Here is a 144,179-nt window from a genome sequence, read left to right as displayed (position 1 = left end):
AGGAATAGACAAGCACACACTAAGATCAAGGGACGTAGCACCGAGAGGCACTAAACTTACTCAAATACATCAAAAGATGCAATGCTAGAAAATATATTAAGGGATGCGACTCTTAAGGGATGAATATGCACATGAATATGTCAAGTGACAGTACCGAACGACACTGAAATTACTCAAATATATGAGTCAATGCAATGCCTAGAGGCGAGAGAGATCCATGAGGATCTCGTCAAGGGAGAAAGTATTATTCACATCATGAACTAATGCAAGATACCATGTTGATGGGAAACATGCAGTTCGAAAACTTTTTGAACGGGATATAAGAAAACTCCCTGTGAAGTAAGATAACATTGAAATTTTGTTGAGGGACCTTGGCAATCAAGCTATGCAAATAAAACTCTCCTAGGATTATGATTCTTTTCAAAACACATTGATATCATGAATGCACAATAAATAACATTTTAAAAGTTCAATGAGACACCACATAATTATGCAAATGACCACTTTTTTTCAAATCATATCATCACAAAGACTACTAAAAGCTCATTTTGTTTTGTTTGAATCCACCTAAATGCTTTTGTTTAGCAAGCCAAACCTCAAGGAAGACTTACGATTTGGGACGAAACGTAGGCCAGGTTGGGTTCAATAAATGAAAGATAAAAGGCTCAAAATTCTGATGTTTAAATTCATGCCCCTAGAGAAAAGAAAACAACTCCTATCAATAAAGCTTGATGCCCCTACTCTTATGGATATTTCGATTAGAAATGCTCATTTCCTACTTCTTGCCCCTGGTAAGATGTGAAATTCCGTATTTTTGAGGAATTAAATATTTTAGTGAGCAATATTGGTGTTTTATTTTATTTATTATAGTAGTTTGGTGGTGAGACTTTTAAATGAGAACCTATCTTATTTCTTTATATTTATTTTATTTTTTTTTATCTCCACCTCATTATTGTTCATCTCTTTTTGAAAATAGATTTTTTCCCATTTACCGTTTTTCTTCCTTACCAAGAAAAAAAGTAAAATATATATGAAACGTGGGCAGCAATCCCACTGCCATGACACCCTCTCCATTTCCTTGTCTCCCTTCTTTTTATTTTATTTTCATTTTTTTTATCGTTTCTTTGGCCCTAAGTCTATTTCCCTATAAATTGAGCCATTACATCTTCTTTCTGTCATCTCTCACTTCTTTTCATTCTCAAGCTTTCTCTTTCTCCCTTATTAACTCTCTTCTTTTGGCTCTCTCTTCAATTTGTGACAAAGATTTTGAATTTAGATTGGGAGTAATTAGAGTGAAAGTTAGCAATTCAATCTAAGAGGAAAGTTGTAGCTTTTGTCAAACCTTACATACCTTATGCCTTAGAATTTTAATCTTTTATTTTTGGAGATCTATGAAGAAATATCAGATGATTAAAGTATTAGTGATAGGGGAAATTGATTTGAGGTAATTCGGATGGTATACAATATGCTTCTTCTAAATCTCTATGCAAAGAGTTTTATTTTAACTACTTCCAATTTGTTCTCCATTTGTTTATATTAATCGTTTGATAATTTTGTGAAATCATTATATATTGACATGTTTGATTATTCTGGTCGTTTGATAAAATTTTGTGAAATTATTCGATATTGACAATGTTGATTTGTTTAACTAAATGATGTGGAAATGCTCCATATATGGATTAAGTGGATCCTGCCAATAGATTGCACCAATATGCCTGGAAAAGCGATTATGCTTGGGTGAGGTAGATAAAACCGGTTACTGGTCATGTATTGAGTAGGACTGGGTATTTGGTCCTGGACAAGTTATCATATATTGAATTGATTTGTTTATGCAATTTGGTAAATTGTTTGATAATATCGAATCGTTTGAGCAATATCGTAAATTGTTGGATCCTTATTGATTTATTCTCTATCTAAGCATTATTATTTCTACTGTATTGTATACTTCCCAAGTTAATTTATTTTTCAAGTGCAAAGCAAATTTAGTGGCGATTGTGGTTAAAGCATTTAAAGAAATTATTTGAGTTAATATTTTGGGGCCACCACTATATATTATTTTTTAGAGACAATTGTATAAAATATATTTTGGAGACATTTGTGTAGATTATTTTTTTTAGACGATTTGTGTATTTGAGATTATTAGTTATCTGGAGTTGTAAATTTGAGGTTTTATTTAATTTATTAATGGCCCGAAAATTGGGGTGTTAAATAAGAGATTAATGGACATGTGTCCTTGATCTTGTTCTCTAATAATAGACAAAAAGAAAGGATATGCCGCTAGCAACGAGCTTGAAAAGAGAATGTTCCTTGATGGTTATGCCCCAAGTAGGAGGTTCTCATCACTAAGCCATGATCTTCAATCTAAAAGGACTTTCATTTGGACCGTAATGTAGGCATGGGTTTAGGATTTTTTTTTTTAAATAATCTATTTTTGGGTTCTTCAGGGTAGCAACCATCTATTATTCTCATGACTCTCTCTTCTTCTTCCATTTTTTTTTCTCTCTCTCTCTGTCTCTCTCTCTTCATCATTTGTTGTCTCCTTATGTATTCAATCTCTGCATAGTTTGGAAGATCACTATCACTGTTTCCTATTTTTTTCTCATTCTCTTTCTTATTTTCTTTTTCACTGATTTGCCCATTTTGTATTGAATCTCTTTGTAATTTGAAGGGCAACTACTACTATTCTTCCTCTTTGTTTTCAACCATTGCCCCTAATGTAAGAGGATGGTCATCTAACAAGCTTTTGAAAAAAGAGTTAACATGCTCCACAGGTGCCACTACCCAAACCCGCCCCTATAGGTTTAGTATCGTAACCGCCCTGTAATCCTGGGATTACCAAAAGGCCTTTGAACAGAATAGCATGTACTATATGGGGGCTGCAGAAGCAATTATGCAAATACAATATCCATAGAACTGTACAGACATACACGAGACAATAAATTTAAAACTTATATACATATACCCATATATGACGTCATGTACATATCCATTTTTCTTCGTCATTAAACATATAACACAAATGAACTATTCTATAAAACGAACAAAAGTCTTAAACTTATAATTTCATTCATAAAACTCGACCAGTGACATTCCGAGAGCCTCTTCGGGAGGTGTGCAGGTTGGTCAACACTAACAGATCTTCAAGCCATCATCACTGAGCCTGGTCATGTAACTGGTCACCTACATACATAATTATTATAGTGAGCTAGAGCCCAGCTAATAATACCAGAGTAAAGATTTTAATGAATGATGTCCATAACAAATTCAGAAATCAGATTTCAAATCTCTTATCAAGTTAGAAACACAATCATGTTCGTATTCGTATTAGAAATAGAGTTATATTCATATTCATATTCACATTCCCATTCAAATCATGTGTGGTACATCCATTAGCGTTAACAAATCACATTGGTCATTCATATCAAGTTCCATAATGGAACCTCCGGTACCGGGTATCGTATAGCATACGTAGGCCACTGTATTGTTTTCACCCGGCGAGGGCCTCATGCCAGTATTGTTTCTCTCGGGCGAGGGCTTATGACCATAAGCCACAGTATTCTTGCCCGTGGGCGTGGGCCTTTACTAAGGATACCACTAATGCATTTCAAAGAATTGGGCCATTATTCATGTTACCTCAAAATAGCCTTTTGTACCATTCTTTTCAGAAACAGTTCATTCATATCATAATGTTCAGAAAGTATTTCATATTAAACATAGCTTTATAGAGTTATTACTCACAGATAACTTTGATAGCAGAACAAATGACGGCACTTGACCTACACAACATATAACAGATACATATATTGAAACACACACTCGGAAAGTATTTAACTTATTTCGTTTCATTCTTAGCATTTTTCCAAGTCTTGTCCTCATTATTGTACCTTAATTATGTCCTAGGAATACCTAAGATGCAATGAGGATGTCAAAATGTAACTTGAAACACTTAGTCAAATTTTCAAAAATAGGATAGTCCACTCAAGCGCAACATTGGTCGCTCGAGCGGCCTAAAAAGTCTGCAAAAGTACTGGTTGCATGATTTTTCTACTCGACAGTCGCTCAAGTGCAAGACTGAGTAAAAAGGGTCTTCGCCTGAGCGCAACTTCTGTCACTCGAACGGTCTACAAAAATCTGTAAAACTCCTAGAAGCTCTCATTTTACACTTGAGCGCAACTTCTGTCACTCAAGCAAATGGTCAAAAACAAGGGGAGTCGCTTGAGCCAACCCCCCAAACTCTACAAAAGTACTAGGAGCTCACATTCTCCGCTCGAACACAAACTCCACCGTTCGAGCGGAGGATGCAAATTCTGGAATTTCCAAATTGATGTCTAAGCTTCAAAACTTAATTTCAACCTAACAAAACACATCCTTTTGGGCCCAAAACTTGAGAAAATGTAGGTAAACTTGTAAAACATTGTAAATTCAAAATCATTTCGCAAAATCGAAGCCCAAAAGCATGCCAATTGTGTAAAATCAAACTTGGAACTTAAAGAACATAACATGAAGATAATATGCATGAATTATCTTGACTTCAAATCTCTCAAAACATGATCAAATAAGGTGTTTAACTCAAATACATGTTGAATTCTTAAAATAAAGCTAAAATGAGAACATGCAAGAGGAAATTCTTTGAAAACAACTTTAAAATCATGAGAATTATGCATGCATGCATGAATTGCTCTTCTTTTTTACATTCTTAGCTTAATTCATATTATAATCATCTTAATTCCTTTAAATTCATGTATTGAATAACTTAAACTCAAGCTTAAGGGTTGAATTTCCTACATTATTGCCTCAAATGGAGTCTAAGTAACCAAATCTTTAACTCCAAGCTAGTTCCTCTAATTCCCTTGTTTGATCTCAATTCTCTCTTCTTCTCTCTCTCCTCACAGTTTAAGCTCACAAAAGATGAAGAAGATGTAGTGTTGTGTGTGTGTTCTAGAATCAGTGGCCTTGTATAGGCCCTATTAGGAAATTCTAATTAAGCTTTGATTAGCCCAAGCAATGGCCATTAGTTTGTTATAATTATTTCATTCTGAATCGACTCAAACCTACCATAAAATTCTAAAAATTCTAAATAACACATAAACGAAGTCAATTTCGTAATCAGATACTGATATGGCCTTCAATTCACTTAATGATATAGAAACACAAATAGTATTCCTACCATGAACAAATATAAATGCAAATAACATATAACAAATGCAATTAATGCAAAATTTCCTTTTAATTACGTAGTAGGCATTCTTAATCATGGTTTAATAGTTAATCACAGGTCGGGATTGTTATAGTATTCCCCCCATTAAAGAGTTTGGTCCTTCAAACTCAAATTACCTTCATTTCGGAAGTATATTGGGTCCAAAGGAAACAAATCAGGGTATCTCTTCATCATGTCCTCTTCCGTTTCCTAGGTTGCATATGTCCCTCGATGATTTTGCCAATCAACCTTCACCAACAGGATTTCTTTATTTCTCAATCTCTTGATTCTGTGGTTTACAATCTGGATTGGTTGTTCTTCATATGTATAATCATCCTTTAGTAACACATGAGTTGGTTCAATAACATAGTGTAGATCCCGCAAATACTCCCGAATCATCGAAACATGAAAAACATTATGCATATTCTCCATAACTGGAGGTAAGGCCACTTGATATGTCACCGGATTTATTTTCTCAATGATTTCATACGGACCAACATATCGTGGTGCCAATTTGCCTTTAATCCCAAATTGAGTTTTCCCTTTCTTTGGCATCACTTTGATAAACACATGGTCACCGACTTCATATTCTCTATCTCTCCTGCCGAACATCCACATAACTCTTTTGACAACTCTGTGCAGTTTTCAAACGTTGTTGGATTAGTTTCACTTTCTCAATTGTTTCTTGCACAAGTTCTGGTCCCAACAACAGTCTATCGCCTACTTCAGCCCAACAAATCGAAGATCGGCACTTCCTACCATATAAAGCTTCACAAGGAGCCATTCCAATACCCGAGTGGTAACTGTTGTTGTACACAAACTCAGCCAATGGCAAGTAGGTCTCCCAATTTCCTTGGAAATCCAATACACATATTCTGAGCATATCTTCCGCGGTCTGTATCATTTTTTCTGATCGACCATCTGTCTGCAGGTGATAAGCACTACTCAATCTCAATTCAGTCCCCAAAGCTTGTTGCAGACTCTACCAGAATCTTGAAGTGAACTTAGGATCTTTGTCAGATACAATAGATATTGGCACATCGTGTAATCTCACAATCTCATTTACATAAATGTTAGACAATTTATCCACAGTATAAAAAGTTTTAACAAGTAAGAAATGAGCGGATTTAGTTAAACGATTAATTATGACCCAAATAGAATCCATACCTCAGGAGGAACAAGGCAACCCAACAATGAAGTCCATCGTAATGTGTTCTTATTTCCATTCCTGTATTGGAAACAGCTGAAGTAATCCAGCGGTTCGTTGATGTTCAACTTTTACTTGTTGGCAGTGCAAACACTTAGCTACAAAGTCAGCAATACTTTTCTTCATCCTAAGCCACCAAAAGTTCTGTTTCAAATCTTTGTACATTTTTGTGTTTCCCAGATGCATAGCAAATTTTGAATTGTGAGCCTCAGCCATAACTCGTCTTCTCAATTCTAGACAGTCCTTCACACAAAGTCGATTCTGAAACTTCAACACATTGTTCTCTAATACAAATCCTGGCCTTGGTATTGAGTCAATCTCTTCAATAATTTTCTTCAGGAACTCTTCTTCAAGTTGTTTCTCTCTAATTTCTTCAATGATTGCAGGCTGGGCAGAAATGGTAGCTAGAACCCCACCCTAACCATGCAATATAATTTAATTTCATCTCTTTCCAAGTCACATAACAGTTCTTTCTGACCAGTGAGCAAACATGATAAATTCCCAATCGACTTACTACTCAATGCGTCTGCAACTTGTATTGGTTTTTCCCGGATGGTACAGGATTTGCAAGTCATAATCTTTGATTAACTCGAGCCATCTTCTCTGTCTCATGTTCAGTTCTTTTTTAGTAAAGAAATATTTCAGGCTTTTATGGTCCATGTATACTTCACACGTCACTCCATATACATAATGTCACCAAATTTTCAAAGCAAATACCACAACTGCTAGTTCAACATCATGAGTTGGGTAGTTCCTTTTATGAGGTCGGAGTTGGCGAGAAGCATAAGTAATTACCTCACCATTCTGTATTAGCACACACCTCAGACCCTTGTATGAAACATCACTGTAAATTTGAAACCCATCGGTTCCATTGGGTGATGTTAGAATAGGTTCAGTTACCAACCTAGTCTTCAATTCTTGGAAGGCTGATTCCCACTGATCAGTTCAATCAAACGATACATTTTTCTGAGTCATGGCATGGCAAGTTTAGAGAAGTCTCCTACAAATCTGCAGTAGTAGCCAGCAAGCTCTAGAAAGCTTCAAACTGCGGATATATTAATTGGTCTCGGCCAGTTCACAATAGTCTCAATTTTCTGCGAGTCAACTAATATACCATCTTTGTTGATTACTTGCCCCAAAAATGCTACACTGTCAAGCCAAAATTCACATTTGGAAAATTTTGCTTACAACTTATTTTCTCTCAAGATCTGTAAGGCAGTTCTTAGATGATTTTCATGCTTTTGGAGTAAATCAGAATATCATCAATAAACATAACTATAATTCATCAAGAAATTGTTTTAAAACGCTATTCATTAGGTCCATGAAGGCTGCAGGTGCATTAGTTACCCCAAATGGCATTACCAAAAACTCATAGTGCCCATATCTAGTCCGAAATGCAGTTTTCTCTACGTCTTCAGCCTTAACTTTTAGCTAGTGATACCCGGATCTAAGGTCTATCTTAGAGAACACTTATGCTCCCTGGAGTTGGTCAAATAGGTCATCTATTCGGGCCAGTGGATATTTGTTCTTGATAGACACTTTGTTCAATTCCTGATAGTCTATACACAGACTCAAAGATCCACATTTCTTTTTGACGAACAAAACTGGAGCACCACAAGGTGAAGTGCTCGGGCAAATAAACTTCTTATCTAACAATTCCTGAAGTTGAGTTTTCAATTCTTTCAATTCAGAGGTTGACATTCTATATGGGTTTTTGGAAATTGGTTGTGTTCCAGGTATTACATCAATAGTGAATTCAATCTCTCTATCAATTAAGTCCCCAGGCAATTCATTCAGAAACACATCAAGAAATTCACTAACAACAGGAATAGTTTTCACATTAGGACTGTCAGAAGTCTCAGTCAAAACACAAAACAGATAGCCCATACATCCCTTCCTAAGCAGTTTAACCGCTTTTATGGCAGAAATCAAATATGGGGAGAAACTACCCCATTTTCAACAAACACAAACTTAGGTAAACTAGGTGGACGAAACACAACAGATTTATTCACACAATTAATAGTTGCACAGTACTTCGTCAACCAGTCCATACCCAGTATGCAGTCAAAATGATCAATACCCAATGGCAATAAATCAACATACAATGTCACATCACCAATCATAATTTCACATGCTGGACAAACATAAGCACATACCATAGAACCTCCAGATGGCATAGATACAGACAGTAAATAATTCATGGGTTCTAAAGGTGTAATTAATTTCTGAGAAAAGGCATGCGACACAAAAGAGTGTGTAGAACCAGAATCTATCAAGACATATGCATTTTGAGCACAAATAAAATTATATCTGACACCACAGACTCGGTATTCTGCACATCCCCAGGCACTAGTGGGAACACTTTCCCTTGCCTTTAATGTTTCATTTCCAGTGTTACCTCTGGCATTAGTTCTTGCATTTGACCTCGATACAGAAACAGATCCGGTTGAACTTGTTGCAGGGTGATTGGCATTCTCGGACCCAAGCGGACAATCTTTCATCATGTGGCCAACTTTACCACACCAAGAACAGGCACCAGATACACAATAACATACACTCTAATGCTTTCTTCCACATTCAGAACAGACGGGTGTAGAACCACTGCTTTGGCTTGAGCTACTGGAGGATGCTGTGTTTTGCTTCTTATTTGTCACAAAAGAACGACCCTTTTTAGAACTAAATCTAGATCTTTTACCTCTCCATTCAGTTGTTGGAGCTTTAGTCTGTTTCTTTGTGGCTAAGCTGGCTTCAACCATTAGAGCTCTATCAAGCACATCAACATACTTGGGCAGTTTTAATACACCGACCCGATCACACATATCTGGATCCAACCCTCATTCAAATTTTCAAGCTTTCTTATAGTTCGTATCTACTATGTAAGGAGCAAATCAGGCTAACTCTGTGAATTTAGCTCATACTCGGCTACAGACATGTTGCCTTGCTTGAGTTCTTAGATTTCGGACACCTTGCGGTCTCAAAAGCACTGGGGAAAGTACTTTTCGTAGAAGATCTCTTTGAATTGATCCCAGCTCATGACCCCATTATCATTGCGGGTAAGCATCCACAAACACCTAGCTTCTTCTTTGATAGTATGAGTGGGCAATAGAACTTTCTGAGTTTCAGAACAAGGGAATACTTCAAATAATTTTTCTATTTCTAGCATCCATGTCTCGATTTTCAACGGCTCAATTCCACCTAAAAAGGTTGGCGACTTCATCATCGTAAATTTCTGAATCCAACTGATAATGTCATTATTTTTTTATTCAACTTGGACTGGAGGGGGCGGAGGAGGCAGAGGTTGTTGTCTATGTTGTTATATCATTGCTTCTATTAAGGCTTCAAGCATTTGTTACATTCAGTTCATCCTGGCCTCAGAAGATTCGGTGTTACCATCATTTCTTGGATTTTCCATTTGCTATAGGTAAACAGAGCACTAATAAACACAGGAAAATAATACTATCCACAGTGTTCAATTCCATTTCATTTCATTTTAGTGTCAATATATATTAGTTCAAATATGTTCACTTGATAACATACACTCACACATGCGAATGTAATGTCCCTAATTCTTGCTAGGACATCCTATAGCTCATATGGACTCATGTGTGCGATAGAACACATGCTTTGATACCACTCTATCATGAACCAAACCTGCCCCTATAGGTTTAGCATCGTAACCGACTAGTAATCCTGGGATTACCAAGGGCCTCTGAACAGAATATCATGTAATATAAGGTGGCTGCAGAAGCAATTATACAAATACAATGTCCATAGAGCTGTGCAGACAAATATGAGACAGGAAATCTAAAACTTATATATATATACCCACATATGACGTCATGTACATATCCATCTTTATTCGTTTTAAACATATAACACAAACTAACTATTCTATAAAACGAACAAAAGTCTTAAGCTTATAATTTAATTCACAAAACTCGACCAGTGACATTCTGGGAACCTCATTGGGAGGCACACAGGTTAGTCGACACTAATAGATCTTCAGGCCATCATCACTAAGCTTGGTCACGTGACTGGTCACCTATATACATAAATATTACAGTGAGTTGGAGCCCAGTTAATAATAACAGAGTAAAGATTTTAATGAATAATGTCCATAGCAGCTTTAGAAATCAGATTTCAAATCTCTTATCAAGCTAGAAACGCAATCATGTTCATATTCATATTAGAAACAGAGTCATATCCATATTCACATTCAAATCATGCGTGGTACATCCAATAGAGTTAAAAAATCTCATTGGTCATTCACATCAAGTTCTATAATGGAACCTCCGATACCGGGTATCATATAACACACGTAGGCCTTGGTATTGTTTCCCCCGAGCGAGGGACTCATGCCACAGTATTGTTTCCCTAGGCGAGGGCCTTATGCCAGGGTATTGTTTTCCCTAGGCAAGAGCCTTATGACCATAAGCCACAGTTTTATTTTCCTTAGGTGAGGGCCTTTGCATAGGATACCACTAACAAATTTCAAAGAATTGGGCCATCATTCATGTCACCTCAAAATAGCCTTTGGTACCATTCTTTTCAGAAACAGTTTATATCATATTATAATGTTGAGAAAGAATTTCATATTGAACATAGTTTTATATTACTCACAGATAACTTCGATAGTAGAACAAATGGTTCAAATAGCTCACGGCGCGTGACCTACACAACATATAACAAATACACATATTGAAACACGCACTCAGATAGTACTTAACGTATTCCGTTTCATTCTTAGCATTTTTCTAAGTCTTATCCTCATTATTGTATCATAATTATGTCTTAGGAATGCCTAGGATGCAATGAGGATACCAAAATGTAACTCAAAACACTTGGTCAAATTTTCAAAAACAGGGCAGTCCCCTAGAGCGCAACATTGGTCACTCGAGTGGCCTGTAAAGTCTGTAAAAGTACTGGCTGTATGATTTTTCCCCTCAATGGACGCTCGACAGTCGCTCAAGCACAAGATTGAGTAAAAAAGGTCTCCGCTCGAGCGCAACTTCTATCACTCGAGCAGTTTACAGAAGGTTGTAAAACTTTTGGGAGCTCTCATTTTACGCTCAAGCGTAACTTCTGTCGCTCAAGCAAAGGGTCAAAAATAAGGGTGGCCACTCGAGTGCAGATTCTGCCGCTCGAACCAACCTCCTAAACTCTGTAAAAGTACTGGGAGCTCGCATTCTCCGCTCGAGCGCAGACTCCATTGTTTGAGCGAAAGGTGCAAATTCTGGAATTTCCAGATTGATGTCCAAGCTTCAAAACTCAATTTCAACCCAACAAAACACATCCTTTTGGGCCCAAAACTTGAGGAAATGTAGGTAAACTTGTAAAACATTGTGAATTCAAAATCATTTAGCAAAATTGAAGCCCAAAAGCATGCCAATTGTGCAAAATCAAACTTGGAACTTAAAGAAAATAACATGAAGATAACATGCATGAATTGTCTTGGCTTCAAAGCTCTCAAAACATGATCAAATGAGGTATTTAACTCAAATACATGTTGAATTCTTAAAACAATGCCAAAATAAGAACATGCAAGAGGAAATTATTTGAAAACAACTTCAAAATCACGAGAATTATGCATGCATGCATGACTTGCTCTTCTTTTATACGTTCTTATCTTAATTCATATTATAATCATCTTAATTCCCTTGAATTCATGTATTGAATAACTTAAACTCAAGCTTAAGTGTTGAATTTCTTACCTTATTACCTCAAATGGAGTCTAAGTGACCAAATCTTTAACTCTCCAAGCTAGTTCCTCCAATTCCCTTGTTTGATCTCAATTCTCTCTTCTTGTCTCTCTCATCATGATTTGAGCTCACAAAAGACGAAGAAGATGTGGTGTAGTGTATGTGTGTGTTCTAGAATCAATGGCCTTATATAGGCCCCATTAGGAGATTCTAATTAAGCTTTGATTAGCCTAAGCAATGGCCATTAGTTTGTTCTAATTATTTCGTTCCAAATCAAATTTCACTCAAACCTACCAAAAAATTCTAAAAATTCTAAATAACACATAAACCAAGTCAATTTCGTAATCAGACACCGATAATGCCTTCAATTCACGTAATGATACAGAAACACAAATAGATATTTCTACCATGAACAGATATAAATGCAAATACCATATAACACATGCAATTAACGCATAATTTCCTCCTAATTACTTATAAAGCATTCTTAATCATGGTTTAACAGTTAATCATAGGTCGGGATTGTTATAATAAGGCTGATAAATGATATTTTAGTATTTTGGAGATGAGAAATGATAGTATTTCTTCATTTTAAATCACATGGCATGGTTAAGAGACTCATTTTGGAACATAAGTTTTGAAGAAATTTCTCTTTTGATTTCTGACCACTCCATACATAGTGTTCTGAGCTCCTTTATGTTTCCTCCTTTCTTTGAAGTTCTAGGGCACTTCTTGTTCAAACTTTGCAAATAATCAAATCTAACATTTTGTGCAACTTTAATTGATCATACTTTGTTTAAAAGAAAAAATAAAATAATATAACTGTATCAATGGTGACACAATCATATTACTGATTCAACCCAATATAATGCACGTTACCAAATCAATAATGATTTGATCTTGAGCATTATAAAAAAAAAAAAATAATAATAATAATAATAATAATAATAATAATCAATAACCCAATTAAGCAAGATCAAATAGAAGATAAAAGGAAACTAAACTAAAAGAAAATACTAACTATGCTAAACAACTAATTGGTTGACCTATATGTAACCAAGTCAACAATGGCTTGATCACATACAAGTTCATATGCCCATATGAACAGAAAATAAGAACAAGATATTAAAATAAAATCAAAACCCTAACTAAGAAATAAAAAACAATAAAACAATAAAATTTACTAACTTCAAAACAAAATCATTGGTGGAAATGTATTGCTGCACTTAGGAACTCCTTACTCAAAGAGGAATTCTCAACATGCCTTTAGATGAATGCACCCAAGACAAACTCGACACAAAAATATTACTTTGAAACGGCCAAGTCTCGCACAAGAGTGCAAAACAGCATTGAATTCTCTCAAGGGAGAACTTCCTTGACCCATGTCTTGAATTCTGAAATTGAATTCTCAACTCAAATATTGGATGGAAAATATAGGAGGTGAAGGGTAGCTTATATAGGCTCTTGGAGGGGTGATTTTTGTAACAGCTTGGGTCGAGACCTAACCTTTTTATTTTTTCCGTATAGCGGTGGTTGCAGTAAATAGGTTTTCTATCAAAATTTGACTAAGCCTGAAAATTTTCTAAGTGTGAAAAGTGGATTTTTCAAAACTCATGATTTTGAATATATAGTCACTTTGCTTTATATGTCAAGTTTAATATTTGCAGCCAAAAAATTATTTTGTACTAATATTGAGGGAACCACTTTTTGATTTGTTTGGATTTTGAATTTCTAGTATTTTTCTTTGAATCCAAATGGGGGTTACTTCCTTATTTACATTGTAAACTTCGGTAAATAAAATATAAATGTAAGAGGCTAAATCAAAACATTTACTTAAATGAGTAGCCTTAGAGTCTGAACCAATATGTCATTCTGAAAATTTTAGTTCGCTCGAAAATTTCGATCATCTAGTACTTTGGTCTGCATCTGAGATTCTGAGAGTTTGAATTTTACACCCGAGCATAGGTTTGTATGCTTGAGCAGTCTATCCCTTACGTGGCCTGAGATGCTGCAATCATTCATTCAGTACTCGAGCAGAAGAATTTCCACTCAAACGGTCTATTCAAAATCAACTCTTTAAATTATCTTTTTTTAGGCCAAATCTTTTCATTTCTCTCTCTTTCTCTCTCTCTCTCTTCTCTTCATTTCCTCCATTTCCGACCTCCCAAGTTCTTCAGGCCTAGATTTCATTTATTTTCACCAAAACATTACCCTTAGTTCTTGAGGCAAAAATGTTGACCACGATGAGACTAACATTTTGAACCAATTGGATCGTATTCTCCTCAACGTCACTTCTTGGGTCTTCTCTCATTCAATCTCTCTCTTGAGGTACAGATTTTCTTGACTCTCTTCAATACACTATCATAGATAGAAACGTGGTATTTTCTATTGTATGAAAAATATGGTTTTGAGAAAAGATTTTTGCAATGTATGTAGATGGTGGTTAGGGTTTTGAATCAAAAGAGTAATTCTTATGTTTTAATGTTGATTATGAGATTTTGAAGTCAATAGAACATGATTTTTGATTATTTCAATAAAATGCCCTAATTTTGTTTATTTAATTATCTTGATGTGATCACCCAACTCATACCATGCTTAATTATGCATATGATTATGTGTTTGATATGAATTTACAAGCTTAAGTATATGAATTATGTGAATTTAGAATAATATCTATTGAAAGTAGAAATATCTATTGCAATTGAGACTTGAACTGAAATTGAAAGCCTTAAAGGCGCAATAAACAAAAACTGACTTCATATCTGTGATTAGCATGATTTTTAGAGCCTTCTATGAATTTTGAAAAATTACAATTTGTAATGTTTCATTGGCCTAATTTATATATCTCTAGCCCTCTTGTGTTTTTCATTCTTTGTGAGACTTACAAGAGAGTGTGTTAGAGAGAGATGAAGATAAGAAGCTAGGATCTTGCTAGAGTTTCAAAGGGCAAACCCTAGATTGAAGCTAAGGTGTGGAAATTTACTTGAAATCTGTCTTTAACTCATCTTTGGCATGAAATTACGAAGAAATTGGGAATTTTGAGATAGGGTTTTGAGTTGTGTAAGGGTTTGAAATAAAATCATGAAATCTCTTCATTTTTGTTTGATTTGAGTTCATTCTTGTGATTGATCCATAAAACAAACTCCAGATGGTTTATACAACCAAGATTTGTTGGAAGATTCACCATGTTTGTATGTGTATTCAACTTGTTTATGCAATTTATGAATATGAGAAAGAGATAAGACCATGAATCTGAAGTTGAGGCAAGATTGACATGTTTGAATTGAAATTACACTTGTATCATGCTAGTATATCATGTTTTTGGGTTAGTTTTGCATGAATTTGGGGTTAGAAATGAGTTTGGGAAGTTTGTATTTTTGCGCTATTTTCGAACTGTTTGATTTTGCCTAGACCGCACGAGCGGCCACGGGCTCGCACGAGTGGAACATGAATTGAGGTCTTCATCCTACTCTTTGGGCGCTTGAGCAGCCAGTGTTTCTGCTCGAGCGGATTTGGGCCGCACAAGCGGTGAAGACTTCTGCACATACGGAACCCCTGTTTTAGCCCAACTTCAAAAAGGCGTATCTCCTTTATTCGGACTCCCTTTTAAGTGATTCTTGAGCCTAAATTCAAGTCCTGGAAGTCTATTTTCTAATGGTGGTGGTCTCACATCCAAATTCTAAGTACATAAATAGATATGCTCAAATTACTGAAGGCTATTTATTTTTCTTTTAACTTTTTCATGCCATTTCCTACCCTAACTTAGTTTCCTTTCGCTTCTTGCTATTTCCTTAAATCTTAAATATGTAAACATGATATTTTCAATGAAAAACATATGAAATTGTTGTAGGAAACATTAATTTAAGTCTTGAACGTTTAGGGTCATTTAAAGTACATCTTTGGCACATGCTTTGTATGTGATTCACATGTAGAGAAGATTAGCATTAAACACTTGAGAAATTAAAGAATCGGGATCGATTGAGTGAATTGAAGGCAATGTGTTTTGAAATGTTATGCTTGATTATGTTTCTGCAGGCTGAGTCATTAAGGAGTATCATTTGACTAAGCATTGGGAGTAATTTCTTTGTAACGGTATTTTTATATGAAATACTTTGGAATTGCGAAACTTATGCTTTGTATAATTTTGTGCCTTGACGAGTGTTTCCAAAATGATAAATAATGCTTGAAATCTTCGGAGTAATTATGCTATGGCAAGTTTCTGAAAGAATGTTTTGATAAGAATGAATGAGTTTCCTTTTGAGCAACGATTATGATAAATTAGGAAAATGTACTTTGACCCTCAGTAACTGTTATTTGTCTATGATCCGTCTTGGATGTTTTATACAAACTAAGGATTCATTACTAACGTTCTATAAGATGTCAATCTTTAATGATTGTTCTGTATAGCTTCGATAATAATCGTTCTGTATAAACCATCAAATTTGATGTTCTATATAAGCCATCAAATGCAATGTTCTATATAAGCCATCCAAGTGATGTTCTGCATTTCGTATATGCCATCAATATGATGTTCTGAATGAGCCATCAACATGATGTTCTGTAAAAGCCATCTAAATGATGTTCTATACTAATATAGGTGTTTTGAATGAGGCCATTCTATATGAATGTTCTGTATGGTAAATTCAGCAAGTTAAATAAGGCCTTCGAGTACTCTGCTACGACTTGGAGTTATGAAAGGTTTGATAAAAGGTTGATAAGCAATATTTGGTACTATGTGATTTGAAACAAGCTTTAATGTGATTTGGAATCAGACTTAAATGTACCATCTTATCAAAATGAAGGAACTTCATTAATATTATATGACATGTGCAATGTGGGCCTAAAGTCGTTCTGTTTTCGCTTGTTATATGATTGGGCTCGAGGCCACTTGTTACATGATTGGGCCCAAGGCCGTTTGTTATATAATTGGGCCCGAGGCCGCTTGTTATAAGATTGGGTCCAAGACCGCTTGTTATATTGTTTGGCCCGAGGTCGTTTGTCACATGATTGGGCCCGAGGCCGTTTGTTATATGATTGGGCCCAAGGCCACTTATTATATGATTGGGTCCGAGACTGCTTGTTACATGATTGGGCCCAAGGTCGCTTATAATATGATTGGGTCGAGGCCGCTTGTTATATGATTGGGTCTGAGGCCGCTTGTTATATGATTGGGCCCGAGGTCGCTTGTTACATGATTGGGCCTGAAGCCGCTTATTATATGATGCCGCTTGTTATATGATTGGGCCTGAAACTGCTTGATATATGATTCAGCCCGAGGCTGCTTGTTATATAATTGGGCTCGAGGCCGTTTGTTGTATGATTATGGTTATTGTGAGAACCTTATGATTATCTATTTATACTGCTTTACTGTATTATTACTCATTGAGCTTCGCTCACCCAATATTGTGTATGCACATGTAGGTAATCAGCAGCATAGAGCACACCCATACAATCAGCTTCAAGAGCCATTTTGTGACCCAATCGAGTCATGCCTCTGAGATGGAGTCTTGTCTTTGACTCACACCACACCTTGAACTTATTTTGTTTTTGCCATTATGGTCTTGGGTTTGTAAACAATATGTGTAAATTTCTTGTGGTACTTATATTTTTGCTTGGGCATGTAAATGTGTTAATATGTTATGAGGTTATCTTTATAATTTTTGCTCATGATTGGCACAGCTCAATGGACTTTTCATTATCATATACTTCCATTTATGGCCCCATTAGCATAAATATTTTATATGATCGTTTGAGGCCTTCAGTAATCTATGGGTTACTAGTCGATTATGACCCAAACTTTTAGGGATGGGTTCGGGTCATGACACTTGAGAAATAAGATTAGTTGTTGATCTCATGAGTTTTGGATCATATTACTATTGTGAAAAGAAGTGTGATATGAGAAAAGAAATAAGAAATGGTTATTTTGAAATTAGTTCAAATTGTAGTTTATAATGATTATAAGGAAATGGATTAAGTTATAGAATTAGCATGGTGGTGGTTATGTTTATGTGAGTTGCGTAAATAAATAATTGTCACATGATTGATAATGTTGAAGTTGTGGAAACTTTATGAGATTTTTATTTGTTTAAATTCTTTGAGAGTTGTGCTAGATATTATTTAGAGTTTGTCATTGGCCATTGGTGGAGGATAGTGTTAATTGTTGTTGAATAGTTTATCTGTACTCCAAGTGATTAATGTTGGGTATACCTCCTTAGTGGAGTATGAGATCCAATTGGTTTATTAAAAATATTTGATTAGGCTTGGTGTTGATTATAATATATTTTTAATATATTATATCCAACTTTTGGAGGCCCAATAGGTATTTTATAATCAATTTGGTAGCAGCTAGGGTTTTGATAAAAAAGTCAAAAAGTCTACAATATATTTGGTATTGTTTTTGTTTTATCGAAAGAGATGCAATGGTTGTTACAACATTTCTTTGGTGGGATTTGGTTTTGTGTGGAGCATTGTGCTTTGTAAAAGTTTAATTGGTGGAATTCATTGTTTCCAAACACATGAAAACTTCATCTCCAGTGGCTGCTCTACACATTGTAACGTGAGTGTGGATTGATTTGGGTTATTATTTTGAGTTTTCTACAACTCTATTTCGAAGACAATTTTGTTCATCTATTTGGTGAGGTATTTCCTCTTGATTATTTGTGATTATTTGGAATTCACCTAAGGATGGTTTTGTGAGACCATTCATGCCTCATTTGTAATCATTTGGAAACTTTTTTGGTTAATAGTGGAATCAAATTTTGATCCTGTGAATGTACCTCACATTGAGGGAACCACACAAAATTCTTGTGTTATTGTTGATTTAACTTTTCCGTATTAGTTTTTATTTCCATTGATTGATTTACTTGTGAGAAATCATACATTTTCCCTAACAACTTGTATCAAAGCTTACAATTTATTTGTGTAAATCAATGGAGGGAAATGTAGGTCATATGTCTAGCTTTAATGGAAGCAATTAGGTAACTTGGAAAACTAAAATAGAGGACCAATTATTATGTAAGTTTGTATGGACCCATTGAGGGTGATAGTGGTAAGCCCAAGAGTATGAAAGGTGATGAATGAAAGAGGCTTAATTGAATAGTCGTTGGCGTTATCCGTCAATGGATTGATGATAGTGTGTTTCATTACGTTGCTACTGAAACATCAGCACATGATTTATGGAAAAAATAAGAAGGTCTTTATGATAGAAAATGAGCCACAAATAAAGCTTTTTTGTTTCATAAATTAGTTAATTTAAAATATAAAGATAGCGGCCCCATTCTAGAACATTTGAATGAAATAAAGAGTATTGTTAACCAACTTGCTTCTACAAAAATTATTTTTGATGATGAATTGCAGGCTTTGATGCTACTTAGTTCTTTGCTCGAAAGTTAGGAGACTTTGGTTGTGATAGTTAGTAATTCGACACCCAATGGAATTGTCACAATGAGCCAAGATACTAGTAACTTATTGAATGAAGAAACTAAAAGAAAATCAGTGGGTTCTTCTCATTCAGAGGCATTTGTTGTGAGAGGCTGAAGCAAAACAAGAGGGAGGAGTAAGACTCTTCATGGTCGTGATCAAAGCCATGACAAATCAAGAGATGATTCTTTTTCAAAGAAAGGCATTGAGTGCTATTATTGCCATGAGAAAGGGAACATGAAGTGGGAATGCCGAAAACTCAAGAACTAGAAGAAAAGGCCTAACAAAAGTGTGGATAAGAAGCAAGAATACACAACGGCGGTTACTACCGATGGTGATCTCAAGGTCGTTTGTGAAGATAATTGTGTTAATTTTGTGGGCCAATAGAGCAATTGTATGATTGATTCCGGTGCTTCTTTTTATGTGACTTCTCGAGTTGATTTCTTCAATACCTACACCAAAGGAGATTATGGGTATGTTCGAATGGGTAATGAAGGTTTGTCTAAGATTGTTGGCATGGGTGATGTTTGCTTGGAAACCAATTTGGCCTGTAAGTTGTTACTTAAAGATGTAAGGCATGTTCCAGACATTCGCCTTAATTTAATCTCTCTCGAAAAACTAGATAATAAAGGCTACAATAACAAAGTTGGTGATGGAATATGGAAGCTCACAAAGGGATCTTTGGAATATGGAATACGTCTTGAAACTACATGCTATCAAGTTGTTTCAAATGCCATATTAGTAGTTAGGCCTATTAATTGCATATTGCATTAGGCATATTGCATTAGGCATATTTCATTAGTTATGAGCATGCATATTTTCTAACTCTTTTGTTTCTTTTGGCTTGCCTTGGAGTACGAGGTGAGCATTTTTATGCTTTAGCATATCGCATATGTGTTATTGTTGTTATGTCTAGCATGCTTCCCATGAGGCTAATTGCTTAATTGATATAACTCTTGAACGCCTATTGATGAAGGCTAATTACTTGAATTGGAATCATTTGAATTATGTACATATGAGATCACTTTTTTTCAAGTGGTACATATTCGAAACAATTTTCAAAACAAACATGAATCAAAGTGTTCCAATTTGTGTAAATTAGTCTATATTTGTGTGTGCATCACATAGTAACAATAGCCTAATGACCAAAACAAGAGCATATAACGTAAATAAGATTCACATCATGATTAGTAGAGGCCGATCTTTGATCGAGCGAGTGGGGTGCTCAATTCATGACCTTCCTCTCTTGTACCTAAGTTCCCAAGTCGAGACAATCTTGATGATGACGGACACGTGGCCTTTGGCACAAGTCATGGGTTTCCTAAATTTCTCAAAAATATTTAGGTGGCGACTCTGTATCTGGAAAATTAATCTATTTTTGGCATTTTGATTCAAAATCGATTTTTCAAAAGATTTGTTGGATTTGGACTTATTTGTGTTTATCTATTTCACATTGCACTTGTGAGATCAGATTCAGAATCACGGGAATCTAAACTGTAGGGCTAGTCGTATCCGAAAGGAGCGTGAAAAGTCGAGCTACAGTACGCATCTTAAAACTTGTGCTCATTGCTTGACAGGCGAACAACACAGAGTTTCTTTTCATAAAGATGTTGCTTTTAGAAAAGAAAATATTTTGAAGTTGATTCATTTGGATGTTTGTGGTCCTTTAAAAGTTAGAACACATAGTGGTGCACTTTATTTTGTTACTTTCATTGATGATTATTCAAGGAAAGTTTGGGCTTTTGTACTAAAAACTAAAGATCAAGTTCTAGAAGTATTTAAGCATTTTTGGGCCATAGTTGAAAGAAAAATAGGGTATAAATTGAAGTGCATTCAAACAAATAATGGTGGTGAATACATTGGGTTATTTGATGCGTATTGTTGCAACTAAGGTATTTGGCATCAAAAGACAACTAAGAAGACTCCTCAACAAAATGGCATTGCCGAGAGGATAAACTGTACCATTATGAAAAGAATAAGATGTCTGCTTTCAAATGCTAAATTGCCAAGATCCTTTTAGGGTAAGGCAATGAGGATAACAGTTGACGTGATCAATTTGTCTCATTCCTATCCTTTGAATGGTGATGTTCCCGAAAGAGTTTGGACTGGTAAAGATGTGTCTTATGAGCACTTGAGAGTGTTTGATTGCCGAGTCTTTGTTCACATTCCAAAGGATGAGTGGTCCAAGCTTGATAACAAGTTAAGACAATGCATTTTTCTTGGCTATGGGAGTGACGAATTTGGTTATAGATTATGGGATCCGATCAATAAAAAAGTTATTTAAAGCCCTGATATTGTGTTTTTTAAAGACCAAACAATTGAAGACTTTGGCAAATGCAGTCAACCGGAGCCAAAAGTTAGCGACTTATTGACATGGATCTATTTCCTTCATCTTCAGTTGATGATGAAAATGAGGGAGATGTGCAGCCACCTCTTGAAAATGTAGATGATGATACTACTCCAAATGAAGTTCAACTTGAAATTGAGGAAGAGCATCTAACCCAAAAACCACCACCACAACTTTAGTTGAGGAAATCTACAAGGGACCAGCAACCTTCGAAAAAATATCCTCCCAATGAATTTGTGTTGATATTCGAGCAAGGGGAGCCAAATAGCTACCAAGAAGCAATTGAGCATACAAAGAAAGGTGATTGGAAAAAGGCCACAGAAGATGAAATGAATTCCTTACTTTAAAATCACACTTATGATTTAGTGAAGTTGAAGGGAAGGAAAAAATAAATGGGTTTTCAAATTGAAAAATGATGGCAAGAATCTGAGGTACAAAGCACGTCTTGTTGTGAAAGGCTTTGGGTGAAAGAAAGGTATTGACTTTGATGAGATTTTCTCACCGGTTGTGAAGATGTCTTCTATTCGGGTTGTACTTGGCATGGCCACAAGTATGAACCTTAAAGTTAAACAACTTGATGTGAAGACCGCATTTCTTTATGGTGACCTTGAAGAAGAAATTTATATGGAGCAACCGAAAGGTTTTGTATAGAAAGGAAAAAAGAAATTTGTTTGCAAATTGAATAAAAATTTGTATGGTCTCAAGCAAGCCCCATGACAATGGTACAAAAAAATTGACTCTTTCAAGATGAATAATGGTTTTTCTAAAACCACTTCAGATCATTGTGTGTTTGTGTGGCAAATTTATTATTCTTTTGCTTTATGTTGATGACATATTAATTGTGGGACAAGATTCTACCATGATTAACAAGTTGAAGTTAGACTTGAGTAAATCTTTTGCTATGAAAGATTTGGGACTGACAAAGAAAATACTTGGTATGAAAATTGTTCGTGATCGCAAAAAGCAGCTAATTGGGTTGTCTCAAGAAAGCTGCATTGAAAAAGTTCTTGAGAGGTTCAATGTGGATAAAGCAAAGCCGATTAGTTGTTCACTTGCATGTCACTTCAAGCTTAGTTTGAATCAATGTCATACAAGTGAGAAAGATAAAGAAGACATGCAGAAAATTCCTTGTGCTTCAGTAGTTGACTCTTTGATGTACACCATGATTTGTACAAGGCTGGATATTGCACACGCAGTTGGTGTGGTTAGTCGGTTTCTCTCTAATCTGGGTAAACAACATTGGGCAATGGTGAAGTGGATTCTAAGATATCTTCGAGGGACTTCGAAGGTGTGTTTGTATTTTGGGGATGGTAAACCGATTCTTGATGAGTTCACGGATTCTGACATGGCCGGTGATATTGATTCTAGGAAATCTACTTCGGGGTATGTGATGACTTTTGCAGAGGGAGTTGTGGCATGACAATTTAAATTACAAAAATGCGTTGCTCTCTTAACTACCGAAACTAAACTTATTGCCATTACGGAAGCTTGTAAAGAAGAGTTATGGTTGAATTTTTTTTACAAGAGTTAGGTTTGAAGCAAGAAAGTATGTGTTTTATTGTGAGAGTCAAAGTGCTATTCATTTAAGTAAAAATTCTATTTTTCATTCGAGATCAAAGACACATTGATCTGAGATACCATTAGATTCGTGATGTGTTAAATCCGAAATTGTTGCAACTCCAAAAGGTTTACAGATATGATAATATTTCGGATATGTTGACTAAAACTTTGTCGAGAGACAAACATTTAAAGTGTCGAACTTTGGCAGCTATGGTTAATGTCTCCACCTAAGTCGGTAGGGGAAGAATTATTGTGTATACCTCCTTAGTGGAGTATGGAACCCAATTGGTTTATTAAAAATATTTAATTTGGTTTGGTGTTGGTTATAATATATTTTTAATATATTAAATCTAACTTTTGGAGGCTTAATGGGTATTTTAAAATCAATTTGGTAGCAGCTAGGGTTTTGATAAAAAAAAAAAAAAAAAAAAAGTCCAAAAGTCCACAATATATTTAGTATTGTTTTTGTTTTATCAAAAAAGGTGCAACGGCTGTTACAACATTTCTTTGGTGGGATTTGGTTTTGTGTGGAGCATTGTGCTTTGTAAAAGTTCAATTGGTGGAATCCATTGTTTCTAAGCACATGAAAGCTTCATCTACAGCGGCTGCTATGCACGTTGTAACGTGAGTGTGGATTGATCTAGGTTATTATTTTGGGCCTTCTGCAACTCTGTTTCGAAGACAATTTTGTTCATTTATTTGGTGAGGTTTTTCCTCTTGATTATTTGTGATTATTTGTAATTCACCTAAGGGTGGTTTTGTGAGAACATTCGTGTCACATTTGTAATCGTTTGGAATTTTTTGATTGATAGTGGAATCGGATTTCGATCCTATGGACGTACCTCACATTGAAGGAACCATGTAAAATTTTTGTGTCGTTATTGATTTAATTTTTCTGGATTAGTTTTTATTTCCAATGATTAATTTACTTGTGAAAAATCATATATTTTCCCTAACAACTGGTATCAAAGCTTACGGTTTATTTGGGTTTATTTATTTGTGTAAATCAATGGAGGGAAATGTGGGTCGTATGTCTAGCTTCAATGGAAGTAATTGGATAACTTGGAAAACTAAAATAGAGGACCTATTATTTTGTAATGATTTGTATGGACCCATTGAGGGTGATAGTTGCAAACTTGAGGGTATGAAAGGTGATGAATGGAAGAGGCTTAATCGAAAAGCCGTTGGTGTTATCCGTCAATGGATTGATGATAGTGTGTTTCATCGCGTTGCTTCTGAAACTTCGGCACATGATTTATCGAAAAAAATTAGAAAATTTTTGTGATAGAAAATGAGCCACAAATAAAGCTTTTCTGTTTCATAAGTTGGTTAATTTAAAATATAAAGATGGCTGCCTTTTTTCCAAAACATTTGAATGAAATAAAGAGTATTGTTAACCAACTTGCTTCTATGAAAATTGTTTTTGATGATGAGTTGTAGGCTTTGTTCATCCCAATTGTAGAACCATTTTTCAAGCGCAGCGTCAAATATATTGCCAAGGACTCAAGAATATTATTTTATTAATGATCTGAGATTTTGTTAATAGCATGCAAAATGCCAATGAGTTGTAAATATGATGCATTCTTTTCATTGTTCTTAGTTTCTTATTTAATTCTTAGTGTAAGCCTAAGGGTATGTATTGTAATTATTTGTATCGAACATTCCATTATTGCGTTTATGCGAGAGAGGACCTTACTTACTTTATTCATTTTATTTTATTTCTGTAATTATATCTTGGAAATGGATTTAAATAAAGGATTGGTAATGTTTTCAAAAAATAAAATATAGAGCGTTACATTTTTCTTCTAAAAATAATGTGGGATTACACAAAAAAGGACCAAGATAAGATCGACTGCACAGACGAGGGCAAATATGAAAATGAAGTACCGCAGCCAAAACCACTATGAAATAGTCAGCCCAGACCTCTGAGATAGTTAGACCAGCCTTCCCTTGGTCTAAAAAAATATCACATGGCCAGTCCGGCTATATCGGCTATGCAAGTTGCCATTTCAATGATGACTCTTGGTTCAATGTTGCATATAACAGGCTTGTTGCCTTGAGAATTTTATGGCATTTATTTACTCATTATTCTTTGGTACCCATATTATGAGATTGTGATTTAAAGTTCAAACATGTACTTGTTATGTTTCTTTTTCTAAGTTGCTAAGAGCTCTAAATTTCTAAACTGTGAAACCTCTACTTTTTTAGTAGAATGCTTTTCAAATTGTGTGCCAAGCTAGTTTTTATCACGCACCTCTTATTTTTGGAATTGAACCCCATTTTGAACTTGTATTTACTATCCATACTTCTACTCACTGAACCATCAACTAACTTAGTCGTTTAACATTTTCAGGTGAGAGGAGGACTTTGAGTTTGATTCATAGCAAGGCGGGGACTCTATTGCATGGACCTCTAAGACATTAGTTTATTTTTTTTAGCTTGTCATGTCGATTTTGTACATATATTTTGGTTGAGATTCTTTTAGAATTGTTTTGTTACGTGGGCTATTTGTGTCCCACTTGTTATATGGATATAATTGGTTAGGGCTAGTTTTTGCCTGTGTTACACTTATGACATATGAGTAGATTGTGTTTTGCTTTATTTATGTCAGGAGACTACTATTGCATTTTATTCTATAGGATTATGGATTCTTATTCAGGCTTACATATGCCTTGGGCTAAGGCCATATAGGTCATGGTCGATCATGCCTCGGATTTGGGGTGTGACAAGTTTTACTCTCTTATGTTTGTCTTCATGATGAAGAGAGTAAACTCATTCTTATTGTTTCACTTGATCATGATTGAGTCTATTCTGTCATGTTTATTCTTATGATGTAGAAAGTATACTCTTCTCATATTGCTTTCATTTTCATTTGATAAATTGTTGAGTTTATTCTTTTCATGTTTATTTCCATTATGAGGAGAGTGAACTTGTTCCATTCACTAGCATTCTTTATCTTAAATGGAAAGATTTATTCTCTCCCCATTTTATTTATTTATGCTTTCATATAGCTTCTCTCATCATGTTTTCTTTATCATTCTTTATCCATGATTTTGCACCCATAATCATGCAATTGAGTCCGGGTTATTATATTACATCTTGATATTGTCACTATGTGGATTGTACGTATTTCCATGCTTGACGTGATTCAAATGACATTCTAGTAGCAACTAGGCTCATAGGAGTCATTTTATGAGTGTTATTGCATTTTAGATTATTGCATCTATGACTATGCATGTTTTCTAACCCTTTTGCACTTGGCTTGGTGCTGATGAGTACTAGGTGAGCTTCTTTCATCTTTGAATCCTGCATGTGTATTCTTTTTTATTATGTTAGAACGTTACCATGATGTTATGTACTTACTTGAGATATCTCTATATTTGCCCATTGATTGGAGGTTGTTTTGCTAAACTTGGAATTGTTTTGATCTCCTTGCATATGAGTCTTCTACTCTCTCTTTTGAATTGCTCATTTCAAAATCCTTTTAAAAAGTGCAAGAGATCAAAATGTTTCAAAGTCAGTGATTCAGTCTATATTTGTTTACTCCATTAAGTAAAGTTAGCATTAATAATCGAAATATGAACATATTTTAGTAATGAATCTCATATAAAGAATTACTAGAGGCCGATTTTTAATCTGAAGGTGCTCAATTCATGACATACCCCCCTCATACCTAAGCTCCCGAGCTAGACTTTTTGGTTACGACGGGCAGTGGCCTACATTGACACGAGTCAAGGTTTCTTAGTTTCCCCAAAAGATTAGGTTGCGACTCTAAATCTAGTGATGTGGTCCTTGTTTGACATTTCTTGTGATCAATGAATTTTTCTATAGATTTGCCAGATTTGGACCATCACTTGCTTTACATTGCACATATTGTGACTGAGATGCGAAGGGCAAGCTATTGGGCCCACCAAATACCTTTCGGGAGATCCCACGCAAGTGCGGCCAGTTAACCTAGATTCCTGGTTCGTTTTGGGATTGTGTTGTGATTTGGACGAAGGCATCGTGAGTTAGCGATAGGGGAATCCTGGGATGACATTTCTTAGCCCCCAAGTCACCCTATGCCTATAAATACTCCTCCTTTGAGAGATCTCCCAGAGTTAGATTGATTTTGAGTTATTGAGTTAAAATAGAAGAGTGAAAATTAAAGCCCTAGCCTCCAAATTCAAAAATCCTAGCCCTAATACAGCAACAAAACAACTTCAAATAATAGATCTTGAGTTGAAGCAAGTTGATCAAAATGAAGCCAAAGCTCAAGGGAAGCATTCAAGTACACCTTATCACCGTTTTCGGTTATTCTTCAGTTTGATTATCAAACCTAACGTACTGATCATATTCTTCTTTAAAATCAGTATATCTAATCATGTTTTTCTTTCTCAACAATGGTTAGATAGTTTGCATGTTGTCATAGCATCATGTTAGATTAGACATAGTTTCGCTTAACTTAATTTAATTCATGTTTCTAGGATTGTTTATGATGCTTTAGTTGTTGTATATTCATGCATACTAACTCGGTTTGATCATGAATGTCAGTTTAGATTTATTATGTGTTAAATGTTATTGTGATGCATATCCATCATCTTAGTTGCCTAACCGGGTTAAAGCCGTATTGCATGTTTTAGTTGCCATGTTTAGGTTCATTGTATATTATTGTTGCATGTTTTTATTTTCGTGGTGCTGAGGAGCACTAGGTGAGTCCTTTCTCTTCATAGCATATTGATTGTTGCTTGTTGCTTGATGCTTGATCCATTGTTATTACAATAATGCAAGTTAGATGCTTTATGTGGTTCAATTATGTTTTTGAATGATTTTGTGATGTTATTGAAGTTGGAATCATGTTTATGGCCATATGTGGTTAAGCCACCTATTTTTATGTAAGAAAATCAATTCGAATTGTGAAAATGGTTGGCTTATATGGTTTTATTCATGAATCCAATTTGATTGACATCTTATTTATTCAACTAGGTAGTTGTTAGGTTTAGTAAAGGATTTAGGGTTAATAATTGAGTTTATGGAATCAATTGCATTAAATCTCATAAAATAAAAGATTAGTATAGGCTAATCACTTGATTGGGCAAAATGGATGCTCAATTGATAACCTTTCCCTTGTGTACCTAAATTTCCCAGCCGAGAATATTTGGTTGTGATGGATTAGTGCTTATATTTTATCTTCAGAGTCAAACGATTTCTTAGTTTCCTATAAAAGACTAGGTGGTGGTTATTTGTCGTGAATTAATCTATTTTGATAACTTGTGGGATAAACGATTCGTTATCATTATAGATCATATAATTCACAATAGATGTGGGATATTAGAGTTTGGTATAGTGTGAAAACACTGAAATATCAAAAAGGCATGACGTGCACAGTAATAACACTTGTTAGTACTAAATTTAATAAAATAAGTTGAAAACTAAGTAAAAGACTTGCACAAGCTTGGATGGCTCTAGGTCAACCATGGCTCGTAAGCCTGGTCGTCACCTATATAATCCTCACCGGTTCTTTCTTTGTTCGGCTCGATACCTAGCATAAGACGTTATGAGCTACAAGGCCTAATAGGAACAATTTACCCGACATTACTCGCCCAATTTAATACAAGCACTCATAGATATAAGCAATATGATTATAATAAATGAGACCAACACAAGAGTAATATAATGGAAAGAGCAATTGATATGAAAGCAATTTGTAACTTCCAATTCTTATAGTGTTTAGTCAACTAAGTTATTTATAGGTGATTTCCCATGGAATGTCATTCTTACCCAACCACTACCATTAGTCTCGGACTATTTGAACTCCCCATTGGTGTTGGAAAATAATGGTTTTTAGCAATTTTAATTTGAAATTAAAGTGGGAGATCCAACCGCCTGTTGAGGTGGGTCTAAATGGTTTTGTATTCTTTTAAGTGAGAAGGTTGCAATATAAAAATAATTAGCCAAAACCATTGGGTTGTGAATGAGAATCATCTTATAAAGTGGGCATCAATAAAAGTTGGGCTTAGATTTGGACTAGTCTTGGTTTGGACTAGGCCTAGGCTTGTACTTGTGTATGTATTGGTTTGGTCATGGACTTGGACTTGGACTTTAGTCTTGACGTGGACTAAGTTGTACTGTGTTGGGCTTAACTTGTGCATGTGTTTAAGATTGGGCATGAATTTGGTTGTGACCCAACAGCCGTATCCATTTTGCTACCCATCAAGTTTGAATAGTATTATATACATATTTAGTTATATATATTATGCACATGGGAGTTTTACACTTTTGTAATTCTAACCCTAATGGCTAGAGTTGATGGCCATTAATGTTAGGTTTTATGGCAGTCTTCATGGCTAAGACCCTTTCTTTACAAGTATAAAAAGGGCGTTTCCCCTCCAACTTAGATGTATGATATAGAAATGTTTTTGAGATGGAAAATTTGTGATTTTCTTTAGATAAAGTTGGAGATGATTTTTACATTTAAGATAATTTTTCCTATTTTCTTTTTGCTAGTCCCTTCTTTGATTCTTGTAAAAGCGAAAGAGTGATGTCATTGTCAAGTTCACCAAAGCTATTCAGAAGGTGCTGGTGCTTTTGCTTTAGCTAGTTTCAACAATCGTATCTTGGAAGATGGATGGTAGCGTACCTCCAACACTTGTCGAGGAGACGGTGAATCTATTTTAAGGAAACTGTAGTTACACAGGCTTCGGTTTGCATCCCTTATATTTTATTCTTCAAAGTTTAAATTTAAACTATTTCTTGTATGTTGTTTTGTGTGTCCATGTGAATCCATCTTATAATATATTTCATTCCCATATTTTTAGTTCTGTAGTTTATTCTGTATTTCATTCTTTAATAATAATAATAAAAATATTTGTTTTGTCATTTCTATTTAATTTATGTTATATATTTTTCTACTATTATTACGGAGAAATACCAACACTTGGTACATTAGAACATACCAGTAAACACTAAGGATGTATACACTGCGAATTACGTACTCAAGCTGTAATATCATTGGTTTGTTCTAATGGGAACGACTTTCCAGGGATACTCTTCCTATATGAGTCCCTTACTACCACCTTTATGCCACAGCCAAATCTGTTAAGGAGCCATAATGACCTCGTGTGCCATGTTAGGGTTTGAAATCTAGTTCATACAATACCACCACCAGTGCACACCCTGAACATTTGGCACTACAAGCCATTTTCATATCCTCATTACCATGTCTTGCGTATACCCCATACTACCCGGTTCAATCCGCTTAGACACATTCATATGTTCACAAGATTTCAATGAAAGTAAGGAAGGAAACTGTTAACACCATAAATCTGCAATTTTTATTATTATTTATTATATAATTGCAGGACACGTGGCATCCTCTTATTCATTTGGAAGTTAAAAGAAGTTATAGAGATAATGGAGAATATGAAGGACAAAGTGGATGAGTGGGAGGACAAAGTGGATGAGTGGAATGACACATGGCAAGACAAGAATGAAGATGGAAGAAATCGGTAGTTACTAAGTAGTTATTGCTGTATTTTTTCTTCTATAAATAGCCATTAATGGCTACATTGTAAAAGATCCAGAACTTAAATCAAAGACACTTGATTTCAATATTTCTTGTTATTTTCCTTATCTTAGGAGTAGTTTAACATAGATTTATATTTCGAAGCATTTATTTTCAGCATTTCCATTTCGAAGCATTTTATGCACTTTCTTTTCGAAGCATAGGAGTAGAGGTAAGTAATTATTACTTTGATTGTTCACTCAATCATCTTTCTCCGTTCCCCATTCTTCTTTTAATTTTTCTTTTCTTTACACTTGGCAATCTTGAAGTCCTCTTCGTTGAGGCAAAAGAACCGTCAACACAATCGCTTGATAATTGGCTTGAATTTAATCTGTAAGGATTTTTCAATCCTTGCTGGCACGCTCGCATTTATGATATTTTCTTTCGTAGGAAAAATAAGCCAACATTTTAGCCAACATTTTTTGGCACGCCCGGTGGGACGTCAAGTGTAATAAATGGAAAATGAATTGGATTTGTCCATTTCGAATAGTCTAGATGAAATTTATTGGCGTAAACAAGAAATTTTGGATCTTCAAGAAGAGATCCATTTTCTTGATGAAATAAATTTTCATCCCTTACAATATTATTTGGTGGAAGAAAAAAGACACCATTTAATTGGAGAAATTCATCAACTTGATATGGAAATTCGCCAATGGAATGATGAGTTATCAACTCTCACTACCAAGTCTTTAACTGAGGCCTTAATGGCCGGAATTGGTGAATTTTTTCAGAATTTTTCCATGGTTAAAAATAGCAAAAGCAAAGAATTGATTTCATCAATGGCTCGGGGGGTTCAAGAATCCGTTTTTAAAGAGCCAAATTATGAAATTAACATAACGAAAGAGCATGTTTTTGAGCCAAATTTGGCAAAGAACGATGTTTCATACATGGCTCGGGGGGTCCAAAAATCAATTTTTAGCGAGTCAAGTCATGAAAATAACATTCTTATGGGGGATTTTCATAAGCCATTAATGGCTAACATGGAAAAACAACCTACTTTGCCAAAGAATTATGAAAATCAATTTGGCGAAAGTCATGTTTTTAAACCAAACATGGTAAAGAATAATGAACAAGCCACTGTTCATGAATTCAAAATTTTTGACATTTTTCAAAATGTCAAAAAGTATAAATTTTCATGGTCACACTATACCATGACTTTTGGTGTTCAAAATCCTTTTTGGATTTGTGGTTCACATCAAAATATAATTATGATGATGTGGCTAATAAAATTAACAAATTGTTCTTATGAGTTCGAAGCACTAAGAACAAGGGATGGCCATTTAAAATGCATGAACTTGGCTAGAAAAAGCCTGTGCATTTAAATAAATGGCTGAGAATGGCTTATCTTTTCAAATTGATGGCCAATTGTTTGTATGTACACAATCAAAGCATCGAAGATACATTCGAAGCATCAAGAGTTGTTTCGAAGGTTGATTACTTCACATTCGAAGTTGTATAAAGCTTTGAAGATACATTCGAAACATCAAGAGTTGTTTCGAAGGTTGATTACTTCACCTTCGAAACTGTATAAAACTTTGAAAACTTTCGAAATGTGTACATTTCTTCAAATATATGTAAAATGACAATTAATTAGTTGTCGAATAATGCCTGTTTTTGGCATCATAAGTTGGCTCGAAGAACAACAGTTTTGGTGTCTTCGAAGAATTAATAATTGGTTCAAAGCACAAAATTAATATTTTCATTAATTATGTGTGAACCAAAACATATAAGTTTTGAATAAACCACAATGATTGGCCAAAAACAGCTTCGAAAGCCGTTTTGCCATAAGTTGCTTCGAAAGCCGTTTTGCCATAATTTTGTAAGCTTCGAAGCACTCTATCTTGCATCAACAACAGCTTCGAAGAAATAATAATGGTGGTTGTGAACCTTCGAAGCTTTGTCGAGTATTTTTGAGGATGTAATTCGTCTTTTGTCGGTTCCATCGACCTTCGAAGAATGATTTTGGTCCTTTATATCACTTTCGAAGCTTGTTACTAGTAATAATTCGAGTCATCTAGTCATAATTTCATACTCATTCGAAGCACTTTATTGGTGTTGTTACATCATTCGAAGCACTTTGCTGCTTAGGCTAGTCATGTGCTTGGTTCGGCCCTTCAAAAATTCAAATAAACATCATTTTTAAGGGCCGCGGGGGGTAATGTTAACACCATAAATCTGCAATTTTTATTATTATTTATTATATAATTGCAGGACACGTGGCATCCTCTTATTCATTTGGAAGTTAAAAGAAGTTATAGAGATAATGGAGAATATGAAGGACAAAGTGGATGAGTGGGAGGACAAAGTGGATGAGTGGAATGACACATGGCAAGACAAGAATGAAGATGGAAGAAATCGGTAGTTACTAAGTAGTTATTGCTGTATTTTTTCTTCTATAAATAGCCATTAATGGCTACATTGTAAAAGATCCAGAACTTAAATCAAAGACACTTGATTTCAATATTTCTTGTTATTTTCCTTATCTTAGGAGTAGTTTAACATAGATTTATATTTCGAAGCATTTATTTTCAGCATTTCCATTTCGAAGCATTTTATGCACTTTCTTTTCGAAGCATAGGAGTAGAGGTAAGTAATTATTACTTTGATTGTTCACTCAATCATCTTTCTCCGTTCCCCATTCTTCTTTTAATTTTTCTTTTCTTTACACTTGGCAATCTTGAAGTCCTCTTCGTTGAGGCAAAAGAACCGTCAACACAATCGCTTGATAATTGGCTTGAATTTAATCTGTAAGGATTTTTCAATCCTTGCTGGCACGCTCGCATTTATGATATTTTCCTTCGTAGGAAAAATAAGCCAACATTTTAGCCAACAGAAACTTTCCACAAAAAATGAAAAACTAAGATGAACATATAACAACAGGGCAAGCCACACATGCATTTAGAATAACCACTTAAAGCATAATTTGAATTGATCTTAAAATCATAACAAGTGAGTACGGATACGTGATTGTATGGAAATTAGGGTGGAAATGAAAGACTCCATGCTTTTACACTTTTAAAACATATTCTACAATTCTAGAGCGGGTAGTTTGGATTTCAAAAATAAGAATTGGCATCAAACGATGGCGAACAGTGGAGAGATTAGAACCATTTGTTAGATAAACCAGTTAGGAACATCTTTCTAGAAGAAATCAAAGATTAAAACATTTTGTAAATGAGCAAAAATTCTTCAAGAAAATATAACAGAACATGTCGTAGTTTAGTAAAATGGTCATTTCTCTCTTAATACTTACTAGCTTTTAGTGAAATCATTGGAAAATGAAAGGTAACTCGTATATTTAAATATCTCAAGTGGTCTTGCAAGAAAATAAATCTTGTGGAGAAAATGGCACCTGTGTGAAGTGATTATTGTTGTTGTGTCATATGCAGCAATTGGGAAAAATGGCTATTTCGGGTATAAAATAACTTCCAATGATTTTATAAAATTTCATACATGCAATATATATAAAATAAAGCTCCCATAGATTCAAATTTTTAAAAGAGGTTTTATCTCATTTAGTGAAGTTTTTACAAGTTGAATAAAATCAAAAACAATACTGCAAATTTATTATTTAAATAAGGAAATTCATCATTCTTTGTTTCTACCCATATACAAAGATGATTCAAAGATGTAGAGATGAAATCTAGCATATCTAGAAATAAATTAGAAGCAAATACAACATGTGGATGTATGTAAAGAAGAAATTGATGTTAAAATGCCATGTATTACCATTTTCAAATTAATGGATGAACATGCAATGGGCTATTTCATTTTGTAGGATAATCTATACTCAGTGGGTTAATGAGTTCAATATACACCTAAATATCTTGAATCCAAAAAGATGAACTGATGAGTGATTCACATGTCTCTGAGTCATCAATTGAAATCCCAGCAATTGAGTGATACTACAATGTGAGTATCATCCACACAAGTCCTAGTATAGAGGCTTGTGTTTAATTCTCTAATAGTAGAGAGATTGAGAGAGCTCTAATTTTTTTTCACATAAAATTATATACGTTGCATATAATTTCCCACTCACATAATTGTGATATATATGCTATAATGATACATATATCAATATGATCTTATAGTAGAGATAGGTAATCACCCATCCTTATCCTAGATAAGATGGGATGGTGAGGTATCCTTATCAAATAGGATAATTGTGAAATTCAAACTTAAATTCATGTGGGTCTCTCATGCGTCATGCCACAATGGATGTCTGAAACCCGTCCTGTTTACTAACATATTTCAATCTGTTATTTTTATTATTTCAATTTATAAACTAAATTAAAACATATAAATATTAAGGTATCGTTTGGTAACACTTACGTTTTCTATTTTCTGTTTATATTTATAAAAATTTAAAAAATTCAAATAAAAACTTGTTTGCTAAATTTTTGATTTATAAATCAGTTGTCACAGTTTATAAATTTGACTAAAAAATGTAAACTTAAAAAATGTGCTTCCGTTTTGAGTTTTGAGTTTTTTTTTTTTTTACCACCCACCACTAGCCACCACCCGCCACCATTTTCCACCACTGTTTTTCGCCACCACCACCAACCCCCACCACCACCACTCACCACCATCTACCACCCGCCACCACCACCCACCTGCCATCCACCCGCCACTGCCATCCACCGCCCGCCACCTACTCGCCACCACCACTCACCACCCACCTGCCACCACCATCCACTACCAGCCACCCACCCGCCACTACCACCACCACCACCATCACCCACCACCCACACACCATCCACCTGCTACCACCGCCCACCATCCACTACCACCACCATCACCACCACCACCACCACCACCACCCACTCGCTACCACCCACCCACCCACCACCACCAGCACCACTACCACCTACCACTCGCCACCACCACCACCATCACCACCACACACTCGTTACCACCTGCCACCGTCACCTATCCACCCACTATAACCACCCGTTACTTACCTGCACCACCACCCACCCGCCACCACCCGCCATTCGCTACCTACCTGCACCACCACCCGCCATCACCACCACCACCACCACCACTGCCACCCACTAGCTACCACCGCCACCGTCACCCACCCACTCACCCACCACCACCACACACCCGCCATCACCCACCACTACCCGTCATCCGCCACCCACCCGCCACCACCACCACCCACTCGCTACTACCTGCCACCGTCACCCACCCACCCACCATCACCACCCGCCACCTACTCGCCGCCACCACCCGCCATCCGCCACCCACCTACCACCACCACCCGTCATCCGCCACCTACCTGCCACCACCACCAGCCACTGCCACCGTTACTACCATCACCACCACCACCACCACCACCACCCACTCGCTACCACCTACTACCCGCCACCGCCATCGTCACCCACCCACCCACCACCACCACCCACCCGCCACTGTCACCCACCATCACCATCCGCCACCTACCTGCCACCACCACCCACCCGCCATCACCCACCACAACCCGCCATCCGCCACCCACCCGCCACCACCACCACCACCCACTCGCCATCACCCACCATAACCCGCCATCCGCCACCCACCTGCCACCACCACCACCACCCACTCGCTACTACCTGCCACCGTCACCCACCCACCCACCATCACCACCCGCCACATACTCGCCACTACCACCCACCACTACCTGCCATCCGCCACCCACCTGGCACCACCACCCACCACTCGCCATCGCCACCACCACCACTCACTCGCTACCACCCGCCACCGTCACCCACCCAGCCGCCACCACCTACCACCACCCGCTACTCACCATCCACCCGTTACCACTTTCCACCACCATCTTCTGCTGCCACTTGCCACCACTTGCCATTTCTCACTCTTTTTTGTATTTTTAAATTTTTTTAAACATTTTGTCAATTACCAAACGCGTTTGTAGTTTATGTTTTTTCTAAAAATAAACAAAAAATAAACAAAAATCAGTTTATAAAATTTTTGTAAATATAAACTGAAAACGTAAACGTTACCAAACAGACCCTAAGCCTTCGTTTGGGATGTGGGTTGACTTTTTGACTTTTTGGCTATTTAGCCTGGGGCTAAAAAGTCTCATTTGGGATAAGTTTTTTGGTTTTTTTAACTTTTATGAGAGAAAAAATGAAATAATTATGGTTTGGATATGACATTTTATTTTATTGACTTTTTAACCTATTTTGTCTTTTTGTGACTATTTTATCCCAAATAGCCCATGCCAAACATAGCTTAAATATAACTACTGAGAGCATTCTTACCAGCCTATTTAAATTTTATCCTAAAAAATTATTAAAAAATCCATTCTCTATTTTAGGAATCACTTTTTCATCAACTTCCCTCAACAAACTCCTTATTTTTTCCTCTATTTTATTAATAAACTTTCTATATTTTCTCTATTCTATTAAAATATAATTTTTAATTATAAATTTTAAAAAAATAAAAATCATAAATGTGTACTACAGTTCATAAATAAAAGCAAAGTAATATGTATATATATATAAGGGAGTTACAGTGACTGCCTACAAATAAGAAGGTATTGTAGCAATTTTTATTTTAGGAAAGTGTTCAAGAGTGCTGCTAGAAGTAGGGGTGTGCATAATACCGCCGAAATCGTTGGAACCGTCAAAACCGCACCGAACCATACCGCCAAGGCAAATTCGTTATTATTTGCCAATCGAACCGCCGATTTTTTGTAAGAAAAATGGCAAATTCTAGTGACACTTTTATCAATCCGCCGGTTTCTATTTTTCTTTCAAACCGCACCGACCCACACTGCTATTAAATCATGTTTTATAAGATTCTAAAAATTCTTTTTAACTTAAGATTCCTTGTTGTTATATATACCTTAGAATATAGTATTGCATTATTGCTCGAGGGGAATTCAAGATGTCAGTAATTCAAAATAAAGCTGGATTCCAATTCACTTTTCAATCTTTTTTTTCTGGTCATGTTGCAAACTTGCATCAGCTCACTTTTCAATCTAAATACTTTTCGACAGTAAACATTTTCAATATATTGTAAACCCTGAATGATATTAATTTTATGTATTGTATTTGATCATTGTAGCTTCCACAGATACTTGTAATGAACTGATGGCATAGTCGTTGATATTATCATGTTGTTGCTACACTTGCTGCATCAGAAGAAAGCTTCGCAACATGCTTAACATCACGGTATCTCTCGTTTTTTTTTTACTCTTTGATTTAAGTTTTGTAATTTGAATTATATTTTTTATAAACCGCCAATTCGCCCGAACCGCCTAGGCAAATCCGCCATTATTTGCTAACCGAACCGCTGGTTTTTGATAAGGAAAATGACAAATTCTAGTGACATTTCTATCAATCCGCCATCCGCCATATGATTTCTATTTTTCTCTCAAATCGCACCGACCTGCACCGCGCACACCCCTAGCTAGAAGTATATAGGGAGCCAACAACCTCTTAAAATAAGTGAGGGGGTTTAGGGTTCTCCTATGGATGCTTAAAGGATGAGTAGGGATAGATAGTTCCTAAGAATGCTTTGTTCAAAAACTTTCAAAAGAAACTTGGTTCCATGTGTAGACAATACTCCCTCTTTTCTTTCTTTTCTTTTATTTTCTCTCCCTCTCTTAGCCTGTGGTGTGTATATAGGGGAGGGAATACTGGTGTTTTTTTTTTGGCCATGTCTTGTAATATAATAAGAAAAATAAAGCTCCCTTTAGTTTAGTTTTTTTTAAAAGAGTTTTAAGTTATATTTTGGAAGATAAGTAATTAAAAGAATTTTGAAAATTAAAACATGTTTGGTTATGAGTTTTGAAAATAATTTTAGAATGATTTGTAATTTTTTTTTGTAGTTGAATAGATAAATGTGAGAAAAAATTTGATTGATTGATATGTAAAATGTGAGAGAATAAGAGAAAAGGGAGGGGAGAAGAAAGAGAAAAAATGATTAATTGATTTCTTAATAAAAAAAAAGAGAGGAAGTTAAGAGAGAGAAAAAATATTTTTAAAATGAATTTTAAAAATTAGTAAATCAAACATAATTTTTACTTTTTGATCTAAATGTTAAATTAAAAATTAAACCAAACGGCACCAAAGATGTAGACTCATTGGTGCACAAATTGACAAGAAATTTCTTACCAAGGCTGAATATTCTTGCATGCTTAACCATAAAGGAATGGTTGAGTGTGTAAGTAAAAGGTACTTTACACAAGATCAAGATGGCATAAGAAAAAGGTGGCCAGCCATCTCTTCCATCTCTTCTTCGACAGCAATTAGCACACGCAATATGTTTAATTTAAATAAATAAAAATAAAATAAAATTTTTATTATATATATTATGTTAATTAAGTGATAAGAGTCTTCTTCACTAATATAAGTCTAAGACTTAAGTCCTCTAATCTATCTATTATACCATATGGTGTTCACTTTATATATAATATAGATAGATAGATAATAGGCTCTTTTTTTTTTTTTTTTTTTTTTTTTTTTTTTTTTTTTTTAACAATGTAGGAGAAAGATCTCTAATATATAATAATATATGTCTATGAAAATATCACGATCATTTGGTTTGTTTTTGAGAAGAATTTTTTTTTTTTTACAAAAAATAAAAACTAATTTGATAAAAATAAATATCAAAAAGATATTTTTAAAATTATTTTTGGTCTTCTAAAAGATAAAATTATATAAAAATTTTAAGTATTTTAAACTTTTTTATTTCTTTTACCAAATTAATTTTCAATTTTTTAAAAGAAAAAAAATCTAAAACAAATCTCTAGAAATCAAACCAAACATGGGGAGTGTTTGGGAACTATGAGTAGAGGCAATTTTCCTCAAAGCGAAAAATAGCCTTTTAGCCTAAAAAAAAAAAAAATCAGCCTACCCCATTGATTAAAAAAAAGAAAAAAAACAAAATAGCAGTCGGCAGATCTACACTGTCTGTGACAGTGTAGGCATATTTGTAATCATAGCCTAATCCCAAATGAGTAAATGACAATTTTGCCTTTTTAGATTAATCTTGAAAAAAGTGAAACTAGGGACAAATTTGTCATTTCACTTTTAACATCATTTCAAACACGTTTTTCAATACAATAACTCAAATAAAAATTCAATCCAACTTCCCAAACACAAAAATTAAAATAGCCTACTAAAATAGCCAAAAAACCTCTAAAATAGCCACTTTCCAAACACCCACATGGTTAGTTAAACTAGTTACTGACTTATGTGGTGTTTGATAATCTAATTCAATACTTAAAACTAAATTATTAAGTGATATTCAATAAAATCTATTTGATAACCATAATTGATGTCGCTTAAAAATTTAAGTGCAGTTAATAACATTTTAATTGATTTGAAATTTATTTAATTATGACTGAATTTATAAACATTAAACATAAGTGTTAACATACACTATTATAAACTCGCTACTATTGCCATCATTACCACCACCACTGCTACAGCGGTCACTGCCGCCACTGCTGTCACCACGACCACCATTCCCATCACCATTATGCCACTGCTAACACCACTATTACTGCTACCATTTTCATTACCATTGTCATTATTGTCATAAACACCACCATTATTTCACTATTATCACCACACCACCATCATAGTCGCCATTGCCATTATTATCACAACTACTACAACTTTTTATATTCACAATTATTGTCATTGTTGCCATAACCACCACAATTATTTCATTAGCACAATAACCAATATCATTATACCACTGTTTTTTTTTTGAACGGCATCATTATACCACTGTTTTTTTTTTGAACGACATCATTATACCACTGTAGCCACCATTTTTTACAACATTAACTTTTCACCATCACTACAACCACTATTCATATACTTTCACTATCATTACCATTGGCTTATAGTTAACACCACCGCTGCCTCCACTACCACCAACTCACCATCACAATATATAATTTAAAAATAATAAGTTACAAATTTGATATTGTACATATTAAACAAATTGTTTTAATTCAACAATTAAATTTTTATTATACGAAACTTCCGCTAAAAAAATCATCATTTAATTTTAGTACTGAACTTTCAGTTTTATCAAATACAGACAACCCTCAGTGAGCAAGTTTTATGAATAATGTTTGAACATAAAAAAATAAAATAATATAATATATGGAGTTAATTTTAAAGAGTAAAAAATTATTCGCAAACATATAAAATACTTATTTACAAATTTTGAGAATTAATTTTTTATTTACAAATTTTGAGAATTAATTTTTTAGTGATTTTTTGTTTTTTTTTTAAAAATAAATATGCAAAAGAATAGAGAGAATATATTAAATTTTTGTATTAATATTTAAATGAAAATTCATTATTCCCAAACGACCCTCAAATAGATTTTCTATCACTTATAATTTTTTTTAAAAAATTTTAACTTATGTTTTAATAATTACTTAAAATTTTAAATTATATTAATTATAATTATTAAATCAACTTAATAATTTTTTTAATATATTCAATTTTAAATGTTGAATCAAATTATCAAATACAACTTAATACATAAAATTAATAATAATTATATGATAGTAGATGGTGTTTAACACAAACTCGGGTTTGTGCTATGCCCACCGTATTGTAAATTTGTAAGGGTGTATTATGAATTTATTTTAATAATTAAAATTATTTATATTATAAAGTTCGTTGGGTAGATTATTCATAAAAAAATAAAAATTAATTAGATATTTACAACTCACATCAAGACCACGTCCATTTAACACGGGAACTGTTACCGACCTACGCCAAGTCCATTTAACACGGGATAAAAATCGCGGGTTGAAGAGTGAGAAAAGTTTCTTCTCCGCGTCACAGAAGGATGGGGAGAGAGTAGAGAGAGAGAGAGAGAGAGGGGTAGTTTAGCTGCATCTCTGCGTCTGGTACCGGCTATACCCGGTAAAACGGGTCCCAGCATTTTTTTTTTTTTCAAGTCGCGTCGAATCCCATATATCGCTAGATTTGTGCCCAGTTTTCTCTCTTTCCATTTCAAAGCCCTCTCTCTCTCTCTCTCTCTCTCTCTCATTCCAGATTCAACACCGCCCTTTTTCTTTAACCCTAGTACCCACCACGACGACCACCACCACCACCACCACCACCACGACGATACCCACGACCACGACCACGACAACCATATACAACAACATGATACATTTCCCTTGTTAGGGTTTATTACACAATACACTCATTGATATGTCTGTCTGTGTATACAATACGTGCTGTTGATCTGTAACCAACTCACCATCGTCGCTGTGAAAACCTCTCTTCTGGCCAGATCTTCCATCCGGTAAGCCCAACTTACCATTGTTCAGTCTGAAGATCATCATTTTAGAGCTGAATTCTGTTAACCATTCCATTATTCTTCAGTAGGACACTAACTGATATTGAACATGTGTATGTTATCATCTTTTTCCTACTTTTATTCTTTTACTTCACTACTCTGCTCTCTTCCTGTCCTTCCTTGCTAGTCCAAGTAAATTTCATATATATCTATATCTATATCTATATATGTGTGTTTTGCTGAATTATTGGATGCACTAATATATGGGGTGTGCTTTGTGATTTGTTTTGGCTACTCAATTTTGATAAACAGTTTGCAATCTATGGAAATATTGTTAAAGTAGGTTGCCCATGTTTGGATACATACAGATTTGTTTGGTTACCAAGAAAACTGAGGATATCAACTGAAAGATATCAAACTTAAAAGCTACCTCAATTCTGTTTCAAGATTCTGTCTCCAGAAAACCCGTCAGAGAGAGAGAGAGAGAGAGCACAAGTACTATAATGTTCAATTAGTGCTGAAAAAATATTGATAGTTATTGAACTTATGAAGTTAAAATCTTAAAAACTAATTTCTTAATGGAAAATAATATACAAGCCTATTTTCTATATCCAATGATGTGTAAACAAGATGATTGGTTGATGAGAGAGAGAGAGAGAGAGTTGACTTTATTTTGTTAATAGAGTGCCACAGCATTGGGTTTAGAAAGTCAGTCTAATTTTTGGACATGAATAGCAATACTCTTTCTTAATTAAGGTTAAAAATTTCAATTCGAAATTACCTTTTATTGAGCATATTTAGTATTCAGTGTTAAAGTTTGATCTCTCAGATTTAAGACTATAGCCCTGATTGATTAAATTCATAGTTTAATTAGCATGTAATCAAACACTTCTAACCACTAATACTTTCAATTTTTGGTACTTGATTATGTTTTCGAGTGGAAATTATTGTTTTGTGAGCTATAGTGTATCACATCCCAAAAAAGAAAAAAAGTTAGTTATCTCAGATCAAAATGCTTTTGTCATTTTGTCTTTTCATCCATCGAAGAACAAATGGTTCTAGTGTTCCGTTTCTCTATCAATTTTTTTTTTCCCTCTCCTGATTTACACTTGCTTCATTTTAGTTGTTTGTGATATACTCACTCACTCCCATTATTCTGATCCTGATGCTCAGATAAACTGTGTCGTACTTCATGCTTAAATCTTGTTTTCTTTTTCATATAAGAGATGTCTCGGGTAGAGGAATTATGGGAGCGGTTGGTACGTGCTGCACTAAGGAGGGAAAGGACAGGGACTGATGCATATGGGCGACCTGTTAGTGGCATTGCTGGAAATGTTCCATCGTCTCTTGCTAAAAACAGGGACATAGATGCAATTTTAAGAGCTGCAGATGAAATTCAAGATGATGATCCAAATGTCTCTAGAATTTGTATGTCCTTTCCTGGATTATTTCTTTATTTATTAACTTTGTGGACAATTAAGTAGTATTGCTAGTTTTCGGACTTGTTTTTTCCTTTTGTTCTGTTGAAGTTTATTGTCTAAAATAGTGCTTGAAAAGATCGTGGATCTAGTGACTGATTGTGATATGTGTTGGCAAGAGATAGAGAAACGATATTTTGATTGTAATCTTGTTTATAGCTCTACTGGATCCATCATTTTTAGGAGTTAAAAAAGTAGGTAGTGCACAAGGGCTGAGGGTTTCACAAATAAACCTTGTCACAACAACTCATCTTCTTTGTCTTTGAGCATTTCATGCTCCATGGGATTCATGTAGTAAGCTGGTGCATTTGGAGGTATTGCCTCTGGCATAAGATCTATATTATGTTGAACATTTCAGTTGGTGGTAATTCGGCTGCCAGACTCTTAGAATTAAATTTGAGAACTCAAGCAACATTATTATTTTTTGATTAACAACGAAGAAAATTGTATTGAGAAAGTGCTGAGGGATCACACAACCCATATACAACCAAACAAACAGAAAGGGAAATAAAACAGCTAAAAAAAAAAAACAATAGACCCATTAAGAAGCATGTGACATGAACACAAATATGGACATGGGACAACGATTTTGAAAAATATAGGATACATGCATGGTAGAGATATGGCAAAAAAAATATTGTTTATATATTTAATTTAGGGTAAATTACGGTAAACACCCTTCAACTATGACCCACTTGCATTTTACCCCCTGAATATCAAAACTCAATAGTTAATCCCTTCAAAATATTATCTTATTACAGCTAGCCCTTTTGTTAGGAATTAACATAAAATCAGATAATGTATTAAGTACATGACACATTTATTGAATTTTTAGAGCAATAATGCCCTTATTTGGTGATCTTGTTAGCATTTTGCGACTCTGAAGTACAAATGATATCATCAGATAAGAATATTATCATCATAAAAATATCAATAACGAGTATTATTGTTCTAAAAAATCAGTAATTGTTCATGTGCTTCACACATTATCTCATTTCGTTTAAATCCCTAACAAAATTCTAACGGAAAGTGTTAAGTGTAACAAGATAATACTTTAAAGGGGTTAATTGTTGAGTTTTGAAGTTCAAGGGGCAAAGTACAAATAGGTCATAGTTTAAGGGGGTTTAATATAATTTACCCTTGTTATTTACTATGCATATGATATAAATTTAGGAAATGGACTTATAAGAGGAATCAATGTAGGTGTTTGGGAAGTTGCTATTTTAGTAGGCTATTTTAATTTGTGTCTATTTTAGTAGGTTAAAATTTTTGTGTTTGGGAAGATAGTTGGATTTTTTTGTAGCTGGATGTGATGTCTGTGAGAGAAAAAATGAAATGATTATGGGTTTGATGTGGCATTTTGTCTTATTGGTTATTTTAGCTTATTTTGTCTTTTTGTGAATTTTGGTCCAAAAAGCCAAAAAATAGCCTTTGCCAAACACCCCCAATGTATATGCGGTTGTATTTCATTTTTATTTTTTATTTTTAACTTTTCCCCGCTTTGTTTTCATATAGGCCTTGTTTGGGATAAATTAGAAAAATCAAAAAGTCAAAAAGTTACTAAAAAAACTAAAAAGTCTATACTATTCAAGGGTAGTTTGTGAGGGAAGCCACTAGGGTAAAATTATTATTTTGCCCTTTGAATTCAACTACCCAAAAAGTCAAAAAGTCAAAAGGATAAATGGTCATTTTAATTTTACTACAATATTTTATTACACATCTTTTCGTAAAAAGTTAAAAAGTTATCCTAAACATGCATCTTTTTTTTTTCTCTATTTTTTTAACCAAAAAGTCAAAAAGTGCACTTATATAACATATCCCAAACAACTACATAGTTTCTTTCTTTGACCCCAAATCAGCTTTATACATTTATTAAAAAACCTACAAAGGTGTTCTGAGGTGTGTCTCCAATGTGTCCTGCAAAGAAATAATAATTAAAAATTGACACACGGCGTGGCATGTCCAACACATGGAGATGTGTGTTTGCGACATTTTGGTGTTCGATTTGTGTTGGACACGCACAAAGGTGGTCATGGGCATAGACACGACACCCATTTTCGAGTGCCTATGCTCTGTAGCCCTAATACCAAAAGAAAAAAGAAAAGAAAAGAAAAAATCCACACCGAACTACAAATGCTTCATCAACTTCACAAAAGGAGCTTTTTCAGTTTCAGGTATCATTTTCTACATCTCTTTACCGTCTTCACTTCTTATATTGCTTCTTGAACTCTAACATGAAAACAAGAAAAGCACTAACAGGTTTCTTTGTCTTCACTACTCTTCCAAATTGCGACTACTCAATGCTACCCATCCTGTCAACATGCACCATCCCCTCATCTCCCCCCACCAAAGGAAAAGAACCCCAACATTGCTACTTTTGGTGTCATAATCATCACACCTACCTTCATCCCTATCCTTACATTCCTTTCCCTTGCAATTAGAACATATGGATTTTTCTTCTAATTTTGTTAGGACAAAAATTGACTCATAAATTGGATGGTAAGTATTTTGATTAATTGGATATTCTAAACCTAACATTGATTACGTATAAACATAATTTGATTGGTATTACAACTCGTGGACCAAAATTACAATCCATTCGCTCTTAAAACATAAGAAAACATGAATGAAAGTAGCCAACAGGAAACAACTAACTCCGAATTCCGTTAGACCAAAAAATACTCGTGTGGTATTTGGCACAATAGGCATTCTTTTGGGTTTCTGAAAGGCATCCAAAGTGAACATGCCTTTTCTTTTTAAAATAAGTAAATATCTTGTTTAACCAAACAATTTTTGTTGCACCAAGATTGCTCGACTAATAGTTCATGCCAATTCCCATTGTTCACTCCTCACCCTCTCTACCCTGACCTGATAGGGCTTTGTTGGTCACTACTCATTTGTTGCCGCCTATAAATATCAAACCCCATCTTTAATCATTGACATCTCCCTTTGTCCAAGGAATTTTCCAAATTGCCAAGCTAAATCTATTTTGGTTGTCCTCTCACCCCTGGAAGGCATGCTGACCTCCACCTGCCTCCCCTAATCCCCGACCTTTTTTTGTTTGCTTCAACTGATCTAGAAGTGCTCAAGACACCAAGAATGAACTAAAATACAATACTGTGGATTTCTGTTAAGTCTTGTCTACTTTATATGTGGTATGAATTCTTGAAGTCAAATGGAAAGTTATATGTTAACATCAAGTGTTGGCTACTTACGCTTATAATCGTTAATAGAAGTTATGTTTAATAAGGCATTTTGTGAATGTTGGACAAAATATAAGACCACGTTCATTTCAGTCGAGCAGAATTTGTTTCTATTGTGATTATGTCAATTGGTACCTGATATAGTGATCTAGTTGACGCAAGCAGTAACTGTCAAAGAAGACATAATTTAAAATCCAAAGCTGAAACATTGAGTGGCCATATGAACTGCATTATGTCTATGCTACTTGTTGGGGCATTTATTCTTCAATATCTTTGCTGTATTTGATGGAAGCGTTTCAGCTTATCTGAATTTGTTACCCTTTTGTTGCTTCACTGCAGTATGTGAGCATGCTTATTCCTTGTCTCAAAATTTGGATCCTAATAGCGAGGGAAGGGGTGTTTTACAGTTCAAGACTGGTTTGATGTCTGTTATAAAGGTAACTCTTAACTTACTGAGATGATTGAATATGTCTTGTGCTCTTAATATTTGCATCACGTGACAACAAACGAGAGCAGCATACTGGCATGTGCATTTCTGTGTATGTCTTACAAGATATGTGATCTATAACACTCTTACAAACATCGACAATTGGTGCCTGAGTCATTTGTTTACAAAGGTGCTGGTGCAAATATGTGAATTTCGGTTTGGGGACTTCAGATTTTTCTCATTTTTGGTATGCATTGACATTTAGCACGTGGTATGAGAGTCTTGTAGTGTGGCACTATTTTTTTTGAATATTGTAGTTTGGACTTTAATCATTTCAGATGTCTAATGCACTTAAATTTTGTTATGTTAATATTTACTTTTATAATTAATGTAAACTACTCCTTTGGCTTTATTGATGTGAATTGCGATTCTACTTTTCTTCGAGATATCTGTTTGTATATAACATAGTTTGGATGTATTCACGACAAATCTTCCAGCAAAAGCTTGCAAAGAGAGAGGGTGGAACCATAGACAGAAGCCAGGACATTGCTCGCTTACAAGAGTTTTATAAGCATTATAGGGAGAAGCATAATGTAGACAAGTTACGGGAAGAGGAAATGCAGTTGAGGGAGTCGGGTGCTTTCAGTGGCAACCTTGGAGAGTATGTTTCTGAACATGAAAATCTTTATAATGTTTATCTGTATTTTAAATTAGCCATTTCCATTCCAATGTGTTTTTATAGTTTCCTCTTTTATCATCCTTTCTTATGTTTGTTGTGTGTGTTCTCTCTCTTTCTTTTGAAGCTCTATAGTTTTCTTTTCTTTTCAAGTATTCACATTTTGATTCCTTATCTTTTCTTTAGCTGTCTGCGTCCTGTTGAATACACGTTTGGTGCTTCCAGCCTATGAATAATTCTTACTTTGGATGGTAACTAGTAAGGCGTATTAACTATGGAAGACATGTGGAAGGATAATTTATTAAGTTAACTTGTCTTGTTTAGGCTATTTTATTATGTTTTCCTTCTTTGAGGGCAACTTGCAAAACATCATATAAATAGGTGGGTTCACTTTCTTGTGTTTGTTCTTTTTTAGCATTTATGTTTCAATTTGCACTTCTATAATATTATTTATGGCACATTTCTAGAAATTATGTTTGTTGCTCTTTTCCCCCCTTCCTTTCCCCCACTCCAATGATGTAATTATGTTATACATGGAGCTTTTTGAGTTAGGACAATATTTTGTATATAACATATGGTGACCATAGTGGCTAAATGCTTACAAAAGGATTTTGCATCCATGATCTCTTTTGCCAGATATTCAATGAAACTATTGTAGATAATTAATTTAAATTTGTTTGTACTTCAATTTTTTTGAAAGTTAAAAAATATAAACTTTTAATCAATTTTTCAACAATACTTCTCTTTTGATAATTGCTATTAGAGATTTGACGCCAAAGGGGCTTGTATAAACAGAAAATATTTGATGCAAAAGGTAGGTTTTCTTTTCCTTCATGGATAATTTGTTATTTTTAGAGGCTCAACGGGACTGGTGGAAAATAGAATTTTGTGATCATTTTGGAATCATAATGGAAACCTAAGCCATGTTTATAGCACCACTATGGTTTTTCGTGCTTTCCATTGAGTTTCTTCTCATTTATATGAAAATACTAAAGCTTGGATTATTATGAGGGGAATGCTGAAGCTCTCACATAGAAGAGTGGAGACACTAATTAAGGGGTTGTTTAGGAAGTGCTAGATTAGTATACTTTTTGAATGGGTTGGGTTTGAAATGATGTGGTAGAGAGGTGAAGTGACTTAAATAAGATGATTGTGACCTAAATTAGCACATGCCAAACAACCACTAAGTATTGTATAATGGTTAGGCTAGGTATAATTATTTGCTTCTATCATCTTAATTGGTTCATTGCTTTTGAATCTTGGAAAAATTCATTTTAGTCAATATGGATTTTGATAAATATGTTTTTATATCCTCTAAAGGAAGACTTCCCATTCAATACTTGGCATTTCTCCTATTGGGTTCCTATTTCTGTAGATCATGCAATATATTGTGTTGGTTTACTTAGCTTTTAGTTGGAGAATTGAAGGAGGAGAATATGGTAATTAGGGATTGTGGAGAAGGGCTTTTCTTGTTTGGTTACTTTTTTGTGTTTGTTTTAAAATAATTTAAAACTTGAAACAAAAATTTGGGAACTATTTTATTCTCTAAAAATTGGACACAAATTTCAAAAATTTCAATGTTTGGGAATCAAATAGGTGTTTCACTTGTTTTTGAAACAAGTTTTCATTTCGCCTTCCCTCCTCACCACCTCCACTCACCAACCACTGCATTTGAGCTCGGCCACCACCACCTTTGGCCAACCCTCGACCTGTTGGCTACCATCTTTACCGTTACCCACCCCTTCGGGAACTCACCAAGAATGCTTTCTTGTTTTTGTTTGTATATATGTTCGAAACATATGCGTGTACGAAAAAAGGTTTTGGGGATAAATTGATAAAGTGGAGTCATGGTTGTTTGTCTATTTGTAATTTATTTGTTGTTGTTAATGGGAAGGCATGCTTTACTTTCAATTCAAGGCCTATTGGACTAGGGCACTTAGATAAGTGCACCCTTTATCTCCATTACTCAGTATAGTGGTGGATGTTTTGGCGAGAATGTTTGATAGAGCTAAGGCCTTAGGATTGGTGGATGTCTTTTTAGTTGGGAGGGGTAATATTTTGTATCTCACTTATAGTTTGCAAATAACACCACCCTTTTCTCTTCAGGTGAAGAGATAGAATGGTTAATTTGTTGTTCATATTGAACATTTCTGAGGTGGTTTTTGGACAGGGTGAACAAGAATGAAGGTGCCATTGTGGCTATTATTTTTCCGATGGATACGTCAAATAGGGTTGTTAGTTTGTTAGTTCCCGTGGAGTTTTTGCCAACCAAGTTTTTAGGTTACCTTTAAGAGTTAATCCTAGGAGTGTTGATTCTTGGAGTTTGGTCATGCAAAAATTCAAAAAAGGTTGGAGGGTTGGAAGAGGGATTTGATTTTTAGGGCAGATAGGTATACTTTGGTTCAATGAGTTTGGGCCATTGTTTCAATTTATTTAGTTTATACTTGTTTAAGATTCTAGTGAATATGCTAATTGAATTACAAAAATTGATGAGGGAGTTGACGAGGGCAAAAGGGGTACGATGTTGCTTCTAAAATGCAAAAAGGTGTCTTTCCATTGAAAATGTTATTACTAAAAAAAAGGCATTGTTAGGTGAATGGTTTAGGTGATTCTTTATTGAGAGTAATGCTTTATGGCATGTGGTGACTAAGATCAAGTATGGGATCCAATGGTTGGGATTCACATGAGGTGGTTACAGGAAATTCCAGATCTCCATGGAAGTGCACTTCTGTGGGACTCGATCATTTTTCACAGTTCATTTGTTTTATGGATGAGAATGGGGAGTACATTCATTTTTGTAAGGATGCTTGGATAGGAGGTTTTTTTTTTTTTTTAAATTTTTTTTTATCATTTGTTTCCGTGTTTGTATTGCTTGTGTCATAATGCCTTTGTTGCTTGCTTCTATTTCTTGTTCCCATTAAGCCCACATTTCTTGGGACTAAATGTTTTTAGATATCTAAATGATAGGGAGTCTAGTGAATTGACATTTTTGCTAGCTATTGTTCATGACGTTTCTTCGAGATGGGTTTGTTTGGATCATTGTGTGTGGTCCTTTCATTCCTCGAGAGTGTGCTCTTGCAAATAATTTTTCCATGAGATAATTAATAATCCTAATGTTCCTCTTTTCTTTCCACTCTTTAAGTTATTCAGAATACTTGTGTGCTGTAAAAGTAAGGGTTTTTTTTTGTTCCTTCACTCATAACAAGATTAGTACCAATGAGTTGTTTCAAAATCTTTGCTTCCACAATGTTGTATCATGTAGAAGGAATGAAGAAAGTATTAACTATCTTTTTTTATGTTGTCTTGTAGTTTTATCATTATGGTGTAAATTGTTTCATTTGGTGGATGTGGAGTGGGGGCTCCTCCCTCTGGTTACATATGGTTTTGATTGATTATAAGGGTCCCGGTACGTATGAGAAAGTTCAAGTTCTTTAGGATTGTCACTTTTGCGATATTTTGGGAGACTTGGTTGGAAATGAATGCTCGCTTTTTTGAAGACAAATTTGAGGACTTAGAGGGGATGGGATATGGGATAGGATTTGTCATGTATCTTTCTTTTGGGTTTCAGTTTCTTCCCCTTTTAAGGGGTTTCTTTCTTCTTGATTACTAAGGATTTAGAAGGTGGTGTGTGATATGTAGTTTTTTTTTATTTGCTTCTTTTTGTATTTTCTTCCCCTCCTCCCCCCCCCCCCCTCTTTATTTATTAGTAACATTTCAAAATTTGAAATGAATATATTCGTAAAATGGTAGGAGTAGCATCAATTGAAGATAAGTTGAGAAAGAACAAGTTAAGATGGATTGGTCATGTACATTGATGACTTGTAGGTGCAACGGTTAGAAAGGTGATATGATCACCATAAATAATAATGTTAAGAGGGGGAAGACCTAAATTGATGACATGGGATGTGGTAGTTAAAAATGATATGAATTTACTTAATTTAATTGAGCATATATAGTCATTGACAGAGCGGAATCGAGAAAAAGATTCATGTGGCTGGCCCCAATTTGGGATACAAGACTTAGTTTGGTTTGGTATTTATTTATTGATAAAATTTGTTCGTTGTCAATAAAAAGAGAAAACATGAATCTGGGAATGTTACCAAACACTACCTAAGTATTTTGGTTTTTGTTTTTATTTTTGTATTTTTGGGCCATTATTTTGATGAAGTAGAAAATTTATTAAAAGCAAAGGGAGGATAAGAAGTACAAAAAAAAAAAAAAAAAAAAATGCATGTCACATATAGCATGCCAATCTCTCGAAACTAGAAACCTAGGAATACTGTTAAATGATGGGGAAACCAAAGCCCAAAAAGAAGACAAACTAACAATTTTGTCTCATATCCTTCCAAAATCTTCACACTTGCCTTCAAAAAATCCCTGCGTTCCTTTCCAACCAAAAAACCCAAACCAAAAAATAGAATCCAAAGCAAAACACAACATACACATCTCCAAAGTACATTAAATCCAAAGCCCTTAGACAATCAAGAACATTTAAAGTCAAGATCCAGAGCCACCCAGTCCATTTCCACCTGCTGAAGCAACTTATTCTATAAAGCCATATTCATAGGAAAACGCAAAAATAAATCGCCTATTGCTCATCTCGTATATTTGTATTTCTAGTGTACAATAAATTGTGCTAAAGATATTTCTCAATGAGGGACTTGTTCAGAGGTTTTAGGGTATTACTTTGCAAAGATGGCGATAAAATTGAGTATACGATTTTCCTCTGCAAGATTTAACTTAATAGGATATGCATTTGTTATTGAGGGATAAAAGGAAAATGAATCAATAGCATCTATGTGAAGGCTGGACCTGTCATCAATTGATCTTGCCGGTTGCATTATTGTATTGCTTGCTCCATCTTGCCCCCCCCCCCAATCCATTCATATGAAATTTTAAGCCTTGAAGGAAGTTAGTTCTGTATGCCTTGGGGTAGAGGGGGCACCTTTTGGAAAGTGCTACTTCGTCTTGAAAGGCAATTTGGAGATAGGAGTTGTGTCATAGGTGTTACTTCATTGTGGTGCACTTGTACATACAATTTTATGTTGTCTTGTCCTAGGACATTTGTAAGCAAGTGATCCTCTATTTTCTAGCCTTGTGCTGCAAAACAGTAGGCTTGTTTGTTCTGCTATGCTTATTTCTCATAGAACATTTTTTTTTTTTTATCTTTTTTCTTAAGTTCTTATAATTTATGAAAAAGGGGGGGGGGGGGGGGGGAATAAATAGAGATGTTCTAATTGTACACAAAAATTGAACGGGAGATTCGGACACATTTTTTGGATTCTTGAGAAGTAAACTTTATAAAATTTTCATATCACTTGTGTGGATAGGATTTTGTGCACTCCAGGATTGGTAATTTTGCTTAGTTGACGTCTAATGTTTTGTCCAATTAGATTGGAGCGTAAAACTGTGAAAAGGAAAAGAGTTTTTGCAACTCTAAAAGTTTTAGGGACAGTACTGGAAGAGCTGACTAAGGAGGTTTCTCCCGAAGATGCAGAAAGATTAATTTCTGAAGAGGTATGATCTCTAATTCTCATATATATATATATATATTGTACTCTACTAGAATTATTTGCTTAAATTAAGCAGTTATCCACACACTGACAACATTATTTGGTAATCAAATTGAAGCTTTCATTTTCCCCCTGTTTTTTTGAACTCAAGAGATTATAAACCGTTCAAGCTCAATAAAAATAATGAATCCTACACTGAAATGAAAGTTGTGAGGCATGAACCTTTGAGCATGTTTTTAGTTAAAGTTCACGTCATGGTGTTGGTGTTGGTGTTGTTGATACGACCTTATGTAGGTTAAAATATTATATTGTGCGGATAGTGAAACAAATGTTTTATAATACCAAATCAAACTAACACTTGAATCCCAATCAAGTGGGTTTGGCCATATGAATCCTTTTTCACCATTCTTTTATGCTAATGGCTATATGTTCAATTAAATTAAATAAACTCATATATTTTCTTACTATATCTCGCATGAGTTTAGGTTTTCCCTTCGCTTTAATATTTTCATTTATAGTGATCATATCACTTTTCCTTACTCTGCATCTTCAAGTTTTTGTCGCGCATGACCAAACCAACTTCTTTCTCAACTTATCTTCAACTGATGCTACTCCTACCATTTCTAGTTTTGTATTTCCTAGTCTTACCGCACATTCATCTAAACAAGCTTATCTCAACTACTCTTATTTTATGAACATGTAATTTCTTAGTTCTATAAAGTTTTCATTTCAATTTTGTTGGTACTAGACTATCACGTAGTATGTCAGATGCACTTTTCAACTTGAGCCAACCTACTTTGATTTTATAGATCACATCATCTTCAACCTCTATCCTTTTTAATAATTGAACCTAGGTAATGAAAATATTAACTTTTATGGTATGAAATAGAACTACTAAATACTAATATATTCTTCTTCTTCTTATTTAGCTGAAACGGGTAATGGAATCAGATGCAGCTATGACAGAAGATCTAATTGCTTATAACATTATTCCATTGGATGCCCCTACTATAACAAATGCTGTTGTGTCTTTGCCTGAGGTGAGTTGATTTTGTTCTTCTCATTTCAAATTCTTGTTTTATTGTTAGTGGTAATCCTTTCCATTGGAATTTATCTTCAGGTCCGAGCTTCAGTTTCAGCCTTAAAGTACTTTAGAGGCCTACCCAAATTGCCGGGGAATTTTCCTGTACCTGCTACAAGGAGTGCTGATATGCTTGATTTCCTGCAGTATGTTTTTGGATTTCAGGTTCGTATTTCATACTTGTTTGGTATTTGAAATTGTTTTGTTATCTGGTTTTATGTTGAAATTTTCGGACACTCAAATTTTTTATCTGGTATCTGGGTTATTGAAATTTCAAAATCTGAAATGGCTTGCTAATTTCCAAAGGCTGGCCTTTCTGTCTAGCCTTTTTTTCTTTTTTCTTTTTCCCCTTTGACTGTGAAATGTTCTGTAGTGGTTAAGCATCCTCTAAAGATGTCTTATGTATGCCTTTGCTTGTTTTGTTTTTGGGAAATTGCAAAATGCCTTCTCTTCCGCCTTAAAATTTTTGCTTTTTAAGTTTTTCTTCGTATCCATTGTATGAAAGTTTTCATACATAAACAATTTTCAGGGTGTAGTTAGTGCCTCTCATAATTGTGATCGGCTTATTTTTGACGTCGTCATTTGTGGGATTTTTGTCTTCCTTGTAATCCTTTGTATTTCTGTGCCCTTTTCTCTAATAAAATTCTATTGCTGGCCAAAAAATAAAAAAAGGACTTGAAAGAATTAGCAAACAGTTATGTGCTCTTTTCCGAGGATCATGATTTTGATCTTTGGGGTAATGATTGTCTAGCATACTGTGGGTACTTGTATCAAGCCTAATACGTGGCAAGCCCTATGGGTGCCATACCACCAAAGCCCCTCCTGTGTAGCTGACCGATAAGGCACCGCTCGGGCATATCACATGTCTGATACATGGCAAGCCCTACGGGCGCCATGTCACCAATACCCGCCTGCATGGTAGACCTCCAATTCATCATGCAAAACCAAGACTATATGCTTAGCCTGCGTGGGAGCATACACACAAACCCAAGTATGAAGAGCCCTACAACAGGCAACGCCATGGCTCCCACAAAGCCCATGCTCTCTCCTAGACATTGAGATGGGCCCCTGACCCATTCACCTACTTGGTTGCCTAGGTTGGGAGCATGACTTAAGTATCACCGCTCGGGATCATCAGAGTATATTGGACTGGCAGCTGAGGTCACGGGATTGTCAAGATGGTTAGTCTTCTTTCTAAGACAATTCCATCTTGACCAAGCTTGGAGAAGAGGCAACAACGACCTTACACTCACACCACCTGATGCATATATGATATGTTGCTCTCTCGCTTGCCATCAAACCACAGACGGCAGTAGGGCTTATATCACTTCTGGCAGAGTTGGGGAGAACGAGCCACCTGTCCAATAAGTTGCTAGGGCTCCAATACTCCGGGGGCCTATATAGTGGCCCTGTTTGGTAGGGCTTATTTCCAGCTTATTTCAACTTTTAGCTTAATTTAAGCTATTTTGATGTGTTTGGTTCAGCTTAACAACACAACTTATAGCTTTTTGTAAGTCAAAAATCAACTTATTCTTTGAGTGGGAGAGGAGAAGCTTAATTTATAAGTCAAAAATCAGCTTATGTTCACAGCTATAAGCTATAAGCTGTCAGGTTATAAGTTATAATCACTTTCCCACAGCTCTACCAAACGGGGCCAGCGTATCATATATGCACCAGGCAAAACTCATTTCACCACAACACAACTCCATAACTCATACAGATTCACAACACACAAGTCTTACACTTGGACACTCATACTCACACTTGAATACACACTTAAACACTAATGTTCAAGGTCCATCACTGCCAACCTCTCCCTCTCCAAGCTTGCCTTGGCTTCCTTCTCTCCACCTCTGGTGATCTTAGGACATTGAAGTGCCCGCCATTTTCCCTGAGGTCAACGACCGACTACCTCTAACCACACCCCTCATCCACACATACTAAAGTGAAAGTTTTTAATGAGCTGATTGTTATGGAATGACAATGATGGCTGAAGGGAGGGGAGGTTAAAAGGTTGGATGGTGATAATTCCATGAGTCAACGTGAACATCTTCCTTGCAAACTGAATTAAGAATGTTTTCTTAATTTGTTTATCATCTTAAAGGGTTACAAAGGCTTATTGTTGCCTGTTTGGGAAAGTGAAATACCAAAGTATATTTGAGCTGAATGGAAGCGAGCTAGCAACTGGATTTTATATGAAATGTTTACGAGTTGTTTGGTTTTATGTGAAAGCAGGTGCTATATGGCTCTTGTTGGGAAGTTCTGAAGGGAAAGAAATTTAAAGGAAGAACATAGTTGCAACTTTTTTGCTCTTAAGATTGTTGTAGAAATTCTAATATAATATTATTGATTAGTTGGGTGAGGATCTGGTACTTAGTTTTAGTTAAAGTTGTTTCATCTAAAATTGGAAGGGTCAATAGATCCTCAATACTATCGTAACTAATAATCGGTTGGATTGTCTAGGGGTAATCTTGAAGACTATTCTATTTTCTGACATATTAGGTATATGTGTAGGCTTTATCTAATGTTTAAATTAATGTAAATCTTTGAAAGTTCCCTTACCTTATATTTTGATTGCCGCTTCTAATTCCCATTTTTGTTAAAGGTCTAAAATATATGCTTTGATGGTATAGAGTTGGTATGCTTGAGAGACTAATCCATCATCTAGCATGGTAGGTCTCTATTAACTTATGTTATCTGATACCAGGAAAAAGTACTTGATAGAAAATATATTTTGTAACCTTTGAACATCTTTGAAAATTTGAAATCCTTATTCAAATATAAGGGAAAAAATTATGAAAAATGAATGTGACCTTTTATCTAGATATCCTTGAGCTATGAAGCACATACACTTCAAAATAGGCGTTGTAGCGGTGTCGGACATGGGGACATGTATGGGACATGCCAAATGGCATGTCCCTTTAATTTTATTATTTTTTTTTTGAAGGGGACACGCCGGGGACTTGCCAAATGGAGTGTCCCTTTAATTTTTATTATTATTATTATTATTTTTTTTTTGCAAGGGACACACAGGGGACATGTGTTCAAATATGGATAATCTATTGATTCGTTCAAATGTAGTGGTCTTTATATATATATTGAATTAACGCTAGTTTTTATTAATTTTGATTTTTTGGTAACATAATATTAGTCTATATAGCAAATATGTATAATAAAATAATATTAATTTGCCGTGTTCCAATTTTTTTTGAAATCCTCGTGTCTCGTGTGTGTGTCCATGCTTTATAGTCCTTGAGTGCTTCTTGTTTATTATAATATTTTCCACATCAAAGCTTGTGGGGGTGCTTTGGAAGAGGCTAAAATGCTAAAAGTCACTAAAAAGGTCAAACAACCACTATAAAAGTTATTCCTTTCTATTCTCTTTACTTTTTTGCACGTCTTTCTGTAAAAAGCCAAAAAATCCTTCCCAATCACTTCAATTTTTCAGCTCATATTTTAGCCAAAAAATCAAAAAGGTACTTCCTTAACAAACCTTGAGTGTACATTCATATATTATACTTAACTTTTTTTTGAAAAATATCGTTTGCGTTTTTGATGGCTTTAATTTTCTTATGAATGTATTTTTCGTAGTTATGTGGTTTGAATTTAGTTTTTTACTAGATCTAGAAGTTCATATCCAAAGGTGGTGGCTATTAAGGTTGCCAATGAACTTGAGTCACTAGCTAGGAAGCATGGGTGCTTGTGCAGGTGCAGGTACATTATAGGTATGCTAATATGTCAAAACCAAAAAAAAGTAGGGTACATGCACGAGTTGGTTCGTCTACAAATGTTTTTTTGATAATTTTTACTAGTACATGATATACAATAATTAAAGGGTAAATTACATTGACCTCCTTGAGGTTTGGAAAAAATACAAGAAGCCCCACCGTTTCGACATAATGACATCAAGTTACCTTGATTTGTTAATTTATATAACTCTTAGCCTCCTTTTCATCTACAATTTGTTAGCCAAATGGACAGAAAAATGGTGTCATCTCTTACATTGAAATGCATATTTTTTTTCTTGTTTATTCGTGTGTCTTTACAACATTGCATTAGTTTCGGTGCATTTAACTTTACTAAAAGGGAGATTAGTGTAATTATTTATGTTAAAACTGTGGGGCTTGCTATATTTAAATAGGATCTATGACAATTAAAAGATCAAATGTAAAAAATAATTAGAGTATTTTTGTAACTGTCAAAAAAAGAATTAAGTATTTTTATATTTTTGATAATTGTAAAAATACCTTATATTTTTAGAATTTATAAAATAGGCACAATATAATTATTCTAGTATCCTTTTTTAAAAAATTTACATTTATGCCCCAAAGTACCCATAAAAGCACCCAACCCGCTGAGATGTACCCGTCTTGTACCCAAGGTATTTCACATGCCCAGTATGCATGCAGTTGTACCAGTACGTGTACCCGTGCCGAGTAAGTACCTGGTACTCATACAACAATATTTTTTGAGTACCCATGCTTCATAGGTCACTAGTGGGGGAACTCTCATTGGCTATTAGATGGAAGAATTTTGATTGTAGTGAGTAGCAGTTATCGGGAGCTTATGGTCCTAATTGTCTTAAGAGTTTCTTAGTGGGAGAAATTCGTTGGCCTATATGAGTTGTGCTCTCCCAACATGTGTGTTTGGGTTAGGCAGTTTAAGAGAAGCTTAATAGGGATAGGGTTACTCAAAGTGTCAGAGACTTGATGAGTTCATTAAGGAGATTGAAGTGAATTTTTGCTGAAGTGAAAAACATTGCAGAGAGGCTGCTGGGAAATGAATCAACGTGCAAGTGCTGTAAACCAAGATTGTATGGTGGTGAGGTCTCCAAGTATTGAATAATTTTACAAGCCAAGAAGTGTCTTTTCCAGAATTTTTCTCATATTTATATTTCTATATAGGATGAATTTTGCTACATCCCCCCATTTCATCGCCCCCAATTGCACCTCTAATGAGATGTCAAACAATTTTGAAAGAAGAAAGAGGAGTTTGAAGAGAGTTGATTGGTCGGTATTTGTTTTCTACATCATTGGGGGGAGTGTGGGGGAGGAAAAATTGGGGGGATGGGGCATTTCTCATATGGGACATTACATCTTAGTTGTCACTTAATGTTATTATATTCACAAGATAGCTTCAACATTAAGTATATTAAATTACGAGGCACATAGTCAATAGTCTACTACTTGGTTAACCATATTAATTACTATGAAAGGTACCAAAAAGGTGGTACAGCACACTACTTTCTGACTTCTCAATTGACTGATTACCAAAATATGCTCTGTTTATTCAAGTAAAAATCTATCCTCATCACTAACTAATTTTTGATTACCAATTGCATCATACTCACCTGGTTGTGGAAAAACACGTCCTCAAGTTTTGCTTTGGTATTTGAGGTTTGGTTTAAATTTCAGTTTTCGACCAATTCATGGTTTCACCTTTTGACGCATTCCAAAATCTGGATGTGTAAGAGCTAGCAGAGAAGCTGCAAAACATATTTGAATCACCTCTTGACATGAGCACAATCACAACTTGTCACTTCAAATAATCTTCCATATTCAAGAGCACTAAAATCATTTGACTTAAGATTTTCTTTTTTTGGGTGAATATGAAAGATTTTCTTCATCACATACATTTTAAAAAATTCCAATAGGAATGGGTCATCATGATACTTGAGTGATGAACTTGGTGAGTACAACAGAGAACCACCAATCATTTCATTTTTAATAAATTTAGTTGTTCTAAATTCTGCAATTATTTTGCCATTGGATTCAGCATGTAGCACAAAGTTTAATGACTCAATAGTCACCTAGTTGTGACAATAACATTTAACAGTGATTAGATGACCATTCCTGGGGCTCGTATTTGTCATATTTAAGAGGTTGATTCCAATCAACTTCCTTAAAGGAGATAATTTTTTGCCCAAGATTCTCTCTTCCAAATTCATTTCAAGAACTTGAGTGTCATCCTTGATCTTTTCATGTGGTCATAGTTCCTCCAACGTTTTCGTTGCTGACTATGGGTACTTGTATCACGCCTCATATGCGGCAATCCCTACGAGTGCCACATCATTAATGCCCTACCCGTGTGGTAGACCAACAAGGCACTACGCAGACGTATCACACCTAATACATGCCGAGCCCTATGAGCGCTGTGTCAATAATACCTCGTCTGCATGGCAGACCGACAAGGTATCATGTAGCACCGATTGCATGCTTAGCCTAAGTGGGAGCACACACAAGTCCAAGTATGAAAAGCCTTGCAACAGACAACAACATGGCCCTGTACGCCCATGGTCTTTCATTCCTCACTCACTTCCAGCCCAATAGCATTATAGTCAGGCCCCCAGCCTGCTTGCATGTGTTGAAATGTTAATGATGAGCCCTTGGCTCTCCCAAACATTGAGATAGGCCTTTGGCCCACTCATCCACTCAATTGCCTGGGTCGGGAGTAGGATCCAGGCATCACTACTTGGGATCATCAGAGGATCTTGGACTAAAGGTTGAGGTCATGGGTCGTCAAGATGGTTGTCTTCTTGTTAAGACCGTTTCACCTTGATTAGGCATGGGGAAGAGGTGATGGGGACCTTACACTCATTGCTTGATGCATACATGATATGTTGCTCTCCTGCCTGCCATTAAACCACAGATGGCAGCAGGGCTTATATCAGCTTCCGATAAAGTTGGGAAGAATGAGCCACCTGTCCAATAGGTTGCTTGGGCTCCAATACTCCGGGAGCCTATGTAACATATCACATATGCAGTATGGTGGCATAATGCTGGATGTCATGGGTGGGAGGGTTTTAAAGTCATGAGAAAATTGAAGATGATTAAAGAGGATGTGAAGAGCTGGAATATGGAGATTTTTGGGAACTTGGAGGCTTCAAAATCTTAGGTTGAGCATAGGATTGAGGAAATTGATGGAAAGGAAATGCAAGGGGAGATGGATGGGTCAATGAGGAGAGAAAGAAATGAGCTAAGATTGAAGTTGGAAAAGCTGATTTTTAGGGAGCAGATTTTTTGGCCTAAAAGGCAAAGGTGGAGTGGTTAAAAGAGGGGGATATCATTTCAATTTTTTTTTACAAGATGGCAGATGGGAAAAGGAAGAAGTTTATCAAAAGATTGGAGGTTAGCCCCGGGGTAGTGAAGGAAAGGAAAGATCATATAGTCAAGGGGATTTTTGATTTTTATTCTAAGCTGTATTCATAGGATGAGTTGGTTAGACCGGGGATAGAAGGACTTGAGTGAGTATCTATTGATCAGGCAAGTGCAAGTTGGTTAGAAAGACCTATTGAGGAATTGGAGATTAGAGAAGTGCTATTTGATTGTGAAAGAGATGAAGCTCCAAGTCCGGATGGTTTCTCCATGGCTATCTTTCAAGATTGTTGGGAGGTGGTGACAAATGATTTGTTTAGAGTTTTATGGAATTTCATGATACGGGAGTGGTTAACTTGTGCTCATATGCCACTTTGAAGCTGCTTCTTATTCTCATCGTATTGCTAGCAAGCCTAAGTCACACAAGCACATAACATATAACATGAATGCATGAATAGTAGAATATACATGATGCATGAATGGTTTGGTTGTCACAGTAATTTATGTATTTAATGGTTAAATTGAAGGCTAATTGGTAGAGAAGGGATTATGATTGATTTGGAAGTGGTTAAATAGGGTTTTGGCCACCATGCCTTCCTTAGGGCTTAGTCCCAAGGAGATCATGAGTTCAATTCCCCTTAAGGGGTTGAATTAAGGGAGTGCAAGCACTTAGGTGCTTTGCCAAGGTTGCGGAGATTTTCTCCCATAGGTGCTAATCTAATAACTAACATTTGCTGATCAAAAAAAGAAAAAAAAGGGTTTTGGGGCTGAAAAGTGTACTTTTAGTGGACATAACATATAACATGAATGCATGAATAGTAGAATATACATGATGCATGAATGGTTTGGTTGTCACAGTAATTTATGTATTTAATGGTTAAATTGAAGGCTAATTGGTAGAGAAGGGATTATGATTGATTTGGAAGTGGTTAAATAGGGTTTTGGCCACCATGCCTTCCTTAGGGCTTAGTCCCAAGGAGATCATGAGTTCAATTCCCCTTAAGGGGTTGAATTAAGGGAGTGCAAGCACTTAGGTGCTTTGCCAAGGTTGCGGAGATTTTCTCCCATAGGTGCTAATCTAATAACTAACATTTGCTGATCAAAAAAAGAAAAAAAAGGGTTTTGGGGCTGAAAAGTGTACTTTTAGTGGACTGTGAGTAGTAATCCAAGAATAGTATCTTGGGTATGTGCGCAAAGAAGAAGAGAGATAAGTAGAAGAAGAAGAGAGAGAAAGAGGTGCTTCACCCTCGCAGGGGTTAGGCCAATCACACACAAACACAATATCAAATTCTCATAATATCAACTTTTCTATTGAATCATTGGGATTACACATATATTTATAGGTTAAAGACTTTCGTATTTCTATAAAGACTTACTCAAATTTAGAAGCTAAGAATATTTGAAAGTTACTAATACTTTGGACCAACTAGGACTCTAAACATGATTCAAATAACATTACTTGACCCGCAAGACGACCCATGGACTATGACTACTAATCGTGTCTAGCAATTATTGAATTTACCATAATACCCGTAAGTACTAAAACATACTATAATAATATAAATATGTCTAGCAACATAATAAATTATAATAAATACAAATAAAGAATCAAAATGATTTCGAAACTTCAATCCTTATGTTTCATATGAAATTTCAGATTTGCCCTTTTTCTTATTTGTTTGAGGTGGTACTGCTGATGAATCTTTTTTTTGGGGTAGAATAATAATGTTGTAGCTTGTTCTTGTATAGGTAGATATATAAGGTGTTTTTACACCATGTTCTGGAGGGAATTTCTTCAGTTGGTATAATGTTTACTGGGTTTTGTTGGCTTCCTTTTTTTTTCCCCCCTGGTCTTATCTTTTTGGTGGCTTATGGTGCCTTGGTCTTCCTCCCCTTTTTCTTCAATAACTGCCTCTTATGATGAGGAAAAAGTGCTGAAGCATCAACAAACATAACTTGTTTTAGTAATCTCTAAAATTTATGCATCATGTCCTCTGGTTCTAGTTATTTGTTTACACAACTCTTCAATATTTTGACAAGCCTTTGACAAAACAATTTTGTTTTTAATTTATTGATGTCACAGTTCAAATTTAATTTTTTTTTTGGGCAGAAAGACAATGTTTCTAACCAGCGGGAACACATAGTTCTCCTCCTTGCAAATCAACAAACTCGGCTTGGGATTCCTGATGAGCTTGAACCGGTATGCCTTAGATGCCATTCTTAAATTATTAAATTAAATTTCAATTTGTGTAGTTATGATCATCACTTTTTCCATTAAATTTGTAAGTTAAACATGGTTGATAGTATGATGCTTGAAGGAAGACTCTGGACATTTGTTCCGCCTTTATTGAGATCTCTTTGTTATTGATTTCATTCTATTGAGGCTGGAAATCATTTTGGGAACTATGGAGCTGCTATTCTATTTAAAGAATGCACTTGCTGACTGTATTTTGGGTTTTTTGTATGCCTCTATATTTACTTTATGATTTTATTCCTACTTATGTGTCAGGGTGTTGAAATCTTGCAATTGTCAGGGCCTCACGCACTATCTAATGATTGGATTTCCATATTAGAGTTGTCAAATAACTTGCTTTGTTCTCCCTTTATTATTTATTTTTTATTTTTTTTGATTTTTCAAATTTTAATGTGGTGAGGACACCATTACCTTTTTCATAGTATATGTTTTGTTGTATGTACTACTTGAATCTTTATTTCCATTTTATATAACTGTCCGTAATCCTTTCTATGATGCCCTATGTTTGTTGAGAATTCATGACATTCGTATTTAATATATAGATATATACTACTAAATACATCTCTGAAAATGGGGCATTACTTGATGCAATGGATAAAGCGTGGGTTGCCAATGCAAGATAATGCTAGATTTGTGAAGTCTATGTTTTCTAGCTCCCTCTTTTAATTGGGATAAAGAATGGGTAATGGCCATTTTGTGTTGGGACATTTTGTATTAAAAATGGAGAATTTGTAGTTAATTATGTACCCCACTGTTATATATTTTATGCCATTGTGTAATGTTGTTTCTCTTCATTTTTATACTTAGTGTTATGTGTGAGTATGTTTGTGCTTGTATTAGGTACTTTGAAAATATTGTTACATGCATCTTAGTAGCAGGAAACTCGTAGTTGGGTGACATTTCTTACTCAAGAATGTGATTCTGCACTCCCAAGTAAGAAACATGTAAGAAACTCGCTCCCATCGAGGAATAAACTCACTCCCAACTGAGATATAACATCTCAAACATACGATTCTCAAAGAAATAAAAAAAAAACAACCAAAACTTATTCTAGTACTTTCTCTATGTTATCAGAATCTTACGATTTGCTATTTAGTTTGTGATTTATCAAAAATCAACGTGAATCTATGGGTAAATCTATTTTGAAATAGAATCTACAGTGAATTTCATGATTCACATTTGGTTCATGTTTTGATTTACTTTTTACGATTCATGTAATTCTTAAAACTATCGTGGCCGATGGATTATGACTCTTTTTTACTTATTTTTTTATTATTGTAAAAATGACATAATACAACTTCAAAAGTGCCTATTATGAAAATAACCACGACCTATACGTAATTTGTTGTTATTTTGGTGATTAAGAAGTTTTTAATAGGATTCCAAGAGATCCCGTCAGATCTGACATGTTCTTTATATATATATATTTTCTCATTTTTTTCTTTCAAAATGTCTTAATACATTTTCTAAAGATGCTTAAGGTTAAAGTAACTTACCCTCATGAATTTTTTATTGCTATTTTGGTGCTTAAATGTTACTTCCTTCCAAGTTAACTGGGTTGATGACACCAGTAAATCTTAACTTCATCTGTATGCCAATTATTCTACTATCTCAGTGACAAGGGATTAGTGATTATAATTTCACTGCATGCTTTTGGAAATCACGTTGAACAAGTGTTACAAATTCCTTTTGACCTTTTCATCTTCTCTCATTCCATGCTTTGTTTTACTATCTTATTAAATAATGGTAGATTCATGTTGGTCGGTCATAAAACTCAAACAATTGAAGAATATTTTGAAAATTTATGTAAGTTTTACCTTTCTTAGCAAATGAATGGTGATTTTTGAATCATATATTTTTTCAATAACATTGGTTATTCTGTTTCCTTTAATCAACATGACAATGTCCAGAAGCTTTATGGTAGATGTGTGAAGTGATTGATTAAGGCTTTTTTAGGATCATTACACATTATCTAGTCTCATTGCACAATTGAGATCATGTGTTGTTATTTGCTGATTTAAAAAAAAAAAAAATATGTTGTTATTTCCTCCAGAAATTGGATGAGGCTGCTGTGCAGAAAGTATTTCTGAAGTCGCTTGATAACTACATTAAGTGGTGTGACTATTTGAGCATTCAACCAGTATGGACTGTGTAAGGAACTTCTATCTTGTGCAATTGTCTTTGTGGTGCTTAAAGGGGATATATGTATATAGCATTGTACTTGTGTGCTCATTCCAGATGGTCATCAGGCCACGCAATTTTGACAATCTGATTGGTTTCTGTGCAGTTTGGAAGATGTTATCAAGGAGAAGAAGTTGCTGTTTGTTTCTTTGTATTTTCTCATTTGGGGTGAAGCCGCCAACATTAGATTTCTTCCAGAATGCTTGTGCTACATATTTCATCATGTAGGCCATCTTGTTATGGATTATATTGTTTCTTGTCTTGTTAATAATAAAATATGTGGTTCTTTTAATTTAGAATTCTTAGCATTCTTGATTGGATGCTTAGACTTCTGTAGTCAAATTCATTTTGTTAAATGTGCATTTTGTTTGACTTGTAGCATGGTTTTTGTTGTCTTCTTGAATACTTATTTACTTTTGAAAGATGAATTGTATACACAGATGGTAAGGGAGCTGGATGAAATATTACGGCAGCAGATTGCACAGCCAGCCAACAGTTGCAAAACTGAGAATGGTGTGTCATTCCTTGATAAAATTATATGCCCTCTTTATGAGGTGGTCGCTGCGGTATGCTTTTGGTTACTATCTAATTTAATTTTATATTTTCTTTATCTGACAGTTACTTATCAATAAACTGATCTAGTTAGTTGGATTTGAGATCTCTGTTATTTAATATTGAAACTGGGATTTGGTTACGACAGTCATCTTTACATTCTGTTGCGCAGGCCATAATTTCTTTCGATATGAGTTTTATTTATTTTCTTAGTATGCGCCTTCGTGGATCTCATTGTAATATGAGTTCTTGTGGTTTTGTTTATAGTTTTTATCTGGCTCTCTTTTCAAAATTGTGTTTTTCTTCTATCTCTCTCACTGTATTTTTTTTTTTTTCGTGGTGGGGGAGTTGTTGGTTTGTTGTGGCTTTTAATTTTACTTTCATGAAAAATCAATATAGATGTAGCATAGCTTCTTGATCAGATCTTTACCTTGGATGTAGCTCTACTATGGCAAACCTCAAATTTTGTTATGTTTTGTGCTTTCTTTTTTGTTTTATCCCTCACTTTAGTCTTGCTTGCAAAATCCAACTCAAGTAAGTGTATGATTTGCGGTGGCAATAAGTGGTTTGGAGTTTAAAAGCTTTTGATGAGTGGTATTGTTAGAGGTTATTTCATTGTTGATTAAATGAGGTCCAATGGTCAATGTTTGTTCTAGGGTGTTTCTAATAGAGGTGAACATTTTAATAGAAAATTCAATATCACCTATTCTCAATATTTTTCGATAGTTTCTTATTTTGAAGGATAACGACCTGCACAAGTTTTTTGTTGAAAGTTACAAAGAAATTGGGTGTGGATATTAAAACATCCTATTAATTGGTGAATAAGATGACCTTCATAGCATGATAGATTTGAACCAAGAGAGAGTTGGTTAGTTCCCCCTCCCCCCAAGTCCTAATTTTATTTGGTTTCCCTTCTTGGAATTTTACAAGTTAGGATTATTATTTTCCTATTCCTTTGCTATAAATTTCAGTAATAGCCTTAATATTAATGAGTTAGTGGCGGGAATTTGATGTGTGTTAACTCTCACTTGGCCCCCTCCCCCTCCTGATGAAGAAATTGGATTAAAGCATCCAATTGATTGGTGAATAAGATGACCTAATAGCATGATAAGAGGTGATTTGAATTAGGAAATGGTTTCCTATTTGGGGAAGGACTGCTGATCTCATACCAGTAGAGTGGGAATTAGGAAATGTTTCCTAGTCTGGGGAAGGTCTGCTGATCTCATACCAGTGGTGGGAGTTAGAAAATGGTTTGCTCGTCTAGGGAAGGTCGGCTGAACTCGTACCAGTGGTGGGCTCTTGTAGAGGCAGAACAATTGATTGGGAGGGATAAGGCAGAGTTTGGTTTGAAAGTTTTAAGAGGTTTCTAGTGGAGGAGATGTAGTTTACTGAAAATTTGTGACTATCTGTCACCCACTGGTACCTCTTCTGATAATGTCGTGGTTCCGCAGTGGATATGGTGACAATGAGTGTGAGGCTGGAGGTGGATGTCTTGGAGCCTTTAGAATGCATGCCAGTTGCTATGTTTGGTCCAAAGAGTGTTGCAGAAGACAATTTATGGTTGAGGGTGATGCTTATTGGTAGTTACTAAATTCATCTTGGGAGTGGTTTGAGCAAGGGTTAACGGAGCTGATCAAATATGTGAATCAGAAGGAGCAAAAGTGATAATATGGGTGTGTGAATAAGAAGGGGAGGATATGTTGTTCATTTATTCATGATGTTAATGATTAAATTTTGGAATTTATGATGCTTGAATTTTGTTGTGAAACAAACAATGGTGGAGTCCTTACTTAAAGATTCGAGAGCGAATATGGTGTGTAGAGGGGTGAGGAGCTTTTTTTGGGTGGTTGGGATTGGTTTATGGAGCTGAATCATTTTTAGGCGGTGGGCAAAGTGGGGGTGATCTTGATGATGTCAGATCTGAGGGTGGTGGAACAGGAATAATGTGAAAATGGGGAATTTGAAGAGTTTGGATGCTTTGTTTGTTCAATTGTTCTCTTTTGTTTTGGAGATTAGAGATTTTTGGCTGAACACAAATTGTTGGCAAAGGATCTAGCTTTACATTTGAAGGTAGTGTTGTCGAGGGTGTTCTTAGAATTTTGAATACAATGTTGGTTGCAATTGAGATTGTGGAGTTTAGATTGAGTGGGAACTTGGGATTAACTTCTAAGCCTTATATTGAGAAGATCTATGACAAATGTTTTTTTCCCCTTTCTTCAAGGAATTGTTTCTTCCGGGTATAAAAGAGCCAAAAAAAACCTGTGAAAGGTTGTTAAAAGGGCCAACAAAGTGGGGACATGATACAAAGCTATAGTGTCAATAAAATCCAAAAAATGCTCGAAGTTGGGTCTAAGCCTGTAGAGATCCAATTATAAAGGTTCTTCATCTCCACAAAAAAAACCTATTAAGTTAACTCCAAATTAATTGCAAAGGCATAGAGGCATGAAAAGCATGCCTTTCTCCTCATTTTCCTCACCCTGCCGGCCCACCAAGAATGCGACAAATGCACTACTCCTCTCCAAAATCTCCATGACACTGCTAAAATGGGAGTTTATTCTTTATGTGATTTAGAGGATAGGGTTAAGGCAAAAATGAAGTGGATTGACATTTGTATTTCCACTATTAATAACTCAGTCTTGGTAAATCGATCTCCAATTGATTTCTTTTAAACTTCTAGAGGGTTGCGTCAAGGAGATCTCTTGTCAACTTTTCTTTTTATATTGGGTATGGAGTTTTGAGTAGGGGGGTTGATGTGTATGTCGGGAGTTTTTTTGAACTTTTTTGAGGGTGGGAGGTTTGATGGTTATCTTTTATTTGGTGCCCCATTTGTACTATGTGGATGGTATTATTATTTTTCAGGGGCAAATATGCAGCAGTTTGGCTACTTCTGATCTGCGGTTTTGTGCTTTGACTCTCCGTCATATTTGAAGGTGAATTTTGGAAAATTATCCTCTATCCGGTTAGTGATGTGCAAAATGTAGGGGCTTTAACTTCTGTTAAGGGTTGTAAGTGAAATTCTCACCTTTTAAATTTATTTTGGTTAACCTTTGGGATCATCTTTAAAGGCCAGGTATGTTTGTTATTTGATTTTTTAAAATTCCAAAAGACGATTGATTTGGTGGAAGAGGCAATATTTGTCAAAAAGAGTATTCTTATTTTGATTAAAACATGCTTGTCTTTGTTCAGTATATTCTCCACAGCGGCAAAGAGGTTTGAAAGGATGCGAAGAGATTTTTTATGGGGTTGGACATGGGATGATTTCAAAGATCATTTGGTGGATTGGGATGCAGTTCGTATTTTCTTAAAGGGAGAATTCAGGATTTATATATATATATATATATATATATATTATTAGCAACAAAAGAAGAGTTTGGGGTTTTGGAGGCTTAAATTTTTTAACTAAGCTCTTTTTAGAAATAGACTTTGGAAGTGTAGCGAGCGGTATAGATATTGGAGGAGGACAATGAAGTCAAAATAATGGTAGTGTGTTTGATTTTACTCTTTTTGGGAGAGAAAGGGGGGGGGGTCTTCGATGGAGGTTTCTATGTGATATGGGAATGAGGCTTTGGTAGGGTGTTTTGTTAGGATGGGCTGATTTTTGTTTTTCTACTTGGTATTTTATTGGGAATGGTGAGAAGGCTTGACTTTGGAGTCATTACTATTAGTGCACAGAAGAGAATCTAGAGGAGTTTTTGCTTGCCCTTGCTCATGTTGTGGTTAACAGGGTTGGTGTCATGGTTGAATGTTGTGTCATTTTTCTGGGATATTCCCTTTTTCTCGTCAGTTGAATGATTGGAAATGCAGATGTTATTGAACTTTATTGGTTTCCTTATGCTACTTCATGTGTAGGAGACCATGATTAGGGATGGACGTGGTTGAACTCTGGAAGCTTTGAGGTGGTATCTTTTTGTAAAATTCTGCCTGCGTGCCATCTAATGTGGGTTATAGAAATGCTTCCTCACCTTAGAAGGTCATGGTAAACTACTCACCAGTGTAATTTGGATCAGGAGGATGCAAAATTATTATTAATTGGTGTTGTATATGTAAGCAGGTTGGAGAATTAGTTAATCACATGCTTATTCATAATATAGTGGTTAGAAGTATTTGTAATGTGAGTCTTAGTATGTTTGGATTGACGTAGGTCTTCTTGACTAATGTGATGGATCTCATATAATCTGGGAGGGTGCCCAGAGTGGGGACGAGAAGAAAAGGTTGTTTGTGCTTTGTTTGTCGAGTTTTCAGAATTTGTTTTCTGAAATTTTTCTAAATCTAGTTTGGTGAATTTTTTTTTTGGTTAGAATAGTCGCGTGTGCTGAGTGTGTCACATTTGTGTTTAATATAAATCAGTGCTAAGGTGAAGGGTTGAATTATGACCCTAAACCTATTGCTGTCATCTCTTTTCTTCTTTCTCTTCCTCTCTTCTCTCTATCTAACCTCAACCCTAATTTCTACAACCTTTACACTTAAACTAAAATAAAAAAATAAAAAGCACTCATATTTTCAAATATATATATGGCATAAATAATTTTGAAAATTCAAAAATGTAAATATTTTTTTATGTTTATTTTTGTCAAACTAGTTTCTTTTTTGTAAACAAATTTAGAAAACAAGTTATAAAAACTCAAGTGGTGTCTTTGATTTTGATTGTGGATTATTTGGGTGAGTATTTTTTTGATATGTGTAAGCTTGTATTTTTATTATTTTCTTTGCGAAGTAAAATATTGTATTGCCAAAAAGAAAGAGGCAACAAGGGGGTGAACCCTATGTAAAATCCTGAAAGGGCTCAGAGAAGCTCAACATAAAAATTGAGCTCAGACAAAAAAACCAAAAGGAAAAAAGAGGATTCACAGAAAACTACTTCACATGAAAAATAAAAACTATGCCAAAGACTCATATGTAGCCTATGAACTCCCAACTTAGAATCTGCAAAAATGCATCTATATCTTTCCCTCCGGAAGCGCAACAAAACACACAACGGAAAAACATCTAAGTTGTCGTCTTCTTCTTCACTTCACAACCGTTTCCCCAACACTCCAACAAATCTCGCCCTGAACCTGACGTTACTCACTGAATGCCAACGCTGGAAAGCAAGAAGTCCCATAACTTAATTGCAACGGTATAATGAATAAGATGATCATCCACTGTCTCCTGTGCCTTGCAACACGTGCAATATTTGCTAACCATCTAGAATCCTCTTTTTTCCAAATTTTCAATTGATAATAATGGAATCCAGAGTTGCTGTTCAAAAAAGAAAAACCACCTTAGTTCATGCGTCTGTCTTCCAAGGGAAGAGTAGAATTGGATCTCTTTTCTATAGTTGATTCTGAAGAAGGGTTGATTTGTGCTTGAACCAATTTTGGACTTTGTAGAGTCTTTTGTGTAAATAGATTATTATGTAATGAAGTTTACGTCTTTGTTTTGATTCTATTATAGTATATGTGGGCGGCATCGTGTTGGTGCCATTTCAAAATAAATCATTTGTGGATGTTATTGTGTTGTGGGAGAACCGTGTAAAAAAGAAAACAAAAATCTCCTGTGTGTTTTGTGTTTTTCCTGTACTCTTGTTCACTTTTTTTTTTTTTGTTGTGTGGCCACCCCCCCCCCCCCCCCCCCCCCCCCCCAACTTTGATAAATATTCAAGTCCTTGTTTGTGACCACAGTTGATATACTGGTCTCCTCATTATATGCTTCCTAAAATGTTGATGATTTTCTGGTTTGCAGGAAGCTGCGAACAATGATAACGGGCGAGCACCTCATTCTTCCTGGAGAAATTATGATGATTTTAATGAATATTTTTGGTGAGCTCTATTTTGGAAGCTCTGTGCATCATAAATTTTTATCTTTCTTTTTTTTTTAAAATTTATTTATTTATTTATTTTTAACTTCCCCCCTTTTCAGGTCACTTCATTGCTTTGAACTTAGTTGGCCATGGCGCAAAAGTTCATCATTTTTTCTTAAGCCAACTCCAAGATCAAAGGTTGTCAACTTTCCAACTGTTATAGATAAGGGAAAAATTCATTTTACCCTCTTGTGGTATGGCTTTGGAGCATTTTAACCCCCCTCATGTTTAAAAATGGCCCAAAACCCCTCATATGGTTTTGATCTTTTGCACTTTACCTTCTTACTGTGACTAATTCCCCTCCAAATTAACAGAGGTTGTGCTGCCACGTCTAATGTGAGAGTTGGGATGGAATTAGTTGCTCATTGAATACTAATAGTTTTTTCATCCTAGGACACATTCTGTGAAGATGTTAAACGTGCTGTTATAATTATTATCATTCTTACTATTTGTAGCTTTGCTGACCTTCTATGCCTTTGTTTTTTTCAGAATGTGCTTAATTGTGGCGGAAGTAAACGTCAAGGGAAAACTTCGTTTGTTGAGCACAGGACGTTTCTTCATCTTTACCATAGTTTCCACCGTTTGTGGATATTTCTTGTCTTGATGTTTCAGGTTTGCAATTTGTCTTTAGGCTTATTTCCGTATTTGTTGTCTTCATTTTATCACTGTATTTTCTGCCTTTTTTCTTGTCATGGTGTTTCTTCTTTTATTTTGGTGCTTCTTAGCCCTTAATTGTATTCAAATCAAAATTAAAAGAGTGTAATTCTAGACACAGAAAATTCCCAAATAGGGATACAAGAACAAGCTTTGAATTTTACTATAAAAAATGTTCAGTAGTTGTTTATGAAGCAACTGACATCAACAAACAATTCTAACACATACTAACACAACAACTACTTACATAAGCACTCCTGCCCTTAGAAAAATTTGTCTTCAAGTTGGAACAGTGGAACACAAAAACAAATCTAATCTACCACGTAAGGTACCAAATGTGGAACATTGGAAGTGTTGGAGATGTTCAAAAGTGGAGGAAGTGTCCTGGATAGGCGGCGTTGTTTATTTTGCATAAAACATCGCAAGGGTCGACTTTTCTAGCATTCAATTTCATGTAAGAATCATGGTGTTGCATCTCCTTGGTCAGAACCACTCCAACAGGATCCCCTTCTTTGAAAACAACTTCCGTTTGTACTAATCAGCTGCGGTTTTGGATTGCTCAATTTCGGCCTTTACTTGAGCTTGTACTTATTTCATAAACGCGGCCATGTCCTCCACCTTGGCATTCCCTTTCTTGGAGATAGGCAAAAGAATCAAATTCACTACGCTAGCAGGGTTGGAACCATAGACTACTTCAAAAGGAGAAGAATTAATGGCCCGATTGATAGAGGAATTGTAAGTAAATTCAGCCAGAAGAAGCTCATCTTCTCAACCCTTAGGATGATCCCCCACAAGACATCTGAACAAGTTCCCAAGGCTCTGGTTTACCACTTTTGTTTGTCCATTGGTTTGCGGATGAATGCTAGTGCTAAAATGCAAGTTGGTGCCAATCTTTTGCTACAAAGTCCTTCAAAAATGTCCGAGGAACTTGGCATCCATATCCGACACAATAGAAATGGGAACCGTATGAAGCTTATAGTTCTTTTTGAAGAAGTGATCAGTCACATTGGTAGCATCCATAGTCATGTAGGACAGCTTGCTGGATTTTGAAAATAGAGGTTATTTGACAGCCGAAACAGCAAGTGATTTAGGGTTTTAATGATTAAATTGATAGCTAATAGGTAGGAGAAGGGGTTAGGGTTGATCTGGGAGTGATTGGATAGGGTTTTGAGGTTAAAAAGTGCATCTTTAGAGGGCTGTGAATAGTAACCCGAGAATAGTAACTAAAGTATGTGGACAAAGAAGAAAAAAGAGAAGAAGAAGAAGATAGTCTAGGAATCACTCCTAGAATTCCATAGGCATTACACCTAGGGTTGATTGCATCACACTATCAATAAGAAAGCTTCAAAGATCTGAAAATTCTCTAAAATATCAACTTTATTAAATTATAAACATTATGTGGCTTTATATAGGATTAGGAGACTTCCTAAATCAACTAAAACAAAAAAAAGGAAACTGTTAAAATTACTGGCTTCTATACTTGTTTAAGACCTATAAATAAAAGTAATTAAATAATGATGGGGCCAATTAAGAACAAGAGAGAGAAATTAGAGAGTAACCCTAAGGTTCTAGAGAGAGAATATCTCTAATCAATCAATTATATGATATATGAAAGTTAGTTACAAAATTGTTACTTCTGCAGATATAGGCTATCAATTAACCACACACTTAGTCACATGCCATGCACATGATGTCCTACATGATGCTCTCCCACTCGAAAGAACTTGTCTTCAAGTAAGGACCAAAACAAAGTACAGTCAACGCATAAGAAATGAAACACATTACTAGACAAGTGCAGTACAAACAAATTCCTTAAGGAAGCTAGTCTACAATAAGGGAAGTGGCGTCGGCGCAAGAAGAACACGACAAGAAGGGAAATGACTAAGTAGTTGCAAGTCCTTATTTGAGATCAACCTACAAATATCCTTCCATCAAAACGAGTTCTCGTTTATGCACATCAATTGAAGCTATGTTGAGGTGTGAATAGGCCACCCATATAGCATGCCATTTTGGAAGCAAGATGTCATCAAAATAACGCTTCTCGCATGGCCCAAGAATAAACTCATCCTTCCTCCACGAAGTTGGGCTGGATACCACATCAACACAAAGTGGAACAAATGGCTTTGAAGATAGCATAAGAGGTATTTCTCGAAAGCAAAGTTCATTTAACAACCATGTAACTTCAATGTCATGACTACCCACCATAATTTTCATAGAATCTAGAAAAGGGATAGAAGGTGGGATTAAAACCACTTCCTTCATGGGAAACAATGTAAATGTAAAACTTTCTTCATCTTCGAGTACACTTTCACTCTCTACAAGAAGGTCGTCTTCATCATCATAGTTGTCAAAAATTGGAACTTCTCCATATTCACAAACATCAACTTCCTCATAAGACAACGCCTCACTATCGTCATCAAAGACGGCAACATCTTGACTGTAGGTTTGTTCCTCATCGTGATCAAAGATGGAAACTTCGTCACAAACGGAAAGAGCTTGACCACAATATTGTTCTTGGCCACAATTTTCCTCCATGTCTCCTTCACCAATGGTAGAAGCTTCTTTCTCATCATACCTTGGTTCAACCACCTTGCCACTAAAGAGCATCGTATGATGATATCCCTCATCAAAAGTCTCTTGCACTCCAATAATAGTTGAGTAACCAACTAGGACAGTCATAGGATGATTGTCTGATTGCAAAGCCACTTTGGTATTGATGTCTAGAACTTGAAAAGCCCTTCTTTTGTTGCTTCTCAACCAACAAAGGTGGCACGTGATCAGAAGGCAAGAAGTGCTCCTTGAGCTTCTTCCTCATCTTCCTCCACCCTCTAATCTTTTCTTGGCTTTTTCTTTGCTTACCAACTTGTAATTGTTTCCACTAATCGGAGGCACGACCTTTGAGGCTTTGAGAGACCAATTTCATCTTCCTTGCTTCCGGCACATCATAACACGCCAAATGACTCTCAATTGTCTTCAACCATTCGTCAAACACATCCGGATTGTAACTTCCATAGAATTTAGAAAACTCTAAATCCTTTACGGTTTCATGCCATTTAGAATCATACTCATGTGAATATGCTCTACGCCTATGTGGAACATCGAATGAATCATCAAGTTGACCATCTTTGGAACCATTATTACCTTTGATAGGAGGTAGGTGACATTGCACCGTCTCGGTTAAAGCGACAACTTGCCGTCTCATCTCAATCATTTCATCCTTTCGATATGGAACCCCATTATCCCTTCCAACCGGAAGATTAACCTCGGCATCATCACTTAAATTTTGAGCATAAGCCCTACCACGACCACCCCTACAACCTCGACCTGATTGAGCCATCGAAATGCACAAATGTTCAAGTCACAATAATCACAAACCCAATTGGACAACAACAAACAACAATATACCAATCACAGCACAGTGAACAAGTGGAATGAGCACAACAAATCAAAGCCCATGTATGCAAGACCCACCTAATTTCCAATTCCAGAATCAAGTTTCTGAATATTAAATTGAAGTAAAAGAGTTTAAACGAAGGGGTTGAGGCATTTACAACCAAGGAATCGAATCAAGTTGCTGGGATTTCAACTAGGAAGAAGAGTTGAACCAAGAAAGAGGTTCGAGTAACCCAGATGTTGCTTCGATCAACCCATAATCCACAGTCAAACAATCCACAAACAAGCCACGAACTCAAACCAGAAGCGATCGAAGTCGGCTTTGAAGTCTCACCTTTTACCCAGATCGATACCACGAACTCGCGAAGTTGAAACTCATAGATATTCTAGTCAGACACAAACTGAAATCGTGATGACTCAAGTCAAGTTCAAAATCTGGAGTACCCGCGAATTCGACTCGAGAACTCGAATCTAGGTCGCAATCGCGTTGACTCCATAAGCTACAAATGGCCACTTTGATTTCACAATGGGTCGTCTTTTGCGATGAGTAGTCCTTTGCGACGGGTGTTCTTTGCAGTTCGACTTCGACGCTAGATAGAGACTCAACCAACGAATTCAAATCAAGAACAAACAACGTCGATAGTGCAGTTTACGAATCGACTCCAAGTTTTGATTGAAAGCTAAACATCAATTGAAGGTTGCGGCTGGTCCTATGAAGTCGAACTTTAAGAACTTCAGTCCAGTTAGAGATTAGATCGCGACTTGAGGATCTTCCAACAGAGTTGCAAGATTCTGTGAAGGTTGATGATGTAGGCTCTTGAGAATTTGAATCCCAATCCAAATCAGGTATGTGGTCTTCAATGAGAATTTGTAACATTATGGTGCGGGCGTCTGTTTGTCTCTTGAATTGGCTATTGGAATAGTAGTGTTGCCATCGTAATACACTAACTAGAATATAGCGAAACGTATCAAAACACTATACTGACACAGATTTAGTATATTTCGTAATTTTTTTTCTTATTATTATTATTATTTTTTGTGAAAAAATATACAAGGTTTTGTTTTACTTTGCAACTATTATTACTAGTCTAAATAAATATTTGGACATTATTTTGTTGGGATTTTACACAATTTTAGAATTATTTACATGTGTGTTTGATAAAAATGTGTTATTTGATGACGTATAAAATCTTAATAATTGATTGATTAAACATATTGAAATTTATAAAGCCGTTAACGTAAAAGTGAAAATATACTAGTGCATATATTGCATATATTTTGAGATTGTGTAAATATTTTGTGTAGTTAAGATTATTTGTATTTCTATTTAGTCTTAGGGTAAGAGTACATCATCTTATATAGTAACTCTAACCCTAAGACTAAATAGGAAATACGAATAATCTTAATTACACAAAATATTTACATAATCTCAGAATAAATGCAATATATACACTATTATATTCTCACCTGTGAGGCACGGACACGGACACGGACACGGAAAGAACATGTGTTCACAAAAAGAATATATGCTTCTAAGATTTATATATATTTTCAAATTTCTTTTGTCGAATTTTGAAATTTCTATTTCGTTCTAGAACAATTTTGTTTCCATGTTGATTGAAACGATTTTAATTCTTGCTTTCATGTGGTTCTCTTTTATTCTTTCATGGATTGTTCTTCTATTTTTTATGTTTGCCTGGATGTCATTGAATAAGAACTTTGTATTGCTTTTGTAGGGACTTGCCATTATTGCATTCAATGATGGACATATCAACTCAAAGACCATCCTAGAAGTTCTTAGTCTCGGTCCAACATTTGTTGTGATGAAGTTTTTTGAGAGTAAGTTTTTCTTTCATAAAATTTTGTGTATCATTTTGCTTTTGTTAAGTTTTTAACATATTCTTGACTATGGATAATAGAAATCTGGGCGGTTAACTTTTTAAATTTCCTTCTATAACTTTCTCCTTTAATTGCTGATTTTATTGATCTGCAATTTAGGTGTTCTGGACATTTTTATGATGTTTGGTGCATATTCCACTACACGGCGCTTAGCTGTTTCACGGATTTTCCTCCGTTTCCTTTGGTTTTGTATAGCTTCAGCCATCATATGTTTTCTTTATGTGTATGTTGCTTGTATCTCTTTATTTATATTTTCATGATTCTGTTTCCATTATATGCAATCGTTTTTTTCCCTTTTCTTTATGAGTATTGTCTAATCGAACTTAACTTTTTAGTTGTTTGTTTACTCTCAAATTACAGGAAAGCTCTCCAAGAGTGGAATAAATCAAATTCGGGTTCTATTATCTTTAAAATTTATGTAATTATTCTCGGTATCTATGCTGGTGTCCAAATTTTTATTAGTTTCCTATTGCGGATACCAGCGTTTCACCGTCTCGCCAATCGATGTGATCATTGGCCTCTAATTCGTTTTATCAAGTGGATGCACCAGGTTGATTGCACCCACCACATTATTTTATATGTTTGAAATTCTGTTTTAGCTTTTTTAGTTGTATATTTTTTTTGAAGATCTCTCTATTTGTTGATTTCCTTGATTCTTGATTCTTGATTCCCATTTTAGGAACATTACTATGTCGGCCGTGGCATGTATGAGAGGACATCTGATTATATCAAGTATTTCCTTTATCTCTGTTATTATATTCATGGATCTTATGGCTTGTAAAGGATCTTTTCAATGAATATTGAAACACTTTCTATCATTGACATTTTGTTGTTGTTGTTGTTGTTGCCTGAGTTTTTAAAAAACCTAGAATGATCTTCTTCACACTCCATTTGGATCAAAGGGTGAGAAAAGAAAAAGAAATAATTGTGGTCTCTCATTTAGGTATGTTTGGATGAGTAAGAAAGCAAAGCATGCGAGAGGGATATAAGTGAGATTTCTTCTTCTTGCTTTGTATTTTAAATCTTGGTATTATAAATATTTTACAACCAACCAACTTGTTTCTCACCAAATCTCACCACTTTGAGTGAGAAATGAAATAGGCTTAGTATGAGAGGTCTCTTTCTCACCATTTCTCACTCATCTTATAAACCAAACATGAGAAAAGAGTTTTGTTTCTCATCATTTCTTATCATTTCTCGCCAAATCACCCCATCCAAATGGAGTGTCAAATTCAATATTCACATAACAAATTGGTCCACATCGTTAAAGATCTCATAGTGAACTAACAATTTTTGCTTGCATCATACATTATATTTGTTTATAAATATGCATTATATTTATACATTTTCATAAGGGATCTGAGCGGTTTTTTTACGTGTTAGTTGTCAGCTATCTAACACACAACCCTTCTCCTTTACGTGGGCTTGGGACTGATAGAGTTGTTAAACAACCTCGGCAGAGTTTGGATAAGAAAGGGGGTGCTTGGTTGACTAGATTATTCAGCAAGATTTTGTTGACTAGGAAAATGTCAGAGTGGGGAAAAGTATTTTAGTGTCAATCTATAAGAATAAAGGAGATATTCAGTACTGCAACAATTATAGAGGAATCAAGCTAATGTGTTATATAAAGAAAATTTGGGAGAGAGATGGAACGTCGTTTGCAAAATATAACAGAGGTGTCAGGGAATCAATTTGGGTTTATGGCTCGTAAGTCAACAATGGAAGCGATTTATCTTTTGAGGAGAGTAATATAAAGTATAGAGAAAAGAAAATAGACATTTATATGATTTTTATCGATTTTGAGAAAGCATATGATAGAGTGCCTTGGGATATAATTTGGTGCAGTGTTTTGAAAGGCACGCCTAGGCGCAATGAGTGTGCCTAAAAAAACCTAAGGCGAGGCACGTTTAATGAGTCGTACGCCTTGGCCAGGCTTTGAAAGGCGCAAAGTGCGAGCCTAAGAGGGCTTTTTTGTTTTAATCTGTGTTCGAAAGGCTCCAACCACATAGGATTACAACTCATACAATACAACTCAACCCCAATCAGTCGACTTAAATTCCTAATCTATCAAAAAAATCTGTATCGTCTCTTCCTCTAGGCTTGTGTCTCTCAATTTCAACTTCGATTGAGGTCGGTTCTTTTTCTTCTTTTCCTTCTCTCTCTCTTCTTCTTCTCTGGTTGCTGCTGTTGGGTTATTTGATTAGACTTTTTTTTTCTTAGCCTTCGCTGCTTGGCTTGGTGATTTTTTTTTCTCTCTTTTTCTCCTCCTCCTCCCCTTTCTTTGAGAATTATTCTATAATTTGCCTTGGTTAAATTTTTATTTATTTTTTAAATTTTGTTTTATAAATTGTCTTAGTACTAGTATGAATCATTTAAATTTGGGTTGTTTGAGATGATCTAAATAAGTGCACTTTTGACTTTTTACGAGAAGGTGTGCAGAAAAGTAAAGAGGTGACGTGACCCAAACAAGATAAAAAGATAAAAAGTGTGCTTATATGGCACACCCCAAACAAGCTGACTGTGCGCCTTGCTTCAATAAAGCCCGCGCCTCACCTTGAGCCTAGGCCCCAAGAGACCTTTTGCACCTTGAGCCATTAAAAACACTAATCTAATGGGTGTTAGCGAAGAAAGGGTTGACGAAAGTTTACATTAATGTGATTAGGGATATGTGTGGTGACCACTATTAGATCGCCTGTTGGAGAGACAAGTGAATTTTCAATTAGTGTAGGGTTAAACCAAGGATCAATTTTAAATCCTTATCTTTTTGCTTTAGTAATGGATGAACTAACGAGAAATATTCAGGATGATGTGTCATGGTGTATGCTTTTTGCAGATGATATGGTGTTAGTGGATGAGACTAGAGAAGGAGTTAACACTAAGTTAGAGACTTGGAGAGAAGCACTTGAATCTAAAGTATTTAGGATAAGTATAACTAAGACAGAATATACGGAGTGTAATTTTAGTAACAGTAACAATGGAAATAGAGGAGAAGTGAATATTGAGAACCATGAATTACCTAAGAGTGAACATTTTAGTTATTTAAGATCGATTATCACAACGGTGGGAGAGATTGAAGCGGATGTGGTCATAGAATTAAGGTAGGGTGCCTTAGGTGGAGGAATGCGTCTGGTGTATTGTGCGATAAACGAGTACCCACTAGACTAAAAGGAAAGTTCTATGGAACAGCTATTAGACTAACGATGTTGTATGGGATGGAATGTTGGGAAACTAAAAAACAATATGTAGATAAGATTAGTGTTGCTGAGATGAGGAAGTGTGGCAAGACTAGAATAGACAGAGTTAAGAATGAGTATATTTGAGATTGAGTAGGAGTAGTACCGATAGAAGATAAGTTGATAGAGAATAGATTGAGATGGTTTGGTCATATACAATGGAGACTGACAGAGGCAGTAGTGAAGAGATGTGATACAGTCATGGTATATGGAAGTGTTAGGGGAAGGGGCAGGCCTAGATTGACGTATACAAGTGTAGTAAATAGTGATATGAATCTCCTTAATTTGACTAACGAAATGGCCTTTGATAGAGTCGAGTGGAGAAGAAGGATTCATGTAACCGACCCATTTGATGGGACTTAAGGCTTGACTTGGTTTGGTTTGGTTTGGTTATGTTGTACATTATATCTATATGTTATAGATCCCATAGCAGATGACATTGTCTTCTTTTGTGTTGTAAATTCGATGTAGTTGGGCATATGTTACATGGACTCCTTTTTTTTTTGTTTCTCCCAAAGTACTCGTGTCCACCAGATTTGACAAGGGTAAAGGTGTGGTATATCGTATATGTATCCGACTCTTGTACCCAATTCAAATTTTGTAATTCTTTATGTTGCTACATTTCTACATAATTGACAATAGCTTAATAAAGAATATTATACAATATGCAATATATAAGTGTCCATGATGAGTCCACATACCCATATACAAGTTTTGGATGCATACCTCAATATCATAAGATTCAGGATTGTAAAGGTTTGGCACTTGGAAACACACCCGGAGTTGCACCAGATATTTAGATTCTATTCCATGTAATATAGAGTTGGGCTATCTGCAATGTATCATTTTGAATTTTGAGGCTGTTTCAGGTCTGATAGTAAATCTTACTAAATTCAAGTTGATTCTTGTTGAAATTCTTCATGCTGGGTCCTAGTGCTGTTTTTGGGATGTGAGTTTGGTGCTCTTCTTGTCACATGCCTTGGCCTACCCTTGGGATATCTTTTTTAAGGCTAAGGTAGTGTGGAATAGGGTAGTTGATCAATTTCAGAGGAGATCAAAAAGCTGGGAGAGCAATTCCTGTTTAATGATTCTTGTCTTATGTTATTGGAGAGGACATTGTTTTCCAACCTATTTCATGTTACACTATTCCAGTTTCGGTGCCGAAGAGGCTTGGAAAATTTCAATGAGACTTTCTGTTGGGTGGAGTGAGGGAAGAGTTCAAATATATTGTTTATTAGGATACATTTTAGACAGTGGTGAGGGAAGGTGCTATAGGTGTTAGGAGGTTGTGCCCTTACAGAAAAATTGTTATGGAGATTTGCTTTAGAGGGACAGATTTCAGAGGCAACCATGTTTCATTGGAGAGGACTTTGTAAGAGTATTTAAATTGTTTCGGAAGATTTCTTGAATCGTACCAATGTTAAGTTGCACAGAGCGATAGGGTGATGTTCTAGTGCCGTAAGTGTTGTGGAGACGTGACATTTGAGAGAGAGAATTCTTGGTATGTTCCTCGTTGTTGCTAACAAAGAAGCCTTAGCGGCAGATTATGTTTGGGGCATGGGTAGTGATGTTTTTTGGGATGTTGGATCGAGAAGGAATTTGCAACATTGGGAGATGGATCAACTCTATTTTGTGGGTATCAGGGAATTGGAGAAGGTGAACATTCTTTGCGGTGGGTTGTTACAATGTAAGGGAGGTTTGATGTGAAGTCTTGTGCAGGACGTTATAGGGTTGTAGAAGGGGGAATTTTCCATATAAAGGCAAATTTGTTTAGGCTCCTTCAAAGTTTGCTTTGTTTGTGTGGAACTATGTTATCAGAAAACGCTAATACCCTAGCAAATTACGTATTGGTACGCACGTTCCAAAACATGGTACACTTTCGTTCCAAAACGATAAATTTAGTGATCCGAAATGATCCCCAAATTTTTTTCCAATATATTTCCTTAAATGTTAACTTAGGAGAAAAAAATCAAATATATGAACTAAAATTTAAGGTGTCAAAAATGGGTCATAATTTTCATAGAAATGATTTGTTACATGAAAGAAAAAGAAAAAAAATTATTGGATACTTAATTGTTAAAAGAAAATTACTCTAGAAGTACCTTAAATTCTTGAGTGTAATCTGTACAAGTCTACTCCTATTGTATCACATTTTAGAGCATGTGGGGTACCACGTTCCAGTTTCCATTCCGTGTACTGGAATGATCCACGTTCTAGGTAACATAGGTCTGGAATGCAACTCATGAGAAGATCCTATCAGGAGATTATAATAAGATGACAAGTCATTGTTAATTGTTGTTGGTTAGATAAGTGTGATGGCAAGTCAATTTCTCATTTGCCTATTCATACGGACCTTAATTGGTGTCGCTTAAAAGTTATTTTTTGGTTCTTTTGTCTAATTGAGTTTCAAGAGGTGTTATGCTTAACTTGGATCTTGTTGATTTATTAGATTCTCCTCTTTTGTAAAAATCTATAGGGCCATAGAGAGGCCGCTTTGTTTGAGTAGTATAGTTATCATGGTTTAACCTTTCGTACATGAGCAACATCTCCTTTTGATACTCTTTTTAATGCAGTTTATTTTAATTATCTAAAAAGTAAACCATTAAATGGTGCCAAAAGATGAGGATGTAACCCTGTACACAAGTCTGCACTTTAGATATTTTTGCCCCCTTTAAGATATCCAAGAGCTGTAAGGAACTTACCCTTCTACTTTGACGATCTGCCTTTCTCTCTTTATGATGTTTTTCCTTAGTCACATTAATAGTTGTGCCATTTTAGTAGTTTGTTTCTACACTATGATCATTCACTGCCGAAGACACAGTAGTTATGCAGCTTCAGTTGTTTTTTTAAACTGTTCATTCACTGCCTAAGAAACCCAGAATCCTTGATGGGAGTAGCTTGACTTTTCTAATATTATTGCAATGCAGGTATGTTATCTTCTGGTTTTTTGTTTTGGGCGTCAAATTTTCCTTTTCCTATTTTCTTTCGGTATGTGATATTGGTTATTCTATTTCTTTTATTTTCTTATTTTTTCCTAAAAAATGATATTTTAATGGTGATATGCTGATTGGTGTGCTTTTACTTGGTTTATGCAGATCAAGCCCTTGGTGGAACCTACAAGGATTATTGTAAATATGTCCGGTTTGACTTATTCTTGGCATGATTTTGTGTCTAAAAGTAAGCAATCGGCCTGCTTCTTTGATCCACTTTAAGATTCGATGGTCATTATAACATCTTTTATGATTTTTCATACTGTTTTGTATGTTCTCGGCAGAATCACAAATTTGAGGCCATATTGTTTTTTTAGTTTTGTTTTGTTCTTTTATTTATTTATTTATATTTTCCCACTAATTTCTTTTTTTTCTACTAATATTTTGTTTTCTTATCCGAAGGAAGAAATAGAATGTGCAAAAAAAATTCTTTAAGGGGATTCTCCTGAATTATTATAATTCTTCATCTGATTGGTGTTGTATCCTTAAAATAATAAGTAAAAGCAAGAGAATTGGTGGTATGCTTTGCCTTCCATCATCTTGAAGTATTCAAGCATACAGTAATGTGGAAAAGTAAAGTAGGAAAGCCGCCCTTATTTACTGAAATAAATTTTATAATCTGTGGAGTATGAATTTTTGATGTTTTGTGATTGGTTTGTGATCTTTTTTCATTAAAAAAAGAAAATTGTACACTGGTAAACATTATTGTGTATGAGAGTTATATTCTTGAGTGTTGTGCTTGGTAGGCGTATGTTTCATGATGTCTTCCATTTCTGTTGTTGTAGACTCTCTGCTTGAAACGTATTGTTTGGTTGTTAAAAGGCACATAATTGCAAACCTAACTAGGTAATTTATTGGGGCAGTACAAATTGGTTTGGCCCAATAGTTAGGTTTGCTGTTAGTGTCCCTGCTGGCTTGGGTTTAAGTCTTAGAAACTGCCTCTCCAGAAATGGGTTAAGGCTGTGTACATCTTGCTGTCCTAGACTCACTTTAGTGGGAGCCTTGTGCACTACTTTTCCCCTTCCGGTGTTGTTTTATTGACCTTCTCCATACATCGTGCTGCAGTAAATGTAAATCATTTGAATTGCTATCTTGTGTTTAATCACCATCATACTGCATACATGTGCACCTGTTCCATATATGATGTTTCCCCTCCCTGATCTCTCTCGGGCCACTTGTAAGTGGGTAAAGAGAAGAATAAATACTAGAAAAGTGTGGCAGTAATAAATCTACTCATATTGGCCAATCCACTGATATTTTCTATGTACAGTGTTTTTCTTTTTCATTGTTACTATTCTTTGATTTCCTTCTTGTCTGTACTTTTTGAATTAAAAGTATTCAACTATTTGTCTGCATCAATATGTGGTATACTCGGGCTGAATCCCAATTAAACACAATGGTTCAGAAACAATGTTGTTTGCCATTTTGGCAATCAATTTCTTGGCTGTCATTTACTTCGATTATGTAATTGATTACATTATGATTTTTTTGTGGTCTTCTTGATCAAAGCATATTGTGTATTTCTCTCCAAAAAAAAAAAAAAAAAAAATGATGAAGATAAAAATGCGTATAGTTGCACTTAGGAGTTGCAATAAAGTGCTCGTTGTTCTTTCTTTCTTGTAAATTGTATCATAGTAGGTGAAACTGCTCCACTTATGCATCCTTTGATTGCAAAATTAAATGTTTTTTCAGGGTTTAGTATATTTGTTTCCATCATGTTTATAAAATATTATATATGTGATCATATAAATTATGCATTTTTTAATTTTCTGCTGTTGCTTGCAGATAACCATAATGCGTTGACAGTTGCTAGCTTATGGGCACCAATAGTTGCTGTAAGTGGGCATTGCCAATCGCTATTTGTTGTATCTAGTTTTATTTGAACTTATGCAGCCCTGAAATTTACTAGATAAACGATACATGCTATTATTTTGGGAAAGCCTTATCAATAATTTATTTTGTTGTTACTGATCCAAGAAAGAAAGAAAAAAGAAAAAAAAAAAGGCTTCTACTTCCTGTAGAACAATGTAATAATGGGATTGAGTGAATAATATTGGTGTAAATGCATGCCTTGTTGTTTTAGCTCCGGTTTTAAAATATATAATTTTATTTCTTTTGGCTATATTACATGGACTCGGGTACGGGTGTCGGATGCTGGTATGTATCTAGATGTCGGACTTATGAAATCATAAATTTAAGGGTACGCGGACTCAGCAAAAAAAAGTGATATTTTTATATTTTTAATCAAATATATGAGATAAAATAGTGCTATATGTTATTTATAGTGTTAAAAAGACATTTATAACAATTATACAACAATATGTACATATAATAATAGTGTTTTTTTTTTTTGATAAATAAACAAATCTTATTAAGAACGCATCAAGTTGATTCAAACAAATACAAAATGCCATCCCCAGTTAGGGGAAACTAAAAATAAACGAAGCTAACCAATAACATCTTCTAGAAAATAAAAAAAAACAAATTTGTTCGGATCAAACTTCCTCTCCAACCAACTATACATAACCACTAATAGACGATTTTGTAACCAAGCAACCCCCTAAGCAACATCCAAGAAAGAATGCTGATTCCTCTCCAACCAAACAAGCCACATCAAGAAAAACGTGCCAACAACCAAACCCACCACCGTTGACGCCCAAACCTAGCACCCCTCCTGATTCCTCTCCAACCAAACAAGCCACATCAAGCAAAACGATGCCAACAACCAAACCCACCACTGTCGACGCCCAAACCTAGCACCCCTCCACGACCAAGCAATCCCAAAAAGAGAACAAATGAAACCCCACAACTAGGAAGCTGTCAAACAATGAAGAAATAAATGATCCACGGACTCAGTAGCACGACAACACATGCAACACCGATTCACTAAAACATGACCACGCCGCATTAAGTTGTCCAAAGTAAGATTCCGTCCTAAAGCGGCTGTTCACATAAAGAAGACCACCTTAGACGGAACACCCGGTATCCAAACACTATTCCAAGGAAAAGCAACACCATCATCCCCCACCAAACCCTTATAGAAAGATGCAATTGAAAACCGCCCCTTTGCCCTCCCCCCATTCCATTCCATTCCATAACATCTTGTCCCACCCTAGTAATTCCCAACCCATATAAAACACCCCACAACTCCACCAACTGAGTAACCTCCCAATCATGCACTGCACACCGCAACTGAATATCCCACACCACCATATCCCCACCCCCTAAATAAGATGCCATCGTCGCCTCCCGATCAACCACAATATGAAAAATCAACGGAAAACGGGCCTCCAGAGACTCCTCCCCACACCACCTCTCCTTACAAAACCGCACCGACAACCCATCGCCCACCCTAAACCCTACCCACCTCCAAAACTCCTTCCGTCCTAACCAAATCCCTTTCCAAAGCCCACACCCATGCGTGGTGAGCACATCCCCCGAAATCCGATTCTCACTCCCCATCCCATACTTAGAAGCCACCACCCTCTGCAAAAACTTGTCCGCCTCCAAGGCAAACCGCTATAACCATTTCCCTAACAAAGCTCAATTAAAGACACCAACCTCCTCACCCCTAACCCCTTTGCTTGCTTAGGTTGACAAATCTGCCCCCATTCAACCAAATGATACCTAAATTCATCACCACCACTACCCCATAGAAAATCCCCCTGAAGCTTCTCCAACTGATGCGCCACCGATACTGGAATAACATGGACCGACATAAAGTAGGTCGGAATATTACTCAACACTCTTAATCAACGTCAATCGTCCGTCCTTCGACAAATACTGCCTCTTCCATCTCGCCAGACGGTGTTGTATGCGCTCCACTATCCCATCCCAAACCATTTTCGCCTTGAAAGAGGCACCTAATGACAAACCCAAATAAGAAATCGGCAAAACTGACATCCTACAACCCAAGATGGCAACTAAAACTGGTAATCACTCCACCTCCCCAACTGGAATAAGCTCTGACTTTCGCAAGTTATCCTGGAGGCCCGATACTACCTCAAAACATAACAAAACACACCTCAAATGACTCACCTGCTCCACATCAGCCCCACAGAAAATCAGAGTGTCATCCGCATATAATAAATGAGATACAACAAGACAGACAGCGATCCCACAACAAAGCCCCCCAGGAGACCCCCATGCACATCTCTATCCAACAATCTACTCAACGCCTCCATCACTAGAATGAAGAACAGTGGTGACAACGGATCTCCCTGCTGAAGACCTCGATATGTCTGAAAAAATCCTATTGGAGTTCCATTAATCAAGACAGACATCCGCACAGTCGAGACGCAGAACTTAATGCAACGGCACCAAGTCTCTTCAAAACCCATCTGATCCAACATATACAAGAGGAAATCCCAATTAGTGTTGTTATATGCCTTCTCAATATCCAATTTGCAGATCAAACCTGGGCGTTGTTGTCGAATCCGACAATCCACACTCATTGGCAACCAACACAGCATTCAAAATCTGCCTACCTCCTACAAATGCGTTCTGAGACTCAGACACCACAGACCGCAAAACCCGTCTTAAGTCTATTTGCTAGAACTTTGGTTAATATTTTATACATACTTTCCAACAAGCTAATAGGTCGAAAGTCAGGAACATCCTCAGCCCCCCTTTTCTTTGGGATCAAAGCCAAAAAAGTCGCATTAAAACTTTTCTCAAATTGGCCAGATCGGTAGAAAGCCTCCAAAGTTGTCATCACATCACCCTTCACCACACTCCAACAATGCTGAAAGAAAGCTAATGAGAAGCCATCTGGGCCTGAAGCTTTGTCACCACTCATAGCCTGTAAAGCCCCATACACCTCTTACTCTGTAAAAGCACGCACCAAATGCTGCCTATCCTCTCCCGTGATCATATCAAACTGAACCCATTCCAAGCTTGGGCGCCACTACCCTTCTTGTTGTCAAAACAAATTTTGATAGAAACCCACAATCCCTTCTCGAATCTCCGGATCCGTGCAAAGGTCTCGGTCATCCACCCACATCCTAGTAATTTGATTAATCCGCTGATGTGCATTCGCCATCCGATGAAAAAATTTCGTCTTTCGATCCCCATCCTTCAACCACAAACATCTAGATTTTTGTCTAAAGGACACCTCCTCTATGCGAGAAATACGAACAAAGTCCTGTCTGGCCGCCTCCTTCCGAGCACTATCAGTAGTGGACAAACCCCCTTGCGCCTCTAACTCATCAAGGGCGCGGAGTGAAGACACCACCTTCGCTTTCTGACCCTCTAACCAGCCAAACACCTCCTTATTCCATATCTTCAAATCTCCCTTGAGCAATTTCAGTTTATGGGCTAGCACACTACTATTAGAACCAGAAATGACATAGCTACTCCACCATCCATGCACCACATCCAAAAAACTCTCTGTTTGTAGCCACATATTCTCAAACCGAAATGGCGTGGGACCACGACGAATCCCCTCACTATCAAGCATAATAGGCCAATGATCAGACACTGGGCGAGAAAGACGTAATTGGATAGCCTTCGAAAAATGCTCCTCTCATCCCCCAGTCACCAGAAAACAATCAATACGAGATATCATCTGCCCATTTGACCAAGTGAAGCTGCCTCCCTGAATAGGTGAGTCAACCAACTGCAACGTATCAATAAAAGAGCAAAAGAACCTCATGGACCCCGAGACCCGATTGGTCCCCGACCTCTCTGATGGCCATCTAATAACATTGAAATCTCGCCCGACACACCACGGAACATCCCATCGAAACGCCATACTCTCCAACTCCTCCAGAAACCCTTCCCGCTCCGAATGTTGCACCAGACCATACACCCTAGAAGGCCCACCGAAAGCCATCCTCCACACATTGAAACAAACAAGACACCGAAAGCCCCTCCCACCTCCTCCTCCTCTCTCACTACCACCCTCTTATCCTAGCAAAAAGAAACCCCCCCTCCCCCCCTCCCGGCGGCTGTCCTAGATGACGGCAAAAATGTCCACTCCACAAACCGCCCCCCCCCCCCCCCCATACCTCCCGAGTCAACTCTAGGTCCCAACTCCATCTTTGTTTCTTGTAGACACACTACATCCACTTTGGCTCCACGCAACACAACCTTCACAGCCACCTTTTTATCGTTATCATGCAAGCCCTGCACATTCCAAGATAAAATTTTTAGCTTCATTTCAAGAACAGTGGTCCCCCACGCTCTTTTCTAGCTCCCCGTCTGACATTCTGCCTCCTATGATCATAATTAACAGTTCACTCCAAATTCTTGAGCTCCCGGTGCCTTTTATCGGGGGAAATAAACGGTGTACCCAATCTCGTACTAGGAGCCCCTTGCCGCCATGATGCTTCTACTGCTGCGAATAATCGCATAGCCTCCTCTGCATGGGCCTCAAACAACAAACCCAGACAGCGGCTAACTTCCCTAATGCACTCCAACACCCAATTTGACACTACCTCAGAAGATGGAACCTCTAGCCCATCCAACCCACTGTTGTTCTGGAACATGTTTTGATGCTGTCCCAACAAGTCTTCTAATCCACCTCCCTCTATAGTAAGGGGTTACAGTACAAAAGCTAGCCCTTTGGTATTGGTAAGCTCATTCTGTTCAACGCAATCTACTCAGGAAACGCCCTCATGTGCCGCCGTAGCTGGATTGACCCCAGCATCGTTAGCTTCCGAGGTCGTCGCTTGAGAACTAAGTCCACCCTCCTTTGCCAGTTGCCGCGACCCTTAGATCGTCGCCGATAGATTCGCGATGGGCCACCAACTCCCAGCCCAACTGTGTTTTGGATGAGCGATGCTGCATATTGACATTGACCATCTCCACCAGACCCGGCTCTCCTGGATTCGCCTTTGCAGTTCATCATATCCACTGCTCGTGCCAACCCGACCCACCTAGCAAAAGGGGAACTGACCTGGGGTAACCTAGGTGGGCCCAATTTAGGCCCCTTTGGGCTTAAGTGACATGCTGAAGAGCTCGCTCCATTAGTCTCACAGGTCCAACCCTGAACTCCATTATTCTTTGCCATAACCCAAGCTTTGCGGCCCACATTTGTATCTAATTATATAAGAAGTATCCGTTAAAAAGTATCTGACACATATCCCATATCCTTGTCCGAGTGTCGAATGTCTGACACGGGTATTTGACTTATTTTGAAGAGTCCGTGTTACATAGTCTTTTGGATCTCTGATGGTGGCATAATTAGTTGCACTCGTCGAGGATATGGAAGTGGTACGATTGGCCTTCTAACCATGCTTTATTTTACATGATATCATATCACTAAAAGTTGGTATTAGTATGCAAGAGCTAGTTATGGGTACTAGGAAGATGGAATAATTTCCATAATATTGATATTTAAAACTCTTAGGCCATGTTTGATTGGCGGTTTGGATTAGTAATCCATGGGCCCCACTTAGACCGTGTTTGTTTGTAGAGAAATGGCTTGGATTGCTAATCCTATGGGACTATCAATCCCCTCCCCCATGGTGGGATTTGCATTCCCATGGGAGGGTTGGGATGGATTAGTGGCTAAATGACTATTTTGCCCCCCATTTTACAAAACCAACAAAATTACTTTGTATGTAACAAGGTCTTTTACGTAATTTGTACATTTAATCTCAACTAACTAATGCCACTACACTAGTGCATAAACAAATACACTTATCTTATATCTCCAACTTAATTCTACCACACCATTAATCCCATTACTCAATCCCACTGTAGTCATAATCCCATCCTACCTAATCCGGCAAACAAATGTGGCCGTTAGTTGTAGAAAGTACAGTTATTGTCCTTTAATTAAATTTACAATTTGGCTTAGATGTAACTTTGGTCAATAGTATTATTATACTATCCATTTTGATTGATGAAAACAAGAAAGGTTACAAACTCACAGAAGTACTTATCCTTTTAACTCTCTCTTCATTTATTGCTGTTCTCTTGTGATGAGCTGATACAGATCATGGCATGGAATACCCTTCCTGATGAGTCCCCTTCAAATGTATCTTAATTTACGAGCTTAGCTTTTTTGGAAGTCAGAAATTCTTTTTACTTCTTCTATCCCAAAAGGCCTGTCAACTAGTTTTATGTTGTTCCCTGACCTTTCCCTGACCTTGGTCACTAATTCATGTGTAAAATTTTGATTCATCTACTTGAAGAGCTATAAAAATTTTAGGTTTGAAATAGAGATTCTCCTGGGTGATACTACCTGGTTTATAAGACCCACATTTGTTTTCGATTGTCAGTGTTGAAGATAAGGCACTTACGGTTCGAGATTGATGGGACAAAGTATGTGGAAGATTGAATTTTCAAATTCTATAACCAAAAAGTGCACTTGGATATAGAACTTGCATGGTGATGTGCCAAAAAGAAACTGAAAGGAGCAGAATAGTTGTTATTCCTGCTGGACTTGTTAAATTGTTCAAGCAAACTTGTTCTTTCATTTATTCCTACTTTATTGTGTTGTATATATGTTTTGCTCCTTGGTTTTGGATTGAACTTTCTAGAGTGTTGTAAGTTACTGTCTTTGATTGCTTTACTTGGTGTTATTTGTCTGCTCCATACCTGTTTTCTTTTTCATTTTTTTCTTTCTTGCAGATTTATCTCCTAGATATTTATTTGTTTTACACCATCATATCTGCGGTGTGGGGTTTCTTGCTCGGGGCTAGAGATCGTCTTGGGGAGGTAAGTCACTTCTATCAGATTGGTTGAATTCTGAGTGATGATATCTGGACTTTCTATACTTCATTTTTGCAGCACAATATTATCATGAAGCTGATTTTTTTTCTTATTTTTCAACAATTGAAGCTCCCAATTTGGCTTCATTCTTGTTGGATTGATGCCCTTTTGTGTTGTTTTTTTGTTTGAGGAAGATGATTCATAGTTTCCCACTTCTCGTTGCTTGTCTTAAATGATGTGAGGTAATTATCCATTTGTTTTCTGTGATCTTCAGATTAGATCCTTGGGGGCAGTCCACAAATTATTTGAGAAGTTCCCCGAGGCTTTTATCGATAAGCTTCATGTTCCTCTTTCTAAAAGGTTTGTTGTTTGCGTGTTCTTGTTTCCATTTTCCCATTTAGGCTGTTACAAATTATGAATCCAATTATATGTTTTTCTATAGTAACTGAGAAAGAACTTTTTATTTATTTTTTTTTTTTTTATGCAGGACTAACCTTCTCTCCAATGGTCAAGTGAGTCATAATTTCGACATCACTATAGTGCTGGCTGTTTTAATAATATTATGTTGTTGCATTAACTATAGAAGTTTACTGTCTTGTGAGTTTTGGGATTATATGGGTGATTGTTCCTAAGTTTAGTATGTCCGCTGCTTCGCGATGATTTGCTTTGGGTTGGTGCTGGCATATACTCTTCAGTGGCTTTTATAATTCTACAACGATCTTCTTTGTTCTCTTCTTTCCATGCAATGACTTGGTAAAAATGTTGCGCCTTTGTGCAATCTGACTAAACAAGGTATTGTGTTTCACCTTGTAGGGTAATCACCTATGGCAATCAAATTATATGAAGTTTTAGGCTTTAGAATTCCTGAACCTGAAAACCCTAAAGGCGTAGTTTATATGTATAAAGCTGTAAATCATTGGCTCCCAAGTTATTTTCTGCAATGTGATGTGCTTTGTGTCCGTAGACATGTGTTGCTCAAGTGTCTAAAGTGTGAACCTTAGTAGCTGTAAACTTCTACCTACTTTGGTAACGTTTCTGTTAATTTTACAGTAGAAGAAGAAGAAGAAGAAGAAGAAGAAGAAGAGGAAGAGGAAGAGAGAATTGCACAAGATGGCTGGAGAGAAAAAAAAGTGACCCAAAACTTAGTGTTCTCTTCTTAGACTCTCATATTTATAATAATAGACACTTATATAAGGCCTCGTTTGGGAACAGGTTAATTTAGTAACTTTTTGGCTATTTGGCTAAAAAGGTAGGTAAAAAAAACTTGTATGTTTGGGATGACTTTTTGGCTAATTACGAAAAGATGTGCAAAAAGTAGAGAGAAAAGAGAATCTTTGACTTTTTGGTATGAGTTGTTGGCTTTTTGACTAATTTAGTAATTTTTTGGCTAATTGGCTAAAATAGCCTCTTGCCAAACGAGGCCTAAGTACCAAAATAACCCTAACACTTAACACTCTCCCTCAAGTTGGTGCGAACATATCTCTCATGCCCAACTTGCAACAAATGGGGTGAAAGACCTTAGTACTAAAACCTTTAGTAAATACATCAGCCAATTGCTTTTCAGATTTCACGAAAGGCATACATATTAAACCCTTATTCAATTTCTCCTTAATAAAATGTTTGTCAATTTCAATATGTTTAGTCCTATCATGTTGAACAGGATTGTGCACGATATTGATGGCAACTTTGTTGTCACATTACAGTCTCAGGTTCACTGCAAACCATTCCTATATCACTCAACAAGGACTGAAATCACATAAGTTTACATGCGCCATAGCTCTGTATTCTACCTCTGCACTAGACCTGGATACTTGTTTGACATTTTTGGGAGACATGCTGCTGAAGTAAGAAGCTTTTGTAGGAGGGAGGTCGAGCGCAAGTATGTTTGTGGGGTATAGGGTGGACCTCCGAAAGAGTTTACAAGCTCTTATGAGGTAGAGGGCTTATTTGTTTTGCTATTGGAGACACAAGAGTGGGGTAGGATTTTAGATTGATGAACGATGTGGGAAAACTTCTTCGGTCAAAACTTTTCCAGAGCTCTATATTATCGCGGCTAATAAAGATGTGATGGTTTATGGTTATTTGTAGTTCTTAGGGTTGGGAGTGGGGTGGGAAGCTTTTGCTAGGGCCTTTATGGGTTGGGAGTTTGATACACTTTTGATGAATTTTTGATGTAATTATATAGAGTGAGGATTAATGGTGTTAGGCAAGATGAATTGAAATGAAAAAGTAAATGGGGAAATCAACAGTTAAATGTTTATTCTCTTATGTTATGTGGCAAGGGTGAGGGGTTTTCTATGGATGTATGTTTGGAAATCAAGGGTTACCGTCAATGTAGCTTTCATTATTTTGATGGCAACTTTGGATGCTATTGTTGTAATGATAAATTTGGGCAAGTGAGGCTTTGTTCTGTTTTTTTTTCTCCCTTGGCTAATTGGTGGTCGATGTGCAAAAGTGGAGGAGTCGGTTTATTATAATGTAGCCGGAGACTTTTGGAGCTTATTATTTTCTTTGTTTGGTGTGAGTTAGTTTATGATAGCTTTTGTGCTTCAACTTTATGATTGTAAGTCTTGTGGTTGACATTTGAAGGGTGTGATGAAGGCTTGGAGGGTTGCTTCTATATGCTAAATGCAGTGCCTTAAAAGAGAGAACAATCGACGGAGTTTTGAAGATGCACAAATGGTTATATTGTGAATCTTGCTTACTTCGATATATTCACTTTTGGCTTGAAGGGGGAATTTTGTGAATCTTTTTTTGTTGGTGGATTTTGTAAGAGGGTTCCATTTTAGGGAGAGCATATAGTTTTGTTATTTTGTAACTTGGTACCTTTTGTTTTTCTCTGGTGCACAAGCTTGGTGCCCCCTTGGCATTCATTTAATGTAATTCATACGTAATGAAAAAAATGTCTCAGTGCATATTTAATGAGTGTTAGTGTTTGACACTAGTACATATACTTTTCCTTGCATTTTTGCCTTTATAACTGTTGGATCTTTCTAAGAATATTATTTTGGTGGATAAATTGAATTATTGTGAAACTTAATTGTTTAATTGAAGGTTTTGGAAAAGATCAAGACAGATGCTGCTCAATTTTCTCCCTTTTGGAATGAAATTATAAAGAATCTACGAGAAGAGGATTATATTACAAATTTGTGAGTGTTGCTAGTTTCTGCTGTTGTGGCTTTTTGGGTTCATATATTAATAATTATTGTTTAATTTACATGTTTATTATTCTTTGTTTCCCTTCTTTATTGTTGTGATTTAATACTGCTTGAAGGGAAATGGAGTTGCTTCTAATGCCTAAGAATACTGGGAACTTACCCATGGTTCAGTGGCCCCTTTTCCTTCTTGCCAGCCAGGTATGATAGTTGTTCCTTATTAATTTATTTGGATTTATTTATTTATTTTGTTTCTTGAAGTTGTAGTTCTTTAGGTTTTGTCGACTTTTAGTTCAAGTTTTCATTGTTTTTATATATATATATATATATAGATTTTTGTAGCTAAAGATATTGCGATAGAGAGTAGAGATTCACAAGAGTTATGGGATAGGATCTTGAGGGATGACTACATGAAATACGCAGTTGAGGAATGCTATTACACCGTCAGGATTATCCTGACAGCCATCTTAGATGATGAAGCAAAGAAGTGGTAAGTATATATTAAATAGTTCTTATGCTTTATTTTGTATAGACATGTGCTTTTGTGATATGATTAACTTTTCAAACATAGTGTTGTAGGCTTCTTTTCTAATTCTATTTTTATGTCAGGGTTGAAAGGATTTATGAAGACATTCACACGAGTATGGTGAAGAGGGATATTCATAAAGATTTTCGATTGGATAAGCTGCCACTTGTGATTTCAAGAATCACTGCACTTATGGGAATACTGGTTAGTATTATAATTGATTATAATCTTTATATGCACACTGGATTCACAGAAATGAAATTAATAGTTGCTAAAATTTACCACTTGTGATTAGTCACTGCCCTTACGGAAAAACTTGTTGGTATTGTAATTGATTATAATCTTTATATGCACAGAAGTGAAATTAGTATGTAGCTAAATTTTTTGTTTTGATGACAATTGATGAAGCATGGGTACTCAAAAAATGTTGTTGTACAAGTATCAGGTACTTACTTGCTACGGGTATGCGTATCGGTACGGCTGCATGCGTACTGGGTATGGCAAAAATGTACCAGATACATTTTATACAACTTGTAGGAGTCTGGTACGCTTTGGGTACGCGGTGGGTACTCCATTGGTATGCGGCTGGGTACTATGGGATAAAAACATAATTTTTAGAATTTTTTAAGGGGCACCGGAGCAGTTATTTTTGCCCATTTTGAAAAATTAAATAAATGTGGGGTCTTTTGTAATAATAAAAAACATAAAACGATTAGGTTTACAAACCCATTTATCATTTCTCTTCTTCGATCATTCTGGGTACTCCCGTCAAAGAACAGAGTTGGTGAAGCAACTCTCCATCGAATACGGCACTGCTGGTCGACAGCAAAAGCTCGATTTCTGGTTTCTTAGTTCTTCATCTTCATCTTCATCTTCATCTTCATTTTCTTCTTCTTCCTCTTTCTTCTTCCTTGGCGAGTGTTAAGGGTTAGGTGTGGTTTGGTCTTTATGTATTATTCTTATTAGTATAAGTAGTTGTGTGTAAGGGGGAAACCCTAAGTTTTTGAATCAATAATTTACAGCAGCTTTCACTTGTTCTATTCCTTCTTCTTATTCTTCTTCTTCTTCTTCTCATCTATACATTTAACATGGTATCAGAGCACTATCTTCCTCCTTCAAGATTGTTCCGTAGATCCCCATATTGTTCCTGGTACGTCTGTTATAGCCACACAAAAAAAAAAAAAAAATTTTTTTTTACAGTATGCTCGAAATTTAATGGGTAATCACTCTATAATCTCATTTTGATTGTTTGGTCATTATTGATTAAATTTTCTAATTTTTTTGATTTTTTGTCAAAATTGGGTGATTTTTCGAAAATCACTGTTTGACCCTCTTTTTTCTGGTTTGTCCCTTCTTCTCCTATCCTTGGGAGCCGACTGGAACCCTAGAGGGGTTTGTTGTCCCTAGTTTGATGTATTTTGGCCCTATTTTGGATTTTTATCTCTGTTCAGATGCTCTGCTTCGGTTTTTTGACTTGTAGTTGATTTGGTTGCTCTGTTTTGGGCTTCTTTTGGACTGTTTTAGCCTTAGAAGGTGTTTGGTGTGCTGGTTGGGTGATTTGTGAACTTGTTTGATATCCGGCTTGTGTTTTTTGCACCCTCTTTTCTCATCTCATGGCTGACAGCTTGGGTCAGGACTCTAAGGGCAAGGAGGAGAGTGGACTGAGTCGTGGTCTGACTCTTGGTGATAGTCCTTCTCTCCAGATTAGTCCGGTCAAACTTAATGGTCTTAATTACTTGATTTGGTCCCGCTCCTGTAGTCTTGCGATTGCCGCCTGGCGTTTGACTGGCTATATTACTGGTAGTAGTACCCAGCCACCTACTGAGGATAGTACTTTATTTGCTCAATGGATTTCTAAGAATACTTTAGTTATGACTTGGCTCATCAATTCTATGGAGCCCACCATTAGTCGGACTTTTCTCTTGATGGATACTGCTCACAAGATCTGGATAGCTGCCTCTCAAATGTATTCTCAACAAGGGAATGATGCACAGGCCTATGAATTGCGTAAGACAATTAGGGGTTTGGATCAGAAGGATCGCTCTCTGGCAGTCTACTATGCTGAGTTGAGTGGTTTGTGGCAAGAGCTAGATTTCTACCAGAGTTTCCAGCCAGTTTGCTCCAAGGATGCCACTATGTTTCAGCAGGCTATGGAGAAGGAGCGGGTGTATGACTTTCTTGCTGGTCTGAATTTGGAGTATGATCAGATACGGGTTCAGGTGTTGGGTCGCTCTCCGTTTCCTACATTGCGTGAGGCTTATGCCCTGGTTCAGCAGGAGGAGAGTTGTCGTAGTGCTATGGTGCATGCTCCTGTTCTGGATCGGTCAGCGATGGTTGTCGGCCCCAAGTCACGTGATACTCCACCTTTTCTGCCTCCAGGTGGTGGTAAGGGTCCATTGGTTGATCGGGACCGGTTGAAGTGTGAGTATTGTGGGAAAGATAGACATGATAAAGAACACTGTTGGAAGTTGCATGGCCGCCCTAGTCAAGGCCGTGGTCGTGGTGGTGGTGTTCGTCCTCAAGCACATGTTTCTGAGACTACTGCCAGTGCCTCGAATGATGTTAGTTCTATTTTCCCGGATGAGCTTCACACTCTCAAACGTTTGATGGCTCGACTTGATTCTTCATCTGCCTTAGCTCTTTCCTCTTCTGCCTCTTCCAACTTTGCTCACACAGGTATCTCTACTAGTGCCCTCAGTGCTTCTTCGTCGTCTCCTTGGATCATTGATTCCGGTGCTACCGATCACATGACGGGTACTTCTAGTTTTTTTCATTCTTATTCACCTAGTTCTGGGCGAGATAAGGTTAGAGTGGCTGATGGCACTTTATTTTCTATCTTCGGCAAGGGTTCTGTTCGTTGCACCTCTTTACTTTCGCTTTCATCTGTTCTTCATGTTCCTAATTTTTCAACTGACTTACTTTCTGTTAGTAGCCTTACTACTGCTCTCAATTGCTCTGTAACCTTTTTTCCGACTCATTGTGTCTTTCAGGAACTGGCTACGGGGAAAATGATTGGCAGTGGCAGAGCACAAAATGGTTTGTACTTTCTGGATGCCATGCCTGCCTCACCTTTGTCCTCTCAGGCTCTTCAATGCACTTCTGGCTCCTCCCTTCGTCTTTTTCATCAGTGGCATCGCCGTTTGGGCCATCCTTCCTTTAGCATTTTAGAGAAACTTTTTCCTTTATTAGTTCGTGATTGTCCTAGGAATAACTTTGTTTGTGATGCTTGTGGGCTTGCTAAGAATAAACGTACTTGTTATCCTTCAATTAATAAAAGAAGTATTTTTCCTTTAATGCTTATTCATACCGATGTGTGGGGTCCTTCCCCTATTGTTTCTACCTCTGGTTATCGATGGTTTGTCACATTCATTGATTGTTATTCCCGTGTGACTTGGCTTTATTTACTTCGTACAAAAAATGAAGTTTTCTCATGCTTTAAAAGTTTTCATAAAATGGTATCCAATCTCTTCAATGCTACTATCAAAATTCTTAGGAGTGACAATGGGACTGAGTATGTTGATGGCGCTTTCCGGGCATACCTCGACGACCATGGCATTCTTTATCAGACTAGTTGTGTTGGCACTCCTGAATAGAATGGAGTTGCTGAATGTAAGAATGGCCATCTACTTGAGGTTGCTCGCTCTCTCTTGTTTACCATGAACGTTCCTAAGTCCTTTTGGGGGGATGCAGTTCTTACCGCGGCTTATCTTATTAACCGTATGCCCTCTAGTGTCCTCCACTTTCAAATTCCTCTTGAGCTTCTTCCTGTGACGTATCCCACTTCTTCTCTTCCGCCTCGGGTTTTTGGTAGTGTCTGTTTTGTTCATCTTCAACCTCGGACTCGTGGGAAGCTTGATCCTAAGGCTGTCCGGTGTGTCTTTCTTGGTTATTCTGCTACTCAGAAAGGCTACAAATGCTATGACCCTCACTCTCATAGGTTGTATGTTAGTATGGATGTCACCTTCCGTGAATCTGAGTCTTTTTTTCCTGGTCCTCCGCCATCTCCTCAGGGGGAGCGTGGTATCGATGAGATTGCGGATGAGACGGCATCATATCAGCATGAGTTGTCTTTTTTCCTTCCTCCTCAACGGGCTGTTATTTGTGGTGAGGGGGAGCCTAGGAGTTCTGTTGATGAGGAGTCGGATATCGGTGGTCGTTTGGACAGAGCTGATCTTAAGACTTATTCACGGCGTCAGAAAGAGCCGGCTTCTCTTGTGCCACCAAGTCAATCATCATCTCCTATGCCAGTTCCACACCCAGTTTCCACTAACTCTTCAGGTAATGATCCTCATCTCATTTCTTCACCTGTTGTTGATGGTCCTATTACGGATGATTTGAGTCTTCCTATTGCTCTCAGAAAGGGGGTTAGACCTTGTACTCAACACCCTATTTCTAAATTCGTGTCATTTGATTCGTTGTCTTCTACGTATCGTGCTTTTGTTTAGTCCCATTCTTCTGTGTGTATTCCGCAGGGTTAGAAAGAAGCCATCAATGATCCTAAGTGGAAGGTAGCTGTGGTAGAAGAGATGCAAGCTTTGAGTAAAAATAGCACATGGGAGTTGGTGTCTCTTCCAAATGGGAAACACCCAATCGGATGTAAGTGGGTGTTCACCATTAAGCACAATGCAGATGGGACGATTGAACGGTACAAAGCAAGACTAGTGGCCAAGGGATTTACCTAAACATATGGAATAGATTATCAAGAAACTTTTGCCCCGGTAGCAAAGATGAATTCCATTCGAGCTATTCTGTCATGTGCGGCTAATTTGGGATGGTCTCTACAACAACTAGATGTGAAGAATGCTTTTCTTCATGGGGATTTGGAGGAGGAGGTATATATGAATGCACCTCCAGAATTCTCATCTCAGTCTACAGTTGGAAAGGTTTGTAGATTAAAGAAGGCTTTGTACAGTTTGAAACAATCTCCTAGAGCTTGGTTTGGTAGATTCCTCAAGGCAATGCTGGGATTTGGGTATCAGCAAAGCAATGCGGATCACACCTTGTTTGTCAAACGCAATGTACATAAGGTAACAGTGCTTATTGTATATGTGGATGACATAGCTGTGACAGGTAATGATGAGGAGGAGGTGACCCATCTCAAGATGCAGTTAGCCAAGGAGTTTGAGATAAAAGAACTTGGTCCATTGAGATACTTCCTTGGGATTGAAGTTGCTAGATCTGACAAAGGCATCTTTATTTCTCAAAGGAAATGCATTCTAGATCTTCTTGAGGAAACGGGCATGTTGGGCTGCAGACCAGTTGATTCACCAATTGAGACTAATCATCATCTTTGTAGTGGAATTGGTGAGTCTGTGGAGAAGGAAAGGTACCAAAGACTTGTGGGAAGACTGATATATCTCTCTCATACTCGTCCAGATATTGCCTATGTAGTTGGAATAGTGAGTCAGTTTATGCATGATCCTCGTGTAACTCATTTGGATGCAGTCTATCGCATTTTGAGGTACCTTAAATCTGCCCCTGGAAAAGGAATTTTGTTCTCTAATCATGGTCACTTGAGGTTGGAAGCATTCACAGATGCAGATTGGGCAGGCTCTATAGATGACCGACGCTCTACATCTGGTTATTGTGCTTTTTTAAGGGGAAATCTAGTCACATGGCGTAGTAAGAAGCAGGGGGTCGTTTCTAGATCTAGTGCTGAAGCTGAATACAGGGCTATGACACATGGAACATGTGAACTAATGTGGCTTCAATCTTTGTTGAGTGATATAGGGCTTAATTGGAGTGGTCCCATGACTTTGTATTGCGACAACAAGGCTGCTATTAGTATTGCACACAATCCTGTTCAATATGACCGGACTAAGCATATTGAGATTGACAGACATTCATTAAGGAGAAATTGAATAAGGGTGTGATATGTATGCTTTTTGTTAATTCTGAAGATCAACTGACGGATGTTTTGACTAAGGGTCTTAGTAGTAAAGTCTTTCACCCTATTTGTTGCAAGTTGGGCATGAGAAACATCTTTGCACCAACTTGAGGGGGAGTGTTAAGTGTTAGGGGTAGTTTGGTCTTTATGTATTATTCTTATTAGTATAAGTAGTTGTGTGTAAGGGGGAAACTCTAAGTTTTTGAATCAATAATCTACAGCAGCTTTCTCTTGTTCTATTCCTTCTTCTTATTCTTCTTCTTCTTCTTCTTCTTCTTCTTCTTCTCATCTATACATTTAATAGCGAGTTATGTTTTTTAGATTTTTGTTTCTTCGATTCTGGCAATTCTTCCACTTCTTCGATTCTTTCAGATTCTTCTTCATCTTTCTTCGATTCTTCGCTCTTTTCTTTTTTTCAAATTATTTTTCATATTTAGGTGAGTCTCTCTCTCTCTCTCTATATATATATAATAGAATAGAGTAGATATATCTATCATTTCAGAGTTTTTAGTTAGTTTTTTTTTTTTTTTTGTACATATCTATTGTTTCCTCTTTCTTCTCGATTCTTCTTTTGTTTTATTTTTTCCCCCCCTCTTCTTCTTACTTTGTTGTAGTAGATCAGAATCATACAAAATAAAAAGATAAATTTTTTTAATTGCTTTCAGCATAGTATTAATGATTTCAAATTGTTATTTGAATATTTGAAAATTATATATTTGAATGAAGTGAAAGAATTCACAAATTGTTGGTATTGTTGGTAATTAATGACATTAAAATAGCTCGGGACTTACTTTGGTATTGTTGAACAATGATTTATTTTTTAGTTTTGTAATTTTTCTTTTTAATTAATTATGGTACTAGACTTTGATTTCTATGTTGGATGTTTAGCTATCAATTTTAAAAAATATATATTATTAGCGTACCCCAATCATACCCGTACTTTGGTTTTTTTAGAATTTGACGTATCGGCCTAGATGTCAATTTCATTGATATTAGAAAATGGGTATAGACTCAATCATTTTGTCATTGCTGCTGTTCCTTCGAGTTGTTGATGGTACATTGCCTCTGCTTGGTGTAACTTCTGGCATGCTAAAAGTTGATGATATAAACAATTAAAGCATCCTTTCCCTAGCTTTTCAGTAATTAGCTTATTTTTATCAAATTAATTAAGTCATTTTTGCCTCATAAGTTGTAAGTAGAAGTTGCAGCAAACACTTTGGCTAAACTCCCAAAATAAAATAAATACCATAAGCACCCCCAGAAGTTTCTCCAAATGGGGCCAACAAATATATGTGGTCTAAGAAGCACATACACTGACACGAGGGGTAGCAATTTTGAAGGGGAAAAAAATAAAGGATACAAACATGGTGGGGATACATGAAAAGGTATATTTTTGTAAAATTTTATCTGCTATGTATATGGATATAAATTTAGGGCACAGAGATACAAGTGGCATTGATGTGTATGAGAGTGTATACTTTTTTTCCCTACTTTTTTCTTTTGTTTTCATATATTTTATTTTACCCCAAATCAACTGTATAAAATTATACAAAAAAACACAAAGCTGTCATAAGACGTGTTTTAGTCACTTGATACATGTATCCGTGAAGTGTTCCCAACATGACTTGCAAAAAATAATGGTTAAAATAATTGACACACCACATGGCATACCGACGTGTAGACATTTGTCAGCTGCTTGTCGGTATCCGATGTGTCGGACATGGACAATGTATCCATTTTGGACTGTGTGCTTTCTAATATGTGGTTGCTTAACTGTTTAGATATCATAATTCATTGTATAGCTTTGGCTGTTCTCTCGTATTATCTATGTTAGAGGAATATGAATTCTAATGTCAATCTCCTTTTTTCCAGTTATAATGCCATTTTTCCTTTCATGATTGATTTTCACTTGTTGATGGATGCTTTCCAAGTTTATGGTAATAACCTCTCAATAACGCAAAGGACTAAAATGTTTGAGAGAAAAATATTGGGGATAAGTTTGAGAGAGGTGGAGGAAATGAGCAGAAGACTTGTAAAGTTGATCGGGAAAAGTAAACTGATCAACCATAAATTGCTTTTTGTTATGTACATTTGCATGAGGAAGATATTAGTTACCCTGTTTATGAAGATTAGGGCCTACAACACTACCTAAAGCTGGGGTTTCTCTCATTGGTTTGATTCACCACCCATGCAAAATGGTGGTGTTTCGATTACAAAAGTTATGGGATAGAAGATTTTGTTTCCTGTAACCATTGGCGTGGCTACGCTCCTAACATGTTTATTCATGTCCTCGTGGTTTCCACAATTGATTCTCAAATGATTGGAAAAATTGAGTCTTAGGATTGTGTATGGATTAACTTGTAAGCACATACAGACCTTGTAGGCTGTTGTGTCTGTGTGCGACAATTATTGGATGTGTACATGTGTCAAATATGCATCTGGAAATGTCTTATTAATGTGAATTTTCTTTAAAATTAGTCTCTCAAACAAAATGACATGCTGCAAACAAAGGATGGGCAATTGTGTCTGTCTTTTGCTTCAACATGCTTGGGATGACACACATCAGATTTGTTTAGGTTCCTCATCCTCTGTACTCAATCTCTATTGTACAGAAAGAGGTGGAAACACCAGAACTGAAAAATGGTGCAGTCAAAGCTATTCAAGATCTCTATGATGTCGTGCGCCTTGATGTCCTTAATCTCAACATGAGGTTGGTTCAACTGGCTAATCTCTTTCTTGCACTAGTATATTATGCAATTTTTCTGCAGCTCTCTTTATACAACTTTCCATGTATGCATTTTTGTTAGAGAACACTATGAGACTTGGAATACGTTGTCAAAAGCAAGGAATGAAGGTCGTCTATTTATGAACTTAAACTGGCCACGAGATGCTGAATTGGTATGCTTGATGCACATTCAGTCATTTATTACTTTGACTTTGAGGTATAGTAATTCTCAAAAAATTGCAGAGAGCACAAGTAAAAAGATTGTGTTCCCTTTTGAGTATCAAAGACTCAGCGGCAAATATTCCCAAGAATCTTGAGGCTAGGCGAAGGTTGGAATTCTTCACAAATTCCCTCTTCATGGATATGCCCCCTGCCAAACCAGTCCGTGAGATGTTGTCCTTCAGGTAATATCTTTTGTTTGATGCACCATTTTGGCTTTGTTTTTTTAACACCCTTTGATAGTAAGTTTGTTGTTATTTCCATTTCTTTGTTTTATGTAGTGTGTTCACGCCATATTATTCTGAGACTGTTCTGTATAGCATGGATGAACTTCTAAAGAAAAATGAAGATGGGATATCAATTTTATTTTACCTCCAGAAGATATATCCAGGTATACTCAATTATACTGCACTTCGTAGGAAGTTGTATCTGCTTTCTGTCAGAACTTTAGTGACCAAATGGGAGAAGTATGTTTGTTCATTTCATCTATTTGTCATTCTTAGCATCTATGTTGATGACTGTTAGAAGCATAAATACATTCCTTCACTTGGGCTTACACTCGGAAATTATTTTTAGAGACTTCCATCTGTCTCAAATATTGTCTTGAGTCTGAGTTGTGCAACTTTCATGCATAGATCAGCTTTGATGGTTTTTATTGATTTTTTATTTTATTTTTTATATTAGTACTACTTTGGTTTTTGGTAGATGTTGTTAGTGTATGGGGTGGTCTTCCATCCTGCATACATTGGATGTACTTGGGTTGTGTCCCTTTTGGTGCATTTAAAGTGGATTGTTTTACATGGTAAAAGGAATTCTCTTATATAAATATTTTGGAAGCTTCTCAACAATACATCGTTGAATTTTAACTAGACATTGGAAGTGCTCCTATAATCCTATTTCTCTCTCCTCAAATTTTCAAACCAAAAAAATTCATCCAAAAAAGAAAATGATGTTTTCAAACTTGTAATTGTTTTTGTTTTCAGAAATATGAAAAACAGAAATACAACCAAACATGTCCTATGTTTTTTCCCTTTCTTGAGACGGAGGTTGCGGCATTGAGATGGCTCATGTTAGGCTTATGTTTTACCTGAACTTGGCATGTGTTGATGTTTTCTTTCCTTTAGCTTGAATAAATTCCCTACAGAGCCCAGAGTAAGTTTTGGCATGGTTTTTCAATATGTAGTACACTTAAGAGTTTTGATGGTGATTGTTAATTGAACTGGTTTGGATGACTAATATGCATCGTTATTGGAAGAAAGATTTGAATGGGTGATTCATATTATTATTTCCATTGTTATGTTTTTAAGTTGGGTACGTTATCAAAAAGAAGATTGTGTGTGTGTGTGTGTGTGTGTGCTTTTTTTTTTTTTTAAATTGTCTACTAATATATTTCCCCACACATAGAAAAACATAATAAACTCTAGTTAAAGGTTTAAAATATTTTTTTAGTGTGATGTGGTCTATCAAGCACCGACACTTCAAAACAAGTGCCATATCCGTGTCACACACACAGACACTTTAGGGACACACCACATGGCGTGTCCCCTTATTTAATTAATTTATTTTTAGGGGACACACTGGGGACACTTCGAGAACACATTAGGGATATGCCAAGTTGTCTTTTTTCGTCAGATTATTTAGTGCTTTTGATGAATGTTGAATGTTTATTATTATTTTTTCTTAGATTTGAATACATAATAGACCATCCATTAAAAAAGATATAAATTGTAAGTGTTAATTTAAAAGCGCTTTTTTTTATGTTTTAAAAAAAAGAAAAGAATTAAAGTTAGTTTTTGTTAATATTTGATTGTTTGTGGATGTAATATTAATCTAGATAGCAAATAAAAATATATGAAAATATATTTTATTGGCGTGTCTCCTCTGTGCCCGTGTCCTAATTTTTTTGAAATCGCCGTGTCCGCATCCGTGTCCGTGCTTCTTAGGATGTGGTGCTATCTGTTATGATTATTTGAAAATTTTGCGTATTTTCCACGTTGTGCACTGCTACACTATTTTTTGTACCGTAAATCTTGCCTATATGATTTACTGGCTTTTCAGGGTCCTCAAACTAATGTGTGTAACCTGAACTCTACTTTTCACACTCTCTGCTTAATGTGGTAAAATGATATTGCTCTTCATTGCAGATGAGTGGCAGAATTTTCTTGCTCGGATTGGCCGCGATGAAAATGCAATTGACTCAGAACTTTTTGATAATCCCGGTGATATCCTTGAACTTCGGTTTTGGGCTTCATACCGAGGACAAACTTTAGCTAGAACTGGTAAATGCTTTCTATTTTTGCGATTTTTCTTCACTTAATCTTATTATTGATTTGATAATAGTCAAAAAAGTATATCTTATAAACAAGTTAGGATGAGATGTTCTTTTGGGAAAAGCAGAGAAAACACAAGAAGGAAATGCAATTAAACATCCAGGTCACCTTGAAGCTCAAGTGGGCTAAAAAACATTCCTTAACAGCAAGCAGATGTTCCCTTCTGGCTGGAGCTTATGCTTCCTCATTATCTGATCTGAGAATTTATGTGTCCCTTATTTTTGCCAAAATCGACATTTATTATTCTAAAACCTAACAATAATTATTTGAGAAAGCCAACCCTTCTATGTACTGCTTGATACTGAATCCAGTATTCGCTGGTCTAGTGAAATCAAATGTAATTTCTCCATTATTGTCTCTGTTGGGTCTATTGAAATCAAATGTAACTTCTCCATTGTTGTCTGTATTGATGCCATCAGTGCATGGTAGATTCGGGGAGCATCCATTAAAGGTGCAGGGTAGACGATTTTAGAACAGAATTCCCATTGTCACCAAGATTTTGTGATCTGCTGCCAAACTTATTCCAATTCCTATATTGATATACTGATTTGATCCAAGCTCTCTTATTGAATTCTCATTCAATGAGCATTCTCAATATTATGCTTCAATAGAGTCAATGCTTTTACTCCCTGTATGGAATAACCATCTCAAGAAAATAATCTCATGAATTTTGATAATAGAGTGTGGGGACCTCATGTGACAAGGGGATCAATGACTTTTGATTAGCGTGGCTGATCTGTTGGAGAATGTGTATTCTCCATATAGCTGACTCCTTGTAATTGGGATAAAGGTTTGTTGAATTGTTCTTCTCCATGTTTATGGAATCTTGATGTTGTTGATTATTTTTTTTCTTCATGCAGTTCGGGGAATGATGTACTACAGAAAAGCTTTGATGCTTCAGACCTATTTGGAAAGGATGACCGCTGAAGGTTCGCAATTTGAACTTCAGTTATGTTTTTGTGCGTATTTTCTGTAACCTCATATTGTGCGAATGGCAGATATGGAAGCTTCACTTTCCACTAAAGACGCAACTAATACTCAAGGTTTCGAGTTATCTCCCGAGGCACGAGCTCATGCAGATCTGAAATTTACATATGTTGTTACATGTCAGATATATGGGAAACAGAAAGAAGAACAAAAACCTGAGGCTGCAGACATTGCATTGCTAATGCAGAGGCATGTTACTAGCAATTCATATATTTGATTTTTTGAATTTTCTTTGAAAGTATTTTAATTGTGTATTTTTTGTTTGAATTCCATCATATTTGTGTCAACTACTCATGATGTTCTGGATTTTCTGTTGATTGTTGATTTTGTTATATACTTGTAGAAATGAAGCTCTTCGAGTTGCTTTTATTGACCTTATTGAGACTTTAGAGGATGGTAAAGTGCACACGGAATACTACTCCAAGCTTGTGAAAGCTGACATCAACAGCAAAGACAAGGTTCATAAATAATTCCATGTCCTTGTTACCTATTTAATCCCTATTATCTTTTGTTTATTTTCATATGGCCTCGTTTGGCATCTAGCTAAAAAAGTCACATTTTTTTCATAACTTTTTGTCTTTAGTTAATTTTTATATATATATTTTTTAAATTTGTGTCAAAATGATTTACTTTTCCAGTCCGTATAGCATAGAAGAATCTAAATTTTTTTTTTTGAAAAAATCCAAAAAATCCCTTATTTTTTTAGTGGACTTTTTTTTTCAAATTTATTTATTTATTATTTTTTACTTTTTTCGTTTGTCTAGTCAAGTAGAACTTAAAAGTCTAAAGCTTTTTGAAAAATTTAAAAGAAAAAAAAAAGGTTCACTAAAAATGAAGAAAAGTCAACAAAAAAGACCACTAAAAACCCAATCCCAAACACCTTAATCATTTATGTCCAAATGGTATTCATTTTTTTTATTTATTTTGAGGATTGGACATTGAAAATTACAGCTTAAACAATCAGAACAATTTTTTGCGCTTGTTTTACTGATTCATATCTCCTTGTATTTTGTTTTTGTTCTCTATTCTAGTTTTGAAGGGGAGAACTAGTTTGAATCCTTAGTTTGAAATCAAAGTGGAAATTAATTGTCATGATTAAATCCCGTCCATAAGGCGTCTTTCGTCAAAACAAAGAATGGACTAAGATATATCAAGGCTTAACAATGGAAACTTTCATTGTTAATTCGTTAAGTCCATTAGAGCAGTGCATAGTCAAATGAGATGAACATGCAAACTCACTTTCACGAATTCTCTTAATATTTACATGTACAAAATCTGTAGAATACAAGTAGTACCAGCATTAATATATAACTCTTACAAACTATTACAAGTCAAACATGTTCTCTCTCATAAATACAAAAAAAGTCTCAAATATGGAACTTGCCAAAGGCCTCCAAAAATAGACTCCTCAAAACCGAGTCTCTACCGCTGCTCCTCATACTGATTGCTTACATACATATAAGGGTGAGGGGTGCGCCATAGGCCAGTGAGTAATATCAAAGTAAAGTGGTAAATGAATGAATCCCAATCTCATTTCGAAAGTGTAATTTCTTAATAAATTTCAAAGTATCCGAACATTTCATAAGATTATCTCATATACAAAACATGATAGTATGGTACATCTATTAGAACATCATAATAGAATAACCGACCCGGGTACTAGTTAGACAACCCCACCCTCACGAGATCTCAACAACGGCCATGGTGCATAAAGGCGTCCTCCAATGGCTAGGACTATCTAAGGAAGCCATCATGCCATTAGTATATTCATACAAAGCTATAGGATATCCATTCATTTGCAATAAAATAAGGATTTCATGAATCATAGGATATCACCAAGTTTTCCAAAACTAGCTTTTAAACATAACTTTAACAAAATATTACTCACAATGGCTCGTGCACAGCTATGCTCCACTTGGTCTCCACCTACACAACAAGCATACATGCATCGATGAAATGAAAGAAAGGCTACTTAAATTAACTTAACTTTGATTTTTCTTCTCTAATCAAACATGCTTCAAGTCGGTTTCTAGTCGTGTTTAATTTTTCTTTAGGTTCAAAACTCGTATAGGTTAAAAGGAACGAAAAGAACGCGAATCGAGCAAGTGCCCTGTTTAGCCGCATGTGCGTCAGAATCTGTCCGCACATGCCGAAACAAAACAGTCTCCATCCAAGGTTTGGCAGCATGTGTGCGGTGGCCTTGGCCGCACATGCAGTGGTTCTGCAGTGGCTAAATTCGACTTGGCCACTTGTGCGGTTGTGGAGCAGATTTTCAGGTTCAAGGCGTTCTTGGTGTTCCTAGCTTCATTTTCTTCACCTAAAAGTCTCAAAACATGATATCTAAGGTACCAAAACATGAACAAATGATGTATGTTTCATAGAAGAATTCAAAGTTTAATGAATCAAAACAAGATTTTCTCTCAAAATTCTCGAACTTATTCTCTGTTCAAACCTTCTCCCATCTCTTCATTTTCAATGCTTCAAATTACGATGTCTTAGGTTCCAAAGTATGAAATAATGATACAAGATCCGTGGAAAATCATCTGTATGCAATAATTTCAAAGTTAGATAAACTAAATGCACAATTTAATTCAATAACTCTCCAACCCTAATTAATCATGTTTAGTTCCTAATGTTCATTAGCCTAATTAATCTTGCTTGGCTTTAGTTAACCTAGCTTAGTTTTTGCTAATCCCACTTAATTTCTAATAAAGTACTCATTAGACTAAGATCATTAAGCTCCTCAATTAGGGCTTCCTGAAATTGTTCAGTACTCAAGTTCAAATTAAATCCCTTAACTATTCAACACCTTCCAAATTCTCTAGGCTTTTCCACTAAAGGTATTCCTATTCACATTCTCCTTTCAAAGTTCTCTTCTAAAGTAGCATATCACATGTATCATACAAGCAAGGTAAGAGGATTTTCTAATATGAATGAATGCATGAATGCTATGTCAGCAATGCAAGATGTGGGTGTTACATTAATAATCGTGGAAAACATAACATCTTGTTTGTTTTTTAGCATTATAAAATGGACTGATTAAGTTATTTAAATAAAGAGAAAGAAATGAAAATGATGAAATTTGTACACAAGTAACTATAGGAGCAAACATAGATCAGGAGTGAAATTAAATTTATAAATGAGAAACCATTTTTCTCCATTCTTTCATTTTGCTTGGGTACTAGGGAGTGGAGACTGTTTTTGCCCTCTTTTGTCTGATAGAAAACAACTTATAATGGTTTAAAGTGATTTTGGCTGACAGGATATTTTTTGGATGGTGACTTATTATTCTCTTGGGTTTTGGGATGATCTAAGAAGTATGGACACACACACGTGACACAACATGCATACGACACGGACATGCCAACAAGCTAATTTTCAAAAAATGTAGGACACAACATGTGAGGGACACGCATGAAATAGATAATTTTATATATTTATTATATGTTGTATTTATGAATGTATCATTCAATGATAATAAAAAATGCAATATGACACTAATCCATATAAATTTATATGGTTTTTATTTTATTATTGTATCTTAATTTGTTTTGTTCAAACTTATAATTAGTTTCACATGTGTCTAAACGATAGACACGTGTATTTAAGAGATACACATGTGCGTCCTCCAAGTGTCCAAAGCGTGTCCGGGTCTTTAGAAAATAGGACACGTTTTGAAGAGTGTCGGACACATGTCAGGGAAGTGTCCAAGGAGTGTCGGTGTCCGACACGGACACAACACAGATATGTTACCTTCTTAGAAGTGTCCGTGCTTCTTAGGGGATGATGTTGATATGGTTCTATTTTGGCTTATTCAGTTTTGGTTCCAGTTCTTTGTCAAAAAGATGGTGAAGAAGAAAATGAAACTGGTTTGTTCATGTGAAAACTATAGGCTACAGAGAAGAAAAAGATATTTGTCTTACTATACTTGGTTTCAGGTATTTGTGCCCAATGCCCCTCGACATGGCAGTGGAAAGAGTATTGTTAGAATTTACCATCACCTACCACCACTACCACCTCACCTACTCCACTAAACCTAACCCACTACACCACTACCACCTCACCTACTCCACTAAACCTAACCCACTACACCACTATCACCATCCACTACACACCATCCACTACACCTACATCTATATAAGGAACCATTTGTAATAGACAGAAAATATTAAGATACATCAATCAATAATACAATTCTCTATTTCTCTTTATACATTAAATTTCTACATGGTATCAGAGCAAGGTTAAGAAGCTAGTAATTCTGCTTCACCGGCGGGCGGCAGCCTCGCCTTGGCCGCCCGCCGGACTTCTACACATACCTTGAATTTTTTCACTAACAAGGCCCGCCATGTTGCTATACAACCATCACCTTAAGATCAGCTGTGATTCATGATCCGACGGTCCAATTTTGTTACTGCTTTTCAACTTCAATAGAACGTACAACTTCCGTATCTCTTTCACTGGACTCGCCGGAGTCATCCGCCGACGGTCTCGGCGACGAGCTCTACCATACAAGAGGACCCCACCAAGTTGGTTGAAGATCTCTTCTCAGGATGTTGAGGATAACATCTGCAAGTTTGCTAAGAAAGGCATGACCCCTTCTCAAATTGGTGTCATTCTTCGTGATTCTCATGGGATTGCCCAGGTGAAGAGTGTCACTGGAAGCAAGTTTTTTTTTGCGTATTCTCAAGGCCCATGGTCTGGCCCCTGAAATACCTGAGGACCTGTACCACCTCATTAAGAAAGCAGTCGCAATCCGGAAGCATCTGGAGAGGAACAGGACGGATAAGGATTCCACGTTTAGGTTGATCCTGATTAAGAGCAGGATCCACAGACTTGCTCGTTACCACAAGAAGAAAAAAAAAAAAAAAAAAAAAAAGCTTCCACTCGTCTGGAAATACGAGTCTACCACTGCCAGCACTCCACTTCTATAAAGATGAGACAATTAATGTTGGAACAGACATCTGCTAAAGCCATTGCCCCACATGGGCATGACTCTCACCGCCCACTTTCTGCATATAATATAACCCACTCTCTATCTGATGTTTGTCCTCCACAATGGACAACCACCCACATGCCTTCTCTCTCTCATGTTTCCACTGTCCAACCCACCATTTTTTAATCACTCCACTCTCTCTCCTCACTTTGCATCCACCGCCCAAACTTTTTTATTATACAGCTTATTGGTGCACTCCTTGTTCCCCACTTTCGTTATTTTATATATATCTATATATATCTCTTTTTATTATATTATATTAAAAAAAAAAAAAAAAAAACATCATCATCTCTCCTCCGTCTGCTTTCCAACTCCATTATTTTTTATTTATTTTCTCCAAACCATTTTCCTTATTTTCCCATCTTTCATTTTTTATTTCAATTATATTTTTATTATTTCTTTCTTTATTTTTCTTTCACATTATTTTTAATCTTTTTCCACTTCCATTCATACCATATAGCTTTGCACACCAAACCATATTTTATTCATCTCAGGGATCCACCCCGATCACAATTTTAGACAAAAAAAAAAAAAAAAAAAAAAAAAAAAAAAAAAAAACACAACAACAGCTTTGTTTTCTTTTCTGCAGCCGGCCACCAATCGACCTCACTTCTTCGCCTATTCCGCCGGTCTCTTCTTCTTGCCTCCGTCCTGGGCGGCCCTTGACGGTGTTGCCTCCGTGTTTCCTTGTCCACCGAGCACAGTCACTCCCCCATACTCTTCCACTGCAGCATATGGCGGACCTCCGAATCGGAATATCACGGTGGCCTTCCGCTTCAGCTCCTTATTTTCCGCCTTTAGCACACTTATCTCTGCTCGCGCATCCTTATACATGCGTTGGAGCAGAGCCAGCTGGGAGTTTAACTGCTGCACCTCATTTGCCCTACTCTGCAGCCGGTTCGACAAGTTTGTAACCGCAGTCATGGTTTCCACACATGACTTCAAAGTATACTGATTGGCCTCCACATCCGACTGCACTGCCATTCTTTGCTCCACAGACCGCATCGGAAAGTTCAACGGAGCAAACTCCGGGGCGCTTGGTTGAGGTTCCAGTGCCACCGCACCAGTTATTTCTCTTGTGGACTCGTTCAGTTCTGGAAAGAGCGTGAGCAGACCACGGGAAGAGGAGGCCATGTTCTGGGTAGCTGGACGGGAAGAAGAGGCCATGTTGCTGAGTGTTTCAGAGACGGGTTGGTTACAGAGTATTACAGAGTTTCTCTCTCAGCAAAGGAAGAGTTTTTTTCAGAGGTTTCTCTCAGTTTTTCTGTCTCAGCTTCTGCCTCAGCCTCAGCCTCCGTCTTGGTTAAATAGCCGAGGCAGCCACGCGTATCGCGCGCCACTTGACGCCAGACGACAAACGGGCGCGCCAGCCAAGGCACTCACGTGCCTCGCCATCATATCTGGCACGCCTTTTTATGTATTGGGCACGCCTTTTGATGGCACGCCTTTTGAAAGATTGGGCACACCTTTTGAGGGTGCGACTTTTTAGGGGTCCGACAAGACTCTGTAAACTGTCCCGACATTTGATTCCGGTTAGCTTTTCCAAGGGTCCGACAAGACTCTGTAAACTGTCCCGACATTGATTCCGGTTAGCTCCTTCAAGGGTCCGACAAGATTCTGTAAACTGTCCCGACATTGATTCCGGTAAGCTCCTTCAAGGGTCCGACAAGACTCTGTAAACTGTCCCGACATTGATTCCGGTTAGCTCCTTCATGGGTCCGACAAGACTCTGTAAACTGTCCCGACATTGATTTCGGTTAGTTTCTACAGGGGTCCAGCAAGACTCCGTAAACTGTCTCAACAACTGTCAGAACATTATCTGCTACAACGGTCCGACATGACCCCATAAACTGTCTTCTACATCGGTCTGACACAACCATCCAGTGTCCTCTCCAACGTTATGACACCACCATACAGTGTCTTCACCATTGGTCTGACACGACCATACAGTGTCTCTTATCCTCTTTTATTTTTTATGTATTTTCTTCTTTTGTTCCTCTCTTCAAACTCAAGTTGGTTAGTTTCTATCCTCCTTGAGTTTGCGGGGGGCTGTTAGAATTTACCATCACCTACCACCACTACCACCTCACCTACTCCACTAAACCTAACCCACTACACCACTACCACCTCACCTACTCCACTAAACCTAACCCACTACACCACTATCACCATCCACTACACACCATCCACTACACCTACATCTATATAAGGAACCATTTGTAATAGACAGAAAATATTAAGATACATCAATCAATAATACAATTCTCTATTTCTCTTTATACATTAAATTTCTACAAGTATCTAGTTTGGAATCTTACATTGTGTGGCTTGGTGTGATTTGTAATATTTCTTGTTGGTGTCTGATCCTGCATGGAGCATTTAATTTCTTTTTGTCATGCAGTACAAATTTAAATTTTTCATGTTATATGTAAAATTGATCTTCAGAATAATTTGGTGCTTGTTTTTGTAGTATTAGTGGTGGTGCTCTTTTGGCTTCACTTTGCTATTATAATGTGATAGATGGATAGATGTTTGTCCTCTTTGCAATACTGTTCTCATGAATGGGCGATCTTCATTGTTGAACTTTTTTTGTTTCCTTCGGTTTTATTTTGCAGGAAATCTACTCCATAAAGTTGCCTGGAAATCCTAAACTTGGTGAAGGGAAGCCTGAAAATCAGAACCATGCTATCGTATTCACTCGTGGAAATTCAGTGCAGACAATTGACATGAATCAGGTCACTAAATGTTGCCTAGCTAATTTGAAAAATTCTCAAGGACTTGTTGCATGTTTTTCTTGTGCTATTGTATGTGTATGCGTAAATATAGTGTTTTTCAGTTGCAAATAATGTTGATTTGATGGACAGTCTCTTATTCCTTCAGTGACCACATGTATTACTACCTTGACAAACATGGTTATTCCGATGTACCTATATTTCATGTCACTTGGTCATCTCTGCCTCACTGCAAATCTGTACTTGGGGAGACCACTAGATTAGTCTTGTACCTGTGATAATTCTTTTTTCCTTCAGATATATTGATACCTGTCACTACTCTTAATTCCTACTCTAGCTGGAACAATGATTTCTATTATTCCAACCCATTATATGACAAGGAGAACCACCCCTTCTTCAAAATCCTTATTAAATAAATGGCCTAATTGATCATCTCACTTGATATTACTTATGAATGTTTGCTAGTCTGCAGAGAAATGGCAATCAACCCATATATGCTTCGTACCCTTATGAAATATAGGTTTAATTGCAATCTATATCTTATTTGAGTATCTTAAGACATGCAGCAGAGACATGAAACATCGTTTCACTGGCAGCCTGTACCATGGTTCTAGATGTGGCTTTGTTGCTTGACCAAGCTATCAGTCTGTTTCTTACTGTTCTCTTGAAGTAGATCAGAAGGAATGATGGGAAATTAACAAGCTACCTATTTATGTGAGAAAAATCCAATAATATCAAGAATTCTAGAAGGTCAAAGCGCTAGACTTTTTGCCAGGTCCTCCTTTTAGTTATTTCAGAATTTGTCAGATGGCCCTCTGAATGAATCGATTGAAACACCAATAGCAAATATGATATGTGGTGGTCTCGTACTTGCGTATATTAGCTTTCCTAAATGCTTCCTATAATACAATTCTCGAACAACCGACATTCATCAAACCTGACCTGTTCATGTAAACAGGTCTGGCTCCTTCAAATGTTAGTTTCCTCAAGTCATAATTGACCTATTTTCTCCTAGCATTATAAAGTCCCTCTAAGATTGTTCCACACCCATGTCTGGAAAGTATCTAATCCAAGTGTTCTGAAACTGTGCTTCCTAATAATCCTTGGAAAAGGAAATTTGTTGAAATATTTTGATTAACAAACCTCTAATTAATCCTCATTAGTGTACTGTGACTATTTTGAGGTTGTGGTTGCTCTATATAGTACACTACGACTTTGTAACTTTCTCAACAGTTTCATCATTTGTTGCATTATTTTATTGTTCTTCCTCATTGTTTTTGGTTTAGGATAATTATTTTGAGGAAGCTTTGAAGGTGAGAAATCTTCTTGAAGAATTCCATTGTGACCACGGGATTCGTCCTGCTACCATTCTTGGTGTAAGGGAACATGTTTTTACGGGAAGGTTTGTATCCATCTAGTTACCTGTCTGTTTACTCCTATGATTCCACTGACTTACAATTACATGATTTTCAACCTGAGCTATGCAGTGTGTCATCATTAGCCTATTTCATGTCCAGTCAAGAAAGTTGCTTTGTAACTCTTGGTCAGCGTGTTCTAGCAAATCCTTTGAAGTAAGTTCATGTTTATCATGCAATTGACCTGGTAAGGTTTTTGTTATTGGAGCTTAGATATTAAAATTACTTTTCAGGGTCCGTATGCATTATGGTCATCCAGATGTATTTGATAGAGTTTTCCATATAACCCGGGGTGGTATTAGCAAGGCTTCTCGTGTAATCAACATTAGTGAAGATATCTTCGCAGGTATGCATGTTTTTCTTAACAAGACATCATTTGATTGGGATGATCATCTTTAGTTTGTTAATATGTTTCATATACAAGTTATCCAAATGTTGGTGACGTAAGAAGCGCATACATGGACATAGACATGCAAGACGACATGGACACACTGGCATGACCATTTTCAAAAAATATACACATCATGTGGAGGTCACACTCAAAATATGTAGTTTTATATATTTATTATTCCGTCCTTCCCATATTGTGTGTCCCTTTTGGTAGTTCCGACTTTTTAAGGGGAATGTAATGCATTCAAATTATGTAAAGGTTATAATAGCCCTTACAATGTCGTTATAAGACCATTATTGTTGTTATGCTATGAAGCACGGGCACGTTAGAATAGGTGCCATAGCGGTGTTAAACACGCGGACACGTCGGAGACACGTACGGGACACGCCATTTGGCTTGTCCCTTTAATTTTTTATTTTTTTTTGCAAGAGACACGCCGGGGACACGGTTTAGGCTAGAAAAATTTAGAGTTTTAGCCCTAAATCTCAAACTCAGAAGAGAAGAGAAGAGGTGTACCTTCGATTCGAAGAAGTGTACCTCAGATTGTTCGAAGAAGGAGCCACCTCTGGCCTCTCGTCTCTCACCTCTCGCCTCTTTGCTTCTTTCTCTCTCTCGCCTTTTCGTTTCACTCTTCTGTCTTCTCTCTTCTCTCTTCTCCTCGCTTCTGTCTTCTCTTTTCTCTTTCTCTACCTTTTCTTTATTTATTTTTTATTATAATTATTGTAAGTGCTAAATAAAAGCATTAAATAAAGAAGATGGGGGAAGAAGTTGAGGAGGTTGCTGGGTCCTCTCATAAAATAGTAGTTACTTCTTGGGATTATAATTTTTTTTTCTTTATATTTATAATTATTTTAATTTCTTTATTTTTTTTTTATAAATATAAATGTAATAGTTTATATATATATTGAATTAATGTTAATTTTTATTAATTTTGATTGTTTGGTAACATAATATTAATCTAAATAGTAAATATATATTTAAAAAATAAATAAATTATCGTGTCTCTTGACATGTCTGTGTTTCCATTTTTTTGAAATCACTGTGTCCATATGCGTGTCCGTGTTTGTGCTTCATAGTTGTTATGTTTATGTTTTCAGCAGATTTTGTGTATAAGGTCACTTTTTCTCATTTTTTTCAGTTGTTGAAATCATATAAAAGACATGTAACTTACATTAAAATTTTAGATCTGCATGATTTAAGTGCCTGATTGTTAAGCTCTAGAAGATTTGAGTTGCTATTAGGCTAAATGGGCATATGATGGGAAAAGAAAAAAAAAATTCAGGATAGTTGATTTGCTAGAGATAAATTCCCATATCTAGAGATACAAGAGCTAAAGCTCTGAGTTGCAATCTCAAAATATCAAAAGTTAGTTATAAGGAGGCTAACCACCTATTGATGGACATAGGCTAGCTCAAGCAAAAGCTAATTCATATCAGCACTCCCTTTCTTAAAAGAACTTATTTTGTAGTTAGGAGAATACAAAGACACAAGATTAGTTTGCAACATAAGCCACCAAATGTTGGATATTAAAAGTATAGATGTTCAAATGTGGAGGTTGTTAGATCGTCAATTCTCCCAAAAACTTAAGTTGGGAAAAATGGGCCCTAACAATCAAACTATCCGATACCCTTCCTCACGTGCAGACCCCATCTTGTACATGGAAATGCAACATTCATGAAGAAAGAATGCAAATGGGGACCAAATGCAAATGAAGAGACTTGAACCCAAGCTTTGATGCTATGTAGCATGACAATTCTATGCTCTAACCCCCTTAAACAACTTTATGCTTGAAGATAATCTGTATACCATTTATTGTTGTTAAATGCAGGGTTCAATTCAACATTGCGTCAGGGAAATGTTACTCACCATGAATACATTCAGGTAAGGTTGGGTCTGTTTGTTTAAAAATGTAGTCAAAAGAATTCTAACTGAGAATTTATACAGGTTGGCAAGGGACGAGATGTTGGGCTCAATCAAATTGCCTTATTTGAAGGGAAAGTTGCTGGTGGTAATGGCGAACAAGTTCTTAGTAGGGATGTTTACAGACTTGGGCAGCTTTTTGATTTCTTCCGAATGATGTCATTTTATTTTACCACCGTCGGATACTATTTTTGCACTATGGTATGTTATTTATGCCATCTTGAGCTGTGAATCTCTGCAATGTTGTAAGCTTTGATTGAAAGGAGTGTTGGAATCTGTTGCTGCAGGATTGGAATGTTAGTTTTTAAGGATAATGTTAATTGTTTATTGGTTTATTACTTCTTTGTTTCATGTATCTGCAAAAAAAAAATATTAATTTTTTTGGGAGGGGAACCACTTAATTAGTGACTTTCTTGTGAATTTATTTTCTTGATATTGGTTGTGCTAAACATGTAATAGTTGTTTCTGTTTAGTGTCTAGAACTTGATGATCTTGATGTCATCTATTTTTATACAGTTCTCTTTCACATCAGTGCTTGGATCTGCTTATTATCATTTACTTTGGTGTTACTTGTCTGGTTCACATGCATAAATGGTGCTGCCGAAGAATATGATTTAACTGACGAAAGAAGAGTGAGATTAGAAACGAACTATGTATGCAGTACTTGATGTTCTTTGAGAATTTGATATATATTGTTGGACCCATTCGCTAATAGCTTTAGCTTTGCAGATGATTGTTTGCTTGACACATTATTAACTATGAAGCACAGATACTAAAAAAAACTATACGTGTACATTGTATACAATACACGAGTAGAATGCTGCATGTTATAATTACTCAAATAAAAGCTGAATCCCTGACAGGACTTCTTACTTATGTGCAGTTAACTGTGCTGACTGTGTACATTTTCCTTTATGGGAGGGCATATTTGGTAAGTTTTATTTTTGGATTTAATCTCCGAAGTATTTAGTATTGCTGTAGTTACAGAATGCCAGCACTGATTTTTCAGTGGTCAATTTTTTTGCTAATCACTTGCAAAGGCATGGGGTGTGCACTTGCTTGCCTTGAGAAACATTAACCAGTAATATAGCGCTTAGGTGTTTTGATGCATTTATCTTTAATTGGCATCTTTTATTTACTTTATCTATCTTTATATATATATATATATATATATATATTCCTGATTGCAGTTTAGGAGATTATGACATGATCTTGTTTCAGGCGTTATCCGGAGTCGGTGAATCCATACAACAGAGAGCTGATGTTCTGAATAATGCTGCTCTGAATGCTGCTCTTAATGCACAGTTTCTCTTTCAAATTGGTATTTTCACTGCTGTGCCAATGATCTTGGGTTTCATCTTGGAGCAAGGATTTTTCAGGGTATATTTTTTTAATTATGAATGATGTTAATGCACATATAGTGTGACAAAATTGTTATTTGCAATTAATTTTAACGAGTTAATGTCCTTGGTTCTAGTGAACTATCATTTTCCGTTTGGTACGTTTATATTGTGGACATTTTTTTTTTTTTTTAAATTGCTAATGTATTATGTCAAATTTCACTCCAAATTTCATGATTGTTGCCAGTACTCGTATAATTAATTGAGAGTACAAAAATGAAGAACTTATTGTAGTTAAACATTTCCTGTTAATGTTCTTTTCCAGTTTTGGGAAAATTAAAGTATTTCCTGATCTACTTGTGTCTAGATTGAAGACAAAAAATTGGCAGCTGTACATGTTACCTTTACATTTTCATTTGTCTTTGTTTTTAAAGAGAACTTTTCACTGGGATTGTGCAAGTGATGCCAAAAGGAGTTGGATTGTGGCTGAGAGAATCAGTTTTAAGTTTGATTAAAAACTATTCTGCCCAAGACAAGACGTATTGAAGCAGGAATAACATAGCTAAGTTCCAAAGAGATAGGGCACAGCCTTCTTTGAGTTGAAAGCAATTAGGATGCACTCTAGAGAAAAAGTTTGTAGGGGAATAACATACAGTTGATAAAATATAAGTAAAATATGATGAGCTTGCAGAAAATTAAACATTTGTAAAGCATGTGCTTTATGTTTAAAAAGAAAAATAATGAAACTAGTGGTGCAACCTTCTATGTGGTGTATCTTCAAGAAAATGATATTTGGTTTTCCTTTCCTCATTCCTTATGAGATCAATTGGTGCCAAAGAGGCTTATTCAGCTATTCTCCGTGTGTGTGTGTGTGTGTTGTTATTATTATTATTATTTTCTGTAGGGGTGCAAGTGTGAACAAGTACTTTGTGATAGTATTGTTTAATATTTTTTGTAGATAACATACTTGAAATGTTGCTTGGGTTGCCTCTATGTTTACTTCATACACAAGCTTTATATTTGCCCTTGACATTTTCTATTTTTGAGCTTAAACCAAGTTTTTTAACTGTCTCACTTCCGGCTTTGTTTTGATTGCTGCCTCAGGCTGTTGTTAGTTTTGTCACTATGCAACTCCAACTCTGTACCATCTTCTTCACATTCTCCCTTGGCACAAAAACACATTATTTTGGCCGCACTATTCTCCATGGTGATGCAAAGGTTGGTTCATTTACTCTATTGCTGTTACTTATTCTTCTGCCTTGGACATTTATGATTATCTCTAATTGCTTAACAGTATCAAGCAACGGGTAGGGGATTTGTGGTCCGCCATATCAAATTTGCAGAGAATTACAGGCTTTACTCTCGGAGTCATTTTGTGAAAGGGTCTCTCTCTCTCTCTCTCTCTGTGTGTGTGTGTGCGTGTGTGTGTGTGTGCGTGTGTGTGTGCGAGCCCCTGGAAATAAAGCGTTTACCTATTTTATTATCTTAATGTCTTCAGAATGGAAGTTGTGCTTTTGTTGGTAGTATACCTTGCATATGGATATAATGAAGGCAGTGCACTCTCCTACATCCTTCTGACTGTCAGCAGTTGGTTCATGGCTATTTCTTGGCTTTTTGCTCCCTATTTGTTTAACCCCTCCGGTTTTGAGTGGCAGAAGTAAGGGTTGTTTCATATATATATATATATATTCACTTTCTGCACAATATTATGTGATGACATTTTTTTCTCTCCCTGTTTTTGTTCTGTTCTAGGACCGTAGAGGACTTCAGAGATTGGACAAATTGGCTTCTTTACAGAGGTGGAATCGGAGTTAAGGGAGGAGAAAGTTGGGAAGCTTGGTGGGATGCAGAACTGGTATTACTTTTGCATCTAGTTTAATGAGCTGATCAATATTGAAATATTGGAGTCTGAATATTACGTGCCTAGACGGGCTGAATAGGCTAATCAATTAAAAAACCTAGTTTTATGTTCAATTTTAGCTTTTTAACCCAATTAGCATATGAACAATCAATCACATGAGTACACAAGATGTTACAGGGAAAAGCCGAAAGGGCAAAAAACCACGGTCCCAACACTCAGCAAAAAATCCACTATGAGATCAAAGAGTAGAAGACATAGTTGAGAGGACTTACAACTGTTACCTAGTTTTACCTAACACAGATGACTTGTGGTTCTCCACGAGCACAACTTGACTCAATCAGCCTTCTTGATCTTCTGGACACCATAAAGCAGCAGTCTCAATCTCAGTTGTTGAACGGCTCCGATTACCTATCCGGTCTTGATTGTAGAACGAACAATGCAATAATGCAGAGTTTTTGAAAGGGTTTTGTGGATTTTTGAAACTAAAATCGTATATATTCTCTAGAGTGTATAAAATATTTTTGCATTGAAAGCACAATGATCGGGATACTGTAAAATGAATTACGGAGGTCTTTATATAGAAAACAAGTTTCCAAAACCAATACATGATAGTTTTTATATTCTTTTTAAATTCTTTTTATGAAAAATCTTAACCAATGCAACTGAAAAACAAAACCAATTTATGATAGGTTTTTGTATTTTTTTTCACTTTTTTTTGTGAAAAACCTTTTTCAATGCAACTGAAACATATGTGAAATCTTTATCTGAACTGATAATGGAGTGAAGCTTTAACATCAGTGTGTAGGGTTGACTGATTATGATAATTTACCAAACTGCCCTCACAGTTCTAAAATATTCTAACACTCCAATAAAAATTGCTTTCGTCCACAAAAATTGCCAACATAAAATATTCTGTAACAAATATAATTCTCAGTTTTCTTTTATTGTTTCTAGCCCTTGCAATGCTTTATAGTTAGATAAAGTCGTCGTTGTTCATGTAATGCAAATCTCTTGTTCAACATAGTCTTTTGAGATTTGTTATGATGGTCAACTTAGAAGCATGACTCGAAAACATTGATGGAACAATTTTCAAAAAATGTAAGGTGGCACGTGGGCTATATGCACAAATACATAGTTTTGTATATTTATTACATATCATATATATGATTATTTCATTCAAAGACAAGTATATATATATATATATATAAAAGAAACACAACACAACACAAAATTTTAAAGTTTAAAGAATAATTTATTATAGGTAATAGCAGTGTTGTCAGCACCTTACACTTCATGATATGTATGATATGATTCAATACTTTTTAGAGGTAAATTGATACTATCGTTAATACATATCTTAAATTAAATGTATCTTATAATACATGTACACCTTGGCGGAGCCCAAAAAAGATTATCACAAAAGTGATGAGTACCCTCGGTATCATTGGAAACATCACCACTGTCAGTAGGAGGTAGGAGATGTTGCACCGTCTCAGTTAAAGCGGCAAGTTGCCTTCTCATCTCGGCAATTTCATCTCTTTGATATGGAACCCCATTATCCCTTCCAACCGGAGGATTGACCTCAGCATCATCACCCAAATGCAGATCTCAAGTCCTACCACAGCCACTCCTACAACCTCAGCCTTGTTGAGCCATTGAAAACAAACAGTCCAATACAAGAATATTACCCCAAAATCACAAAGAATCAAAGAAATCGGTGCACAATAACACCAACCAAGAATGTAGTGCAACACATCAATAGTAAATTCATTCAAGAAGTTCAATATCAAAGAAAGCAATCGAAGAACAATTGAAGAACAAGCATAGAAAATCATATTCCACTTTCCCAGCCAAGTCGAAAACAAGAACTAGAGAAATCCAAAATTCTGAACTTGCTAATTGAATCTCGAAGACCAGCAAGACCAGTCGACTTTGAAAACAGCCAAAACTTTACCCAGATGTCGAATGAAGATCTGCGATACCCATAACCAATTTCTCTGATCGAAAAATCTTGATGGGTGATTCAAAACAAGCAAGTCGAACCATGATTCAAGTTCGAATCATGATGTGATCAGCAAACTTCGAATGACGACATGGCCCATGAGCAAGGCACTTGTGATGTCTTCAAGCTTCAAATCGCAAAGTGTTCTCGGCATGTGATCTTGCTGTGATCAACGGACTTTGATTCATGAAGACGTTTTAATTCGCATCGCAATCGTGCTCTCGATACTGAAAATGGAAGTCAATTTTGCAGCTTCTTGGTTCACTTCTACAGAATCTGAGATTTTCCAAGTGCTACAACCCAGAGAGAGAGGAGCAGAGACAAACCTGAATCTGAGATTTCCAGGTGCTGCGATTGAAATTCCTCGTGGGTTAATCAACCTAGGTCAGTTTCTAGGTGATGAATCTTGAAAATTGAAAGAATAAGATCTAAATCCTATTCCTCTTATACCAAAATGATGGGATCCCAGAACAAGAGAGAGAGAAATTAGGGAGAGAGGAACCCTATGGGTTCTAGAGAGAGAATATCGAGAGAATATCTCAATATCAATCAATTATCATACATAAAAGTTAGTTACAAATGATCTCTGCTTCTCTAGACACTGACTCACATGTTAGGCACTTGTCCTGCATCACATCATCTTTTCATTTCAAAGACACGGTTACGATTCCCATAAGAGATAGATGCTTATTCCCTAATGCTTTTGGTTAGTGTTCATTGTTGAGTGATCACACGTTATCTGATTGGAAAAGGTGCTCAGAAAGCTTCCTGTCTCCCATCAAGCGAGACAAGAACTCCCCTTCTCAATAATGGACTTCCTTGAATTCTTCCTTAGTCTTAGATGTCTTTCCATAGGTAATCGAACCTAGGTACCAACTTTGGTGCATTCTTTGCATTAACAACAGCCACTTATAGTTTCTTGGGATGATGGAATGGTGGCAAAGTTCCAAAATAGTGATTGTTTTGGAGGGTTAATTATGCCATGACCCCTTGAACTATTAGCGAATATCAAGCTGATTATGGATGTATTTGTACGTTTTTCATCTATGAACCTGTATATTTTGATCCCATTAATTATAAAAATTGTATCACTTTCATCCCCTCTGGATCACCTCCAAAAGGGATGTATTTGTACATTTTTCGTAGTTGAGGAAGTCAATATGTACAAGTTCATAGATGATCAGGGTAAAGTGATTCACTAATAGTTGAGGGGGGCTTGGTGTAATTAACCCTTGTTTTGGATTTAGAAGATAATACATATTGGCAAACAAATTATCATAGAAAAGCCTTGGGTGCGTATGCATCTATTAAGGATATAAATAGTTGTTATCGCCTTGTCTAATTGTTTAAACTTTTAGATGACTTGGTGATTTAAAATTTATCGCCTTATTTGTAGTAGTTAATTAGGGTTGCGCATGGCTTTAGTTTTTTTGGGAATATGGCTTTAGTTTTTATGGCTTTTGCTTACAACTTATGAGACAAAATTTGCTTAAATAAGCTAAAAGCAAGCTGATTATCGAAAAGTTGAAGGAGGGATGCTTTTAGGTTTTGTTTTTAATTTTAAACTTTTTGCCTACAAGAAGTTGCAACAAATAGGGCCATCATGTTTTGTAATCAATAGATCTTGTATTCAAAACTTATTAACCACTATCTACGAGATAATTATAATCCTTGCAAGTTGCACATGATTTGGATGATTATGGAGGACAGTCTAGCCTCATGTGAAGATAATTATAGTACTTGCAAGTTGCACATGATTGGATGATTATGGAGGAAAGTCTAGCTCTATGTTATCAGAAAATGCTAATCCCTAGCGAATTATGTATTGGTACGCACATTCCAAAACATGGTACATTTTCATTCCAAAACGATAAATTTAGGCTTGGTTTGGGGTGATCTATATAATCCATCTTTTTATCTTTTTATCTTTTTTCTATCACATCACCTCTCTACTTTTGTGCACATCTTTTCGTAAAAAGACAAAAAGTGCACTTTTTTAGGACACCCCAAACCAACCCTAAGTGATCCAAAGCGATCCCCAAATTTTTTTCTAATATATTTCTTTAAATGTTAACTTAGGAGGGAAAAAAACCAAATATATGAACTAAAATCTAAGGTGAGTTAAGTTTTGACTAGACAAAAAATAAAAAATGGGTCATAATTTTCGTAGAAATGATTTGCTACATGAAAGAATAATTTTTTTTTTTATTGGATACTTAATTGTTAAAAGAAAATTACTCTAAAAGTACATAAAATTCTTAAGTATAATATATACAAGTCTACTCCTATCGTACCTCATTTTAGAGCATGTGGCGTAAGCTACATGTGTGGTTCTGGGCAAAACAGGGCTGTTTGAATTTTCACTATGTTCTAAGTGTTCTTAGCTTGGTTCCACGGTTAGGGCTTAAGCATATTCGACCTAAAACATGTAAATTTGATGACAAACATGAAAATTGGGTTGTTTTCCAAATCAAAAACATCAAAACTTGGCTAGGTTTCAAGAATCAAAGATCAAACTTCAAGATTTGTCAAGAATTTCAAGAATTAACTCCTTTTCCAAAACCTTTCATTTCTTTACTCCAAAACATGAATCAAATATGCAAAACTCTTGAAAATTAAAAGAACATATGGTGATAGAGGTTCAAATACATCAAGAACAACAAAAACTATTTCAAAATGATGAAATTTCAAGTTTCTTATCTTGTTTTTCAACTTAACCAAACCTTCTTCCTTCTATCTCAAATTTCTTCATTTTAAACTTAAATTGATTCTAACTTTTTCTTGGTCTTGGATGCTAGGATGGTTACTACAAGAATTTGGAAAGTAATCGCACCACCTTAGAACACTTTGTGGGATGAATTTGAGGTAGTTTCCCTTAGGTTTCTCTTTTCTCTTTTCTGTCTCTCCTCTCTTTTTCTCCTCTTCTCTAGTTTCTTCTAGCTTTTCTTCTTTGTGCAGAATTTTTTCCTCCTCATCATTTTGTTTTGTTGATTCAAGGTAAGACAAAAAAAAAAAAATGTGTAGGGCAAAAGGATTTGTTTAACTTAACCTAATCCATGTTAAGACTTATTAAACAAGGTTAAATCTTAATCTCTCCCAACTTAATTAATCCTAATTAAAGTTCACTAATTATACTAAATTATTACTAATCCCGATTAGGAAAACTCAAATAGCATGAAACAGACAAGCGCATTAGATTAAGGTCCTTAAGCACTTCAATTAGTACTAAAGCATATCACTTTAGTAGAAACGCATCTCACATATTGTAATTAATGCTCTGGTTATTGATGAGAGGCTCTTTGATCAGAGAGCTCGTATAATCATATCACATCATTCAAAAAGCTTCTTCATATGGGTTGCTTATCTTATCTCTCTCATCAATAACTCTTCTCTCTTCACTTCATTTTTCAAAATCTGAGATGTTTTCTCTCTTTCATCTATGGCTATCCTCTCTCTTTCATCACTTCATCAAAGAGAGATTTTGTTGAAATCCAAATGAAAATCAAGAATCAAATAGAGAGAGCAGACAAATGCCCCAATTAGGGATAAAACCCCCAAGGGTTAGTGTTAGATTTGCATAAAAGAAAGAAAAAGAAGAGAACTGTATATTATTCACACTCATAAACCTATTAGGGTTACACATACTTATAATAAAAGACTAAAGGAACAAAAGACATAACTATCCTTAACTACCCTTATACAATAATACTTAACACTCCCCCTCAAGTTGGTGCAAAGATATCTCTCATGCCCAACTTGCAGCAAATAGGATGGAAAACTTTACTACTAAGACCCTTAGTAAAGACATCAGCCAATTGATTTGCAGACTTCACAAAAGGCATACATATGAAACCCTTATTCAATTTCTCCTTGATGAAATGTCTGTCAATCTCAATATGCTTGGTTCTATCATGCTGAACAGGATTGTGAGCAATACTAATGGCAGCTTTGTTGTCACAGTACAGTGTCAATGGTTCACTACAAACAAACCCAATATCATTCAACAAGGACTGGAGCCACATCAATTCACATGTACCATGCGCCATAGCCCTGTATTCTGCCTCTGCACTAGATCTGGACACCACTGTTTGTTTCTTACTACGCCATGTCACTAAATTTCCCCCCACAAATGCACAATAACCGGAGGTAGATCGCCTGTCATCTATAGAACCAGCCCAATCAGCATCTGTGAATGCCTCCAACCTCAAGTGACCATGATTGGAAAATAAAATCCCTTTTCCAGGAGCAGATTTAAGATACCTCAAAATACGATACACTGCATCCAAATGAGGGGCACGAGGCTCATGCATAAATTGACTCACTATCCCAACCGCATAGGCAATATCTGGACGAGTGTGGGATAAATATATAAGTCTTCCAACAAGTCGCTGGTACCTTTCCTTCTCCACAAGATCACCAACACCACTACAAAGATGGTGATTAGCCTCAATTGGAGAATCAGCAGGTCGGCAGCCTAACATGCCAGTTTCCTCAAGAAGATCTAGAATATACTTTCGCTGAGAAAGAAAGATGCCTTTGTCAGATCTGGCAACTTCAATCCCAAGAAAGTACCGCAATGAACCAAGGTCTTTGATCTCAAATTCCTTGGCCAACAGCATCTTAAGATGTGTCACTTCTTCCTCATCATTACCTGTCACAACTATGTCATCCACATACACTATAAGCACAGTTACCTTATTTGCGTGACGTTTGACAAACATTGTGTGATCTGCATTGCTTTACTTATACCCGAACCTCAACATAGCCTTTAGGAATCTGTCAAACCAAGCCCGAGGAGATTGTTTTAAACCATATAACGCCTTTTTCAACCTACAAACTTTCCCAACTGTAGACTGAGATGAGAATCCTGGTGGTATATCCATATATACCTCCTCCTCCAAATCACCATGGAGAAATGCATTCTTCACGTCTAACTGCTGTAAAGGCCATCCCAAATTAGCTGCACATGAGAGAATAGCTCGAATGGAATTCATCTTCGCCACAGGAGCAAAGGTTTCTTGGTAATCAATTCTATATGTCTGAGTAAATCCCTTGGCCACTAACCGTGCTTTGTACCGTTCAATTGTTCCATCTGCTTTCTGCTTGATGGTGAACACCCATTTACACCCTACAGGCTTTTTTCCACTAGGAAGAGAAACCAACTCCCAAGTGTTATTCTTGCTTAGAGCTTGCATCTCTTCTACCATAGCTACTTTCCACTTAGGATCATTGATAGCTTCTGTCCAACCCTGGGGAATACATGCAGAAGACAAAGACGAAACAAAAGCACGATATGTAAAAGACAATGAATCGTATGACACAAATTTAGAAATGGGGTGTTGAGTACATGCCCTAACCCCCTTTCTAAGAGCAATAGGAAGACTCGAATCATTGACAACAGGACTCTCAACTACAGGTAGAGGGATAGACTGAGATGCATTACCTGGAACTGGCATGAGGGATGATGATGGGTTTGGTGGCACAAGAGATGCTTGCTCTTTCGGACGTCGAGAATAAGTCTTAAAATCAGCCCTGTCCAAACGACCACTAATGTCAGGCTCCACATCAAGAGAACTATTAGGCTCCCCCTCACCACAAATAATAGTCCGCTGACTAGGAAGGAAAAAAGACAACTCGTGTTGATAGGCCATCTCCTCATCCGCAATCTCATCCATACCACTACTCTCCCCCGGAGGAGATGGCGGAGGAGAAGGAAAGGACACAGCTTCACGGAAAGTGACAGCCATACTGACATACACTTTGCGAGTGTGAGGATCAGAACATTTGTAACCCTTCTGAGTAGCAGAATAACCAATAAAGACACAACGCACAGCCTTAGGATCGAGTTTCCCACGAGTACGAGGTTGCAAATGAACAAAACAGACACACCCAAACACCCGAGGAGGAAGAGACGAGGTGGGATATGCGACAGGAAGCAGTTGAAGAGGAATCTGGAATTGGAGGACACTGGAAGGCATACGGTTGATAAGGTAAGCAGCGGTAAGAACAGCATCACCCCAAAAAGACTTAGGGACATTCATGGTAAACAAGAGAGAGCGAGCAACTTCAAGAAGATGGCCATTCTTGCGTTCGGCAACCCCATTCTGTTGAGGAGTACCAACACAACTAGTCTGATAAAGAATGCCATGCTCCTCTAAGTATGCCCGAAAAACTCCATCAACATACTCAGTCCCATTATCACTACGAAGAATTTTGATTTGAGCATTAAAAAGATTGGTCACCATTTTATGAAAAGTTTGGAAACAAGAAAAAACTTCACTCTTAGTTCGAAGCAAGTAAATCCAAGTCACACGGGAAAAACAATCAATAAAAGTAACAAACCATCGATACCCAGAAGTAGAAACCACAGGGGAAGGGCCCCACACATCAGTATGAATAAGCATAAAAGGAAAAGTACTTCTTTTATTAATTGAAGGGTAACAAGTACGTTTATGCTTTGCAAGTTCACAAGCATCACAACCAAAAATACTCCTAGGACAATCACGAACAAAAGAAGGAAAAAGTTTCTCTAAAACATTAAAGGAAGGATGACCCAAACGGCGATGCCACTGATGAAGGAGAGAAAGAGAGGAGCCAATAGTGCACTTGAGAGCTTGAGATGGGACGACAGGAGGAACGGCATCCAGAAAGTACAGCCCACCTTGTGCTCTACCATTGCCAATCGTTTTCCCCGTAGCCAGGTCCTGAAAGACACAATGAGTAGGAAAAAATGTCACTGAGCAATTTAGAGAAGTAGTAAGACTACTAACAGAAAGCAGATTAGTGGAAAAAGTAGGAACATGAAGCACAGAGGAAAGAGAAAGCAAAGATGAACAATGAACTGAACCCTTGCCAGAGACAGAGGATAAAGTGCCATCAGCCACTCGAACCTTGTCTCGGCCGGAACAAGGAGAATAAGAATAGAAAAGACTAGAGGCACCTGTCATGTGATCGGTGGCACCGGAATCAATAATCCAAGAAGGCGATGATAAGGTACTAAGAGCACTAGCAGGAATACCTGTGTTGGCAAAATTGGAAGAAGCAGAAGTAGAAGAAACTGTGGTAGAAGGAGAGTCAAGTCGAGCCATCAAACGTCTGAGAGTGTGTAACTCATCCTGGGAAAGAGTGTTGGGCTCAGAAGGACTCACAGCAATCTCGGACACATGTGCTTGGGGTCGAGCTGTACTACCACGACCTCGACCCCGAGTAGGGCGACCATTCAGTTTCCAACAATGCTCTCGATCATGTCTGTCTTTCCCACAATAATCACACTTCAAGCGATCTCGATCAACCAGTGTACCCTGACTCCCAGACTGAACTGGACTAGGCCGAGGAGCCCGAGGAGGAGGAGCAACAGCTAAAGCAGAACGATCCTGAATAGAGGAATGTACCATAGCACTACGGCGACTCTCCTCTTGCTGGACAAGGGCATAAGCCTCGCGTAGGGTGGGAAAAGGTGAACGACCCAACACCTGGACGCGAATCTGATCATACTCCAAGTTCAAGCCAGCAAGGAAGTCATACACACGCTCTTTCTCAACGGTTTGTTGAAACAACGTGGCATCCCGAGAACAAACAGCCTGGAAGCTTTGGTAATAGTCTAGTTCCTGCCACAAACTACTCAACTCAGCATAGTAGACTGCGAGTGATCTATCTTTCTGATCTAAGCTCCGAAGCTTCTTCCTCAACTCATACGCCTGTGCATCATTACCTTGTTGGGAGTACATTTGGGCTGCAGCTGTCCAAATCTTATGAGCAGTATCTAATAAAAGGAAACTCCGACTAATAGTGGGCTGCATAGAGTTGATGAGCCAAGTCATAACAAGAGCATTTTCAGAAATCCATTGAGTATGGAGTGAGGCATCACCATCCGGTAGGGGAAGAGAACCAGTAATGTAGCCAGTCAAACGGCGAGCAGCAATAGCAAGACCACATGAGCGGGACCAAATCAAATAGTTGGAACCATCCAATTTAACAGGACTAATTTGAAGAGAGGGATTGTCGGTAAGAGTCATAACACGACGGAGGCCACCCTCATCACTAATTGTATCCTTAGTCTCACCCTCAGCCATTGAAAATTAAATGCCCACAATAGGAAAAAAGCAAATACCAGTCGAAAAACAGCAAAAACCAACAGAGGCAATCCACCAACTCAACTTAGGGACAATAGTTACCTCTAGAGACAAAAACAGAGCCGAAACAGGGGCTGGAGAGACCAAAACCAGTCAGAAACTGAGAGAAAACGTGCTGAAACTGAGGAAAATTGACAAAAATAGGGTGAAAGCTTGCCAAATCATCAAAACCAGTCCTCCCAACCCTAGATCAGTCCCAGTCGGCTCCCAAGGTAGAGGGAGGAAGGGAAAAAACAGCCAAAAACAGGCCGCAACAGGGGCTTCCAAAAAAATCAATCGTTTTTTCCAAAAATCAACAAAAATTGGAAAAACACTCAAAAACTCATCAAAAAATTAAAATAAAAATCTAGGGTGAAAACCCATCAAATTTCGACCATAAAGGATTTTTTTTTTTTTTTTTTTTTTTTTTTTTTGATTTTTTCTGTGTACAAGGAAGAACGAAAGAAACAAGAAAATGAAACGAATCTTCAAGAAGGAAGATGATGCTCTGATACCACGTTAGATTTGCATAAAAGAAAGAAAAAGAAGAGAACTGTATATTATTCACACTCATAAACCTATTAGGGTTACACATACTTATAATAAAAGACTAAAGGAACAAAAGACATAACTATCCTTAACTACCCTTATACAATAATACTTAACAGTTAGAGAGAGAAACCAAGTTCTACTCCAATCTCAATGTATATTCTTTTATTCCAAAATTAAGTACAATAGGTATTACATCACCTATTTATAGACTACAACTAACAAGCTATTTAATAGACACCTAATCTATTTATTCTATTACATCATACTCTCCCTCTTTAAGAAACTTGTCCTCAAGTTTAAGTAGCAACTAAGCAAACTCAATGTAACACTATTCATGTAACCATAGGTAAGGTGTAGGTGCTGCATTTCCTTGCTCAAGAACAAACATGATTCTCGCAACTTAGCCGTCTACAAATACATTGAACTTCATCCTTGCATCCATGGCTTAACAACCATAGGTTTGTCCATATTCTCTCACTAAAAAACTTAGATAGACATCCATTTCCAAACCCCTTCACCTCTAACCTGCATACTCGTGCAGAAGAATACTCATTCTGTCGGAATGAGACTAATGGTTTGCAAATGACATCTTCCAAAGCAAGCTGAGAAGATTGACACAATGATAGGATGGATGATGTATCCACTAGGCAAAACCTTGAGAATAGCTGATTACGAGCTGGAATTCGGCATTGCACGTGTTCTTTCTTTCCTCCCTTGGCACAAATGTGAACTGAGCACACAAGAAGCAACCTACTCAACTCAAAATAACTTTGTTAAGAGGTATGAAAGAGTCCTAACAATAAACTTCAAATAATTTCTTTGAAGCTGCCAAAAATTTTAGTGGCGGCTTGTGATGCGACAAGTCGTCCACTCGTTTGTTTCAACTCATCTCTTTGATTATGAATTTGATTTGGATTAGCATCAGTGCTCCTTCCAATTGAGAAATTTATCCCGATTTCTTAACCAAAATTTCGCAGCATAAACTCTACCATATCCTCCCCATCAACTGGTACCTCGTTGAGCAATGGAGACAAAACAGCCCAATTTTCAAGATTGCAGTAATACGAGATCAGTTGAGCACTTCTCTACAGTCCCAACTTAACTAGCCAATTTCACAAACTAGTGAAGCCACACACAATTATTACAACCTTTCAAGGTGAAACCAAAGAAGAATGGACCAATAACAAAGATTGAGTTCCAACCAAGAATCAAGAATGTAGAACTCAGATTTCAGAAGTCCAATCAAGAATCACAAACCCAAGTCGACCAACAGTTCAAGAATAATAATGGAACAATTCAAACTGTCTAGTGTTTGAACAATTCAATCAATTCAAGAGCATAGCATATGCAAATGATCCCAATCAAATCCCAATCCCAGATATAGATCCCCAAATCACAATATTAGAATTTCAGAACTTGCTCCAAATCAAGAAATTCAGAAGTTGCAAACTGAAATCAATTCAAAGTCAAATGAGTTCAAGGTCAAACAGAGAGGTCCATGTTTTAAATTTAGGGACACACAAATTGAAATGAAATCAACCTTCAGTCACGGAAAACCCAAACCAGCGAAGAATTGAGTTTTTTGAGATCACAAACTTAAATTGCGATGATGAATCTTGGTTCTCATTGGGTAGCAGTCTCAGTACTCGTGTGAGATCAAGTTTCACGACTCCGAATCAAGTGAACACAGATTTCGCGACTTCAACTCAGAAATAAAATATAATCGCGATTCAAAATCTAGTGCAACTTTGAATTAGAAGTGCTAGGGTTCAACTTCGAGTCAGATCACGATCTAGTTCTAGGGATGATCAACTCGCATATGGCTGCGAAATAGATTGCAAGTTCAGATTGAATATCTTAGATGACTCGTACTCACTGGTGGACTTCAAATTGTGGTTGTGAAATTGATCGACAAAAGAACCCATGAGCAGAGATCCAGAGTTTCGTTGAAGACTTGACTGCTTTGAGATTGTCAAATTAGGGCTTCAAAGCTGGCTTTGAATTTGAAGGCAAGCTTCGCCTTAGATACATAGGTCAGATTGCGATCGCTTGAACCAGGTCAGTGTTCTAGGTCAAAGATTGAATGAATCTTAGCCTTCGATGAACTCGCTTTTGGTTGGTCAGAGTCATTCTCTCATGAGCTTGATTATGAGATATGGTTCAAGATTGCGAAGACAAATCCAAGGCTAGGGTTTCTTGGATCAATGTATGATCACCAAGGATTGTTCGTAAAGATACAACTCTGTTGCAAATGGAGATGATTGTTGAGGCGATGGCAATGGCAATGGCGATGGCGATGGCGATGGCGATGGTGATGAAATGATTGTTGAGGCGATGGCGCTGAGATCTTCCCCCTCCCAAAGCTCATTCTCACTTTTGCCCCCTTCTGACATCTCTAATCTCTCTCATGAAATCCTCTATTCTCCCTCTCCATTCTGATCCTTCATCAAAACCTTCCTGAGTGTTTGTGTTAGGTTGAGAAAGATGGAGACTGTTGTAGTTCCGACCAAAGCCCGACCGATTCTTGTTGAACCCGAAGTCAATGCATTTGAAGCTACATTCGGATGAATTTGGCTGATAAGTTCTCTAAACCAAAATTGTCGGTTTAGGTGACAGGTGTCTGGCAAACCCGACCCGACCCGTGAATAGCTCTTATGCCTAGTGTGTGCTCACTGGCAATACTTGAAGCGTGCAGGACAAGGACAAGCACCCCACCAATCCGTAGGTACATAGGTTGAGAGAGGTCTTGGGTGAAGTCTTTCCATTGGCTTTTTGTATTTTATTCCCGTTTGGTTTATTCTTCTCTCTTTGGTTGTTTGTTTCTCCTTCTATTTTGTTTTTTGTTTCTCTCCACATGCAAGACAGTATTGCACGTGAGAGATGGTGTTGGATAGCTCGATATACATCTTTGAGCTCATTTCCTAACAACTTAAGCTTTTGGGACAAGGGTGATCTAACATCTTGGGCCTAAGGCCGGGTATGAGGTTGCAGGGTTACTGGCTTCACCGCTCGACATATGGAAGATTGGATGAAGTCATTTTAGATTGTTTCAACAGTTTAGTTTCGTAATTTGTTTACTCCCCAAAGCATTTCTTCACTTACTACGCCCTTTCTTGTCTTTGCGTGTCTAGGTATCCACCGTAAGCCTTTTCTCTCATTTGAATCATTTTAGTCTGCCTGCAACGCTGGACCTAGGGTATTAATGACCCGCTATTCAGTGGAGGATATGTTATCAGTCTCTATCTTTCAATGGACTAAAGATTGTCCAATTCTCTCATCCGCAAAATGTTAAGGTGGCAAAGACAAATGTCTGATGGAATTCAGTTATTCAGTTTGGACAAGACCATTTTCAATTCTGATATCTTCTGTTGGCTTCTCATATTTGTGTTATATTCTTTGAATTTTATTTTTGTGGTCAAATATATTGACAACTACATTATATTTCTACTTTTTTTGTTGTTTTGTGTGTGTATTGGAGTGAATGTTTCTACATGTTAACTTATGGACTGTAGACTTAGTTTATTCCTTAGAGCATTTGAAATGAACTGTTGATTTGTAGCATGTGACAGGTCATACTTTAAGATGCCCAAGAAGTCTTTTTTCAAGTTTTTACTTGCACTTTTGTTGATGACATCCCAATTTTGTGATTAATGTATTGAAAGACATTAAATGTTTCAATTCTTGTTCCCAAGAACCGACTGCTTGATGATTGGGTGGCATGACTTTTCCTGCATCTTCTGTCCACAGGCACATATTCGGTCCTTTTCAGGAAGGATGATGGAGACTATTCTGAGCCTCAGATTTTTCATCTTTCAATATGGTGTCGTCTACAAGCTTCATGTGCAAGGATCAAACACATCATTATCGGTAACAACTTTCTTCATAAGATGGAAAGGATTTTTTTTAAGCCCATATCTGCCTGTCAAATTCTTGTTATTGTTGCAATTGGCAGGTCAGTTTTACATTCATGTTTGTTTTCCAAAAACTTGAAGCTAGACGTAAGTTACACAATTCAGTCCTCTTTTTCAAGATAGGGCAGAGATATTGAGAGGTCTTATTTATGAAAATAAAAATAAAAATTAAGTTACACAATTCAGTCCTCTTTTTCAAGATAGGGCAGAGATATTGAGAGGTCTTATTTATGAAAATAAAAATAAAAATTAAGAGGTCTTATATTTGTTATAGAATACAATATATTGGATGATTTATGCTGAGTGTAATTTTGAATCACAGCACTGATGATGTTAGATGTAGTATCAATACTGTTGTCTAACTGGAACTGAATCCCAGAATTGTAGTTTTTATATAAAAATGAGCACTCTACCTTCCATCATAATCATCATATTATGTCGAATGCAATGTGTCATAAAGTTTGGTTTATGTTTTTTATGTTGCGTGGGGAGCGGGGAGGTTTGGGAGGGTAACATCTTTACCATTTACTAGATGTGTGTATACCTATGTTTCATGGACTCAAATACAAATGTTGGGTGCAAGTGTGTATCTAGAGGCCGAATCCATCAAAATCTCAAATTTAAGAGCACACAAACACTGCAAAAAAGGATTATATTTTTATATATTTAATTTATTATATTAGATAAAAATGATGTTGCATGTAACGTAGAGTCTCAAAATGTATTGTACTCATTTTATAGAAATTATATAACAATACATACATATAATGGATGTGTTAATAACAAATATATATATATATATAAGAAGTGTCAAATGAAAAGTATCAGACACATCCCAACCCCTTGTCTATTTGTCATGTATCCGACACAAGTATTTGATTTATTTTGAAGAGTCCATGCAACATAGGTGTATGCTATGGTTTACATGATTGTTGGTGAAACTTATGCATTCTGTATACATGAATTACCTTGATGTTTGATTTGATATTGATGTTGAGTTGCCTTTTGCATCAAAGGGTGTATTTATAACTTTCAGCTATATTTTATGGTTATAAATAAATTTACGAATGAACATATACTTGCACGTAACATCTATGCTCAAACCAAAATTACCGACAGGCACTTTCCGCATAATTAACATCCCCCCTGCCTCACACTAACACCAAAAATACAATGAAATAAAATTCTATCGTAAATTTAATTTATCCAGACAATTCAGGGTTGAAGGACTGTGAAGTGTTATGGGTCTTTTTTGTTTTTTTTTTTTTGATAAATAATGAAGTGTTATGGGTTTTACCTCAGTGGGGCATAGGGAATTTTACAAGCCTGAGAGTTGTTCAAGTTGCATGGTGGTATCTTTTCTTTTTATTTTATATATATATATATATATCTTGAAATTTGGTTACATTAGAAATTGAGTTAGTTCCAAACTGATGTGAATTAGATGGGAAATGAAAATAGAGTTGCCAGCTTATAATATATAATTTTTGTTTTTCCATAGGTGTATGGCTTCTCGTGGATTGTGCTGGCGGTGCTCATTATTCTTTTCAAGGTCTGCAACATAAGTTTGAACCTTGAATGCTAAACTCGGAACCTTTAAACATGCTGTAATCTGGACCTTCTCTTGTATTTTGTCCTATTGCAGGTGTTCACTTTCAGCCAGAAGATATCGGTTAATTTTCAGCTGCTGCTGCGCTTTATCCAAGGGCTCTCCTTCTTACTTGCAGTGGCTGGTGTGGCGGTTGCTGTTATATTTACAAAGCTATCAGTTGCGGATATTTTTGCTTCCATCTTGGCATTTGTACCCACTGGGTGGGGAATTCTGTCTGTAAGTTATCTGAGTTCATTTGTTTATTTTATTTCTTGTTTCCACTAACTTTTTGAGAGGACAAATAAAAAAATAATTTCCAGTCTCTCCAACAAACTCAAACAATGTTGTTATTGCGGGGACATCTTTGTGGTCAGGAATGATGTGCATATCAGCCTGGTTCAATCAGATCTTTAGCATACATAGTGACATTATCTTGCGAGTCTTGTCCGTTGCAATATAGTTGGACCAAAAGATTATTTCGGATCACTTAGGGAGGGCTGTAAGCACATCTATGGATTCTTACAATTGTTCTATTTAGTCCATTATTTTAAAATGTCGTCTCCCTGGAAGTGCAATTCAGATGACTTTTACGACAAAGCCATGAAACTGTGTCCTGCTGACTATGCTTTGCTTACATCCCTCATGCCTATCTTGGAATTTTTTGTATCGTGTCTGGTTTTCCCAAAAGTTCACAGAACTACTTCCCAGAATGAGTTGCTAGTTTTTTTTTAAGCTTAATTTTCGTGAAGAAAAGCATCCTTTGTGACTGTCAGTTGCTATGGACCTCAATTATATTGAACAATTAGTACACCCTATTATATTGTGACAGACGACATGCAATTTCACATGCTTTTGATGGCAAGAAGAGAAAATCAAACAACTTTGGTCTTGTTTTACATATGATGATTGATTCTATTCTCTCTTGTTTTACATCCAAAGGAGTCTTGCCTTGGTGTTCTCTTATTATATTCTAACATGAAATTGTTTGATAATTTTTTTCCTTTTTTTTTCCCCCTTTCCAGATTGCTGTGGCTTGGAAGCCTTTGATTAAGAAACTGGGATTATGGAAATCGGTACGTTCAATAGCCCGTTTATACGATGCTGGGATGGGGATGCTCATCTTCATCCCCATTGCACTGTGTTCATGGTTCCCATTCATTTCCACATTCCAAACCCGCCTCATGTTCAACCAAGCATTCAGCAGAGGGTTGGAGATCTCTCTTATCCTTGCTGGAAACAACCCCAATACTGGCTTATGATTATATCATGTTTGTGCCCAAAAACTTTGTTAGTCGTTTTTTGTACATGATGAGAGAGACTACACTACAACTACTATTGTTTTGACATTTGTAGTTTCTATCTGTAACCTTCCTTTTGGCTGTTTATTGTTCTTGTTCTTGTTCTTGTTTTTATCTAGAACGGCTTATTTTGATGTAGCAGCGTTGTAAATGTCCTACTAGGTGTTTGGTGCTGTTCTTGTTCTTGTTTGTTTTTTCCAGAACCGCTTATTTTGATGTTGTAAATGTACTACTAGGTGTTTGGTGCTGTTCTTGTTCTTGTTTGTTTTTTCCGGAACCGCTTATTTTGATGTAGCAGCAGACTTTGTAAATGTACTACGAGGTGTTTGGTATTGCCACCTGAGGTGTGAGAAACACAAGAAAGCTGATTGTAGTTTCTATCAGAGCATAGCTTGCTTGCTTGTGTTTCGTTTTTTTATGCTTTTTCTAGTCACGTAGATGGTACATGACGATCAATAGGTAAGTGAGGGTTTCAATTTCTTTGTTGTTGAATTAATAATGATACGAGTGTAATTTTTGTTAAAAAGAAAATAAAACGGTATATATTCAAATTAGTGATAAATTTAATTTAGAAGGTGTTTAAGGGATTAGGTCCAGTGTATTGTTTTTTTATTGGTAAGAAGTCCATTTGTGAAATAGTTTGGTGAAAGGTAGTTTTACTTATTTTGAAGGGTATTTTGTTTTTAATTTTATCGCTTAATTTATTTGTTAACTTTTTTCTATTGATTTTTTTGACTATTATTCAAATTATTTTTGATCTATTCAATTTTTTGGCCCTGTTTGGTAGAGCTGTGGGAAAGTGTTTATAGTTTATGCCTAAACAGCTTATAACTTATAACTATGAACATAAGTTGATTTTTGACTTATAAATTAAGCATCTCCTGCCCCACTCAAAGAATAAGCTGATTTCTGACTTTCAAAAAGATATAAGCTATAAGATATAAGTTAAATCAAACACATCAAAATAGCTTAAATTAAGCTGAAAGTTGAAATAAGCAACTTTTAAGCTGCACCAAACAGGGCTTTTGTGTATTTGTTCAATTTTTTGTGTAATTTTTTTTGTCCAAATTTTATCTGTCTAATCTTTTATCTATTGCAATATGTTTAATCATCAACAACAACAACAATAATAAACAATCAACAATAAAAATAAAAATAAAAATTCCTCCAATTTTGTGCAATGATCAAACACATACACATAAAAGTAACAAAATTAATAATAATAATAACAAAAATAAGATCCAGAGAGTTTAAAAAAAAATTAGATCTGGGGTTTCTTTTTTTTTTTTGAAAAAAAAAAAGAAATTAGATTTAGAGAGTTCAAAAAAATAAAAAAATTTACACAGATCTGTGACTTTTTGAACTCTCTTTTAGATCAGAGCCAGGGCTTTGAGAATGTGAGTCATTGCTGTGTCCAGAACAGAGAGATTGTAGGGAGAGGGAAGGGTGAAGTTTTTGTTATTTGCTCATATCAAGGTCAACAAAATGTAGAAAGAGAGAGAAGTCGATTTGGATCCAGATCTGATTCGAAAATGTTTTGAGTGTTCATCGATGGCGTGTTTACATGTGGTCTGGAGACATTGTCGGAGATGAAATTTAGAGAGCCAGGACCTGATAGGCCTATACGACGAACATCCCTTGGATCGTGAAGTCGCTCCATACCTATACAAGTGAGAACGGTCAATATATAGATTATGAAAAACAAGAAATAGAGATAAACATATAGATGTATAGTTGTGGTGATGGAGAGAGAGAGAGAGAAAGAGAGAGAGAGAGATGATTTCCAATTTTTGGCAATTGAGTTCTCGATCTCTCTGCGAAACTCTTCTTCTGTTTTCTCCGATCAGGAACGATAAAATCGATCTAGAGGCAGATCTAATTTGGAGATGAGTCAAATGTGTTTCAAATCTTAGATCGTCGAACAAAGATTGTAGAAGATGGCATATTGACGACACGGAAGATTACCTCAGATGTGTTTCAGATCTTAGATCGTCGAAAAGAGACCGTTGGAGATGGCGGATTGTCAAAGATAAGGGGAGAGATCGTCGAAGAGAGGATGAGAGATGAAGAGAGAGAGAGAAAAGAGAGAAATGGGAGGTTGATTTTGGTTTTATCACTATTCCACGGTGTATACTACATATATAGGGGGTTAGTATGGTCATTTTGTAGGAAGTTGTCCTTGTAGACATAGTGTTTTAGTGCCTGAATTTCTATGCAAAGAATTCAAAAATGAATTTATCACCTGAATACCCTAAATAGTACTGTGCTATTCTAACACGACATATATTAAATTGTCAAAATTGTGCTATATTTTTCTATATAAAACCTCAATTTTGTGACATTGGAGTTCTCATAAAATAGGTGCAATTGCAAATAAATGAAAACTAAGTATTCTATTTCTTCCTCTTTACTTTCATATATTCACAAAAGTTCCCTTATCTTACTTTCTTTATTTATTTTATTTTTTTATGAATCTGTGGCATGGGTTGTGAGGTTGGTCGAATGAGAATACCATTCCCAATTTCCGCATTTGGATTAAGGGATCATTTAGTTCAAAAATCATATTTGGGTAAAATACAACTGTAAATACCTTGTAGCTGAAATCGATGCTTCTATTGCAAAATAGCTTTATATACATGCACTCCGTTTTTGTCTTCCTACATCAGAAGGAAGATATGGATACTATGCCTTTCGGCATATCCACACTTCAAATTTGACCATTGTATGTGAATTGTCAAGGTCTAAATTGGTAATATATTTTATTTCATCCCACAAATTGACTTAGCCCACAATTGCAAAAAATAGACCGATTTATAAAAATTTGGAGCCACCACCTACATT

The 144,179-nt window shown here is 36.3% G+C and overlaps 2 protein-coding genes across 3 annotated transcripts; one reads left to right on the top strand and one right to left on the bottom strand.

The window, feature by feature from the left end:
* Window positions 1-5,407: 5,407 nt before the first annotated feature.
* On the bottom strand, window positions 5,408-9,223 carry LOC145806788 (uncharacterized). Its single transcript, XM_082904600.1, has 7 exons — window positions 9,100-9,223; window positions 8,803-8,916; window positions 8,439-8,538; window positions 8,148-8,349; window positions 7,200-7,340; window positions 6,568-6,821; window positions 5,408-5,798 (listed from the first exon to the last, which is right to left on the bottom strand). The coding sequence occupies exons 1-7, from the start codon at window positions 9,221-9,223 to the stop codon at window positions 5,408-5,410; spliced, it is 1,326 nt and encodes a 441-aa protein (XP_082760726.1).
* A 32,715-nt stretch (window positions 9,224-41,938) lies between these two features.
* On the top strand, window positions 41,939-141,721 carry LOC145788667 (callose synthase 9-like). Of its 2 annotated transcripts, XR_014350936.1 has the most exons (53): window positions 41,939-42,267; window positions 43,486-43,689; window positions 47,282-47,379; window positions 47,867-48,030; window positions 53,439-53,562; window positions 54,488-54,598; window positions 54,679-54,804; window positions 63,844-63,933; window positions 66,041-66,138; window positions 66,275-66,392; window positions 66,609-66,734; window positions 72,442-72,518; window positions 72,619-72,697; window positions 73,049-73,171; window positions 78,343-78,445; window positions 78,605-78,728; window positions 78,866-79,055; window positions 79,185-79,237; window positions 84,666-84,726; window positions 84,834-84,915; window positions 86,514-86,563; window positions 93,309-93,395; window positions 93,664-93,749; window positions 93,877-93,901; window positions 96,444-96,538; window positions 96,664-96,745; window positions 96,877-97,034; window positions 97,154-97,274; window positions 105,570-105,667; window positions 105,765-105,855; window positions 105,926-106,086; window positions 106,183-106,292; window positions 108,046-108,180; window positions 109,092-109,160; window positions 109,230-109,407; window positions 109,562-109,676; window positions 116,830-116,949; window positions 118,233-118,348; window positions 118,434-118,517; window positions 118,595-118,707; window positions 120,581-120,633; window positions 120,697-120,873; window positions 121,556-121,603; window positions 121,894-122,052; window positions 123,117-123,230; window positions 123,307-123,395; window positions 123,511-123,669; window positions 123,765-123,867; window positions 138,286-138,405; window positions 139,951-140,001; window positions 140,095-140,277; window positions 141,063-141,500; window positions 141,575-141,721. XR_014350936.1 is itself a non-coding variant. In XM_082906252.1 (52 exons), exons 2-52 carry the CDS (start codon window positions 43,488-43,490, stop codon window positions 141,297-141,299), a joined length of 5,736 nt encoding a protein of 1,911 aa, XP_082762378.1. In that variant the 5' UTR covers window positions 41,939-42,267; window positions 43,486-43,487; the 3' UTR covers window positions 141,300-141,721. The 2 variants fall into 2 exon arrangements, 1 of the variants encoding a protein (XP_082762378.1); XM_082906252.1 differs by having other exon boundaries at window positions 141,063-141,721.
* Window positions 141,722-144,179: the final 2,458 nt, after the last annotated feature.

The sequence above is a fragment of the Camellia sinensis genome, chromosome 14 (genome assembly GCF_055761805.1).
Source record: "Camellia sinensis isolate YWXY chromosome 14, ASM5576180v1, whole genome shotgun sequence".
NCBI lineage: Eukaryota > Viridiplantae > Streptophyta > Magnoliopsida > Ericales > Theaceae > Camellia > Camellia sinensis.
This window is presented reverse-complemented; position numbering and strand designations above follow the sequence as displayed.

Bases quoted from the DNA above. Each gene is read 5' to 3' on its own strand.
- LOC145788667 (XM_082906252.1), top strand. From the start codon at position 43,488: ATGTCTCGGGTAGAGGAATTATGGGAGCGGTTGGTACGTGCTGCACTA. The intron at 66,735-72,441 runs GTATGCTTTTGG...TCTGGTTTGCAG, and splicing joins TTTATGAGGTGGTCGCTGCG to GAAGCTGCGAACAATGATAA. The intron at 105,856-105,925 runs GTATGCTTGATG...AAAAAATTGCAG, and splicing joins GGCCACGAGATGCTGAATTG to AGAGCACAAGTAAAAAGATT.
- LOC145806788 (XM_082904600.1), bottom strand. From the start codon at position 9,223: ATGTGTGATCGGGTCGGTGTATTAAAACTGCCCAAGTATGTTGATGTG. The intron at 8,539-8,802 runs GTAACACTGGAA...ATGTTTGTCCAG, and splicing joins TGCAAGAACTAATGCCAGAG to CATGTGAAATTATGATTGGT. The intron at 6,822-7,199 runs GTAATTACTTAT...TTGCATGGTTAG, and splicing joins TGCTAATACAGAATGGTGAG to GGTGGGGTTCTAGCTACCAT.